Source organism: Periophthalmus magnuspinnatus, chromosome 14, assembly GCF_009829125.3.
Source record: "Periophthalmus magnuspinnatus isolate fPerMag1 chromosome 14, fPerMag1.2.pri, whole genome shotgun sequence".
Taxonomy (NCBI): domain Eukaryota; kingdom Metazoa; phylum Chordata; class Actinopteri; order Gobiiformes; family Gobiidae; genus Periophthalmus; species Periophthalmus magnuspinnatus.
The window spans coordinates 3,926,076-4,069,136 of NC_047139.1; the positions used below are offsets into that span (position 1 = coordinate 3,926,076).

The 143,061-nt window shown below is 41.3% G+C and overlaps 8 protein-coding genes across 11 annotated transcripts in view; 2 read left to right on the forward strand and 6 right to left on the reverse strand.

The window, feature by feature from the left end:
• Positions 1–12,428: 12,428 nt before the first annotated feature.
• On the reverse strand, positions 12,429–19,617 carry LOC117381582 (microfibrillar-associated protein 3-like). 3 transcript variants are annotated; one of them, XM_055226393.1, is made up of 4 exons: positions 19,505–19,617; positions 18,217–18,339; positions 16,840–17,060; positions 12,429–15,616 (listed from the first exon to the last, which is right to left on the reverse strand). In XM_055226393.1, exons 3-4 carry the CDS (start codon positions 17,051–17,053, stop codon positions 15,018–15,020), a joined length of 813 nt encoding a protein of 270 aa, XP_055082368.1. In that variant the 5' UTR covers positions 17,054–17,060; positions 18,217–18,339; positions 19,505–19,617; the 3' UTR covers positions 12,429–15,017. The 3 variants fall into 3 exon arrangements, with proteins under 3 accessions (XP_055082368.1, XP_055082367.1, XP_033834456.1); XM_055226392.1 differs by having other exon boundaries at positions 18,217–18,336; positions 19,505–19,595; XM_033978565.2 differs by lacking the exon at positions 18,217–18,339.
• Positions 19,618–21,448: 1,831 nt separating this feature from the next.
• fam114a2 (family with sequence similarity 114 member A2) lies at positions 21,449–39,239 on the forward strand. The gene is made up of 14 exons (XM_033978894.2): positions 21,449–21,665; positions 24,197–24,462; positions 25,644–25,743; positions 25,835–25,936; positions 27,328–27,431; positions 28,408–28,542; positions 29,806–29,967; positions 31,236–31,359; positions 32,915–33,000; positions 33,107–33,202; positions 34,940–35,064; positions 35,594–35,666; positions 36,872–36,925; positions 38,242–39,239. Exons 2-14 carry the CDS (start codon positions 24,217–24,219, stop codon positions 38,332–38,334), a joined length of 1,500 nt encoding a protein of 499 aa, XP_033834785.1. The 5' UTR covers positions 21,449–21,665; positions 24,197–24,216; the 3' UTR covers positions 38,335–39,239.
• A 1,349-nt stretch (positions 39,240–40,588) lies between these two features.
• Positions 40,589–49,497, forward strand: cnot8 (CCR4-NOT transcription complex, subunit 8). The gene is made up of 7 exons (XM_033978837.2): positions 40,589–40,670; positions 42,021–42,234; positions 43,073–43,266; positions 44,743–44,904; positions 45,576–45,720; positions 46,842–46,952; positions 49,024–49,497. The coding sequence occupies exons 2-7, from the start codon at positions 42,118–42,120 to the stop codon at positions 49,150–49,152; spliced, it is 858 nt and encodes a 285-aa protein (XP_033834728.1). The 5' UTR covers positions 40,589–40,670; positions 42,021–42,117; the 3' UTR covers positions 49,153–49,497.
• Positions 49,498–51,728: 2,231 nt separating this feature from the next.
• Positions 51,729–69,813, reverse strand: LOC117381980 (solute carrier family 22 member 4-like). Its single transcript, XM_055226387.1, has 12 exons — positions 69,551–69,813; positions 68,197–68,376; positions 66,224–66,327; positions 65,528–65,682; positions 64,648–64,819; positions 61,363–61,489; positions 60,516–60,619; positions 59,478–59,609; positions 57,791–57,873; positions 55,234–55,416; positions 53,425–53,560; positions 51,729–52,862 (listed from the first exon to the last, which is right to left on the reverse strand). The coding sequence occupies exons 1-12, from the start codon at positions 69,755–69,757 to the stop codon at positions 52,793–52,795; spliced, it is 1,653 nt and encodes a 550-aa protein (XP_055082362.1). The 5' UTR covers positions 69,758–69,813; the 3' UTR covers positions 51,729–52,792.
• A 1,501-nt stretch (positions 69,814–71,314) lies between these two features.
• On the reverse strand, positions 71,315–83,819 carry LOC117381583 (organic cation/carnitine transporter 2-like). The gene is made up of 11 exons (XM_033978566.2): positions 83,613–83,819; positions 81,764–81,943; positions 81,347–81,450; positions 81,048–81,202; positions 80,782–80,953; positions 80,318–80,444; positions 78,746–78,849; positions 78,262–78,476; positions 77,967–78,149; positions 77,248–77,383; positions 71,315–71,543 (listed from the first exon to the last, which is right to left on the reverse strand). The coding sequence occupies exons 1-11, from the start codon at positions 83,817–83,819 to the stop codon at positions 71,315–71,317; spliced, it is 1,812 nt and encodes a 603-aa protein (XP_033834457.1).
• Positions 83,820–88,119: 4,300 nt separating this feature from the next.
• On the reverse strand, positions 88,120–100,862 carry LOC117381586 (organic cation/carnitine transporter 2-like). Its single transcript, XM_033978570.2, has 11 exons — positions 100,656–100,862; positions 96,909–97,088; positions 96,459–96,562; positions 96,243–96,397; positions 96,005–96,176; positions 95,535–95,661; positions 94,196–94,299; positions 93,712–93,926; positions 93,425–93,607; positions 92,976–93,111; positions 88,120–88,189 (listed from the first exon to the last, which is right to left on the reverse strand). The coding sequence occupies exons 1-11, from the start codon at positions 100,860–100,862 to the stop codon at positions 88,120–88,122; spliced, it is 1,653 nt and encodes a 550-aa protein (XP_033834461.2).
• A 3,616-nt stretch (positions 100,863–104,478) lies between these two features.
• On the reverse strand, positions 104,479–113,933 carry LOC117381499 (solute carrier family 22 member 4-like). Its single transcript, XM_033978477.2, has 11 exons — positions 113,695–113,933; positions 110,572–110,751; positions 110,123–110,226; positions 109,849–110,003; positions 109,611–109,782; positions 108,976–109,102; positions 107,692–107,795; positions 107,208–107,422; positions 106,913–107,095; positions 105,042–105,177; positions 104,479–104,693 (listed from the first exon to the last, which is right to left on the reverse strand). The coding sequence occupies exons 1-11, from the start codon at positions 113,899–113,901 to the stop codon at positions 104,624–104,626; spliced, it is 1,653 nt and encodes a 550-aa protein (XP_033834368.2). The 5' UTR covers positions 113,902–113,933; the 3' UTR covers positions 104,479–104,623.
• Positions 113,934–139,924: 25,991 nt separating this feature from the next.
• Positions 139,925–143,061, reverse strand: part of pdlim4 (PDZ and LIM domain 4) — a 128,670-nt gene continuing 125,533 nt past the window's right edge. For both annotated transcript variants that reach the window (XM_055226391.1, XM_033979017.2), the window contains one exon: positions 139,925–140,698. In XM_055226391.1, coding sequence (XP_055082366.1) covers positions 140,494–140,698 — 205 coding nt within the window. In that variant the 3' untranslated portion in view covers positions 139,925–140,493. The remainder of the gene's footprint in view (positions 140,699–143,061) is intronic.

Consider the following 143,061-nt stretch of genomic DNA (forward strand, 5'->3'; position numbering starts at 1 on the left):
GATTTATGAGCTCGAATGAAGGATCGCACCAACGCCAATGGTTTTAAGTTGGAATGTTATTGAAACGCCCTGATGAAGACGCATCCTTGAGTCGAACGCCTTGACCTTTTAATACTTTTCCGGGATTTTTCTGGTCAGTGTTTTCTCATGTTTAAAGGAGCTGGATCCCAAGAAGAACACGATATTTCACTACATTTATGATGCAGCAAATATCTTTAAAATACTGTTGTTGAAATGTATTGGAGAATTCGAGAAACGTCTTCACTCCTACAACTTTTTGTCCAGTTGACAGATTTTACTTTGGATCAGACCTGGACGACTGAAAAACAAAAACAACAACGCTCTTCTTGACCGGGTTATACTTGTGTCTTGTCCTCTGAGCTGAAGGTTCAAGGTTTCTGGTTCGAGTCTCGCTCTGAACATTCGTTGATTGAGAGTTCTCAGATGCACAGATTGGCAGTTTGACCCCAACTTCCTTAGGTGCGTACAGTTGCGTTGCGCACCCTTTGAAGGACCCGATCGACGAAGGGTGCTGCCCTGCGTAGTCTCCGTGGACCTCAAAGACCGAGCCGCAATGGGACAAACTTACACCACGAAGCGTACGTCAACCGCTGTCAAATTTGAACAGTTTCATGTTGTAGCTGAGGTAAACTTGTACTTACATTTAAAAGTGTACTCTGTAGCGGCCACGGACTCCATTTTCTCCCGTAGAAGAAGAAGTGGCGCACGTTGTATGCACGAAATCTGCTCGGATGTACGCTCCGTTTACGGTCGATCTCCGTGGAAACGCAGGCACGTGTTCGTCGGGTGCATGAAATTGGACGGGCCTCGTCGCGCCTGAAGTGACGTAAGTAAGTGCCCTTCAAATGCAGTCGACGGAGTGTGCTACCGTCAAACCGGGACGTGGCGTAAGTGTGTGGATGGGGGAGTGTTTCACGGTAGATAAAAGTTATAAAAGTACCACTCTTTCTGTCTGTCTCTAACTCTCTGTCTCTCTATTTCTATCTCTGTCTCACACTTTCTCTGTCTCTTTCTGTCACTCTCTGTTTCTGTCTCTCTCTCTCTGTTTCCCTGTCTTTCTCTGTCACGCTCTCTGTCTCTCTCTTTGTCTCTCTGTCTCTCTCCGACTCTCTCTCTGTCTCGCTCTTTCTCTGTTTGTCTCTCTCTCTCTCTCTTAGTCTCTCTTGCTCTGTCCCTCTGTTTCTACCTGTCTCTCTGTCACTCTATCTCTCTGTCTCACTCTCTTTCTATCTGTCTCTAACTCTCTGTCTCTCTATTTCCCTCTCTGTCTCACACTTTCTCTGTCTCTTTCTGTCACTCTCTGTCTCTGTCTCTCTCTGTTTCCCTGTCTTTCTCTGTCACGCTCTTTGTCTCTCTCTTTGTCTCTCTCCGACTCTCTCTCTGTCTCGCTCTTTCTCTGTTTATCTCTCTCTGTGTCTCTCTTTTTGTCTCCCTGTCTCTTTCTTTGTCTCTTTCTCTCTCTGTCTCTCTCTTTCTCTGTCTCTTTCTGTGTCTCTTTCTCTCTCTTTGTCTCCCTGTTGCTCTCTCTGTCTCTCATTCTGTCTCTCTCTGTCTCTGACTCTCTCTCTAAAAGTACCATTTACTCAGACTCAGAGATGGAGTAGATAATGACTTAATAATCCATTTTTACACTGTTGTTATGACGTTGTTGTATATTTTATTTTATTTTTAAGCATATCTTTTATAACTTTGTACATGCCTGTATTTGTACTTACTCTGTGTTTTTATGTCGCACTTTATCGCCAAAAATAGTTCCTTGTTTGTAGCTGCGTTCACTGACAACGGCGACAAAAACTCTCCTGATTCTGATTGACTTGGTGCAGACTCGACTGGGACTGGACTTGTAGCTCTTAGACTTTACTGAGCCTGAACACAGAAACTGGAGGAGAAAATCACTGTTTCACTCTCTTTGCTTCGGGTCAGGGTCATTTTAGTCCAGGTATTTTAAAAGCCTAATATTTTCTGAGAAGTTGTAGTTGAAGTAAGTTTGGTGTTACAGAACTTCCTGAGCTGTGGCTACTCTTTTTCGGCCGTTAATTGAAAGCGAGCCGGTCTTCGCTCACTGCTCGCTGCTGAATAAGATCTTCCATAAATTGTCAATGTCGTGTTGGAGCAGCCACTCCGCAGGTCTTAATGAGAACGTGTAACGAGCTGGAGGAGAGATTTACGCTCAGGAGAGAAGCAAAGATCCATCCGTGTATTTATTTATTTTTATCTCAAAGATCCTCTGCTCCGAAATACGTCAGGACACTCGGCTTTAATCATCACAGCTGAGAGAAACTAAACTTTAACCAGAGTTATTTTGGTTAGTTCTGTCTCTCTGTCTGTCTCTCTCTCTCTCTCTTAGTCTCTGTCTCGCTCTCTTTCTCTCTGTCTCTCTATTTCTCTCTCTGTCTCATACTTTCTCTGTCTCTTTCTGTCACTCTCTGTCTCTCTGTTTCTGTCTCTCTCTCTGTTTCCCTGTCTTTCTCTGTCAAGCTCTTTGTCTCTCTCAGTCTCTGTCTCTCTGTCTCTCTCTTTGTCTTTCTCTGTATCTCCCTTTCTGTCAGTCTCTCTCTCTCTATCTTTGTCTTTCTCTGTCTCTCCATTTCTCTGTCAGTCTCTCTCTCTCTGTCTCTTTCTTTGTCTTTCTCTGTCTCTCCCTTTCTCTGTCTGTCTCTCTCTTTCTCTGTCTCTCTCTTTCTCTGTCTGTCTCTCTCTGTGTCTCTCCCTTTCTCTGTCTGTCTGTCTCTCTCTCTCTTTGTCTTTCTCTGTCTCTCTCTTTCTCTGTATCTCTCTCTTTGTCTCTCTGTCTCCCTGACACTCTCTCTCTCTCTCTCTCTCTCTCTCTCTGTCTTTCTCTCTGACTCTCTCTTTCTCTGTCTCTCTCTGACTCTCCCTGTCTCTCTCTTTCTCTCTCTCTCTCTGTCTTTCTCTCTGACTCTCTCTCTCTGTGTCTCTCTCTGACTCTCTCTTTCTCTGTCTCTCTCTGACTCTCCCTGTCCCTCTCTTTCTCTCTCTCTGTCTCTGTCTTTCTCTCTGACTCTCTCTCTGTGTCTCTCTCTTTGTCTCTCTTTCTCTGTCTCTCTCTGACTCTCCCTGTCTCTCTCTTTCTCTCTCTCTCTGTCTTTCTCTCTGACTCTCTCTCTCTCTCTCTGTGTCTCTCTCTTTGTCTCTCTTTCTCTGTCTCTCTCTGACTCTCCCTGTTTCTGTGTCTCTCTTTGTCTCTCTGTTGCTCTCTCTGTCTTTCTCTCTGACTCTCTCTCTCTCTCTTTCTCTCCCTCTCTCTGACCCTTTTTTCTCTCTCTGTCTTTCTATTTCTCTGTCTCTTACTCTCTCTTTCTCTCCCTTTCTCTCTCTCTGTCTTATCACATTGTTTATAAAACCCAACACCACCTTTGCTTATATTTTATTCTCAGTTATGCAGCTTATTTAAAGCCCTAGTATGTCACTTTTCAGGCAAAAAGCGATTTTCTTTTTGTTTTTTGTTTTGTTTTTTTGCACTGAAAATCTTGGAAAAACATGCATTCCTCTGTGAAATAACTTACATTTCCACAAACCTGACTCTTACCTGAGAATGTTCTGAAGTTTAGGTTTTAACATTCACCTCCAGAAAGTTCCACACTGTACCTTTATGTGTGTATTCTTTCTGACTGTATTTGAATGTTTGAAGTGTAATTTGGATGTTTCAGATTGTTGTACAGTTCCTGAGGGTTTCAGACGTGAGCGGACGAGCTTTAATGCTGCGGTTAAAGATGCACTCTGTCACTTTTCAGCTGGGAGGGCCCGTCTCCATGGCGATATCATTACTTTCCCTGGAGTTTTTCTGTGTTATGGTTCTTTATAATCACTGCCGGCTCCAGGTCAGGTCTGAATCACCTCACTTTTCTCTCAGGCAAACACACTTCTCCAGCCCCGGCTCTCGATCCCAGATAAGTGGACCAAATGAGAGCTGCACGCGGCGGCGAAAATGACCACGGGGCAATTCTGCGCTACTTTAGCCTCGCCGCGGCTAAAAGAAGCTAACAGAAGCTAACAGAGGCGGCTAATGGCACCACTGCACTGACACGTAACAAGTAAACACATTATAGGACACGCTGAAAACCTGATTCTCACGGTTTGGGCTCACAACATGGACTTTTATAAACCAGGACTAAACCGGGACTAAACAAGGACTAAACCGGGACTAAACCAGGACTAAACCGGGACTAAACCGGGATTAAACCGGGACTAAACCAGGACTAAACCGGGACTAAACCAGGACTAAATTAGAACTAAACCGGGACTAAACCGGGACTAAACCGAGACTAAACCAGGGCTGAACAAGGACTATACCAGGACTGAACCAAGACTAAACAAGGACTAAACCAGGACTAAACCGGGACTAAAACGGGACTAAACCGGGACTAAACCGGGACTAAACCAGGGCTGAACAAGGACTAAACTAGGTCTAAACCAGGACTAAATCAGAACTAAACCGGGACTAAACAGGGACTGAACCGGGACTAAACCGGGACTAAACCGGGACTAAACCAGGACTAAACCGGGACTAAACCGGGACTAAAACGGGACTAAACCGGGACTAAACCGGGACTAAACCAGGGCTGAACAAGGACTATACCAGGACTGAACCAAGACTAAACAAGGACTAAACCAGGACTAAACCGGGACTAAAATGGGACTAAACCGGGACTAAACCAGGACTAAACCGGGACTAAACCAGGACTAAATTAGAACTAAACCGGGACTAAACCGGGACTAAACCGAGACTAAACCAGGGCTGAACAAGGACTATACCAGGACTGAACCAAGACTAAACAAGGACTAAACCAGGACTAAACCGGGACTAAAACGGGACTAAACCAGGGCTGAACAAGGACTAAACTAGGTCTAAACCAGGACTAAATCAGAACTAAACCGGGACTAAACAGGGACTGAACCGGGACTAAACCGGGACTAAACCGGGACTAAACCAGGACTAAACCGGGACTAAACCAGGACTAAACCGGGACTAAACCGGGACTAAAACGGGACTAAACCGGGACTAAACCGGGACTAAACCAGGGCTGAACAAGGACTATACCAGGACTGAACCAAGACTAAACAAGGACTAAACCAGGACTAAACCGGGACTAAAATGGGACTAAACCGGGACTAAACCAAGGCTGAACAAGGACTATACCAGGACTGAAACAGGACTGAATCAAGACTAAACAAGGACTAAACTAGGACTAAACAAGGACTAAACCAGGACTAAACTAGACCTTAACTGGGACTGAACCGGGACAAAACCAAGACTGAACTTGTACTAAATCAGGACTAGACCAGGACTGAACCAGGACTAAACTAGGTCTAAACCAGGACTAAATCAGAACTAAACTGGGACTAAACTGGGACTAAACCGGGACTGAACCGGGACTGAACCGGGACTGAACCGGGACTAAACAGGGACTAAACAGGGACTAAATCGGGACTAAACCGGGACTAAACAGGGTCTAAACTGGGACTGAACCGGGACTGAACCGGGACTGAACCGGGACTAAACCGGGACTAAACAGTGCTTCATGACGCTTCGTCTGCCCCTCACTAGAACCCTGTGTGTTGTATCAGGCGCCTTTTATACCGTTCCACTAACTATTGGATAAACTATTGTTACTCAAAATTGTTCTTTAAAAATAACATTTGCTCTTTAAAACTCTTAAACCTCCATAAAACCAAATAAACCCATAGATCAAATTAACTTTATATATATTACACACACTTAAACCTTAAAAACAAACACCAAATATATGAAAAACCCATGAACCTTTAAAATGTCTGACGTTAAACATTTTTAAAACAACGTTCACTAAAAACACTACAAATCACACAACACACCAACGCTTAAAAACCTTCTTAAACGAGCGTCGCACTAATGTCGCACGTATCCAGTTAAATTAATTATTAGCAGTTAAATTTGTCTTTTCCCTCGCGCAGGTTCAGTTAAAACGCCGCTGTGCCTCCAGGTCTAAAACTGGGGAAAAGAACAGACGAGTTAAAGAAACATTTTAAAATCCTTTGTGTGCAATTGTCTGTTTTAAAGTGCAAATAATGTCCAAAGTGTAGGTGCAATTTAAAGTGCAAAAAGTGAAATCTGCTGCACCGTTTGTTACCGTTTCATCGAAGTTTAAAAAGCTCTTTAAACGTCGCTTCTGTATCTAACGCTTCCTGAGTTTCCCGATACATTTGTCTCGTTCGTATCGCTTCATGTCGTGACCTTTTTTGTTCTTGACCTTCAGACTCGGGCAGCTTTCTCTCTCTCTCGGCTGCAGTTTGTCCGAGCGAGACGCGCCGCTTCCCACCTCCGCTTCCCTCCGGAGAACTCGCCGAGACGGAGGCCATTATTCCCCATTAGCTCGTCGCGCGCTCGGGCCGGACGTGCAGGGAAGGAGTGCGAGGAGGTGGACTCGGGAGAAGAGGGACAGAGAAGGTCAGGCGGAGAGATGACCAGAAACGACTGTAAAATGGGACGTTATATATATCAGGTCTGCGCGAAGGAATCGGGTTTTTTTGTGGTCGTCCTTAGTCCCCCTGTCCCTCGTACGACTGATTTACACAACAAACCACCGATTTACACGAGATTTGACTCACACATCTGGACTGAACTGGACTTTAAACTAAATTAAAGTATTTATTAGAACATTACCGCACTTTAAAATGACCGGAAGCACTTTAGACACTTTATAAATATGCACTTAAACCGTGTGGAGTGTGATTTTTTTTGTGATCTGCGGAGTTTGTTCGATTGTCGTTCGTGTTGTCCCGTCTCTTTTCTCTCGTTTTAGATGCAACACGTATAAACTTCAGCACTTTTACACGTATTTTTTTTACTGGTGTTTATTAATGTGCGTCGTCCCTTTTAAATAAATAAATAAAATAAATACATTTACGCAGGAAAAGCGATTTATATCTGTTTTTTAACGCTTTTTGGCCGAACGATAGACCGTACAGTTGTCCCTCGCTGTATCGTGGTTCAACTTTCGCGGTTTCGCTGATTTTTTTAGCGCAATTTTTCATGCTTTTTTACATCGTATGATCGTGCGTTGCGTAAGGGAAAGAAAAAGTGTTGAAAATCGCTTTGTTTGTCATGATCTTAGACTAAATATGACCATAATGAAGTCGTATTTACACTGTTGTATGAGGTTGGCGTCCTTAAAATAAAAATAAAAACATATATTAGAGAAAAGAAAACCAAGTTATGACTTTGATTAATGTTTGTAGCAGATCTCCAAAACCAATTTTCTACATTTTTAAAGCAGCCCAGAGCTTTTAGCCAGGTTGTAGTTGTTTTGTCTCATTGATCCTTGTATTTGAAGTGATTTGTGCGCGTTTGAGTCTTTAATCGCTTATTTTCCAGACGCCATTTTGCCGTTTTTACCTCCACCGCTGTGACGTACGCACTTACTTCTCCAGTTTTATTTTCTTAAATCGTTGATACTCGTAGGATTCGGCAGCGTCGCGTCGTCATTTTGGTACAAATGAAAAAAAAAAAAATCGGCTACTTGCTAGATGTGATGTGCCGCTGTCCATAGGGGGCGACGACAGCTCCACGGCGCTTTGTTGTGATGACGTTTACGGCGACATCAGCTCCCATTGGACGCAGTTTTCTAACGTTGAAATCAGCAAACTTTTTTCTTTTATTAAGTCATTTTAGATGAATATGGTGGGAATTTTTCATGTTTTTTTTTTTTTATACCGTCTGATCGTGCATTGTGTCGTGCGTCCTGATTGGCTGTTGGACTGTAGACCATTGTGTCGTGCGTCCTGATTGGCTGTTGGACTGTAGACCATTGTGTCGTGCGTCCTGATTGGCTGTTGGACTGTAGACCATTGTCCATCAGTCTCCTCCGTGCCGTGTCTCCTGTCCAGTACAGAATGTGTTCAGACAAATTTACATAAACGTTGGATCTCAGTGTGACTCTGAAGTGCTGTGTGTTTGCAATTTGTTTTCTCCCCGACAAAACCCACAATGTCGACGAAACGTTCTGCACCGACAAAGACGCCTACGAAGGTTTGAACTTTGAGAGAGTTTAAACGAGAGACAAATGTGAGAAAATGTTAACGCCTGTGTGAGAAAAGTGTATAAAGTGTGCGGTGAGGGGTTTTACAGCCTTAAAATTGTAGAAAATACTTCGCGATTTCGCCTATTGCGGGTTATTTTCCGAACGTAACCCCTGCGATAAACGAGGGAACACTGTATTGCGATTTAAAACGTGCAAATTACAACATAAAATGATCCGCGAGCGTCAGAGATTGTACGTGTATTGCAGAAACGTGTACACAAACTGTACGGAGCCTATGGGGGAGTTTAATTTCCTGCATGTTGTGTTGGCCGTTTACAGAATCCTCGGTCTTGGAAGGACACGCTGCTGCAATAAAACCAATTACTCTAAAAAGAGGTCTTAAGTGTTTGTTTGTCCTTCGCTGTTTCACACAATTCAGCCGAAAATAAAGAGCTTTTGAGACCCAGCCAAAAGAACTCAGAGGCACTTCTCCAAAACATCCATCTTGTCGCCACACTTTGTCCTGATTTGGGGATTTTAAATGAAAGAAATTAGAAAAGGTTTAATACTGACCTCGTTTCATGGGGGATTTTATGTTGAACAAGCTAATTTACAGCCTCATAAACAAAACGTAACAAGCCTCATGAACTTAATAGAGAACAGAGAGATTTCATAAAGTCTAATAACAGTGATGGATGGGTATTCGAATACTCGTAGGCAGCGCACTTTTTGGGTAGCGGGGAACGAGACCGCATCCTCGCGTCTGGACGGTTCATTCAGAGTTCAGGGGTAAATGCTCAGAGAAGCAAAACTGTTCAATTTAATGATGCTAATTTAATGAGGAAATGTAGGGACGGTTGGTAAAGCGCTCGTTCTCCGGTGTTTTGAATCTCGTTGCTGGTTGACTGATAAATCCGCTGATTCGCAGGTTGGCGGTGTAATTCCTTTCTGCTCCCACAGATCAGATGAATAAGCGAGGAAAGTTTATTTGTACAGCACAATTGGTACACAATGTAATTTAAAGTGTTTTACATAATAAGAAAGACATTAAAATCACAATACAGCAAATCAAAACATAAATAATCACAAATAATCATCATAAAGGGAAAATTTAAGGAGAAAAGTGCAGAATAAACCCCTTTCAGTCGTATTCACAGATGAACAGAACCATCTGAGTCTGGATTTAAACATTGTCAAAGTCGAGGTCTGAGTCACATCTTCAGGAAGAATGTTCCAGGTTTTAGCTGCAGAAAAATGAAACTCTGATTCAACATGTTTAGTCCTGGTTTAGTCCCGGTTTAGTCTCGGTTTAGTCCCGGTTTAGCCCCGATTTAGTCCCGGTTTAGTCCCGGTTTAGTCCCGGTTTAGTCCCGGTTTAGTCCCGGTTTAGCCCCGGTTTAGTCCTGGTTTAGCCCCGGTTTAGTCCCGGTTTAGTCCCGGTTTAGTCCCGGTTTAGTCCCGATTTAGTCCTGATTTAGTCCCGGTTTAGTCCCGGTTTAGTCCCGGTTCAGCTCTGGTTTAGTCCCGGTTTAGTCCTGGTTTAGTCCTGGTTTAATCCCTCTTTATTCCCGGTTCAGTCCCAGTTCAGTCCTGGTTTAGTCCTCTGATTTAGTCCTACTTTAGTCCTGATTTAGTCCAGGTTTCTTCCTAGTTTAGTCCTTAGATTGTGCGATGCTTCATGTACTTCCTGGTTCTAGACCTGAGCACAGGACACATACTTCCTGGTTCTAGTCCTGACCCGAGCAGCAGTGTTCTGGATGTTCTGGATGTTCTGGATGTTCTGGATGTTCTGGATGTTCTGGATGTTCTGGATGTTCTGGATGTTCTGTTCTGTGTTAAGTCTCGTTTGGAGAGGCCAGTGAGCAGGACGTGACAGTCGTCTAATCTACTGGACACAAACGCAGGATAAGTCTCTCTAAGTCTGGTTTTGACAGTTTACCTTTGATTTTTGACATGTTTTTTAGATGTAAAAATATGCAGATGTTACTGATTTGTTACACTGTTGTTGTGTCCTTGGGCAAAACACTTAACCCTGTTTGCCCCTGTGTCTGTGAACATCGGTGTGTGAATGGCTAAAGTGTTTTCATTGCTTTGAAGAGTAAGCGCAATATAAATATCACCTTTTTTTTAATATTAATAGTTTACACCAAATGAACATATGTAGATCTTTAAATAAAATAAAACAAATTTTCAACAGTCACTCCCAAAACACATTTAAATATAGTATAAGGTGAGAGTGAATTATCGTGACTATTATTTTTATGTATGTATGTATGTTATTATTATTTTTATTTTATTATTATTATTATTATTATTATTATTATTATTATTATTATTATTTTTTTTTTTTATTATTTTTTTTATTATTATTGTTTTTATTATTTTTAAATTTGTTTATTATTTTTTATTATTTTTATTATTATTATTTTTTTAATTATTTTTTATAATTTTTGTATTATTATTATTTATTTATTTTATTGTTATTATTTTTATTATTATATTTTTATTTACTGTATTTTTTATTTATTAATTCCTTTTTTTTTATAGGATAATACACAATACTTCTATACTGATTGAATCTACTTTTCCATGCAGTGTGGTTATTTATTTCTTATTATATATTATATATTTCTTATTATATAACGTGTTGGACTTTGGACAGTGAGCTCTACACCACAGACACATTTCGCCCTTGAGATTTCAGATGCTGTTTTCATATTCCTTGTGCCGCGTTAATGTCCGGCCGTCCTTCCAAAGCTGTTCAAATTTCAAATAACAAAATCCTCAGAAAATACCTTTACCCTTGGCGCCTGTTTGGAGCGTGAGGATGTGTTTATGGAGCAGGGGCTGCACTCTCGGGGCGCCGCTTGACTAAATAGGATTGATCGGGTCTCTCGGTCGTTCATCTTGTGCAGACGTTTAAGGAGAGACACATTTTTGGGACGGGGTATTTCCAAACAGCTTCCTCAGTGACGCAAGGAAAAGCAAATACATTGATCTGTGAAAAAAAGAGAGTCGCAGGGGTGAAAAGTACGGTTCAGGTGTGAAGGGGACTTATATTTCAGACTTATTTAGATGAATACTGATCATAATAAAAAATAAATAAATAAATAAATAAATGCATAACAATAATACAAAAAATAAATAAACTCAAAAACATAAATATTTAAATAAATGAAATGTATAAAAAAAAAATAATAATAATAATAATAATAATGAAAAAACATAAACAATATAATAGAAAATACACTAATTAAAAATACAAATAAATACATAAAAATAATAATAAAATACACTAATAAAAATCATGGAAAAAATAATTAAAAAATACAAATAAATACAATAATAATAATAATAATAATAATAATAATAATAGTAATAATAATAGTAATGAAAAATAATAACATGTACTTAAATATAATAAAAAATAATACAAATAGATAAATAAAATAATAATGAAGTAAAGTGTACAATAAAATGTACATATGTATAATAAAAAATATACTAATCAAAATTACACAAATAAATACATTAATAATAATAATAATAATAATAATAATAATAATAATAATAAAGTACATAAATATTTTCTTGTTCTTTCACTTCACTGCCTCAGCTGGTCTGAAGTTCCCTGACCATTTGTGATCCAGGATCATCACAGACATTTCTGACCATCGATCAGGCACATCATTATTCTGGGCGAGGTGGGGACATGTCTTGCTAAAGGGCACAACAAAAACAATGACTTGCCAAAACTGAACCATGAACAAACTGGACAACTGCTCCAGAGCTACTCCTGAATCAAAAGGATTTGACTCTAGTTTTCAGATAAGATCAACTTTATTTGTTCTGTAATAGTAAAATAGATAAAGCAAAGAGTTAAAATAAATAAATAAATAAATAAAGTACATATTATTGAATAGATTAATGTAATGTGTATCCAAATGCAGCAGCTGAGTGGGTTTAAAAAAAGAAAGAAAAAAAAGCTGTTTGCCTAGTTTCTAATACAACAGCGCCCCTCTTTGGTGAACCTCAGTACTACATGCCTTCATTAGAATTAGTGATCACTAAATAAAGACTGGATATTCAGATTTAACAGTTTTTTTGTTGTTTTTTTTTAACTCAAATTGTTGACATGGATTAATTTTGTCATCACCAGTATCGAAAAATCAGATTCTAATCAATACTTACACTAGAATCGAAAGTAGATACTCGTTTGAACAGGTATTGACACTAAAAAAACGCTTTAGAATGACGTTGAGCTGTATCAGAGTAAGTATAAGACACACAGACTAGAATACCACACAGATATAAGGTAAAAGAAAAGAAACTACAGCCATTTAATGTTAAAAAATCACATTATATCGACTAAATAAAGAGCGTTTTCTATAATCGTCATGGCATCGGGATCAGTATCAGCGTCAAAACTATTAATCAGCATCGAAATCGAGTTTGAAATCGTAGTATCGCGACGACACTAACAGAACAAACAGACGAGATGGTCAAAAAGGCACTATTTATTTCAAAAGATTCCAAACAACACAAAAATACTAAAGTTTACTGGGTCTTATTCGAGTGTCTAAACGTTCCCTCCTCCCTGTTTCTGTAAACGCATTTCGTTGACCGTGAAAAGCCAGTTATTTTCTCGTTATTGCAGAGACGATGTTCGCGGTGTGACATGTTGTTGACTCATTCCTGGTTTAATGCCGGGTGCGACTGGCAGTTACACAATGAAGAAAGAAAAAAGCGATTTGTTCAGTTCAAGCTCGAGTGTCAAAATAAACAAAAGGCGACGATTATAGTGTCAAAAATGTAATTACGGCGAACAAAAACACAGCGACGCCGAAGAGGGACAAACGCAAAAACACACAAGCTCGACTGGTCACAAGCAGAGGTACGAGAGCAGAGAAGTACTCGAGTAAAAGTACAAGTATCACGCGAAGAAATGGACTTAAGTAAAAGTGTTAACGTGCCTGTTTTAAAATGGACTTAAAGAGTAAAAAGTTAAAGTGTTTCACGCAGGTTTTAAGTCAAATATAGTGATTTTATTTGTATATTTCTGTTTGGTCAAATTATGAACGTGTTAAAAATAAACCCTCAGCATTTTCAGCAGGGCCCAGACAATAAGAACAAAATACTTTCCTTTTTGGGTGTAATTTTTTGGGGTATAATGGTTTTGAGTATAGTTGTTTTTTGGTTGTATTTTTTGAGTGTAATGTGTTTGGGTGTAATATTTTGAGTGTAATCTTTTTAGGTGTAGTGCTTTTGGGTGTAATCATTTTTGGGTGTAACGTTTTGGGTGTAATCATTTTTGGGTGTAACGTTTTGGGTGTAATCATTTTTGGGTGTAATCATTTTTGGGTGTAATCTTTTTTGGGTGTAACGTTTTGGGTGTAATCATTTTTGGGTGTAATCATTTTTGGGTGTAATCATTTTTGGGTGTAATCTTTTTTGGGTGTAACGTTTTGGGTGTAATCATTTTTGGGTGTAATGTTTTTGGGTGTAATTTTTTTAGCTGTGATATTTTTTGGCTGTAATTTTTTGAGGGTATAATTTTTTGAGTGTCTTTTTGGGTGTAAAGTTTTTGGGTGTAATCTTTTTTAGTATAATCTTTTTAGGTGTAATAGTTTTGGGTGTAATCTTTTTTGGTGTAATCTCTGTTTAGTATAATCTTTTTAGGTATAATAGTTTTGTGTGTAATCTTTGTTGGGTGTAATGTTTTTTGGGTGTAATATTTTTGGGTGTAATGTTTTGGGTATAATCTTTTTAGGTGTAACACTTTTGAGTATAATCTTTTTTAGTGTAATGTTTTTCAGTGTAATCTCTTTTTGGGTGTAATGTTTTGGGTGTAATCTTTTTGGGTGTCATTTTCGGTCAGTCGCTCTCTACTCAATACCAGTGTCTGTGTCGCTGCCCGAACCATCAGGTGCATTTAGTTTGTTTGAAAGTAGAGAAACAATATACCCACAGTGATCACACAGAAGTTATGGTCCCAGTGTCCAAACTGATCAAACACAACAAAACATCAACCTTAAGAATTTCCCAAACAAAAACCCATTTCCTTAAATGAATCAACACATTCAGAAGCACGATACAGTGTTTAAGTCAATATAGACAGTGAACAAAAACAGAATCACTCCCTATAAACTATTCTAAATGTACAAAACTGTTTAAAAAATATGAACTACAATAAAAAAAAAAGACAGAATACAACACTTAAAGAGTAAAAAGTAAAAGTATTTCAAATATTGACCCCCAAAACGATGTTTCCAGGCCTAATCCCAGCCCCTCCAATCAGAGCAACCCGTCCCTCTGGAGCGTACCATCTATAGGGGTGGGCCATATAGTTAAAAAAAAAAAAAAGAATACAATAATTACTTTGAAGATATGCAAAATTAAAACATTGAGTGTATATTCTCTAATAAAAAACACCTCAAAAACAGACCTGGAGTTGTGTTTTGTTCCAGCATTATTAGTCTGTTTACATTTTCCAAAGCTAAAATGCTCTGTTCCACCTTGTGATGTCACGGAGTGGTAGTTTACAGCTTCTTTTACCTTTTGTTCTATACAGATCGGCAATTCCAGACGCTGATATGATCCAAATGATTCTAGAAATGAAGGTGTGTGGAGTTTAAAAACACAGTGGAGCACTTCCTGTATCACCACATGATGACATCACGAGGTGGAACAGAGTGTTTTCAGTTTGAGAGAAGAACTCAGCCTAAATCTGCAGAGTTTGTGTGTTAAACATGTGTGAATGAAACAAAACAAAACACAACTCCAGGTCTGTTTGTGACGAGGAAACGACATTAGAACAGATCGGAAAACAGTGTAATTTAGACACTTTAAAGTCATTTTCCAGTCCATTCACAATATTTTTATTATTTCTGTCACTCTCGCCAAGCCCTAACTCTTTTAAAAACAAGAATCCAATCCTCTGTTTTCTCCACAGTTGTTCATAAATGCGCATAAACCCTACTCTTCGTCGTCTCTTTCTCCTGACGTTTGCGCAGACGTGACCGCTTCCCCCTCTCCTCTCTCCGCTCTGTTCAGTAAACTCTCTCGCTCGCTCAACTCTTCATTTTTCTCCATCTGCGGACTGTCTCCTGCCGCCTCCTCTCCTATCGACCCGCAGTTTAGAATCAGCGGCGGTAACGGCACGCTTTTGGCCAAATCCTCAATATGCCTCGCTATTTCCATCGTCTTGAACTGCGTCACTTTCGCCAGCTCCAAAGTCTTTTCCGACGTAATAATGGGAATCCTTTTAGCCACTTCGAACGCCTTCTGCAGCTTCTCCGCGCCCTCCGTTCGGAAAAACTCGTTGATAACTCGTTCGGTTTTCTTCAAATGGCTGCTCATCATGCAGAGGCGGGCGAAGTTGAGGATCATGGTTACGGTAAAGGTGAAGAGGCACACGGTGACGTAGTACAGGCCCAGGCCGCTGTCGGTGTAAGCCACGCGAAGGATTACGGTGAAGTTCGAGGCGTCCGACGAGCAGGTGTAACGGCCCCGGTCCAAGAAAGAGACGGCGGTGATGTTTAAGGCGCCGCTGTCCTCGATCTGCCACTTTCCGTCTAAAACAAAACGCACAAAAGGTCAAAAAGTCAATACAACAAATGAAATAACCGAGTGAGTTTGACGTCACCCACAGCGTTCAGCTCGAGTCAAATGAAGCTCATCGACGCTAGCAGTTATAGCGGCTAATCTGGAGCTGGGTTTCGTATTAGGAATTCCGACCGCGAGTATCATAGCAACCAAAGAGCCAATCCAGAGCGAGGATGTTGAAGGTAACGCCCCTTCCAGCCCGCACCTCTGGTTTAGCAGGGAGTGGCCGCTTAGCAACGCTGTCAATCAAACCTGTTGCTAACGCTAGAGGGAGTGACCTCAGGGAAAGAAGGCGCCTGATTTGTCTGTTATTAATGTTCATATCTTGATTTATGGACACAAAAGTGAAATAAAACCACCAGGATCATGTAGAGGGTTAATACGAACATTTAAGACCAGAATGACGAGTCTGACAGCAGCAGGTACAGAGAGAGGACACAGTTTTTCAATGTAAAGTGAATTGGAGCCAGAAGTGGGCCCATAAACACTTCCCCTTTGGAACACGGCGGCTAACAGGTTAGCTATGCCCGTTAACATATAGTTGTCCCTCGCTATATCGCGGTTTCGTGGATTTTTTTAGGGCAATTTTTCATGCTTTTTTATGATCGTGCATTGTGTCGTGCGTCCTGATTGGCTGTTGGACTGTAGACCATTGTCCATCAGTCTCCTCCGTGCCGTGTCTCCTGTCCAGTACAGAATGTGTTCAGACAAATTTACATAAACGTTGGATCGCAGTGTGACTCTGAAGTGCTGTACGTTTGCAATTTATTTTTCCCCCGATAAAACCCACCGTCAGACTTATTTCGTTATTGTGTCTGTAAATCTAGATATGAACATTAATAACAGACAAATCAGGCCGCTATGCCCCAGACAGACAATTTTCCACAACTACTTGTACTACTGATCAATATATATGTTATAAATATGACAGTACATGACATATTTACCCCCGAAATGTTACTCAATACTCAATTTAATCATATAATAGTCACACAAAACAAACAATAAAATCCCATTGTGATCTGGCTCTAAGAAAACCACGACTGAAATTTTTGACAGACAACCCAGCCGTAAATTATTCTTCGCATTTAACCCAGGATCTTAGTCAGGAGTACCCAGCTGGAGGTGCCTGGTGTACATGTAATAGTTCCTACACATTCTAATCCACAGAGACATAAGGTTTGGAGAGTACCTTGGTTAAACTCCAGTAGATCCCCCTTTGGGTTAAACCACTGGATGTTGTCTCCAGAGTTGTTGCACCTGAGGAGGACACTAGCGCCCTCTACGGCCAAGATGTCCTGCTTCAACAAACTGCTCTTGTACGCGGTGATGTTTTGAAACAGCGCCCAGCTCGCGTCGATGAAGACGAGAAGGACGATCAGCGCGTGGAAACGAGGAGCAAACATGGCAGATCTGAGAATAAAATCCACAAAATTTTGATTAAAAACAGTCAGAAAGAAGGAAAGGCGAGTTTATCTGAACAGCACAAAACGTACACAGAGTAAATCAAAGTGTTTTACAGAATAAGAAAGACATTAAACATTAAAATAAAACAAATCAAAACATAATCACAAACAATCGTCATAAAATAAACATTTAACGAGAAAAGTGCAGAATAAACCCCTTTCAGTCGTATTCACAGATAAACAGAACAGTTTGAGTCTGGATTTAAACATCGTCAAAGTCGAGGTCTGAGTCACATCTTCAGGAAGAATGTTCCAGGTTTAAACTGCAGAAAAGTCCTGGTTTAGTCCTGGTTTAGTCCTGGTTTAGTTCTGGTTTAGTTCTGGTTTAGTCCTTGTTTAGTCCCGGTTTAGTCCTGGTTTAGTCCTGGTTTAATCCTGTTTTAGTCCTTGTTTAGTCCTTGTTTAGTCCTGGTTCAGTCCTGGTTTAGTCCTGGTTTAGTCCTGGTTTAGACCTGGTTCAGTCCTTGTTTAGTCCTGGTTTAATCCTGTTTTAGTCCTTGTTTAGTCCTTGTTTAGTCCTGGTTCAGTCCTGGTTTAGTCCTGGTTTAGTCCTGGTTTAGACCTGGTTCAGTCCTTGCTTAGTCCTGGTTTAGTCCTGGTTCAGTCCTGGTTTAGTCCTTGTTTAGTTCTTGTTTAGTCCTTGTTTAGTCCTGATCTAGTCCTGGTTTAGTCCTGGTTTTGTCCTGGTTTTGTCCTGGTTTTGTCCTGGTTTTGTCCTGGTTCAGTCCTTGCTTAGTCCTGGTTTAGTCCTGGTTCAGTCCTGGTTTAGTCCTTGTTTAGTCCTGGTTTAGTCCTGGTTTAGTCCTGGTTTAGTCCTTGTTTAGTCCTTGTTTAGTCCTTGTTTAGTCCTTGTTTAGTCCTGATCTAGTCCTGGTTTAGTCCTGGTTTAGTCCTGGTTTTGTCCTGGTTTAGTCCTGGTTTAGTCCTGGTTTAGTCCTGGTTTAGTCCTTGTTTAGTCCTTGTTTAGTCCTTGTTTAGTCCTTGTTTAGTCCTGATCTAGTCCTGGTTTAGTCCTGGTTTAGTCCTGGTTTAGTCCTGGTTTAGTCCTGGTTTAGTCCTGGTTTAGTCCTGGTTTAGATGTACTTCCTGGTTCTAGTCCTGACCCGAGCAGCAGTGTTCTGGATGTTCTGGATGTTCTGGATGTTCTGGATGTTCTGGATGTTCTGTTCTGTCTTAAGTCTCGTTTGGAGAGTCCAGTGATCAGGACGTTACAGTCGTCTAACCTACTGGACACAAACGCAGGATAAGTCTCTCTGAGTCTGGTTTTGACAGTTTACCTTTGACCTTTGACATGTTTTTCGATGGTAAAAAGCTGCAGATGTTTTGATTTGATGTGGCTGTTAAAGTTCAAGTCTGAGTCCTTTATTACCTCTAGATTTCCGGCCTGAACTCACACTGGATGCTTTTCCATAGTCATTTCAATCCTCAAACCTTTCACTATATGCTCTGCTTTTATATTTGGCAAACCTTTAACTAAACACATTTTATTATCTTTTAATTATAGAAACATCTTGATGGCAATTTGAAAATATTAGAATATGATTATCAAAATCTGAGACAAACAGTATTTTTTCTTAGTTTTTTCATCTGTCCTATCACACACCGTAACACATTGAGATAAACGATGATATTAAAACGTCTTTATGCCACTGACACAAGGCAAGATCATCCCAGTAAACTTATTTTAAATCTATAGTATCCTTAAAAAGCCTGATAAAATGCCAAAATGAACCAATAATCAGCCATAGAAGTTATTAATTCTACTCAAATATTACCTCAAATCAACACAAAATTGCAAAATATCCCGACTTTGACAATGAAAATGTAAAAATGAAAAATACTGAGCCCCAAATATTGTGTTCCAGCTTTCACAGACTGAACGACGAGTTAATATTATCATGACAGGACAAAACTGAGGTCACCAAGATCATCAACATCTGAGAGAAAGACTAAAATATGAACTTCTGGACTAGTACAAGAGTTATTTGACTTTTATAACATGTTTGTAGAAGCCTGAACTATTATTTTTTACTTAAAGACACTTACTTCTTTGCAGAAAACAACAGCATTTTTCAAACTTCAGTCTTTGGGAATTTCTAGTAATTACAAGCATTCGAATAAAGTATATGTAGATACTTTAAAATTAAATAAATAACTATATTCTTCCGGTTACTCAGAGGTTTTTTCGGTTTACTTTCTCTAAATTAGTACAAAAATGTGTTGTTGTTCTCAAAAGTATTAGTGCTGCTGTAAAATGTGGCTGGACTGGTTTAACGAGCTGCGTCGACTCCTCACATCAAACTCAAATAAACATTAAACAACAAATAAACATTAACACACAGCTCCTTAAACTGAGACAGACGCCAAATGATAAAGAGAAGATTGTTTTACCTGTGTTTGGGATTGGGCCAAGAGTCCAGTCTGTATTTTCCTCAGTGCAGTGAGAACCTTTGCTCTGAATATCCACAGAAACCAAACAGGCTCAGAGCTGCACTTCCTGGTTCAGGTGCACTGGGGGCGGAGCTACACCTGTCTCTGGAGGAAAGGGCTGGAAAACACAAATCTGAATCAAACTCGAGACAAGTGTCGAAGGAAAGCCAACATGCACTCACACTTATCAGCAAATACATTCTTCTGTTTCAAAACTGTGTCTGTGTCTATGGCAGCGTTTCACTCTGTAATAAAACCAAACCAGATAAATCCCGCGTCTCTCCTGTTTCCTAAGAGCGCGCGTGACTTCACCCACATGGAGGTGTTTGCTCAGGCAGGGCATCTGTCAGATACGACCTGTGACTTTGTCCAGACTCCAGAGTTCCCTCTTTGGCGGTGCGTCCAGCGCGGGCCCTGTGCTCTGTTCTCCACAGAACAGAGAGCTGACCATGAGTGGAACCTGAGCTGCTCCGACCCCACGCATCAGAAACATGCATTTCTAACAATATGGATCATATAAGTCTAATTTGTATTTGCAAGAGGCGATTATGACCTCAGATGGACTCGACCAGAGCCTCCGTGTGCGTAAAAGTTTTGGAAATAATCCCCCAGATGTTTATGCATTTGACATCCAAATCTTCCTTGGAGCTTGTGCGTAAATCCACACTGTTATTCTCCAACATGAAACGATCCGATACGTGCTGTGCCTATAATCCACTTTAGTGCGCGCTGTAGGGTCCAGCTCCATGTGGAGCGTGTCTCGCGGTTCGGGCTCTTTGGAGCGACTGGAGCGTCCAGACACACAGGGCTGCTCCAACTGTGCCAAGCGCAGCAACGCTGTATGAACGTACATGCGCGCACAGACCACGCGCACGGAGCCTTTCTGTTTTATATTATTATATTATGTCATGATCTATGCCACCAACAACTGGGTAAGGTGCGCGCCGACATGCCAGCCCAGAGAATGTAAAGGTGCACGTGTGCCTTTGGTGACGCACAGACAGACGCGCTCTGGATGCGCGTCCTGGTCTCCAGGCGCATTGGCAAAGCGCCTAAAAGGTGTGCCCGGAGTTCATTACAGTAGTTTATTACGGTTTATTATGGAGTTTATTACAGTAGGTCTATGCCTGCAGGTCAGAGGAGGAGTGTAGACTTTCCTATCATTAAACATAAGTAAAATGATGAGCGCGTAATGACTCTCCTCTGCGCACGGCCACAGGTCACACAGACTGCGCCCTGAGACCTGCGGGAACATTCAGCACAGTGTATGCACTGAATAGTTCAAGGATGAATATGAGCTGAACATGTTGGATTAAACGGTGGATTTAGAGCGACAGGAGAGGAGAGGAGAGGAGAGGCTGCCCAGACTGTCTCTGTCCACAGCTCTTAGCGCAGATCCGCTCTGTGTTTTGGAGTTTTCTTCTTATGAGTAACATCAGGGCTCGTGCGTGTGCGCGTGTCCACATCCGCCCCAAACGTCCGAAACGTGTCGTGTCTGGGCACGGTTTGACCGGGCGAGTGTGAGCGCCCCCTAGAGGTCTTTGGAGAGATCCTCAGTTATATTATCTCGTAATTATGAGAAATGATCTGACGGGAAACTGTTTATTTTTTCATGCTTCAACTCTCATGATAAAAGTCAAATGAGCAGGGAAAAAAATAAAATAAATCTACACATTTTCATAGTTCGAAATCATGCCTTCACACTAAAACAAAATGTATTTTAATAAAAAAGTACACTAAACGGATTCATTAGAAAACAAATATTTAAATAAACAAACAGACTAATAAAACGTAAAGCAATACTTTCACTGTGTTTTTTCCATCGAGTCTAAACTTAAATTCAGATTGAACTCGGTCGCGGTGTTTTGAACCTTCTCTTATTTTGAAGTTTAACCGGAAGTCATTGTTCGGACCAGCCGTAAACAAAGTGACGTGGCTAATCCAGAAACGGAACAAAAATCTGCTGAAATGTTCATCTTTTACGGCTCATGTTATTGATTATCGTCCAAAATCAAACACCGGGTTGTCAGTTCAAAGGTTATAGTTTAAACATTCGCTCATAAATCGCTTTTTTGTGGCGTTTCTGTGGAGATTTAGCGCCTTTAAGCTACACGCAGTTTGGGTAAGTTTTACTCTGAATTATCTCTTTTTTTCTGCACAATCACAATCATCTGAAGTGTGTGTGGTTTTGTGCATCGTACAGTGTCTTTAAAACCAAGTGACACGGTTCAGACAATGTGAAGGTGGCCTAGTTTCATGATATAAATGTGGTGAACATTAATAGCAGCTTTGTTATGTAATACTTTATGAAGCTGCCCAGACAAGACAGGACCCTGTGGATAAAAACACATCACCTCATTCAGATTTCACTTGAGATGACATGTTTTGTTTCAGATTTTTGGTTTGTTTTCTTAGTAAGAGTTATTCTATGCTGCTTTTTATTCTTATTAATACGGGAAACCATCATAAGCAAAATACTAGTGTTACACATCAGTAGAGAAGAGACTGATCTGATTTGTGTCCCTCATAGTTTAGATACTTAAAGTTTGTGGTCCTGTTTTGAAGCACGACATATAGAGATACATGGACATGGTCACATTTTTCTATGCTTTTCCACATTTTACATCAAACAGTCACTCACTCACACACTCACACTCACAGTCACTCACACTCACTCACTCACTCACTCACACACACGCACACACTCGCACACACTCACTCACTCACACACTCACACTCACACACTCACTCATGCACACACTCACTCACACACTCACTCACACACTCACTCATGCTCACACTCACTCACACACTCACTCACACACTCACTCATGCTCACACTCACTCACACACTCACTCACACACTCACACACGCACTCACTCACTCACTCACGCCCTCACTCACTCACTCACACATTCACTCACTCACGCACGCACACACTCACACATTCACTCACTCACGCACTCACTCACTCACTCACTCACTCTCACACTCACACTCACTCACACATTCACTCACTCACTCACACATTCACACACTCACTCACTCACACATTCACTCACTCACGCACGCACACACTCACACATTCACTCACTCACGCACGCACTCACTCACTCACTCTCACACTCACACTCACTCACACACTCACTCACTCACACACTCACTCACTCACACACTCACTCACACACTCACTCACTCACTCACACACTCACTCACTCACACACTCACTCTCTCACTCTCTCACTCACACACTCACACATTCACTCACTCACGCACGCACTCACTCACTCACTCACTCTCACACTCACACTCACTCACACACTCACTCACTCACACACTCACTCACTCACACACTCACTCACACACTCACTCACACACTCACTCACTCACTCACACACTCACTCACACACTCACTCTCTCACTCTCTCACTCACACACTCACACACGCACTCACTCACACATTCACACACCAGTGACACAGACACTGGATTCAAACCACCAACCCTCACATCAGTGGACAAACACTCTACAGCACATGTGTCAAACTAAAGGCCCATGGGCCAAATGTGGCCCTCCACATCATATTATGTGGCCCTCGACAGGGTAAATTAAAAAGTGTGATGGTTTTAAAATCTCAGTTTATCAGGAGATGCCGTTACACTGACATATTTTTACATCTAGGCCAATGCATACGAAATATTTGTGTAACAGTTATATTTATTTTACATCTGGCCCTTTGACCACAGCCATTTTGCTGATGTGACCCTCGATGTAAATGTGTTTGACTCCCCTGCTCTACAATATATACTTATATGATATTACATTAAACGATAATATCAAAACTGTTTTATGCCAATAAAAACACAGAAGTGACTTATTCAACCTTCTGCTGCTCAAATCTTAGTGTATTACAACCAAAATAACAAAAAGTTTGCAAAGAGAAAGTACTCCTGATAAATATTGAGCCCCAAAATATATTGTTCCAGCTTTCATGTATTGAACGATAACAGTATAGTACTTACTGTGACAGGCCTACATGATTGTAATATTGTCATTAAGACATAACTGTATTTAATCCATGAATGGTGCTTTTTTTTGACCAGTTTTCCAATAAGTGGCCAATGTACGTCATAAACTGTATTAGAAAAATGTTACATTCAAATATTAATCACTTGTTCCACCACAGAATCAGTGTAAATCTTTGGGAAACACAGATCTGGTCTTGGAACAAAGTTGTGTTATGCAATAAATGTTTTGCTGTTCATTCGTTCACACCTACAGCTGAATTACTCATTACTCATCTAGATAATATTTGTGGGTTTCAAGCAAATTATTTCTTCCTGAGTTGAAGGATTTTGGGAGGACCTTTCCCCATTCAAAAGATGCAATGTTTTGAATTGAATTACGTTATTTTTCCTAAAACTCATGGACAGACTAATGTGATGTGAATGTACAAACAAAGAGATAAATAAAAAAAGACAATTGCAATGATGTCAAGGTCCACTAGTCCAAATGGAGTAAGTTCAACATGTATTTTTCTAATATAAACTTTAATGGCTTGGCGTCTTCACTCCTACAACAGTTTGTCCAGTTGACAGATTTAAACGTCGTCTTTTGCTCTAAAATAAACTGACTTTACACTTTTCCTGCAGTTATGTCCAGAGGCTAAGCCATGTCGGTCAGCGAGAGCACTGAGGCAGAGACGTTTTTCGAGGCGGTGGAAGATCAGGAAGCTTTAGAGGAGGAGTCCCCGTCCGCCTCGCCTCCGCACACCCCCGACGGCAACGGCTCCAACGACATCGCCACAGACGTAGCGCCGACGCGGAAAGCCAGGAGGAGACCGGAGCTGAAAGCCCCCACGCCACCCCCTGAGAAAACAGAGACACCGCCCAAAGAGGAACCGCAGCAACCAGCAAAGGTTTGGCGACACATTTATCCGCAGTAGGGACGCAATAAGAAAAGAGATTACGCAAAATCGAAAACCTCGTAAACACAGGACTATTGCAATGTGTTGAATTCAAGCTTCGAGCCAGTGATTTGCTGAAGTGTCGTGCTGCAAAACAGATGGAACCACTTCAACAATTTGGTCTTTTTCAGTGTAGCCAATATTAAGAAATCACTGTCAGTTGTTGGCCTATTTTTAATCAGTGGGAATACTTTTGGCCTTACCACAGTGTTGCAATAAATATTTCCATCCTGTAGTGAAATGTTTTGTGCTCTACAGTCTGCAATGTGCCCTCTCAAATATAAATGTTATGCTATTTAATAAATCCGAATAAAATTATGCCATGAATATTCTGTTTCTAGCTAATGTTTGCGTACTGTTGGTTTATATGTAAATACTGAGTTCAGATGATTTTCTAAACATTATTTATATTATGTATGATTGATATTTTTCAAGTCCTATTGAGAAGGGCAGGGAGTATTTTTTTTGTAGCTAAATCTGGTGTAAATCATCACTTCTTTTTTTATTTTTTATTTTATTTATCTTTATTTATACAGGGGAACCCAATGAGAGCACTTGGGCTCTCTTTTTCATGGGTGCCCTGTTTAAAATACAACACAAACCGAAAAAACAATCAAAACAAATAAATCCATAAAAAACATCAATAACAAGTGCAGGTGTGTGTATAAAAGTTTGTTATCAGATTATTAAATTGCAATTGTGTCACCAACGTGTCCAGTTTTGCTTTTCCTTGGAGCATATTCCATTCTTTTGTAAGATTAATGAATTTGTACGTGGTCCCTGACAAATAAACAATAAAGAAGGAAATAAATTGAAAAATGTGTCTCAGATAAAATGTCCCTGACCTGTGGGGTGCCCCAGGGGTCAATCCTAGGACCCCTTTTGTTCAGTCTCTACATGCTGCGGTTAGGCCAGTTGATCCGCAGCAGTAATGTGTCCAATGTGTCCTACCACAACTCTGCAGACGACACTCAGATCTATGTCTCACTGCAGCAGGTGAATATGGACCAGTGGATTCACTCGCTCCATCCAACAGATCAGTGTGCGAATGCAAAACAACTTGAATCGCTTTGTGTACGAATTGTGCTGTACAATTAAACTTGCCCTGCTTAACATCAGTGTTTTGTCTCTAGAGTCCGAGTGAATCGACGGTTGCTCAGGGCGGATGGGGTTACTGGGGCAGCTGGGGCAAGTCCATCCTCTCCACCGCAACTGCGACCGTGGCATCAGCAGGTCAGTTCAACATCTGCGTCAGTCCAGAGCAGACAGATGTGTTTAATGTTATTTTTATGTTAGAAATTCACATAAAAGCGTTTCCCTCCAGGTCAAGGCCTCACTCACATGATCGAGAAGGCCGAGACATCGCTGGGAATTCCCAGTCCAACCGAACTCTCAGCGAAAGTCGAGGAGGAGCAGAAACAACAGGGTAAGTATTATTTTGTAGTTGTAACTTTATGGTGTTTGCGGTGTTATATTTTGTATTTGCTGCTGTCTTTGATCAGCACACTTGCATAGAAACCTCATAAAAACGAAACTCGGAACTAAACTAGACCAGGGATGCTCGGATACCACTCGTTTTCAAGTCGGAGTATGAGTACTTAATTTTGAGTACAGTTGTCCCTCGCTATAACGTGGTTCCCCTTTCGTGGCCTCGCTGTTTCGTAGATTTTTTTTATGTGCAATTTTTCATGCTTTTTTTTCAGTGTATGAACGTGCTTTGTGTTCTGCGTCCTGATTGGCTGTTGGACTGTAGACCATTGTCCATCAGTCTCCTCCAAATTCACATAAACGTTGGATCGCAGTGTGACTCTGAAGTGCTGTACGTTTGCAATTTGTTTTCTCCCCGACAAAACCCACAATGTCGATGAAACGATAGAGACAAGAGAGAAGAGAGAGACGACAGAGAGACGACAGAGAGACGAGAGAAAGACGAGAGAGACGAGAGAAACGAGAGACACGAAAGCCACGAGAGACACGAAAGAGAGGAGAGACAAGAGAAAGACGAGAGAGAGACCCAAGTTCCATACAGTTCACCTTTCGCAGTCGCGCTGTTCAGACAAATTTACATAAACGTTGGATCGCAGTGTGACTCTGAAGTGCTGTACGTTTGCGATTTGTTTTCTCCACCGACAAAACCCACGATGTCGATGAAACGTTCTGCACCGACAAAGACGCCTACGAAGGTTTGAACTTTGAGAGAGTTTAAACGAGAGAGAAATGTGAGAAAATGTTAACGCCTGTGTGAGAAAAGTGTATAAAGTGTGTGGTGAGGGGTTTTACAGCAAAAAACATAGAGAATAACGGTAAAAAATAAAGCTGATACTTCACGGATTTCACTTATTGCGGGTTATTTTTAGAACGTGACCCCCAAGATAAATAAGGGACGACTTCAGGGGACTTCAGAGGTTGCATTACAGTGGTAAATATAATTAATTTCATGGGATTTTTAGAATATACTTTTTCATCTTACTTCAATACTTATTTGATAAACACCTGGCTTTTTTTCTACCACTTTGTCTTTGTATGAGTAGAAGTATTGGCCCCTGGTATTGAACCAATTCCCAATACTGGCATCGGTTTAGGTGCATTTCAGACCAGAACTAAATTAGGATTGAACAGGCCAAGTCTAAACGCAGCCTTCGTCTAATATGCTCAAATATTAAAATGCTTGCTCGCGATCACAGGAAGTGGCTTTGTGATACACCCTGTTTCCTGTCTTTTGTATTTTAGGAATTCCGTGGCGTTTCCTGAAGCAGATTTAAATCCAGCATTTGGTGTTTTTTATTACTATTATCTCTGTCTTTTTCCTCTGTCCAGGTGAATCCGGCGCTGAACCTGGCGGAGTCTCCGGAGAAGCCTCGTCCCCGGTGTCAGGAGCCATGGGAATGCTGTCGTCTCTCAGCAGCGTCGTCCAGACAACCGTGAGCAGAGTTTACATAAGCAGCGTTAATGAGAGTGTAGGGACGTCACCATGTCAGAGTCTAGTGTTACGTTGAGAAGAAACATCACAATTCGACGGGATCCCCAAACAACAGCGTCCTCTTGTGTGCGACCAGCTTAAAAAAAGTATTTCCATTTTGCTTGTGTCTTGCGAATATTGGTTTATCTGTTTGTTGTTGACCAAGGAGTTGATCGAGTTTGATTTTTTAACCTTTTGCTGGTTAAATCCACAGTCTTGTTAATCCCCGTGAGGCATCTGTTCTGATTTTGAGCTTTACAAAAATAAATTGAAATTAAAACTCAGTAATCACTTATCAATTAACCCATTAACCTTGAGATCCCTATATTTTTAAAAGACACTGGACATGGGTAAACTCGAGATTATAACTGATTTTATTCCTAGTTCTGAGACAAGAAGAATATCTGGCGTATTTCTAATCCAAATATGTATAAATTGCAGCTTAAAGTGCTCATATTATGCTATTTTCTGATCTATATTTATGTTGTTTCCTCGTCACAAACAGACCCGGAGTTGTGTTTTACATATTTAGATTTCTCTCTTGCAGAAAACACTCTGCTCCACCTTGTGATGTCATCGTGTGGTAATACAGGAAGTGCTCCACTGTGTTTTTAAGTTAACTCCACACATCTACGCTAGAATCATTTGGATGATTTCAGACCTGGAATTGTCAAACTCTGCTGAACTAAAGGTAAAAAAAAAAGTTGTTGTTAACTTGAAAATTACCACTTCATGACATCACAAGGTGGGACAGAGCATTTTGAGCTTTGGAGATGTAGACAGAATGAAACAAAACACAACTCCAGGTCTTTTTTTTGAGGAGGTAACAGCATTATAACATGACTTAAATCATTTTATGGTAAAGTAGGACCTTTAAACACGACATATATTTGTTTTTTTATGCTGTTTAAATGTGTTTTTTTGGCTGTTGTGTTCAGGGTAAGACGGTGATCACAGGAGGTTTGGACGCTCTGGAGTTCATCGGTAAAAAGACGATGGATGTGATCGCTGAAGGGGACCCAGGATTCAAGAAGACCAAAGGACTGATGCACAGGAACGCCACCCTCTCCCAGGTACATTACACCGTTATTTATCTATTTTGGGTAAGATATTTCACACCTGATGCCCTTCCTGCCGTAACCTGCCAGATCTGACTTGTGCGTTCTCAGGTAAGATCCACCTTTCCATCTGTATGAAAGTGTCTGTGTGATCCCTCAGGCGTCCAGGTCAGATCCACAGTAAAAGACGGAAAAATTCGATCCTCAGACCCAAAGCAAACAGGAACAAAGAGAACAATTGGCGGCTATTATAGATTGAATGGGGTCGTTAAGGCTGAAACTGGAGACAATAGCTGTTTACAGTTTCAGTGTAGTTATCTCCTCCCTTCAGGTAGATATAAGACGGTGTCCAGCAGTAATCTGACCAGAACTGAAGAAGAAACGGCGAAACGTCTTCACTCCTACAACGATTTGTCCAGTTGACGGATTTAATCTTTGTCTTTTGGTATAAAATTGGTGTAAATGAGTGATTGGTGTTGGTCGGAGGGGTCAATGGCAGCTATAACTACAGCTGTAGCTTTAAATTATGTTTGGAGTGAATCGATAATGTCCAAAAAAAACCTTGATAAATTGAAATCATTATTATTAAACAGAAATATAAAATGTTCAGACTCTTCAGAGGGATTTATACAGTTTTATACTAATTTTGACAGTTTGTGCTCTTCAGTATTTCATGCGCTTTTCTTCTGAGACTACGTCCTTACTCTGAGCAATTTATTTAACGTATTTATTGGAGTTATTTGTAATATTGTATTGTAAAATAAATTGTAAAAAAACAACCAAAATGCAGCAGAGCGAGCTTCATCAAAAGGCCCATGTGACGTCGTTTTCTGATCTGTTCTAATGTTTCCTCGTGACAAACAGACCTGGAGTTGTGTTTTGTTTCATTCACACAAACCCTGCAAACCCTGTGTTCTTTTCACTCTGTTCCACCTTGTGATGTCATCATGTGGCGATACAGGAAGTGCTCCGCTGTGTTTTTAAACTCCACACACCTTCATTTCTAGAATCATTTGGATCATTTCAGTCCAGGAATTTCCAATCTCTACTAAACAAAAGATAAAAGGAGCTGTCAACTTGAAAACTGCCACTGCATGACATCACAAGGTGGAACAGAGCGTTTTGAGGTTTAGAAACGGAGAAATGCACCTGCACATTTAAGCTTCTGATTCGATGATTTTTTTCTACTTACCCAGTTGCAAAAAGAAAATGCAGAACTTGTTTATTTTCTTTATTACATTTTCTGCATCTAAAATCATCGTTTTTTTTGTTCCTCAGGTTTTGCGTGAGGCGAAGGAGCGCGAGCAGCTCCAGACGGCGGACGCAGAGTCAGACGCAGACCGGAAACCAGTCGCTCATTATGGGATGCTCTTTGACGAGTACCAGGGTCTGTCCCACCTGGAGGCGCTAGAGATCCTGTCCAGAGAGAGCGAATCCAAGGTGCAGTGTAAACACTCATCTGACCCTCTTCATCATCTGACCCGCTCCTCTTCATCCTCTGACCCTCTCCTCTTCATCATCTGCTCCATCTGACCCTCTCCTCTTCATCCTCTGACCCTCTCCTCTTCATCATCTCACCCTCTCCTCTTCATCCTCTGCTCCGTCTGCCCCTCTCCTCTTCATCCTCTGACTCTCTCCTCTTCATCCTCTGCTCCGTCTGCCCCTCTCCTCTTCATCCTCTGACTCTCTCCTCTTCATCCTCTGCTCCATGTGTCTCTCTCCTCTTCATCCTCTGCTCCATCTGACTCTCTCCTCTTCATCCTCTGACTCTCTCCTCTTCATCCTCTGCTCCATATGTCTCTCTCCTCTTCATCCTCTGTTCCGTCTGACTCCCTCCTCTTCATCCTCTGCTCCGTCTGCCCCTCTCCTCTTCATCCTCTGACCCTCTCCTCTTCATCCTCTGCTCCGTCTGACCCTCTCCTCTTCATCCTCTGCTCCATGTGTCCCTCTCCTCTTCATCCTCAGACTCTCTCCTCTTCATCCTCTGCTCCATATGTCTCTCTCCTCTTCATCCTCTGCTCCATGTGTCCCTCTCCTCTTCATCCTCTGTCTCTCTCCTCTTCATCCTCTGCTCTGAAACACAAATAAAAGTCAGTACATTCATAAATCTCCTTTCTTCCTGTGCCTCCTGTTTTCTGGCCAGCCTTTTGTATTTTTCTTCTCTATATTCACTTCCTTCTCCTGCTCCAAACCGTTTCAGTCTGAACAGGAGACCTCAGGTAGTAAAAGAAAAAATCAAATCTGTTTTAATTTTACTCGTACTATGGATCACACTGGACGACTGAGGGACTTCACACATTTGTGATATAATTTGTACAAATCTCAAAACATAATTGTAAGAATGTAATCAGCTAAATCCAAATTCCAAAAGTAATAAACCTTAATATAAATCTATTTCATGGTCAGGGTAAAGTTATAATTAAGAAAGTTTCATCTTATTAAAAGTTGGTTATGTAATTTTAAAAGTTTTGGTTTGTTTCACATTGAAAAAAATAAATTCTTCCAAAAAGTGTGTTTATAATTTATAATTCTGTTCATCTTCGCCATGAGAAATGTTATTGTTCCTCAAGAAAAATGGTACAATAAAAGCATCTAAAAATTATACGTAATATTAATGAACTATGAATAAATAATGTGGGGTAAAATGGATCTTCACCTCCAGCTTTTAAGAGTCAGACTAAGTATTTGAAATGTTTTGTCGCGTTCAGGTGAAGTCCGTGCTGACGACTCTGTGCGGAGACGAGCTGATGGACCTGAGGACAGAGCTGGACCAAATCAAAGAGGCGTTTTCTCTGGTGGAGTTTGACGATGACGACGACGAGGAGAAAAACGGTGAGGCTGTTTGAGACACGGAACTCTGCCAAAAAAGGTTTGTCAAAAATCGAGCGGACCAGTTTGGAGGGAGAGAAAAAAATGTATTTGTTTTGCGTCCCCTGCGTGGTCTGAGCGAGGACGACTCCGGTTCACGGTTGACATTTCTCCGCGGTTATGGCGTCATCTGACTGTTACAGAATTTAACGTGATCAGTTTCCTCGGTCACTCGTCTCACAGAAGCGCTCGGCCGGTTTGGCTCCAGACTGTCCCTCTCGTGTGGAAAGATAGTCAGGCTTGAAAATGTCCGATACAAACGTGCAGTGTTGAGTCAGGACGATACTGAAAGTTGGTTCCGCAATTATCACGGCTGAAATGAACGTGTCATAGCTCTGCCCGTTTGAGTGTTTATCCTCAGTCCGGCTCCGTTTTCCAGCCTTTTCCCGGCTCTTCTTTTTGTTGCCTCTCGTTTTGTTAATCTATATAAACTTTGCTAGATTGTTGCCCAGTTCAGCGCAGCACTCAAGCTCATCTGAAAGACTCAATATAATTCCAAATCTGCATTAATTCCCGTTTGATTTACCTGTTCCTGAGTTTATTCTCCCAGCCTGTTTCCCTTATTGAATCCCAGAAGTGCAACAGATTTTCATTGATATTAAATCAGACATTATTCCTCAGTTGTTTAGTCCCTGATTTACCTGATTTTTATTCTGAGTTACCTGTTTAAAGGACACTGTCTTTTGGATTTTCTAAGACGTTTGACTGTTCTCTTTGTGTTGCATTTGAGTCCAGTTTACCTGCATGATATAACGATTATGTCACGATAAAAACTGTTGGTCAACTCTTTAAAATAAGACGTGTACTTCCACTAAAAGCACTGATCCTTGTTTGAGCCTCAGTGCTGAGTCGTTGCTGAACTCTCCAACAACTCCACCCACAGATATGGCCTCCTAAATCTTTCTGAAATAATATATATCACAATGTTTGTATGACGTATAGCACATGTGTCAAACTCAAGGCCCGGGGGACAAATGCGGCCCGCCATGTCATTTTATGTGGCCCGCGACAAGGTAAATTTAAATGTATAACTGTCTTAAAATGTGAGTTTATCAGGAGTTACGCAGAAAATATTTTTTATATCTTTGCAAATTTGAGACGAATCATTTTGCTGATGCGGCTCGCGGTGAAATTGAGTTTGACGCCCCTGATGTTTAGCGTCTCATCAGCACAATACAAGAAAAAACTGCCTGTTAAAAGGGAAATTTAGAAGTTAAAATGTGAATTAAACATTGATATTAAATAGTCTGCCTCATTACCTTCATTTAAAAGAAATCTAAAATGTAAACTACTGGAAAACGATAGCGCCTGACGGACTTCCTGCGGCTGAACTTCTCCTCTGTTGCGTCGGGTTTTTTCTTTACTCATAAATAGGTTTGCATGTGTGTTTAAATAATGTACTTTGTTATTCATATCCATAACATTTTTAAACTGTCAGCAGCTTTAACGATTACCGTGATATCGTTAATCGCAGTTATTTTATTATCCGTCTATCGTGTCTTTTGTCGTGCGTTTCCAGATGAAGACGGCGCCGAGTTTGAGAAAGAGTTGAGCGACGCTTTGGAAGGACTCAGCGTTTCTGCCACAGCGGACAAGCTCGCCAAGGTCAGTGCTCGATCCAGACGAACGTAATCGCACTGTGGCGTTTTATTATCCGCTGTATTCGGAGCTCGAATCGTCAATCAGTTTAACGTTTTGGTAACTTCTCCAGGCCTGTAGGAGCACCTGTTCTCAAATCACCGCCATTAATACACCAGAAACAGAAGAAGAAGAAGAGGGTGAAGGGTCAAAGGTCACGCCTGTTGAGGTAAATATTTAATAAACAATATAATTAGCTGTTTATATTTATGTATTTTTTAGTTTCATCGCTATACGTTTATCTAACCACACTACAAAATGCAGATTAACAATTAACAATTAGCAAAACCTAGAAATACATTATAAACAACTGCTGAAAATCGACCAAATTTGTGCGTTTTATAGTTTGTTTCTTATGTATCTATGAACAGATGTGGCGTGCGAATTTGCGTAACGGTCACAATGGCTCGTCTTGGAACTGGAAGGTTAAAAGTTCAAGCCTGGATCAGACCAATTCAGACTGTTTTTCCGTTCAATTTGATTTATTTTTGTAACAGTCGCCTCTTCGGGGCTGAGCGTGAGAATCGATTTAACCAACAGAAAGTTAGAGAATCAAACAGACGATGAATTAATCAACAGAAAACACGCAAATGGAGAAGTGTCCCAGAACATCCCGTGTCCTTAGACCCTTCTTCTCAACAAGGAACGACTCAAAAAAAGCCTGGGAAAAGGAGAAACCTCAAGGAGAACCACAGTGAAGGACAGATCCACTTCCAGTCTGGGAACAGAACAAGATCTGGGGCACAGGAGAGCATCTAGAGTCCAGTCATCACCGGGCGGGCAGCGGGAGGGCATCTGAAACAGTTGCACTCTCCAGAGAAGAGCGGGAAAGGGAACAACGTGTGAATAACAATGAATGAACTCCAAAATGAAGCGAGTAGTGAAGCTGTTCACAGAGAAAAAAGAGGAAACAGGACAGTGCTCAGGTTCACCGTACTTCCCCCAGCACAGCTCCCCCTAGGCAGCGTAAATAAAAGTGCAAGTTTTATTTCTGCTCCTAACTCACCTGGACGTAAGACGATTCAAAGAGGAACGTTTTAAGACACTTCACTCGCTCTTGAATGTGAAGTGTGAGAGTGATTTATGTTCATGTGTTCGTCAGCCTCAATAATGAGTTTAGACGTGATCAGATAAATAACACGGTGTAAATCCATTTTATATGACACACGTTTTTAGTTTTATTAGAAGGATTATTACCAGGACGATCGCAGAGCTGCCTTCTGTTCTGGGTAATTAGTTAAAGATGATTCTCAAATTTTGACTCACACTTTTTTTCATAGTTTGTCCTCGTGTGCGACTTATACTCAGATGTGATTTATCTGTGAAATATATGCTTTTTCTGCGTTATTCTGCATTTTTTGGCTGGTGCGACTCCAGAAAATATGGTAATTTGATGGGATAATACTTAGTGTAAATATAAATTATACCTTTACGCAAATCAAGAAGCAATTTGTGAAGAAAAGTTGACAAAAGTGTTGAAAATTACATGAAGTACAGAGGTGTATTTTAGAGAGTGCCTGGGAGAATTCTGTCCAAAAGACACTAGAAACACATTTTTTTCCCAATATTTTAAACTAAAATGATTAAAAACAAATTATTTCAACAAACTAAGGGTGTTTTCTTACAATTTTATTCATCAAAATTATAATTTCTGTTCACACTAGAGGTGTTTTGGCCCATTACACAACATGTTTGTTTAGTGACAGTTAAGGAATTTCGTAGTGATGTCATGATTTCCAACCAGGAAGTAAAATTTTAAACCTAAAAAATGGCCAAACTGGGATAATTTTATTTTATTTTTTTATAAAATCTTAACTATAATGATCGTATGTGTGTAAAATGAGCCGTCTAGCCTGTCCTCGGCGCTTTAATTGAACTTCAGGTTGAGTTTTTCTTGTTTCTTCAGGAGGTCCACGCCGCTGCCATCCGGAGTCTGGCTGAACTCACGGCTCGATCCATCGAACTTTTCCACAAACTCGCCGAAATGATTCTGTTTGCAAACGGAAACACAACGCCCCAAGTCCTTTCACAGTAAGACGTGTTGATCGTAAATAGCGATGTGACGTTTGTGGACGAGTCGACTCTTTTGGTTGGATCCGGATCTCTTTTTTTTTTTTTCTAATTTTTATGCATTTTTACACTGATTTAACACAAAAATCAGCACAAAAGAAGAGCAGGTGACACAAGTGAGAGCTTTGTGCATAAAAAAACATACTTGGCATCATAATAACAGTTAGTTTTAGTTAATTATTATTGTAGTGCAGCGTTTTATTTAGACTCTGCATAAAGTGAAATAGTAAACACTCTCCCACTCTCAGTTTGAACCATTTTAAACACATTTAAGCCTTGTTTTTTCCTCTCTGTCATTAGTTTTTTTTGTTAAAATGAGTTCTCACATTGGCTTCTGTCGGATAAATAAACAGTAAACGAGTCAGTCCTTTGAACGGCTCTTTGAAATGAACAGATCCAAAAGATTCGGATCCCATAAAAGAGCCGAAAGTCCCGTCACTAATGGTAAAACTACAGCAGTGATTTAAATATTTACTCTTTCTGTTTTTAGGCTGACCATCATTTTGTGTAAAGAAATCTCTCTCCTCTCAAAGAAGTTCACCTCATGTCTCACAGCGACCGGGGTGAGCTCGACGTTTGTGTGAACAGATTTACTTTAGAATTACATCAATATTGGAATTTAAAATGTCTGAAATATAAATTATAATCATGTAGTGAAGAGACGATGTTGTTCAACAAGGACAATGATCAATAATATTAAACACAGACGAGGGGCAGATAGAATAAAGCTCTTTAAAATAGTGTCCAGGACTTACGCAGTACTTACTCGGGACTTACTCGGGATTCACTAGGGATTTATTAGGTATTTACTCTGGATTTACTAGATACTTACTGGTACTTACTAGGGATTTATTAGGTACTTACTCGGTACTTACTAGGGACTTACGGTGGTACTTACAGTGGTACTTAGTAGATACTTTAGTGGTAATTACGGTAGTAGTTACTGTGATACTTGCGGTGGTACTTCTGCTTACAGTACGTCATATTTCTAATGATGGCATATTCTTTAATATTGTACATTTTATTGTTTAGTAAATCTTTTTTTCTAACTGCAATAACATCACATCACTACACCCCTCAATATATACCACTGTATATACACCACTGTATATACACCACTGTATATATACCACTGTGTATATATGTATATATATATATACCACTGTAACTAACACTACAATTAACCATTTGCTTAATACAACATATTACTGTAAGTACCAGTTTTGTACCACAATAAGTACTGCTTTAAGTACCACAAAGTACTGCTATTATACTGTATAAGTCCCAGTCAAAGTACAGGTAGGTATCAGTATAATTACCAGCAAAAGTACAAGTAAACAAGTACCACAGGAACTACCACAATAACTACCATCGTAACTACCGCTGTAATTACCAGTCAAGTATCTGCTAAATACCACCGTAAGTACTTCGTAAGTCCTGGACCCTATTTTAAAGTACTACAGATAAATATTGTTAAAATACAGGTTTTTGTGGTAATATAGCGAGTTATTGGGTTCTTGTCAGTAATAGAAATTATAAATTATCAGGGTCAACTTTTGTGAATTTAGCTTTTGGATAGTTCATGGTAAAAAACCGTGTAATCGATTCATAAAACTGGTTATTCCCCCGTCATCCGGGAGTATCACGTCATCATATCCTAGATTTTCAAAACTACCAACGGCATAATTCATATTTTTAAGAGTTAAAGTTGTTAAGCAAATATACTGGTGTATTTTTAACTATTTTTTTTACTATTTTGTGTCAACAGATCAACACAAAAGGAGACACACTCAACCCTCTGATAACAGCAGTTTTCCTCGAGGTTTGTTTCAATCCACTCCACTTGTATTTGTTGTTTAACACATTTTATAATCAGGCAGTTTCCAAGGTGTTGCACAGAAACGGATACAAACAGAACTTCAATCTCACCAGCTCTAAAACAATAAAACCAGTAAAATGATCGAAATATGAGCAGACAAGAGAATAACAATAAATAAAAGTTAAATCTAGACGCAAAGAACGGGGTGTAAAGGGACGTTGGGAGTGTTTCAGCTTTAGGCCTCGTCTCCGCTGGTTTGAACCACGTCATAAAGTAGTTTCCTCTCAATAACGCAGAAGTATTTTGTTGGACTGGATCGTCTTTATCTGTTTTTAATACATAGACATAGTTTAGGCGTACTCATGTGTTTAGAAGCTGTGTAGGAACCATAGACTGTATATATAAATGGACATGGCTAACACGCTAGCTGCTGCGTTCCAAATAGGAAGTGAACATGGATGCACTTCCGGCTCAAAATTTTCACTCCTCACTCTGTCCCTGCTGCTGTCGGACTCGTCATTTTGGTCTTAAATGTTCGTATTAACCCTCTACATGATCCTGGGGTTTGTTTTTAGTTATTTTGAGGGTTTTTTTTGTTTTTTTTAGGTTATATTTTAGTTATTTTTATTATATTATTTTTGGTTTTTAGTTTATTTTCTTTTTTTGTTATTATGACTTGTTTTATTTATTTTTTTATTTTATGAATTTATTTATTTTTTATTTAGAGTTTTTTATTTATTTTTATTTTATTTTTATTTTTTTTACTGTTTCCCCCTCTCTCTGTACCTGCTGCTGTCAGACTCGTCATTTTGCTCTTAAATGTTCGTATTAACCCTCTACATGATCCTGGTGTTTTAATTTCGCTATTTTTAGTCCGTAAATCAAAATATGAACATTAATAACAGACAAACCAGGCGCCTTCTTTCCCTAAAATCGCTCCTGTTAGCGTTAGCAACAGGTCGGATTGACACCGTTTGCTAAGTGCCCACTCCCTGCTAAACCAGCGGTGCGGGCGGGAAGAGGCGTTACCTTCAACAGCCTCGCTCCTGATTGGCTCTTTGGTTGCTATGATACTCACAGTCAGAATTCCAAATATGAAACTTTGCTCCAAATTGGCTGCTATAACCGTTAGCCGCACTCACTTAATCCACTTCTTTATAAAGCGGTGGGAACTTATATTAAGTTTCAGTTTCCGGTTTATAGGTGCATTTTTTTGGGTACTTTTGAAAATAGAAGCTGCTCATTTTTCCTTGCTCTGAATCCATCCATATAAGTCTTGATGACGGTGTGTTATTATGTTTCTTTATCGTTTTTTTCAGGCTTCTAACAGTGCGTCATACATCCAAGACGCCTTCCAGCTCCTCATGCCCATTTTGGAGATTTCCCACATCGAGAGAAGAGCTGGCAAATAATCCCATCGTCTCCGGCATGTTTTTAATGGAAAAATCCACTATTCTCAGGAAAAACTTCTGAGTTAGTCGTGTTATTAAGTTTACCTTTGTACGCAAAAGAAACGGAGGGAGAATGCTTTGTAAGTGCAGCCGAAGGGAACAAATCTACGGGAGCTGAGTATTTAAAGGGCATCAAGTTATCGTTTATTATTATTATTCAGAAGCAAAATATTCACACTACAATTTAGAGATTACGATTGAAAGGTAAATATGAACTCCTGGTGATAATGGATAAATAGTAGCTCTAAAAATGTGGTCTATTTTAAGTCATTTACATGTTTTTTTTTGTATTTTTTGGTTCGTTTGTTTTGTTTTTCGCCTTTTTTCGCAAAGTTAGCCCGTTCTCTCATGCCTTTTGAGTCTCAGCCCTCACATCGTACTTACTATGTGCCGTTTTTTGCCGACGTTTCAAAAGGATATTTTCTGGAGAAGACATTTTTGACAGGTTCGGTTGCCACAGTGCTGCCTCTAGAGGGCGCTCAGACACAAAGTAATAACTGGACTATTTTGCTTTTTGCATAGGAATTGAGAATATTAAAATTACGCAACATTTATATTTTACTAGTTCCAGTAAAAATGTAACACAGACATTTCAGTGTTTTGACAGGACCAAAGATAATTTATGAAAACGGACAGTTAATAACTTGTAAATTGAGGTGATTCTGGTTATATTTGTGCTTAAATCTTTTGTTAAACGTGCTGCATTCATATATCGATGTAAAAAATGACAACATGACTTTGAATTTGAGCGTGACAACCAACCAAATTGTGTTTTCCTCTGGAAGAACAGATGGTGTGAGTCATAGTGGCGTCCTGTTGTAAAAGTGTCTTAACAAAATAAATTATATTGTTATGTACATCTTTTATATAGTCGCCTGTTGTTCTTTTTGCTTGTTTAACCTTATTTCAACCATAAGAACAATGTTTCTTAAAGACCTACAACAGAAAATGATTAGCTTCCCACATATTTATTAAACTGGATTAAACCAGGACAATAAAAATTTGACAAAAATGTATCTTAACTCAACTGTATTAAACTGAGGACCATCTAAAATTGCTTAGAAGCAGCAAATATATGGCCATGCACTTCAGCTTCAAGTTATAAGCACCATTTTCATGACTTTTTTGATCATTATACATATATTATATTTACTTTTTAATTGCTATGGTAACAGACACTTTATCATTCTAAAAAACATGGAATTATAAAAAATAGTAATAATGTTAATAAAATACTATACAAAAACACTATAAACATTTTAAAATGTTTATAGTGAAATAAATATGAACACTATAAAAACACTATTAAAGGACTATATAACACTATTAAAGCACCATAAACAGTATAAAACACTACTAAAGCACTATTAAAACCTATAAAACACTATCAAAACATTATTAAAACACTATAAATAATATTAAAGCCCTAAAAACACTAAAACACTATTAAAGCACTATTAAAACACGCTAACGCATTATTAAAACACTGTAAAACATTATCAAAACATTATTAAAACACTATAAACACTATAAAAACACTATTAAAGCACTATAAACACTATAAAAATACTATATAACACTATAAACACTATTAAAACACGATAAAGCACTATTAAAACACTGTAAAACACTATCAGAACATTATTAAAACACTATAAACACTATTAAAGCCCTAAAAACACTATTAAAGCACTATTAAAACACTGTAAAACACTATAAACACTATTAAAGCCCTAAAAACACTATTAAAGCACTATAAACACTATAAAAACATTATAAACACTACCAAAACACTATTAAAACATTGTAAAACACTATAAACACTACTAAAGCCCTGAAACCACTATAAAAGACGATTAAAGCACTATAAACACTATAAAAATACTATAAAACACTATTAAAACACGATAAACACGATTAAAGTACTATAAAGCACTATAAAACAATATTTAAGCACTATACAGACTTTAAAAAAAAACCTATTAAAACACTATAAAAATACAATGAACACTATAAAAAACACTATTGAGCACTATGAACATTATTAAAACACAATCAACCCTATAAAACATATTCATACTGAGTCTTAATGTTTATTTTTTTAATCTTACATAGAAAAATACTCCCGTTTTGTCCACGCGTGTCTCCTGCAGTGTTTGTTTCTGCCGCGGGGGGCAGTGTGACACTTAAGGCTCTTTTCTCTGTTGGAGGAAACGGAACAAGCGAAAAAAGGACGAAGAAGAGACATAAGCATCAAGGCGCTGCGGCTTTTTCGGCTCGTGTTTGGCTAAAATAAGGTATTATATCATAAAGTTTAGGTGTTTTTAAATCAACAAACACCTTTTAATGATGTTATTTTCTTTATCGACGCCTTCTCTTTTGTTCTGACTGTCGTTGAACCTGAAAAAGTCTGTTGTTTTGTTGAAATGCTCACAGGTAGTTAGCAGTTAAAGGCTAATGCTAACAGCGGGTTGTGAGTAAATGTGGAGTATTTTAGGATAAATTCACACTGAGCTGTTGTTCCAGTGTAAAGATCTTTATTTAACATCTACACTGTTACTTTATGGTGTTATTTGTCTGTAGTTTTAGCCGTTTAAGTGTTAAATTTGCGTTTGTTGTGCATGTGTAGCATTGTTGTTCATAATAACGTTCATGCGGTGTAATGTTCTCAGTTTTTTCTCACTTTTACCTACTAAAATCAAAAGTTAGTGCGAAATAATTAACTTTTGAAGCTCGTGTTGTGACAGAGACAGTGAGGCTGTTGTTTGTGGTGAAGAGGTTTTTTTCATGTTTTTGTAAAAGCTTTATGAAATTACAGCAGTGATTTACAGACACTGAATTCCACCAAAATACACTGTTAATTTCTAGAGTTAAGACAGAATAAGCCTCTAATCTTGTAGTCTTTGTTTTCTTTTAGACGGTGCAAATCTGAGCCGCTCAGTCCATGGGACACAATGAGATTCTGGTCACATTTTCTGGGCTGATTTGGAAAATTTGATCTTTTGATATGTCTTGTAGTTATTAGAATTGCACGTGCAGAATATATATAATTTTTACATGTTAACCATGTCCCACATCTGTGGATTGGGTTCTCGAGGCCTTTGACTTCAACCACCGCCCAGTCCTCTATGCACCCGACCCCTAAGAGCCTCTCTGCAGGTGGAGAATCCACAGGAGGGCGGACTCATGCCTGTTTGCATACTCCCCCATCATTGTAAGGTGGTGGCAGGTCTTGGGAAAGACCGAGTGCTGGAGGGACAATGTGTCTCGGCTGCCCTGGGATTAAGATTCCCTCTAAGAGCCGGAGGATCTGTCTGTGACGACTCGGCACCGGATAAAGCAAAGAAGAAAATGGATGGATTTACATGTTAGTCGTTAGGGGAAAACCAATTCCTAAAACAAGGACCTGAAACATTACATCACATGGGACTATTAAAATGAAATTAAAAAAATATTTTAAAAAATTTGAGCTCCAAAAAACTGAAGTGCGGAGCTGGTTTTTGTTTTCTACAGTTTTTGTCTCTGGACTTCACACGCAGTTGTAACTTTTGATCAGATTTGCATTCGTCTCCAGTTGGAGCTTAGTTGAAATCTGAGAATCTGGTTGTAGCTTCCAAAAGTAAACGTCTTTGTTTATTCCTTCACAGGTAATATTTGGGTGTGCTGGACGGGTTCCTGTTCACACTCTCTGATTGGAGAGTGGTTTCCACGGTGACGGTCGTGTTCTGAGGTGACATCATCAGAATGCCGGCGGCGCTCGCCGACTCGAGCCAGATCATCTGTGAGGTCTGGGCCAGTAACGTGGAGGATGAGATGCGCAAAATTAGGGCCATCATTCAGAACTACAACTACATAGCAATGGTAAGAACAGTCTGAGTCCAACAGTTATATGGCCTAAAAACTGACAGCACAATTTCATAGAAACTTGGGTCACACTCTAGTGTAGTGTAAGTGGTAATAGTTATTTAAAGTAATCTATATTATTACGAGAGTGTTAAGTGATGTCATCACTCTTTCTGTGGCTGTTTTGGGCTCACAGTTTCACAGTTTACCTACTTAATTATGGAAAGAAAAAAAAAAGTATTTGATAGTTTGTCATTTAGGCCTTAAATAGAAATTCAAACAACACCCTCGCTTACGCCCCCACTGACAGGCTTTAGTGTGGAGCAGTTTGTCTGAACCTCCTGATGAATAAAATCAACATTTCAGAAGTTTGTATCATAATTTTGGACCCAAACATCTTTGATGTTGCGATGGGATTGTTAAATTGTGACATGTTCAAAAAGTCCATAGTCCCTCTGCAGGTTAACTTTTGTCAGTACATAAATAATTTGCTCAATTAGAATCATAGTTATGCCTTGGTACTAGAGTAACTCGGTACCTGTCAATTCACCGCCTGCATTTATGTGTTTAATCTAGAACCACAAAGTCATATTTATTAAAAACTACAGTTTAGCAGCTTAACTTTTACCTTTTTCACCTTTTCCCTCTGTATTTTCTTCTTTTTAATGGTACCCAGCCCTTATTATGACCAGAATAATTGTGATTATGATTTTTTTCCCCATAATCTAAAAAACTTCAGGCTTTAGGCTGGATTTTACTATTTTGGTTTGATGTTGTGTCGAAGTTCACAATGACCTAAAGCAGTTACTATTTCCAGTATCGTTCAGGCTTAACTGTATCACTTTTACTTTCTCAGGACACAGAGTTTCCTGGCGTGGTCGTGCGGCCGATCGGGGAGTTCCGCAGCACAGTGGACTATCAGTACCAGCTCCTCCGCTGCAACGTGGACCTGCTCAAGATCATCCAGCTCGGCCTGACCTTCATGAACGAGGACGGAGATTACCCAGCAGTCACCACCACCTGGCAGTTCAACTTCAAATTCAACCTAACGTGAGACGCGCTACACCACAGTCTGACACTAAACTGGGACTAAATCTAGAACTAAACCAGGACTGGAACAGGACCAAACCAAGTCTATATCAGGACTCAACAGGGATCAAACTAGGTCAAGGGTCAACATAGCTAAAACATGGTAAAGATGTGAAATTTAATGTGCATAGGCTCGGGTAGGCTCGGATAGTTTTAAAAAAATCACATTTTTCCCCTGACATTGATTGATATTGATTTTTGATTAGATTTTATTCCATCTTATTGAAAACTTAGGCAGGTGAACTTCAGACATAAAGGACAGGGTGTCAGGATCACTACTGTTTTATTTCATGTTGATAGGACTAATAATTAGGACCAATATTTCCAGAGAAATCCACATTTTAAAGTTTGGAATGTGTTTGTTCAATATATTGAGCCTAAAAACATGCAGACAGCAGAAACGCATGTGATGTTTGTGTTCTTTGTCCAAGTTTCACTGAGAAAGGGTTAGAAAATAGTTGTTTACTTTCTATAACCTGGATTGTCATGATGAGACGCACCAGAGGAGAAAAAGGAAACCGCACACACAGATGCGGAGGGAAGGAGACACTTTACTCTTTGTCAAATTGTGCAGATTTAAGTCAAAACCTGTTTAAACGTGGGGACATGTGCGTTTTTCTTAACGAGAGAGCGATGACTTCTCTTCAGTACCACACACTCACTGCCACAGGACTGACCGTACACCTGTCCATTAAAATTCACTCGCCTTATCGAGATCAACCAAAGTTTAGATCATGATATCAATCTGTCAGTTGTTGGCACAGCTCTACTAGTTAAAGATAAACCACAAAACATCTAATTTTTGACAGATTCTAACATCTCTAGCTCAATTTTAAACTATAGAAAGTAAAGATTCCCGTTGTGAACTTGTTTTGTTTAATTGTTTTGACAAAATTACCAGTGTAATGCCATTCTACAAATTATTTAATGTTAACCTTTGCACGTGTCCAGGGGAACGCCGCATCCAAACAGTCGTGTTAGAAAGTGTCACACATTCAGGATCGACCGATAACATCTTCTTTTGTTAGCAACAGGCTTGATTGACAGCGACAGCCCGCCCCCGACCGAACCAGTGGTGCGGGCGGGATCTAGATTGGCTCTTTGGTTGCTATGATACTCGCGCTCAGAATTCCGCCGTAACTGCTCCGGCCTCAATGAGCTTCATTTGACTGGAGCTGAACGCTGCGGTGACGTCACGCTCACTCAGTCCACTTCTTTATACAGTCTATGCCACTAGAAATATACACATCAGCTTTAACTTTAACCGTAGAAGTTCATCCATAAACTATGACAACACCTCCATTTAGACAAAAGAAAAATCCACCCCCTCTCTCCTCCATCTCCACCACCTTAAACCACAGTCTCTTTACGATGCGCTGACCTCACATGAGCCGACCTGATGTGTAATTATTGTTGTTGTGGTTTTTTTTCCTCTAGAGAAGACATGTACTCCCAGGACTCCATAGACCTGCTGCAGAACTCCGGCCTCCAGTTCAAGAAACACGAGGAGGAGGGCATCGACACGCTGTACTTCGCCGAGCTGCTCATGACGTCGGGGCTGGTCCTGTGTGAAAACGTCAAGTGGCTCTCCTTCCACAGGTCAGTATCGGGTTTGAATGGATAATTGATACTTCACGGTGACGTCGTGCTTGGTGTGTTCTGCATGTGGCTCTGTGGTGGAATGTTCAGCAGTTACTGTGGCGACACAATGCACACGTGAGCAAACAAAAAAAGTCTTAAAACCAAAGGATAAAAAATACAAAATTGATTTAAACAACACATTTTCAGGAGCCCGTGATCAGTCCGAGCGTTCGTCCTGTTTAAGTGTTTGATTTATTACAAAAATGCCGAGTGAGACTGAGAAACTGTTGGCTAATGCTAGCTAGCTTATGACTGTATTTTATGTGTGAGAGACTTGTTTAACAGCACAAATCAGCTCAACTCTTGTAGTTCCAGCTAAATCAGTTCTTTATGGTGAAATTGTGTTACTTTTAATCTGGGCTTTATTTTAACTGAGCTTCAGACAAAGCAGTGCCTACAGTTAGCTTCACGCCCCAGGGAATACTGATGAGATCAACTGATGATTCACAATATCAAGAACCAAAAAAAAAAACATTTGAGTCATTTGAATCCAATACTTTTAGGTCATGTCACATTAACTCGTCATTCTACACGTCGTCATATATTTAGTTTTATTTGCCTTCAAGGATAATTTAAGATTTATGAGTGAGTTTTGGATTTAATTGATGAAAATGTCGTGTTTGTTGCAGTGGTTATGATTTTGGGTACCTGGTGAAGCTGCTCACAGACGCCCGGCTGCCCGAGGAGGAGCACGACTTCTTCCAAATCTTAAACCTGTTTTTTCCTGCCATTTATGACGTCAAATATCTGATGAAGAGCTGCAAAAACCTCAAGGTGCAGAAACTTATCCCGTTATTATTTACAATGTTAAAAATGTAATTTAGAATTTTGAAAAACTGGTTTGAGCCAGAAATCATAAGTGATACAATTAAAAAATCTAATCTGGTGGCAGCTGCTTGGCACAAAAAAGCTTTATTTTATAATTATTAAAGTGTCCTACAGGTTTTTTAAGGGATTAAAATGCTGCTTGAATCAAATTGCTCCATAAAACCTGTGTCCTTTCACTGTCCATGCTTGGTTTGTTAGTATTTATGAAGCCACAGCTGCCTGACAGACAAGTGGCTGCCAGTGAATCTCAATAGTAGCCGTCCATAAACTTTCTGGGTAAAAAAACCCAAACGATTTTAAAGCTTCCTCAGGGTTAATCATCTATGTGGTAACTAATGGCAGCAAGAAAAATCTGCTTCTGAAACTTTATAAACTGCAAAGTTATTAACACATTTCACAGAATCTGACATTCTAAACTGCCTTTTTTGGACTTAAACATTAGTTAGCACGTAGCTGATTAGCTTCAACGATGCCTTAGAGCTCTTAAGGTTTGAATTTTTCTAAAAGTCTGTGGGAAAAATGAATGGAACCAGAGCGGACCTGGAAGTGCGTGAAACTGTTGAGCTCCATTTATAATAATGATCTGTCCAGCCACTCGCTCTTAGGCCTGTGACTATAAAACACATGGAAGTAAAATACTGCTACACACAAATAACACAGTAAACAGTAACGTGTATATATATCCCACTGATAATTATCCTAAAAGAACTGATTGTAAAAAGTGTGGACAGAAATATACAGCACGATTAAACATTTAAGTAGTTCTAGTATCTAAAATTTCTCATAGACGTTAACTTTTCCATCAACTACAGCTCAAATATTGTCAGATAGTGCAAAAAAAGGTACACGTGATTCGTTTTTTTCTTTATAAGCCTGGAAAAAAATGTTCTTTCTTTCATATTTAGATTGATAAGTTGATATAGTGATTATTGTGACTTCATATGGTACATTCAACCAACAATAATGTAATAAAAACTTTGTAAATACGTTTGTGTAGGAAAAGTCACAGTTTATCCGCACTCAAATATAAAAATGTGAAAGTAAAAATGTCGTGTGGCGTGTTGCAGGGAGGGTTACAGGAAGTGGCCGATCAGCTGGAGCTCAAGAGGATCGGCCGACAGCATCAGGCCGGATCAGACTCTCTGCTCACGGGGATGGCCTTCTTCAGGATGAAAGAGGTAACTACGACACAACTGCAACGGAAACAGTACAACCAGATGAAGGGAAATGTGTGTTCAGTGGAGCCACAAGGAGAAGCACACGTTAGTTTATTTTTGATTTTATTATCATGTACAAATTCATTAATCCTACAAAAAGAAAAGATCAGATTTATCCCTGGACAGATGAACACACTTTATATCACAGTTATATTACAAAACTAAATAAGCTCATCATTAACATTATCTTAAAAGTTCCATTTTTAAATACATTACGTTTCCTGCAGTGTAGATGATTTGCACCATTTGTGGGGGAATTAACATCTGCGCAGCCTCTTTAACAGGATTGTAATGAATATTAAGCTTAAACAAAGCATTTAATTTATGTCCTAATGGAAAATATAGGTGGGATTTAATACGTTTTCTTCTTCTCACTCCTTTTCGAGCTTAAATACGGAAAAAAAATTGAAATGTGCTTTAAGTTTGCCTGAAACATGTGCTCAAAATAAATAAATAAATAGAAAACATAACGATATTTTGATAAAACTCTGGTAGAAGAGTTTTGTGTTTATTTGCTTCCATTAAAAAAATCTGGAGATGTAATTCCCTTGTTTGATGAAACTAGAAAAGCAGAGTAAATTTCCAAACTAAACTAAACTTAAAAGTGCAGTAATAAAGGACATTGCTAAAGTTATAAAGATGTGTTTAAATCTGATCCCACAGACGTGCAGAGACAGGTTTATATTGGTTGTTTTCTGGAGCGTTTGGGCCAAAACCAGAGGCCGACTTTGTGTCGATCACGTGACTAAAGGAAGGAACTTACTGCATCGTTTATCAGTGTTTCTCAAACTGCGGCCCGTGAGTTGCTTCTGTTGGCACATGGATTCCTTGACTGTTCAAATATTTGTTTAATTTAGAGTCAGTTTTATAGTTTGTTGTCCTAATTTTGGTTATTTCTTACTTAGAACTACACTAGCAATTGTAAAGTTTTATTTTAGACCTGGTTTTGCCTTAATTTAGACCTGAAGTCGATGCAGTGTTGTGCTTGTGTTGAAGAATTTGAGAACTGCTGATGTCGGGCTGGGTGATCTCATCTTTTTTAACCCACTGCTCCTTTTGGTCAACCTCCTGAAGGCTCTGAGTGAGTGACAGGTGGAATTAACCAATCAGAGCGAAGTATGAACTCTCTGGAGAACGAGATTACTTTGCTTTTTTAAGAGGTAAATAAAAATAAAGACGCAAAGTTTACGTGAATCGTGATGAAATCTAAACCGTCACTCACATTTACACAGATCTATAACACTATTAATAAGGTCAAAAGTATCGAAAATCAGGTACTAATCGATAATAAAACTAGTATCAGAGCTAGATACTCGTTTGAGCAGGTATCAGGTCTAAAAAACGTCTTATTTACGGGAGGGATATTAACTTTTTCCGAATATCTTTAGAATGATCTTGTATCTTTCACTTAAAACAACTGCGTTATGAATAGTAGTTAGCACGTAGCTGATTAGCTCTTCCACAGTGCCGTTAAACTCTTTATATTTGAATTTTTCTAAAAGTCTTTGGTGAAAAATGAATAGAACCAGAGCGGATTTGGAAGTGGGCGGGACGTTGAGCTGCATTTATAACAATGATCTGTCCATCCACCTCCAGCTCTGCTCCGTCAACTGTAACACATGTGGAAGTACAACTGCTACAAATACACAAACAGCACAGTAAACAGTTGTAGTTCTAAATATATCTGTATATATCCACGTCCCAGTGATACTTTCTGAATATCTTTAGAATGATCTTGAGTTTGAGACAAGAAACTACCGCCATTTAATATAGAAAATCCCATTCTGTCGTCTGAATAAATAGTTTTATTATCATCGTGGTGTCGAGTATTGAGTCTGTTCCTTAGTATTGAATGTGAGTTTGAAGTTGTAGTATCATGACGACACCTTTCCTTTTTGCTTATTCCACCCTCCATCAGAACAAGGTGTAGTATTTATATTTAAATGTTATGTTTTGGGTGAACTGTCGAACTTTTTAAACTGGATTCAAATAAACACAAAGGAGATGTGACCCATTAGTTTTGTCTCTTCAGCTTTTCTTCGAGGACAACATCGACGACGCCAAGTACTGCGGGAGGTTGTACGGTTTGGGTTCGGGGACGAGTCAGACGCAAAACGGCCTCGCCACGACAAACCAGGACGACCCCAACAACAAACACTGACCTCTGACCTCTCCGTGGAAACGCACTTATTTTTAAACCAGCAGCGTCTTCAAGCGGCCCTCCGACACACCTTTTATTCGCTTTTACCTGAATCTACCACCTCAGATTTTTTTTTTTTTTTATTTCAGTTTTACTCTGTGGGACCAGCACAAATGTGACGTTTTCTTTATTTTTAAGTTCCAGCGCTGGACGGTGAACCGCAGCGCGTTATTTCCTTTCCAAACGTTGAGAAACTTTTAACAGACACGCTCTCTGTCTCTGCATGAACATCAGCCAGTGTTTTTACATTCTGGATTGTTTTAAACAGTTGTATATTAAATTGTTTTGTATTTTTCAATGTGCCAACCTGACGTCCGTGTCGTTATTTGGATTATATCAGTCTGACATAAGCAGACATGTAGATATTTGTTGCTATTATTAACCCTCTGATGCATGAATTATGAAAGCCTTGGTCAAGATTCTGAAGTGTTTTTATTCTTCTCAGGACATGAAACAACACTGTGAGCTGCATGTAAAAATGAATTAACTTGTGTTCGATTGTAAATATACAGACATATGTTTCTTTTTATGCTTTGAAAAACATTTCAACATTTTTTGGGAAATTTCAACACTGTATAGGCGCAATGTTTAGGCCTGAATAAGAAAACCAATCAAAAAAACCAAGGAAATTTACTTGCAGTTACACCGACTGACCACTGAATTTACCTCAATGGAGTGTGGCAGCAGAGAGCACTGTAGAGTCTGATATGCAGCTCCACCACATAAACCAGTGCATTAAAGAGAAAGTTATGTTTTAGTAGCTGTCCACTGCAGTGACCGCTGTGCACCAGAGGGTTAAAGTGGGTCTAGTGAAGGTTTATGGACTGAATAACTGAAGGATTTATGGTGTAGATCAGGGGTGTCCAAACTATGGCCCGGGGGCCAAATGCAGCCCTCAGACCAGTTTTTCTTGGCCCTCAGGCCTCCTGCTGAACCGGCCCAATTGATCATAAGCTGTACTTTTAACAGCAAATTAAAATATTTCTACTACTATATCCTCAAACATCACATTTCATTGTGATACAGACCTAAAGTGAATGTGGCTCTGTCAAAGCTGTGCATAAAGCACTGCACTGATCATCTGTGGCCCTCCGCTACAAGTATGTTTTGAGATGTGGCCCTCGATAAAAAAAAAGTTTGGGCACCTCTGATGTAGATGAATAATGCTGCCCTCTTTTTCTTCATGTCTCATTAGAAAATAGCATCAGTGTCCCTCTGTTTATGGAGGACTTTTGTGAAAATGAGCTCAGACCACTGCCTCTGGATTTCTCTATAAGGATGGATGAGGAAAGATTAAAAATAACATATTAAAACAGTTCACTTTAGTAAAATGTTGTGGCTCTTGTAGAAATGGCAACAAGCTCAAACGTGGAGCTTCTTTTCTTTATTCTCTCCCAAAGATCTTTGAGCAACCTGCAGATATGAGCTGAACACATTAAAAACATCTTCATAAACACGTCTCTGACACTGAGACGTGATCGGGCAGAAGACAAACAGAAATATGGTACTTAATGTTGAGAAATTAAATATTGCCAGTAAAAACACAATGGGTTTTGTTTGGGGAAATGCAACAATTCACCTCTGATCTGAAAAAAAAATACGAAGAAAGTGCAATAGCAACTTGGTGCCTTGACACTGATGATAAAAGTCCAAGTGTGTAAATAATGTCCACAGTGTCAGTTAAAGCACAGCATTAACGTCACACATGCTGCAGTGTAGTCACTGAAAATCTCCACACTTGTGTTTTCTACCAACACAAACTAAACGCTAGAGCCACTGCACGAGTTTAATGAGGAAATGTAATGATCGACGTCGCTTTACTTGAGTCTTTTTCATTTTTCAAAGTTTTGTCCAATTTAAAGCTTGTTTAACCTCCTGAGACCCGAGCTCCTGCAGGACTTTATTTGCAAAAACTATTAAGCATTGAACACAGACATTCTGTGTAAAAAAGAAAATGAGAAACAATTGTGCCTCTAGGAACAATGTGTCTCATTTGTGCTGCTGACAGGTGCAGGAAGACATATGCCTTTAAATAAAAATAAATAAATAAATGAAATAAAATAAGAAATTAAAATATAATAAAACAATAATTTAAAAAATATATAAAAAATAAACACAAATAAATAAATACATACATTTAATAAAAAAAAATAAATACAAATAAAAAATAAATAAATATTCTAAAGTCTTACAATTATTCAAAATTGAACATATTCGTGTTGCTGTTCTTCTAAAAATTTGCACTGTGGCCTGAACAACCCAAAATGTGTTGTCCACAGACGAGGACACCAGGTCTAAGGAGGTTAAAATGTAGGAAAAAGTGTGTCTCTTGTCAGGACACAGTCAGGAATTCATCTAAGGAAATATGTACTTCATACGTGTACATGTACTTCACACAAATGTACTGAATGTGTCCAAGAAGGAACTGGAACTAACCACTTAAAAAGAAAACACAGCCTCACACTCTCAGGTTCCACACGTCATTTTTTTTAGAATAATTTATTTCTTTACATTAAACAAACGAAAAGGTCCCAAAGCTCAGCCACCCCCATGTCCCCTGTGTACACAATAAAAAGTACTGTCCCGGTTTGCTCAGATAAATCACCCAGGCTAAGTAGGTCACATGTAAACAAGCTCAAAAAACAAAACAAAAAACACCTGAGTATTTGCTACATTCCAGAAAATGTGTAAACTTTGGCCTGAGTACGTTTTTGTGCGTTTGTGAGCAGTGGTTTTCGAGGTCTGGATGAACATTGGAGGTTTTGTAACGGCTAAATCAAGAAATAAAAAGTCAGTAGGCGCCAAAAAAACACGATGTGGCACGTGTCGTTTATCCTTCAGGAGCTACTTGCGTGTTTTTGTGCGTGGCAGGCAGCGTAGTCTTTGTGTGTAGAGAGTCCATTAGAAAGTATTTACACGGGCGACAGTTGCTCGGTTGGTTTAGCGTCCACCGAGCTGAAGGTCGGCGGTTCGAATCCCGCTCTCGACATAAACATCACAGGTTGACGGTGCGATTCGCGGCGTGTTCCTGGACGTAAAGCGCTAAAAATGTGACCGTTTAACCGTTTAGACGTGTACGAAACGGGCAAACGTCTTCACTCCTACAACTTTTTTGTCCAGTTGACAGATTTTACTTCGCGTTTTACGATGGATCTAGAGCGAGTCGAGACTAAAGATTAAAAAGCTGTTTTGAAAGACGACCGATTCGAAGTGGTTTGTAATCGTAAAATAGTCAAAACTGCCGCAAAATGAGCTCATCCTCTCAGTGAAGTCGAGAGCAATGGACTAATATTTCGGCTTTAGACAAACCTCACGCAAATATCTCATCTTCTAAATGGCGAATACGTGTTTCCATTTACACATTTGTCGTTTTCTGTTATATTTTGATTCGTTTTGAGGTCAATAATATTCCATCTTTCCTATAAAGTCACCAAAATCTGCCCTAATTCGAGTCACGCCACGTTCTGTCTGCTGTATTTTTAGCCCAAACAAGGACCTGAGAACAATATTACGTCATTTTCCCTTCTACGTAGCAGCAAATATAGTGTGTGTAGTCAGCGTTCCAACTGTACAAAGTAACCGTAAAGTCAAACAAATCATTTTAAAGCGGATCTTCAGCTGGTACCATCGTCCTAATCGGTTCTTTCCTCCTTTGGCAGGGACAGTGAACGCTGAAACACAACAAAATACAAAATAAATGAATAAATGATGCGAAACTTGCATGTTTTGTGTTGTAAACCGCAACAGGCTTTTGTAAAGACTGGATAATAAAAACAGATCCATTCACTTCCTGTTTAAAAATGCAGAAGTGAATCTCTGAAGCTGGCTCCTCCGTTTTCTATGTTTCTATGTTTTTTTCTTATTTTTTTACATTTGTATTTAACGTAGAGTTGCGTTTTTACAAAAGGGGAAGGTGAAAACTGAAATTTTCTGGGGTTTCAAGTCAGTACAGTTACTCAAACATGCACGAATCAGGTAAATTACAACTCAGAGTGAGCCAAGAGAGATTTTTTTTTTATCAGCCAGTGACATTTACAGGCTGCGATACGCCTCTGTGTGTGGAGAAGAGAAAAAAAAAGGTATAATCCAAATGCAAATGTGATCTTTGTCAAACCCCGCTTTTGCCGTGGTCGGGGTTGGACATTTTTTTAGAAATTGCCTTTCTGGTTTATACCGTGACCTCTTCAGAAAACTATAATCTTACAAGAACAGAGCCGATATGACTTTACACACCTCTCTCTCGTCGCCATCTGCTCCATAGTTTCAGGTAACGGATGTCCAAAACTCTCGGGGATAAAGAGGGTGACAAAAGCGGCAAAGAGAGCCAGTGATGCGGTCGTAATATGAGGCAGGAACTTTAAGAACACACCTGGAGACATGTAATCGAGACGTTTTAGAGCTAACGGTACATGCGCTAGCCGTAAAATGCTAACTCTGTGGCCCATGTGTGCGTACAAACGTGCTCTGAAATGCAGGATTGTGTATATAATGCGGTGTGTCCGTGTAATCCCTCGGTCGTCCAGGTCCGATTCATCGCAGAAGAGGAGTAAAATCTGTCAAAACGTAGATGTGAAGGCGTTTCCCTGCTCGTCCACGCTGCTTTTTTTTTCACTTCTGGTCATTTCACTGCTGGACACGGCCTTATATCTGTCTGAGGGCGGAGCTAATGACGCTGAAACGCAAAACACCGATTGATTACAGCAAAGGCGTCGAACTCAAAGTCACAGAGGGTCAAAAAGAAAAACTGGGATTAACCTCCTGAGACCTGAGCTCTTGCAAGACTTTATTTGCAAAAACTACATTTTTTCACATACATTTTGTGTAAAAAAACAAAATGAGAAACTCATTTGTGCTGCTGACAGGTGCAGGAAGACATGTGCCTTTAAATAAAAAAAAAATAAAATTAATTAATTAATTAAAATACAATAAAATAAAAAAAATATAAATACAAAATAAAATAAAAAGATTAAATAAAAAATATAATATAATTAAAATTCAATAAAAAATAAATAAATAAAAATGTAATTTAAAAAATCTGAAAAAAAAATAAAATAAATATAAAAAATAAATAAATATTCTAAACTCTTATTAAAAATTGAACATGTTCTTCTAAAAATTTGCACTGTTCCCTAAACAACCCAAAATGTGTTGTCCACAGATGAGGACACCAGGTCTCAGGAGGTTAAGTCGTGGGCCAAACGAAATATTTACTGAAAAATTTCGACAACATCTGCGTGATTTTCCGAAGAGGTGGATTAAATTTGAGCGAGGCGACAGGGAGCAGATGCCGATGAGCGTAAACAGAAGTGGTGGGAGCCGGCGCCAACGCGTTTGTTTACCTCAAAGTATTTTACTTCATCTTTAAGCTTTTTTTTTTTAAACTTTGTGCTTGTCCTTATTTGTATTTATTCAGTGTTTTTATGTTACACTTTATCACTGAAGTAAGTTCCTGGTCTGCGAGCTACGTTCACTGACGATGGCAATAAAAAGTCTTCTGATTCTGATTCTGATTTGCAAAGCATTCTGGGATTTGTAGTATTAGAGGTACGTGCGCTACGCTGACACGGCGGCCAGCGGATCAGCTTTAATACTTATTTCATATGATCTCACGGGACAAATATAATTATATCAAGGGTCTGACTTGTTTGAGCTACAGTTTCTGAGAAGAATCGGGCCAAGATGTTAATAGGTGTGACATCGCTCATTAGGGGCTTGAATGACTCTGCTAAGTAGGACTCACGCAGGGTGGCACAAAAAAACTAAGCCTACAAACAGAAACTAAGAAAAAATGGGTGTTTTGAGTTTCAGTGTCGTTCGCTCCTCTCTTCAGACAGATATAAGGCAGTGTCCAGCAGAAATCTGACCAGAACTGAAGAAGAAGAGACTTGGACGAGCAGCAAAATGTCTTCACTTCTACAACTTTTTGTCCACTTGACAGACCTGGACGACTGAGGGATTACACAGACATAGCGCGTCAACTTAACTACGTCTCATCTCTTCCTCATTATGTCCTGAAGACATCTGAAACTCTTGAATACTGACTGAGTTTGAGTAGAAACGGGGCGACGCAGCTGCCGATCCGGGACACCATGGAGCAGGCTCCGGTGGCCGTGTTGCGGAGGGGGGTGGGGTACAGCTCGGAGGTGTAGGTGAACATCAGGCAGGTTCCAGCGGTGAACCAGAATTTGGCCGTCATCTCCACGACCAAGACCACAGTCGGCATGTCTGAAAGTGACACATCCAGGGAAAAATGGTCTTATTTCATCTCTCAAATGTGTCACCAAAATGAGACAAGTTACAATGGACCATGATAAAGAAGATCGACACAAACAAGTAACAAACTAAAGCAGAAGAACAGCACGAGCCAAAGAACATGAGCCACATGAGCCACATGAGGAGGACTAAACCAGGACTGAACCAGGACTAAACCAGGACTAAACAGGACTAAACCAGGACTAAACAAGGACTAAAGCAGAACTAAAGAAGGACTAGACCAGGACTAAACCAGGACTAAACCAGGTCTAAACAAGGACTAAAGCAGGACTAAAGCTTTAAAGTTACAATGGACCATAATGAAGAAGATCGACACAAACAAGTAACAAACTAAAGTAGAGTAGCCAAAGAACATGAGCCACATGAGCCACATGAGGAGGACTAAACCAGGACTAAACCAGGACTAAACAAGGACTAAACCAGGACTAAACCAGGACTAAAGCAATTCAATTCATTTTATTTTTGTAACGCCCAAAATCACAACAACAGTTGTCTCGAAGGGCGTTCATGTTTTGGTTGATGGGGGAAACCGGAGTACCCGGTGGAAACCCATCCAGACACGAGGAGAAACATGAAAAACTCCACACAGAAAGGCCTGGGCGACCCGGGGATCGAACCAAACCCTCTGCTGTGAGACATGAGCCACTCAGCCACCGAGATATACACACAAAAAAAACAGGAAAATCAAACAACAGGAAAAATCAGACAAAACAAGAAAAATCGGCCAGGCGAGGAGGAGGGAGGGGGGCGGAGGAGGGCCAGATGAGGAGGAGGAAGACCAGGCGAGGAGAAGGAGGGCCAGGCGAGGAGGAGAGGGAGGCGGGTGGAGGAGGGCCAGGCGGGGAGGAGGAGAGGGTCCAGCTGTCATCGGGGCATCTGAAAGAGTTACACTCCACAGGGGGAGTGGGACAGGGGACAACATGTGAATAGCATTGCTGATGAGAAAATAGGACAAAGTAGAGGATAGTGCTCAGGTTGCCATACTTCCCCCAGCTAGTTACTCCTACTGCAGCCTGTCTTATCCCGGGTTTTAATGTCCCTAACTCCCTCACTATGTAACCTGGTCTATACCGAAGAGGAAGGTTTTAAGCCTGGTCTTAAATACAGAGACTGTGGGGCCTGTTTAACATCAGCAGGGAGTTGATTCCATAGCACAGGAGCTTGGTAACTGAATGCTCTCCCTCCCACTGTACTTTTGGACACTCTAGGAACCACTAATAGTCCTGCATTCTGAGAGCGGAGTGCTCTATTTGGCTGGTACGGGACAATAGCATCTTGCAGATAGGATGGGGCCATACCGTTTAGGGCTTTGTATGTCAGGAGGAGGACTTTGAATTTGATTCTAAGCTCGACAGGAAGCCAGTGCAGATATTTTAGTACAGAACGTAGCCATTTTCTAACGACATATTTAATATGTTATGGATGGAATCTATTATTAGGGGGAGGGCTTCTTTAAGGAGTCTGATTGGAATAGGGTCGAGCAAACAGGTTGATGGTTTGGACGACATGATGGCTGAGGTAATCTCCACCTCATCAACAGGAGTAAATTTATCTAATATTATTAGAGGATCCATGTGGGATATTGACATTACAGACTGGATTTGCTCAGAGCTGATTTTTGGAGTAGCTTTGTTGATTTTGTCTCTAATGGTTGTAATTTTGTAATCGAAGAAGTGAAGAAAGTCATCACAACTAATGTTGGAGGGGATAAGAGACTCATTAGCAGTGTGGGAGTTTGTCAGCCTGGCTACAGTGCTGAACAGAAATCTGGGGTTATTGTTGTTTACTTCTATTAGATTTGAATAGTATCTGGTTCGGGCTTTCCGCAGAGCGGCCTTATAAGTGAGCAGGCAGAGCTTCCATGCCTTCAGAGACTGCTCAGAGCGCGAACGGCGCCAAAGCTTCTCTGTGCGTCTCACATGTTGTTTGAGTGTCCTGAGCTGTAACGTGTACCATGGAGCCGGAGGTCTTGGTTTAATGCTTTTCTGTTTTAGCGGAGCTACAACATCGAGAGCAGATTTTAAAGTGAGCATTGTTCTGTCAACCAATTGATCAGTGACAATTGGATTAAAATAATTTTCATTGTCACATGACATATCTTTCAGTAATGGCTCAATAATTTCTTTAAACTCTGTTACCGATTTATCTGATAATGTTCTTTTCATTATAGTTTTTTTCTGCAGGGCTGGATAGTCTTTTAGTATAAATTGAAAGGTAATTAAGAAATGATCAGAGAATAAAGGGTTTTGAGGAAGGACCATTAGATCATTGTAGATTGTTGGACCCTAAATGTTTAACTATAAAAAAATCCATAAATCTTACTCACCTTTAGGAATCAGCTGTATGAAGTAAAGTGGAGCTGCTCCCAGACACAAAGCAGCAATGATGGAAGCTCGACGAGGGAACTTCCTAAAGTCAAAGGAAACGGCATCAACACGACCTCACCTCAGACAACGGTCACATTTTTATATATCGCTTTTCCAGTCTCCAAAAAAGACATGTTAGGAGACGAGAAAAACTGATAGACAGGACTGGCTCAACTATAGGAAGTAGTTCAGAGACTCTGGTTGAGGTAGTGGAGCAACGGACACTCAAAAGGATGAATGCTGAACTGAAAAACATGAACAATTTGAGTCTGAGATCAGTGAGAACTCCTTTGTCCAACTGCCATAAGACTGAGGTTTATGGCAGATGAAGATTTGAAGAGATCTACAACCTGAAGTTCACCTCGGGGATAAGTAAAGTCTTTGTGATTTGATTTGGGAACTGGAATTGCACCGCCAACCTGTGGGTCAGAGGATCTACTCGCTCAACCGATGACGTTTTTTTATGTCGAGAGCGGGATTCAAACCGCTGAGCTTTGGCTCATTGGAGAAACACTCAACCGACTGAGCTGCTATCGCTACAAATATATGAACGAGCGATTTACTCACACGAAAGTCAAAGTATCGCATCATGAAAATATACAACGTGCAAATGTAATAATTGTGTCGCCAAACGAAATGGTCTGAACAAATACAATTAACTTAGAAAGTATTTAAGTTTAAGTATAAAACCCACGACTTTTTAATGAACTAATAAGAGTTCAATAGAAGTTGTCTCAGTAAAGAGTTGTACTTGCTGCTTCGATTAATCCAGGACAAGTCTGAACCACAACTAAAACAGGTCCAAAGACGGGATGGACATGTTTCTGAGCTGCAGGATTTGAAGTGCAGTTTTTGTATTCAGTCGTAACACTATGACGGCGAGGCTAAAAGAAATCTGAAATCTCTGTATAATGAAAAAAAATCTAAAATGATGAAGTAAAAATGTTAGTTTAATATTAAATACCAGGGAAAATGTGTATGCATGTGCAGGGTGTCCATGAAGTCTCTTAAATCTTGATCAGACTTGTTCTATTGGACTCAGCGGTTTGCAAAGTCTTTATCTCATTTAATCCACCTCTAAATGGGCTTCATTAGTCACACAAAAGCACATCAAGACAGGACTGGATTTCTCGCCGTGTTTCGCTGTAGCAGAGACTCGTCGATGCTTCAATCACATCTGTATCTTTTGCTTTAGTTCTGTATTGTGTTGTATCTTTGTTCGATGCACGAGATCTTTAACACAGCCTCGTAGACGGAAATCCAGACGTGCGAGATCAGGTTGAATGTGGCGTCCAGGGAATTGGTCCATCTCTCCAATCAAACGGTCTGGAAATACTTGAGGAACTCCTGAACATGCAGACCCCAGTGTGGTGGGACCATCCTGCTGGAAAATCCTGGTTGGTTGAAGTTCCTGCAGTTTTGGTGCCACAAATTCAGTCAGAAGGTCAAGTTTTGGAGTAACTGGGCTCTTATGGAAGAAAAATGGACCATAATTTGATTGCGTATGTGATTAAAAGCTTTTATAACCACTGAGTACAACAGAACAAATCTAATTCATATATCTTATCAGTTGTCTTTTTGAAGCCTTGTAGTAGAAACTGCAGAAACCTGTTCTATTAAGTACTTGTTAAATATTCATATAAATACCTGAGGGTGAGCCAGCTGCAGGTGTAAGCTGGGAGCTCCACCAAAGCTGAAATAAAACAGCTTAAATATGGGTTTGGGTGGAGCTGCGATGTGTTCAGGTTCAGCGCGTAATAGGCCAGGAACATGATGAACCTGGACACAGACAAAGCAAAACATTGGGTTTAACTGGAATTAGGTGCATTGAGAAGTAAAACAAGTCCACTTTGTCGGAGAAGACGGTGTGAAACTTCATATTTCGTTTGTCACATTTTTACATAGCTCTTTTCCACCTTCAAGACACTCAGAACACTGCAACCAAGGTGGGTTAAGTGTTTTGCCCAAGGACACAATGCCAGTATTGATGTGGGAGCTGGAATGGCACCGACAACCTGTGGATCAGTGGATCTAACTGCTCAACCAGCGATGTTTATGTTGAGAACGGGATTCAAACTGCCAGACTTCGGATCAGTGGACAAACACTCTACTTTTTTAAATTATTTTGTTACTGGATAGTCCCACTGATGGTAACAGAAGGAACTTACCATCACTACATAATGACGCTTTGTTTACTACAGTGTCGTGTTTACTTACGGGAAAAGTGCAGAATAAACCCCTTTCAGTCATATTCACAGATAAACAGAACCATTTGAGTGTGGATTTAAACATTGTCAGAGTCGAGGTCTGAGTCACATCTTCAGGAAGAATGTTCCAGGTTTAAACTGAACAAAACTGAAACACTGATTCAACAGGTTTAGACCTGGTTTAGTCCTGGTTTAGTCCTGGTTTAGTCCTGCTTTAGTCCTGCTTTAGTCCTCCTCATGTGAGATGGTTCTTGTGGCTCATGTGGGAGATGTTCTTTGGTGCTGGTCCATGGAGAGACTTGTTCACACTGAGCTGCTTTAAAGTCTCTGAGCCACAGGAGCCAGAGACCTGAGCCACAGGACACATGTGTGAAGTACTTCCTGGTTCTAGACCTGAGCCACAGGACACATGTGTGAAGTACTTCCTGGTTCTAGTCAGTTTTTGCGCTTTTTCATGTAAGTCTGAAGTCTCACTCACCATATCAAGAAGAGGTTTAACGTTGTGATCCTGATGGTGCTGGTTTTAAACAGGTCTATAACACTGTAGTTTTTCTTTGCTTTATCTTTTTCCTTCTCTGGTATCTGCAAAACACACAGCAGCACTTTAAAACACGCAGAGGGAAGTATCTCGTTAGCAGCATTGTAAAAGACAAAAGTAACATCTGTCAACTGGACAAAAAGTTGTAGGAGTGAAGACGTTTTGCTGCTCATCGTTCTTCAGTTTTGGTCAAATTACTGATGGACAGATCTACAGAAAAGAAATGGTTTGAGACGGGAGTTAAAGAAGCTATTTTTGTTAAGAATAGGGGCCTTAGACATCATGTTTCTCCCATATATAACTCCCATCCTCAGACCCAAAGCAAACAAAGAAAACAAAGAGAACAGTAGAGCGAGCCAGGATGCTAATAGGTGTAAAAAACTCAGGCACAACAGACCTAGCCTACAAAAAGAAACTGTAAATAATGTCTTTTCCAGTTTCAGTGCAGTTATCTCCTCCTTTCAGACAGATATAAGTCAGTTTCCACCAATAATCTGACCAGAACTGAAGAAGCGGCTTGGACGAGCAGCGAAACGTCTTCACTCCTACAACTTTTTGTCCAGTTGACAGATTTTACTTTTGTCTTTCACTATGGATCAGACCTGGACGAATAAAATATGTGAAGGTGTCCACTCCACTATTACTATCATCCTGTTGCACTTTCAAATAAAACAAATGCAAAATTACATCAGCTACATTGTCTTTCAAATATCTATCCAAAGGCTGCAAAAAAGTGATTCGTTTTTTCTCTCTATTCAACCAATTGCAAACCAAACACACTACATACAGTGAACTGGTGAAAGATGTTTTGTGGAGCTGGGATTTTGTTCCATCGAGCTGCTTTTCTTATAATGGCTTCAGCCTCTTTCACCTTCCCCTGAAAGAGCAGCCAGCGAGGAGACTCCGGGATTAACCTGAGTGAAAAGGACAGTTGCGTATGTATACATGTGGGATTAAAGCGGATGTGTGACGGAAAATCGACTTTTAGGAGCGTTTAACCGTGTCACAACAGGGTTTCTTCATTCGTTTATTTCAAGTTCATTCACGCACGTTTCAGTTTTGAGTCCTTTGTTTTCACCGACCCCCTTATCCCCGCCCACTGCTCTGTACGGCAGACTCCAGGTCGTACACGTAGAGATTTCAACAGTAAAACTACATGAAAATCTGCTGCTTGTAAAATGCTATTATAGAGACGAAAATAGACATATCGCTACAGAGAAATACTGCGATAAACGATAATATTTAAACTAGTTTGTGTCACTGATTAATGCAGGATAACCCCAGAAAAACATTTTAAATAGACTTTTCCATTAAAAGATACAGATAAACAGCAGAACGTAACAATATTTAGCCGTAAAAGGGGCTTATTCACCCCCCCACAGAAAAAATACACAAAATCACCCAACTTTTGTAAAGAAAAAGTACTCACAGAAATACTGAGGCTCAAAATGGATTGTTTTATATATATATCGAACGATAATTTAATTATCATGGCAAGCCGATTAATCAGTTTTTCAGTTATTATTAAGCCATTTTAGATCAAAATTGTGATTTACAACTAACAATATTGCGCTAAATGATAATATTGAAACTAGTTTATGTCACTATTTAAGGTTTGAATGACGCAAGATAATCCCAACAAACCATTTTAAACAGACTTTTCCATTAAAGGACATGAGCTGCAACAGATAAACAGCAGAATAAACCAATATTTAGCCATAAAAGGGGCTTATTCACCCGTCCACAGCTCAAATCTTAGTGTATCCCAACAAAAATACCCCAAATCTATCCACTTTTGCAAAGAAAAAGTGAGGTTCAAAATACTTTGTCTCATCTTTCATATATTGAGCAAGAATTGAATTATCATGACAGGCCTGTTAATCAGTTTTTCAGCTATTATTAAGACATTTTAGATCAATATTGTGGTTTGCAACAAAGAAAATGTAACATAATCATCCAAGTTTTTTACTCATTGGCCTAAATCAGGGGGGTCACATACATTTTTCCCGAGGACAACATCAGCAAAATGGTTGTTCTCAAACGGCCAGATGTATTGTAAAATAAATGTAGCTCCTTTTTTTTTTTTTTTTTTTAAACTTGTTCATTAACTGTTTCTGTATTTATTACTTATTCAAGTTACAAATACTGCTTATGCATTTCCACTGATGTAAAAAACGTGGCTGTGTAACTGGATATCTCCTGACAAACTGACATTTTTAGACAGTCGTTCGTTTTAATTTATCTTGTTGTGGGCCACAAATGATGACATGGAGGGCCACATTTGGCTCGTGGGCCTTGAGTTTGACACATGTGTCCTAAATTGTCATTATTGCAGTGCATTGTCAGCACTGACTGACACTATGACGTACGACCGACACAAATCAGTTTGTTGTGTTTGGCGTTGAACCAAAGAATGTGACACGCCTCACAGCTAATTCTCGATAAGCGAGCGCCAAAACCACTAAAACCACTAAAACCACTAAATCTATTCATTTTGTATAATATAACTATGATCATTGTGTTTAGTGTTTGTTAGGCTTTAACCTGATTGGTTGTTACGTTATCAGACAAATTTACATAAACGTTGGATCGCAGTGTGACTCTGAAGTGCTGTACGTTTGCAATTTGTTTTCTCCCCGACAAAACCCACAATGTCGATGAAACGTTCTGCACCGACAAAGGAAGGTTTGAACTTTGAGAGAGTTTAAACGAGAGAGAAATGTGAGAAAATGTTAACGCCTGTGTGAGAAAAGTGTATAAAGTGTGTGGTGAGGGGTTTTACAGCAAAAAAAACAGAGAGAATAATTGTAAAAAATAAAGCTGATACTTCGTGGATTTCGCCTCACGTTTTTAGAACGTGACCCCTGCGATAAACGAGGGACCATGTGTGCTTTAAACTAATAGTGAGCCACAAAATCAGAAAACAATGGAACCTCATGCCTACTGTGAAACATGGGGGTGGAAACATCATGCTTTGGGGCCGCTTTTGAATAAATGGGGCCATGTATTGTGAGATTTTGAGTGAAAACCTCTATTAATTATATTTGCTCTCTTGTACTGGGGTTTGTTTGTTTGTGAGGTCCTCAAACATGTCCAGACTGTTGGATTGATGAGAAGAGATGGATCGATTCTGTTTGCACCACGTTCACCAGATCTCACACCTCTGGATTTATTTCTATGGAGCTATATTAAAGAACAAAGATACGAGACATTACTGAACTAAAGCAAAATATACAGATGTGATTGAACCATTGATGAGTCTCTGCTACAGCGAAACACGGCAAGAAATCCAGTCCTGTTTTGATGTTCTTCATGTGATTAATGAAGCCCATTTAGAGGTCGATTAACCTCCTGAGACCCGAGCTCTTGCAGGACTTTATTTGTAAAAACTGTTAAGTGCTTGAACACATACATTTTGTGTAAAAAACAAAATGAGAAACAATTGTGTGTAAAAAATATAATAAAAACAAATAAAAAATAAAATAAATAAGTAAATAAAATTAAAAAGAAATTAAAATATAATAAAAAATGAAATAAAAAATTATAAAAACAAATACAAATAAAAAAAATATTTTAAATAAATAAAATACAAATAAATCAAAATAAATAAATATTCTAAACTTTTAGAAATATTCAAAATTGAACATGTTCTTCTAAAAATTTGCACTGTGGCCTAAACAACCCAAAATGTGTTATCCACAGATGAGGACACCAGGTCTCAGGAGGTTAAATGAGGTAAAAACTTTGCAAACCGCTGAGTCCAATAGAATAAATCTGATTAAATTATCTTATCAGTTGCCTTTGTAACACATGTTTTAATGTGTAAAGAGATTTTATGGACACCCTGTATTTAGAGAGACACTGACAAAACTAAAAAAAATGGGCTTGACTTAAATAATCAGATTTAGGGTTTTGATTTAAACCTTAATGGAGCAGTCTTTCTAAAGTCCTTTCCATCACCAGCATTATTATGAAGGCCTTATTTGTCTCTCATGAGGAAAAAGCAGCATTAACATTAACATTCACACATTCACACAGATAATGCAGATTTCTCTAACAGTCAGTGTCTCACCACCACATGGGGACGTAGAGCAGCCCCGGCAGAGACAGCCCCAGTGTCAGGCCTCTCCAGTCCCGTAGGAAGTAGGCAAATAAGGGTAACAGCATGTACCCCAGAGCGAAGGCCGAGTTTGTGGCTACTGACGAATACATGACTCGAGCGTGACCGGTCAGGATCTCTGCGCCTACAGGACATTCAGTTTAGACGTTTGACTGGAAAAGCAAGAGGTTACACTACACGGAAGAGGGAAAAATATTTACATTTTGAATAGTCTATAGATATATTAAAACTGCAATATCACAAAAGTGTATAGTTATCGAAGTTAATGTCATAGTTATTACATAAAGCATTTAGGGAATTATTTTTGGGGGTATAGAGACCATCAAGCACTTCCGCCAGTAAATTTCCCATTCATTTTTCATTCATTTCAAGACATATAAATAAATTAAAATAAAATATAACATACCATGAATAATAATAATTATATTATTATTAAAATAAGATAAAATAAATATAATAATATTAAAAGTTTGAAAGCTTGCTATGGACTAATTGACCACAAGAGCACACAACACTTATAATATTAACCTATTTTAAATCTTTTTCAGAAGCTTTAAGTTATTAAAACCAGAATTTGACATTTTAAACATGCTTTTTGGACTTAAAACAGCTGTGTTATGGATATTAGTTACCACGTAGCTGATTAACCTCTGTCATGTCGTTAAACTAGACGTTTTAGGAAAGTCTATGTGGAAAATAAATGTGACATTGACTTCTGTAACAGCTGGACGCTCGGACGTGGGTGGGACTGTTGGTCTCTATGTACAGCATTTAAAACACGCATTCCTATAGACAAGAGTTTTATTCAAAATGATCAATACTGTGATCTTACCAAGCACCAAAGCGGCAACAAAATTGGACATCTGGCCCAATCCGTTAAAAAACAGAAGAACAGTGAACAAAATCCAGGAGTTTGCAAACACCTGGATGAAGGTGAAAATCGTCTGCACAGCCATCGTAGCAAAAAGGATGGGCTTCCTGCCAAATCTGAAAGAAAGAAAAGAAGAGAGTCTATGGGCAGTGTCCTCAACTGTAACTGTCAAACCCAGACCCAACTGTTTCAAAACGTCATCAGCTTTGCTCTTTGATTCATTAAAAGCATCTCGTTTGGAGTTTCTGTGTTAAATTGCAAAAGTCTGCTTTGTTTTAACTCATGAAATCAATAAAAAAAAAAACACACACACACAAAAACAATAATAATAATAATAATAATAATAAATAAATACATTTAAAAAACATAAAAATACTACTATCATTTCCCCAAATCTTTTTATAACGTTGCAGCTCAGTTTCAGAAATAGGCTCTGGGTCATGTGCCTTAGTCGTTAGTTATGACATAGAGCAAATTAGTCTGTACTGAGCGTTCAAACTCTTAATATTATCTTTCTATTATAAATGGGAATTATAAATGGGAATTTTACTACTGCTGGGCTTCACAACAGTTATAATTATGATAAAGATAACAGCTATAATCATGAACAACTGCTTTGTCCTGACGTGGTTGTTCTGCATGTTTTGTGGGCTGTACTTGTCTGAGAGTTCCCCTGAGAATAAGGATCCAACTGTGACTCCAGCGTAGAAAACTGACGCTGTAAGAGGCTGCTTCCACTCGTCATGGCAGACCAAGTCAAACTAAAAAAGAGAAGAAGAAAGAATGAGAGAAAGAGGGAGAGTGCGGAGAGAAATGATGATAAACTAAAACATTAATATCATACTGGACATGTTCATAACAAACTGCCCACATCCTTTCAAAATCTTTGTAAGACTGAACTTTGTGCTCGGCCAGAAACATCCATGTCCAATTAGGCTGTAAGGAGTTTAGAGTGGAGCTAGACTACTCCAGAACCACGAAATGCTTCTTACTCCTTCATTGCCCGGGCGATGTGTTTGGGATCATCGTCATGCTGAAATATCCAGCCACATTTCATCTTCAATGTCCCTACTGATGGAAGGAGGTTTTCATTCAAAATCTCACGATACATGGCTCCATTCATTCTCGGATCAGTCGTCCTGGTCTCTTTGCAGAAAATGGCCCCAAAGCATGATGTTTCCACCCCCATGCTTCACAGAAGGTATGGTGTTACATTGCTTTTTTTTGTGGCTCGCCATTAGTTTAAAGCGAACATTTGTGACACAAGACGGGTTAATGCCGCTCACCTAAATAGTACACAGTGGTCCCTCGTTTATCACGGGGGTTACATTCTAAAAATAACCTGTAATAGACGAAATCCGCAAAGTAGTCAGCTTTACTTTTTACAACACTTTTTATAATGTTTCGCCGCTGTAAAACCCCTCACCACACACTTTATGCACTTTTCTCAGACAGGCATTAACATTTTCTCACATTTCTCTCTTGTTTAATTAGTTGATAGTGACTTTCATGTATTTCACAGTTCCTCTGATTGTGTCTCTTCGTCCTGGCGTCGCTCCGCTGTAATGTCGATCGAACATTTATATAAATTTGGCTGAACACATTCTGTATTGTACAGGAGAGCCGCAAAACAGTGAGACCGCGATATAGTGCGATATAGTGAGGGACCACTGTGACTTCTTTTGGACAGATTTCTAAACTGGTTGCTTTTGATTAACTTAATGCTCTTGATGTAGCCCTGGAGTCTAAACCCGGCGCTACAGTCTTAAGCCTGAGGCGTGGACAGAATCCATTTCAACATCAACATCATCAGGGTTTGAAAATATTCAGACCACAAATAGAGGTGCCACGTCAGTAAGAAGACATGTTTATGTCAGTGCAATAAACTCAACCAAGAAAAAAACATTGCATAATGTGACTATAATGAGGGCTTGGTTAATGCTTTTTTTAAGGACAGGACTTAGGCTTGGACAGGATCCAAAAGGAAGATTAACTGCATTTAATGTAATTACTCTGCTGCTCCCACGCACAGAAAACATGTTTAAGGTTTTCTGGACCTGCTGTAGACCGGGTTAAGTTTACCAATAAGATGAGTTGACTCTGACCTTGACCAGTCACACAAGAATCCAATGTGTATGAGGCGTCTGGACACAGGCTTAACTACTGTTCAGCCCACTGCGCTCTATTTGGTAACATTTATCTCGTCATCATTCACATTATTTATACTGGTTTTCTGTCACATACGACACGTCCCCACCAAGACCATTGGCAGCTCTGAGGATCTTCCAGCACAAACATGTCAACAAGGTAAACACACCTCACTGATAAAGTTGTCTCCAATAATTTCACTACTTAAGCAGGTTCAAGCTTCTTCTGTATTGACGAATGATAATCAGGTTTTACTACTGCACATTCTCTGTGACACGATTGGCCTTTAAACACAGATCCACAGAAAACCGCGGACACATTTCCTTTAGCTTGTCCCTTGTGCATGAGGACGCAGTAAGAGGCTTTCCAAAAAGTATACAAATTGTAAGTGGATAAATCTGTAAATCATTGCCTTTTAAATATCAACCATGAACAGTTGGGCTTGGAGTAACCCGGTGAATTCAAAGCATGTTTAGTCCTACCTCAGTGACTAAAGTGGAGTGGTAGATGTCTTTGCTGTAGGTCCATCCGTCCACACAGGGCTCCTGCTGCAGCTGGGTGAGGTTCACGTCTCCAGGAGCAAAGCCCTTAGCCCACAGATCCAAGACCTCATCCAGCCTGTACCTGCTGCAGCGGCTCTGCTCCTCCACGCCATTCACCACCTCAACACAAACATGAAAACATTAGGAAAAGAAGGATGAAATTAAACATTTTGCTTTCCTCAGATTCTGTGGTGTCACAGTTGACCTTAAACAACTTTACTTATACGAGTTTATCCTACTGAGACCCGGTGTCCTCATCTGTGGACAACACATTTTGGATTGTCTCGGCCACAATGAAGATTTTTAGAAGAAGAAGAACAGCAACAATGCAAATATATTCAATTTAGAAATTTTTTAAGAGTTTAGAATGTTTAGAAAATTTTATTTATTTATTTGTGCTCCTGTTTGCAGCTCTTCACATGACACACATTGTTCCACGAGGCACAAATGTTTCTCATTTTGTTTTTACTCAGGACAAATGTTGCTGTGTTCAGGGTCTTAATAAATAGTTTTTGCAAATCATTACTCAAATGTTTTATCAAAATGATTAAAATATCCACATATGAGGACGTTCATTTTACATCACGTTTCTCAGAAACTACATAATGTAAAAAGATAATTCTTTGTTTTTACATCATCAGGTTCAATCAGCCCAAACAACATAAATTAATAAAGCCATGAAAGAGCTCGGGTCTGAGGAGTTTTAGAAAAAAAAGTGTCATGCGTCGTTTACGGCAAGTGTCAAGTTTGAACAAAATGTCTTACTTATATATGACATTGTCTCCTCTGAAAAACACTGCGTTTCTGCATCTAACCTGTGTTCATTTTATCAACCAATACATTGCCTCATAGTTTTTTGACAATATAATGATTTTACTGACAAAATTTAACAGAATAAAAGAAAATAGTGAGAAACAAAGAGATCCAAACCAAGTATTCTACAGGACAAAAGTGGACTAAAATCAGGACGAATATGAACTGGAAAGTCCTGGTACAATCTCACTTTGTAACGTGTCATTTCCAAAATAAATGAATGAATAAATTAATTGAACTAAACAAACATTGTCATTCCGAGTTTTAGGGTTTCTTACATTTGGATATTGATTTTTTATTTTTTTTAATTTATATATTTATTATTTATTTTAATTCATTCAAACAAACATCACACATGTGCCGCAGAGTCAGTCTGACCCATGTTCTTGTGTGAGAGAAGAGACAAACTGGAAGCTACTCGTTGAATAATGCAGTGCATACCTGTCTGTCAACATCAAAACCCAAACTTATTTCTACTCACCACTAAAGGAATGGCTGCTTTTTGCCACTCTTCTGTCAGATTAGCTTCAGGAACAGTGCAGTGATGTGGAGGTACATCAGTTAAAAACACTAAAGTGAAAGCCCCAAATCCATTGGGCATTATACTGGCACAAAGGACGAAGAATATCACAAACTGAAAACAGCCCCATTGGCCCAAAAAGGCTATGCTCTCCTCATAGTCCTTCATCGTTTGTTAGTATCAGTTCCTCAGAGTCTATTGGTTCGGCAGGTAAAACTCCAGAGTCACTCAGAATGCAGGTTTTGTGTTTAAGACGTCGTTAAAGTGTTTAAGCAGGAACAAGTCTCTGCGTGCTATAGGCTGAACTACAGCTTCTACTACGCCCACTTTTTTTTTCCAACACAGGAAAACCACACCACATTTACATGCACTTCCTGGTGATGGTACCACACAACAACAACAACACGGATAGATAAAACAGACGTGTGTTCTGAGTCAGGTTTAGGCAGATACTAGACTAAGTGCAGAGTAAGTATGTTCATAATGTTTTTATTTTTACTCACATAGTACTTCATACTTTTGAATAAACCTAAAAATATGTTGTAACAGATTATTATCCTAATTCCTGCAGCTGTGTGACTGTGTTACTGTATTTGTTCGGTGCTTTTGTGTTTGAGTCAAAGAACAGCAAAAGTCCTAAGGATGTATCAAAGTCCTGCTAAACCTGTTTGGAGGATTTACTTCAGTTCACAGTAGTTCTCATCTTTCAGTTTGATGCATATTTGCAAAAGCATTCAGTGCCCAGACTGTTTAAGTGTTAACTGTGATAAAGATATTATTGTGATATTGAAATTGTTATTCAAATTAAAACAAAAATTGCACATGCCTTTATTTAATATTTAAACTGGGTCAAAATTAAAACTAACCCAAGTCTAACATAGGACTGGAGAAAAAAGTAAAGTATTTTCTTGTGATATCGACATTTTCACGATATCATGTGCAGTTGTAGTTAAAAGTACACCTGAAGATAAAAATGATTGAGTTCATAAAAGCATTTGAAGTAAAACCTGGAGTTAGCAGCTTAACATGTAAATAAACATATGATCATGTTACAGACACTTATCACAGTTTAGCTTCCAAAAAGTCAACAGGATCTGATGTGTTCTTTTGGAGCAGAGACTTTTCAACCTGATGTGAAACTCAAAAAGGACAAAATTAATAAAATAACCCACAGTTTGACCACAGTGAGTTCCTAAAAGCTGATCCTGTGTTGGTGGATGAACAACTGTGTGGAAAAAATCATATAAATAACTTAAACTATGGTGAACATATAGATTATAATAAGATTTTGTGTCTTTAGCCTGTATATTATTAAGATTATTCACATTAACGTGCTTTTTACTTGAGTCTTATTTAACAGAACTTTAGTTTCACCTGCGTCCTTTCCCTCCGCCTCAGAGAATTCAACTCAACTCGCAGGATCAGACCAAGACTCAGAAAAATAAACAGGACTGAATGGGGCTTAAAGGCAGGTCTGACAGAGTATCCAGTTACAGAAGAGGCGTGAACAGCAGATGGTCTAGTCCAGACTAACGACGTGTGTTTCAACGTTCACGGGTGGAGCGAGTATTTACAGAATCTACTGTAACTGTCAGACAACTAAATCATGTTTTGATGGGGTTTTTTTTTACAACAAGCCCTGTCATGGAACCTTCAAGAGGTCGCTGTAAGCACCGGGGGGAAAAGAGAGGAGGTGAGAGGAGCAGCTAACCCCGCTGTCCAGCATCAAAACACAGCCCAAAGCGAAACACAGCCCAAAGTGTCCACATCTAACCACCTCCCTGTCCCCACCAGCTCTGCACAGTCAGAGAGCCAACGGGCCAGGACATGGGACGGCATCAGTGTGTGCTCTGCAGACGCTGCACTCCCTGGCAGTGAGGAGTGTGAGTAAAGTGGGGCTTTGCAGCTGGACAGGAACAGTTTCAGGATGTACCACACTTTGTCCGAACCAGAGCTGTAAAGACATTGAAATCACATCATTTTTGTACAACCCCAATTCCAATGAAGTTGGGACGCTGTGTTAACTTTGCTAAATTTGTTTGCAGAAATTATTTCTTTAGTTTTACAAAATGCTTAAACAATTAAAGTATGCTTCTCATTCCAATAGAAACATTTGTGTCGTAATGGCAGGTGCAGGTGCGGACGAAAAAACAAAGCAAGAGTAGTCACGTTGACACGCGGACGGTCTGGCACCGAGTGTCTGAAGCTCGTCCATCTTAAGCTCCGCAGCAGGTGGAGGTGATTGCGCTGATGCGCTCCAGGTGCGCGTGGGAGGAGCCAGCAACTCCGCCCCGCTCCGGACTCAGGCAGGTGCGGGGGAGAACATACAGGGAGACACAAGAGAGGCAGATAATGCGTGCCTCATGACAATCTGGCAGTGAAGGACATTTATAACACGGAACTAGGGACCAATCCTTTTTAACATGATGCAAAAAAAACAAAAACCCTCATGATACAGAGCATTGTTGACACTTATCAGTTTAGACTCTCATAATTGACCCCATGATGAACCTCCAAAGGTAAAGGAGTTAGGGGCGAGGAGTTAGGAGCTCGGAGTTGTAATCTGAATGACTCAGAATGAGCCAGGTTTCTGTTAAGCTCCTGAGGTTCCTGTGCTAAAGGAGCTATGAAAGGAAACATACAAACTTCTTCCTAACTCAGCACACTATTCGGACAGTTCTTATCACGACAGACGGTGACGCACAACAAGGAGTTTGTCTCACATCTGCCCTCTACTGATGAAAAAAATAAAATAAACTTACATATGGTAGATTTCATTAAAAAAATATATTGATTGTTATTGATTGTTCAGACATTTATAACACTGGACAAATCCTGAACATGTAAAAAATAATCTTATGACACAGTTTCCAAAACATCCACACAGTTTGATCTGTTCTTTTGACTCATGCAGGGACATCTCCACCTGAAATGAAATGAAAGAGAGGAAAAAAGGTCATATGCAGGTTGTCAGGTTTTGGTACATTCTGAATGGGGAGTGTATTGCAGAGAGGCACAATGGAAGTATATGCTTTGAGATGCAAGCAGATGATCCACTTGTGGAGCGTGATCAACTGTGTGGATTGAAATCGTAAACTGTATAAACAAGTGGACTCGTGGTGGTGAGTGTGACGTCGTCCATAGCGTTCGGCTCCAGTCAAATGAAGCTCGTTGAGTCAATTACAGGGGTGAATTTAGAGCCAAGTTTCATATTTGTAATTCCGATCATGAGTATCAAAGAGCCAATCCAAAGCAAGGCTGACGAAGGTAACGCCCCTTCCTGCCTCTTATCGCTGGTTTAGCAGGGAATGGGCCCTTAGCAACACTGTCAATCAAACCTGTTGCTAGCTGGAGTGACCTTGGGGAAAGAAGGCATCTGATTCATCTGTTATTAATGCTCATATCTTGATTTGTAGACACAATAGCGAAATAAAAAAAATAAAAAACAGGATCACGTAGAGCTGGTTAATACGAACATTTAAGACCAAAATGGCAAGGGGACAATTTTCAACGTAAAATGATTTGGAACGCAAAATGATTTGACGTGATGGAATTGTAAGCGCACCCATGCTCACTTCCTATTTGGAACACAAAGGTTAGCAGGTTAGCTATGTCTATTTATGTACTGACTGGCCAAAAAAAAAAAGTCGCCACCAAAAAAAAAGGTCACACACACTAATATTTTGTTGTTCCGCCTTTAGCTTTGATTACAGCACACATTCTCTGTGGCATTGTTTCGATTTCGCTTTGATTTCGTTCTCACAAGATTTATTTCCGTCCAGTGTTGCATTAATTGGTGAAGGGTATACAGAGGGTGGTCCCTCTGTATAAGAAGGGGGACCGGAGGGTGTGTTCCAATTACAGGGGAATCACACTCCTCAGCCTTCCCGGTAAGGTCTATTCCAGGGTACTGGAGAGGAGAATCCGACCGATAGTCGAACCTCGGATTCAGGAGGAGCAGTGTGGTTTTCGTCCTGGTCGTGGAACACTGGACCAGCTCTATACTCTCCATCGGGTCCTCGAGGGCTCATGGGAGTATGCCCAACCAGTCCACGTGTGTTTTGTGGATCTGGAGAAGGCATTCGACCGTGTCCCTCGTGGTGTCCTTTGGGGGGTGCTCTGGGAGTATGGGGTCCGGGGCTCTTTGCTAAGGGCTGTCCGGTCCCTGTATGACCGGAGCAGGAGCTGTGTTCGCATTGCCGGCAGTAAGTCAGACCTGTTCCCAGTGCATGTTGGACTCCGCCAGGGCTGCCCTTTGTCACCGGTTCTGTTCATTATATTTATGGACAGAATTTCTAGGCGCAGCCAGGGGCCGGAGGGGGCCTGGTTTGGGAACCACAGGATTTCATCTCTGCTGTTTGCAGATGATGTTGTCCTGATGGCTTCTTCAAGCCAGGACCTGCAGCAGGCACTGGGGCGGTTTGCAGCCGAGTGTGAAGCGGCTGGGATGAGAATCAGCTCCTCCAAATCCGAGGCCATGGTTCTCGACCGGAAAAAGGTGGTTTGCTCTCTCCGGGTGGGTGGTGAGTCTCTGCCCCAAGTGGAGGAGTTCAAGTATCTCGGGGTCTTGTTCACGAGTGAGGGAAGGATGGAGCGTGAGATTGACAGGCGGATCGGTGCAGCGTCTGCAGTGATGCGGTCGCTGTATCGGTCCGTTGTGGTAAAGAAGGAGCTGAGCCGGAAGGCGAAGCTCTCGATTTACCGGTCAATCTACGTTTCTACCCTCACCTATGGTCATGAGCTTTGGGTAATGACCGAAAGGACAAGATCGCGGATACAAGCGGCTGAAATGGGCTTCCTCCGCAGAGTGGCCGGGCGCACCCTTAGGGATAGGGTGAGGAGCTCGGTCACACGGGAGGAGCTCGGAGTAGAGCCGCTGCTCCTACACGTTGAGAGGAACCAGCTGAGGTGGCTCGGGCATCTGCTCAGGATGCCTCCTGGACGCCTCCCTAGGGAGGTGTTCTGGGCATGTCCCACCGGGAGGAGGCCCCGGGGAAGACCCAGGACACGCTGGAGGGACTATGTCTCTCGGCTGGCCTGGGAACGCCCTGGGGTCCCACCGGAGGAGCTGGAGGACGTGTTCGGGGTGAGGGAAGTCTGGGAGTCCCTGCTTAGACTGCTGCCCCCGCGACCCGGCCCCGGATAAGCGGAAGAAAATGGATGGATGGATGGATGTTGCATTGATGATGGTCGAGTCTGACGCTGCACAAAGCTTCTCCAGCACATCCCAAAGATTCTCAATGGGGTTAAGGTCTGGACTCTGTGGTGGACAATCCATGTGTGAAAATGACGTCTCACGCTCCTGATCCACTCTGTCACAATTTGAGCCTGATGAATCCTGGCATTGTCATCTTGGAACCCGTGTCATCAGGGAAGAACAAATCCATTGATGGAATAACCTGGTCATTCAGTATATTCAGGTATCAAGACCTCATTCTGCCGAACCTAGACCGGACCAACTGCAGGAGGCTCGTACCTACACTCACCTAAAGGATTATTAGGAACACCTGTTCAGTTTCTCCTTAATGCAATTATCTAATCAACCAATCTGTCATGATCCGCACTGTCCGCTCCTGGTTTTCCTCCTGTCCTGCTCTTTCCCTCCCTCACCTGCCAGATCTGGGCTGGGCTCCTGGCTCCTCCTGCGTGCACCTGCAGCCCATCAGCGCAATCAACACACCTGCTGTGCATAAAAGGAGCTGAGAGAAGAGACTCAGCGCGAGATCATTGCCGTGTCACTTGATTCCTGTCGTCCCTTCATTCCTGTCCGTGCTCTGGCCCTGGATGTCTCCTGCCCGCTCTGCCCTACGCCCGTCTGGTCTGCCTGTTCCTGTGTTCCTGTCGTGTTCACTTCATCCCTGTCGTGTCACTTGATTCCTGTGTTCCTGTCATGCCTGTCGGTTCCTGTTGGTTCCTGTTGGTTCCTGTGTTCATGTGTTCCTGTGTTCCTGCTCACCTCCGGATCACCTTCTGTTCGTACTTTGTCCCTTGTCTACAATAAATACTGTAATTCTGCCCCGAGTCTGCATCCCTTGGTCCGCCACACACACCCGTTACGACAAAATCACATGGCAGTTGCTTCAGTGCATTTAGGGGTGTGGTCCTGGTCAAGACAATCTCCTGAACTCCAAACTGAGTGTCAGAATGGGAAAGAAAGGTGATTTAAGCAATTTTGAGCGTGGCATGGTTGTTGGTGCCAGACGGGCCGGTCTGAGTATTTCACAATCTGCTCAGTTACTGGGATTTTCACGCACAACCATTTCTAGGGTTTACAAAGAATGGTGTGAAAAGGGAAAAACATCCAGTATGCGGCAGTCCTGTGGGCGAAAATGCCTTGTTGATGCTAGAGGTGAGATTAGAATAGGCCGACTGATTCAAGCTGATAGAAGAGCAACGTTGACTGAAATAACCACTCGTTACAAACGAGGAATGCAGCAAAGCATTTGTGAAGCCACAACACACACAACCTTGAGGCAGATGGGCTACAACAGCAGAAGACCCCACCGGGTACCACTCATCTCCACTACAAATAGGAAAAAGAGGCTACAATTTGCACGAGCTCACCAAAATTGGACAGTTGAAGACTGGAAAAATGTTGCCTGGTCTGATGAGTCTCGATTTCTGTTGAGACATTCAAATGGTAGAGTCAGAATTTGGCGTAAACAGAATGAGAACATGGATCCATCATGCCTTGTTACCACTGTGCAGGCTGGTGGTGGTGTAATGGTGTGGGGGATGTTTTCTTGGCACACTTTAGGTCCCTTAGTGCCAATTGGGCATCGTTTAAATGCCATGGACTACCTGAACATTGTTTCTGACCATGTCCATCCCTTCATGACCACCATGTACCCATCCTCTGATGGCTACTTCCAGCAGGATAATGCACCATGTCATAAAGCTCCAATCATTTCAAATTGGTTTCTTGAACATGACAATGAGTTCACTGTACTACAATGGCCCCCACAGTCACCAGATCTCAACCCGATAGAGCATCTTTGGGATGTGGTGGAACGGGAGCTTCGTGCCCTGGATGTGCATCCCACAAATCTCCATCAACTGCAAGATGCTCCTCAATATGGGCCAGCATTTCTAAAGAATGAATCAGCACCTTGTTAAATCAATGCCACGTAGAATTAAGGCAGTTCTGAAGGCGAAAGGGTCAAACACCGTATTAGTGTGGTGTTCCTAATAATCCTTCAGGTGAGTGTATTTGCTAGGTTAAATCCAGGTGGCAACTTTTTTTTTTTTTGGCCAGGCAGTTTATATACAGTCAATGATTAAAACAAAGTAACTTTAGTTTAAGTAACTAAAGTGAACACATACATAATGTGTGCTATGAGTTTCAAAGCCGGTTTGAGAGAGTATTCTACCGAGGGAGATTCCAAGAAAACAAGCATGTAAAAAGTCACATAGTACAAATGTTGTGATGTGGATGAAAAAATATAGAAGATAGCATACCTGTGTTTGCATATGTTACTGAAGAGAGGGTTAAAGCTGAGGTAACCAACTTTTTTCTCCTGGGACACTACACGCTGTTTTTATCTAATTACTAAACAGTTGATTTATTATAAACTTGTAAGAAAGAGCCCCATGTATCACTATATGACTAGAAATATAACAAATAAATACTATAGCAGACTAAGAGAATAATAGCTCACCTTTGAAACTTTTTCATATCATCAATTGTGTCTGGCAGAGGGTGCCCAAACGTCTCTGGAAGGAACAACGCACCGATTGCCAACGCTAATGACACTGACCCCAGAAATATATAGGGCAGGAATTGAAAATAGACACCTGAAAGAGAGACATTATTATTATTTGAGATGTTGTACAATGCCGTTTTTCAGACAGCAGTGGCTCAGTGGCTCGAGCACTCGTCCACTATCCAAGAAGTCAGCCAGCCAGAGGCCGAGCGAACATGTCAGTAGCATCACAACTACCACAGTCACCTCCCCCAGAGAACATTGACTTTGTTATCCTTAAGCCACTTTGTAACCAGTTGGGCAGTATGCTTCAAGTCATTGCCCATTTGAAAGACCCATTTGCGGACAAGCTTTAACTTCCTGGCTGATGTCTTGAGATGTTGCTTGAGCATTTCTACATAATGTTAATTCCTCATGATGCCAACTATTTTGTAAAGTGCACCAGTTCTTGTAACTTCATGTAACTGTAGAGCACTTTCAAGTACTTTGTGTATGAATTGTGCTATACAAATAAACTTGACTTGACTTGCCTTAAACGCAGCTCATTTTCATCTACAGTTTTAGAATATTGGCGGGTAACTTCTATGTGCCCAGGCTTTTTTTTTAATCATTCCTTAATTATGTGGCAATAATGTTTGTTTGCATTTGGTCGAAGGTGGTTATATTTGACTCACTCAGTTGGAAGATAAAAGGTGCAATGCTGGTCCCGATTCTGGAGAAGGCGGAGAAGGTTCCTGTTGCTGTGTTTCTCATGAATGTTGGGTACATTTCCGTGGTACACGGAAAAGCCAAAGCTGCATTAATGGTGAAGCAAAACTTGCCAAACATTTCCAGAGTAATAGACAGCGCTGGTAGAGCTGGACAGGGGGGGAAAAAAAGTTCTTGCCTTTTGATAAATTGGCTAGATATGACGATCTGAAATCAACTATCAAGAGTCATTTTTTACACAGTATTGTCAGTACTACTTACACTGAGGGACAGCCTGAATAGTCAAAAGAGCTGCTCCTCCCAGCAACATAAAAGAGATTATGATGGGTCTCCGGGGAAAGAACTTTACGACAAACCATGTGGCGACGTAGGCCGGGACCTCCACCGCGGCTGAGATGAAACATGCAAGAAATGGGTCCGTGCTGAGTTTGGATGTGTTCAACAACAAACCAAAATAACCCAGCGCCACAGTAAACCTGGACAGACAAACAATGGATTGGAATACTCTTTAGTGTGTTCATTTACAAAGCAGTGCCTGGGCTTCCAATTCCTTAATTCCTCAGCCACAAAGGTCACTAAAGAAAAAGAACCAGTAGGAAACAGCTTCCATCTCTTCTGTGGCTCCCTACAATGAGGATGTTAGGAGGTAATGGAGAATTGAAGAGGTAAAGAAACCTAGTCCCTTTTCAGGGAAATTGGTACAAGCACATTTTGACTCCTCTATATGACGTGTAAACCTACTCACCAAATCAGAGCCAGGATTAGTGACGGGACTCTCATCTCCCGGTTTCTGTAAAGATCGATTACTGTATACTGTCTAGGACTTTTCTTGTCTGTATTTTCTTCAGCCTGACAAAAACAAAGACATTGTTATGGGCTGCTTTCCAAATGTCCACCATATTTCATATATTGTATGGCTGCACTAAAACTGACCTATAATGCTTCTTGAAAAGTAGACTCAAATCTCAAAAATATAACATGTTCCCTGTCTCCTCTGGGGTTCCCCAGGGCTCTGTCCTTGGGCCACTCTTTTTCATGAGCTACAGTCTTCCACTTGGTTTCATCTTCCATAAGTACATTCACTTCACTTTCACTTTGACACCCATCTCTGCCACTATATTAAGGCTACTTCATCACTTCTGCCAATCTCCCTTAACCTTGGTCTACAGGAAATCTCTCCTCACTCCACTGGCAGCCACTCTGCTCCTCAGCTCTGGAGCTCTCTCCCTCCTGACCTCCTTCCTAACCTTCCTCCTGACCTCCCTCTTTTCAAATCTACACTCAACATTTGCCTTTTGTTTTAGTATATATCTGGAAATTGATTTTCTTAACAACTGTAAAATGGACACAGCACAACTGCATGACAACAACTGCAACAGTACACTGTTATCATCAAAAGTCAGTTGCTAATGTTAGCCACTTTCCCTAGCTTGAGCATTTAAATAATATTCTCATTTCAGATATTGAGTTGAACAAACCAGTCAATTTATATATCTATAGTGATTTCGCTCTCTGAATATGTGCACTGTATCCTCTACAACAGTGGTCCCCAACCACCGGGCCAGGGACCGGTACCGGTCCGTTACGCATTTGCTACCGGCCGCACAAAAACAGTAAATAATGTATCAGTGACCGCATCTTCTCCGACATAACTTTCGTCCGTCCCTTGTGACGTGCTAATAAGCTTGTCCATAGATATATCATGAAAATCCTGAGAGGAAATCGCCACAGAAATCTATTTGATGTAGTGGCGAGTTTATTATCTGCTCTTGTCTCTACAATGACGTATCACGTATAACACATCAGACACGACGCACAAAAGTAGAGCCACAAGCGAGTGAAAATGAGCCAAAACAAAAGTCTTTGGAGAGCTTTTTAACAAAGGGGAAAAGGCCAAAGAGCCAGAAGAGGAGACCACGACCTCCAAGAAAAAGAAAGATAAATTTAACAGAAAACACCAGGAGTCCTACTTAAAATCTGAGTTTGTCGCTACAGGTGAGTCTCACGCTCCGAGTCCGCTCTGCGTAATATGCAGGAAAAGCAAATGAGGCAATAAAACCTTCAAAATTACTTTGGCACATGGCGACTAAGCACCTGGGATTAAAAGATAACCCTTTAGAGTTTTTTGAAAGAAACAAACACGAGCAAGAAGGAAAGAAGAAACAAGTGCAGACCTCCCACTGATGCAGTGGTTTGGTGAGTTGTATTTTTTATGCATTTTTATTTTTTATTTTTTACCATATTTATCCAGTCCATGGCACAAAAAAGGTTGGGGACCGCTGCTTTACAAAGTAAAAAGGACCATGGTCTAACTTACCTTATAGTTTTCAAATATGACAGTTGGAGCCTTGACTTTGTTCATGTCAGCAGCTTTCTTTATTATGGCCTCTGCCTCCTCCACTCTGCCCTGAGAGAGCAGCCATCGAGGAGACTCTGGGGTGATCCTGGATACACAAAACAAAAAAAACAAGGATGATAGATTTAAATAAAATGACTTTTCTAATGTTTTGTTTTAATGTAACTTAATATAAACTTGGTAGATGTCATGAAAGGCGAAGGTGTTGCAATAGCTGGATGGCTTACTGCACTGGATGAATAACTTACAGTACATGGCCATAAATTAACTTGAAACTTGAGATTTAGACTTTATTATCCCTTTATCAACATACAGTCTTTTGATTTGACCCATCCCTCATTGCCACAGGAAATTTGAATTTGAAACTTGAAATAAAAATCTTACAATATACTTCAGGTAACATACTCTGTAAAATTCCAACCTACCACCAGAGGGGGATGACGACAGCTCCAGGCAGAGCGATGGCCAGGACCAGAAACCTCCACTGTCTGATGAAATATGCAAAGAGTGGGAGCAGCATGTATCCTGTAGAGAAGCCCAGACACACTCCCGCAGTGGTGTACACGGTCTGCACGTTTCCGCAAAACACTTCCGCTCCTAAGGAGAAAAAAAAAATCAAGTCTCCAACAGCAACTGTTTTTAAACTTATAAACAGAGCAAATAATATAGTCACCCAATGCTGATTACTTACCCAGAACAAAAGCAGACAAATAGTTTGCAATCTGACCCAACCCACTGAAAAACATCAGGACTGAATACATCTCCCAAGAGGTCGAAAACACTTGAAGAAAAGTGAACAACGTCTGAATTCCCAAAGTAATAAAAAATACAGGCTTCCTCCCAAATCTATCAGAGTAAACATGTTAGACATTTAAATACAGTTTATATATATATATATATATATATATATATATATATATATATATATATATATATATATATATATATATATATATATATATATATATATATATATATTCCACGCTGTACCTGTCAGAGAACTGTCCACAAAAGAAGGATCCAACTAAAACTCCAACGAAATAAATGGTTGATGTGAACGGCTGCTTCCACTGATCACTACACACCAGGTCAAACTAGAAAAAAGCATCTGAAGAAGTTTTAGGAGATCACCACCAGCCATTCTGAGTTTTGTATTCACAGTGAACCACAGCACAATATGAGACATGAAGAATGAGGTGTTACATCCAAACAATGCAGTATCATATTATAATAATTATAAAATATTTGTTTTGGCAACTCCACAATGAAACACTGGCCATTCAAGGTAATTCAAGACCAACTCTTGCTACACTTTTACACTCTTTTACTTTGCGCAACTAATCAATGAAATAAGAAAGAAACAGCTTCCCCGAGGAATAATAAAATAGTCTGTTTGTTTAGTGTTACCTCAGTGACTAAAGTGGAGTGGTAAATGTCTTTGCTGTAGGTCCATCCGTCCACACAGGGCTCCTGCTGCAGCTGGGTGAGGTTCACGTCTCCAGGAGCAAAGCCCTTAGCCCACAGATCCAAGACCACATCCAGCCTGTACCTGCTGCAGCGGCTCTGCTCCTCCACACCATTCACCACCTCAACACAAACATGAAAACATTAGGAAAAGAAGTCTGTGTAATGACTCAGTTGTCTAGGTATGATCTATTGTAAAAGAACAATTTAATCTGTCAAATGGACAAAAAGTAGGAGTTGTAGGAGCTTTTGCAATGTTTTTTTAGATAGTAAAAAGCTGCAGATGTTACTTATTTGATGTGGCTGTTAAAGTTCAAGGACACATTATTGCTGTGCATTAACTGTCCTAACAGCAGCATGTAGAGATTGAACAACAGGGGTCCCAGGATTGACCCTTGGGGCACCCCACAGGTCAGGGATATTTTATCTGATATACATTTTTCAAATTCAACAAAGTATTCCCTGTCTTCTAGATAGGACTTGAACCAGTTTAGTGCAGTACCACAGATGCCCTCCCAGTCCTCTAGTCTCTGTAAGAGAATCTCATGATCAACAGTGTCAAAGGAAACACTCAGATCTAACAGGATCAAGACTAAGACTTTGCCTGCATCAGTGTTCAGGCGGGTGTCATTTGTCTCCTTGATAAGAGCAGTCTCAGTCTGTGGTGGGTCTAAAACCTGACTGGAAAACATTGAAGGAGTTGTTCATTTGCAGAAAGTTAATAAGCTGCTGGTAAGCAACTTTTTCAAGGACTGCATAAAAATGGCTTTGATGGCATTTTTAATGCCCTCAGCCTTGTCATTAAAGAATACTGCAAACTCATTGCACTTAGATGTGGAAATTTGTTCTAACTGCAGTTGAACTGGAGGGTTATCTGTTTACTGTTGCAAATAGGACATGAGAGCTGTTACTGCAACTTCCAATAATGTCAGAAAAATACATTGCCCTTGTTCTACTTAAATTGTAGTTGTAAATGTGCATCTTTTCTCTATAAATCTCATAATAAACCTGGAGCTTTGACTTGCCCGGCTCTCCGACACTCCCGTTTCTGTGCTCTGACCGAGTCATCGTTCCTCCATGGCGCTTTCTGCTTCTCTTTAACCATTTTAACCTTCATTGGTGCAATGGTGTCCAGAACATTCCAAACACTCAAAATCACAGAGTTCAACAAATCAGCAACATTAGAACACTTTATGTCATCTCTTCTTTGAACATAGTTTATTACTTGTAATAAAAAATAACATTATGTCTACAGGTAAGATACAGTAATGCAGTGTCCTTTGCAAAAACACTGCATTTCTGCATCTTACCCATGTTCTTTTTATCAGCCAATACATTGCCTCATAATTTTTGACAATAAAATTTTAACAAATTTTAGGGAATAAAAGTCTGTAGTGAGAAACAAAGAGCCAAACCAGTAAAATCAGGACAAATATGAACTGGCAAGTCCTGATACAATCTCGCTTTGTAATGTGTAATCTATAGAACAAACATTTAATTTTATTCGTACAAATCCAAAATCCAAACTAAATGAAAAACTGAACTAAATTCAAAGAAAAACAAACAATGTCATTCTGAATTTTAGGGTTTCTTTTGTTTTGGATGTTGAATTTGTATTTATATATTTATTGGCTCTTTGGTTTAATTCAAATTAAATTTCAACGTTTATGCTTTGCAAACAGCACGCATGTGCCGCAGAGTCAGTCGGACGCATATTATTGTGTAAAAATTGTTGAATAATGCAGTGCATACCTGTCTGTCCACATCAAAACCCAAACTTATTTCTACTCACCACTAAAGGAATGGCTGCTTTTTGCCACTCTTCTGTCAGATTAGCTTCAGGAACAGTGCAGTGATGTGGAGGTACATCAGTTAAAAACACTAAAGTGAATACTGCTAATCCATTGGGTATTATACTGGCACAAAGGGCGAAGAATATCACAAACTGAAAACAGCCCCATTGGCCCAAAAAGGCTATGCTCTCCTCATAGTCCTTCATCGTTTGTTAATATCAGTTCCTTAGAGTCCAATGGTTCAGCAGGTAAAACTCCAGAGTCACTCGGAATGCAGGTTTTGGATTTAAGACGTCGTTAAAGTGTTTAAGCAGGAACAAGTCTCTGCGTGCTCTAGGCTGAACTACAGCTTCACCCCCCATTAGACCCACTTTTTTATCAACTCAGGAAAACCATATCACATTTACATTTACCTCGATGGTTCCCAAATGTTTCTGGAAGGAATAATGCAGCAAGTGCAGAGGCTAATGACAGTGACCCCAGCAATGTATAGGGCAGGAATTGAAAATGGACCCCTGCTGCTGTGTAAAAAAGCAATGGTTATGTTTTTGTTGGGGTTTTTTTTTTGTTTTTTTTTATAAATTAGTAATTATTAATAGCTTTTTGCTGCTCACTCTTCATGTGTGTGACGTTCAGGTGGAATGTTTTGACTCACGGGGGGTAATTTCTGGACACGGCGCCTCGTTTACGCAATGCTCCCTGTGGCATCAGAGCAACCTGAGAGTACTTCAGTAATAAGTTGTAGTACCAAATAGAAGAAACCACATTGTGAGAGTAACTGCACTGCGGCATCAGACATATAAAACTATAGAATAAGTCGATTTAAGTGAAACTACAGTGAAATAATGCTTAAAATCCTGCATTTTCAAAACAGACCAGAAAAAAGAGAGAAACTATATATTTAAAGTAGTGGTGCAAGAAACTGAGAAATAATTTACAGACTGTGGAATATTCTCTGTGCTCATTACAAAACTATATATATAAAAAGCTATATATAAACACACACTTTTATTTATTTATTTCAAAAGGGCTGCTATTTTTCTATAACCACTGCAGCCCCACAACATCCAGAGACTTGAGGTACTCAGGACGGATCTCGTCCACCCCCGGAGCCTTGCCACCGAGGAGCTTGCCAACCACCTCAGTAACTTCAGCCACAGTGATGGACGAGTCCGCCTCCGGGTTCCCAGTTTCTGCTTCCTCCTCGGAAGACGTGACAGTGGGATTGAGATGATCCTCCAAGTATTCCTTCCACCGCCCGACAACATCCCCAGTCAAGGTCAGCAGCCCAGAATCCAGAATCTCTTTGAGGCCGTCCGATAGTCCTCCTCCATGGCCTCCCCGAACTCCTCCCAACCCCGAGTTTTTGCCTCTGTGACTGCCCGAGCCGCGGCACGCTTGGCCCGCCTGTACTCATCAGCTGCCTCAGGAGTCCCACGCGTAAACAAGGCTCGATAAGACTCCTTCTTCAGCTTGACGGCATCCCTTACTTCCGGTGTCCACCACCGGGTTCGGGGATTGCCGCCGCGACAAGCACCACAGACCTTACGACCACAGCTACGAGCAGCCGCATCGACAATAGAGGTGGAGAACATGGCCCACTCAGAGTCCATGTCTCCAACCTCCCCTGGGATCAGGGAAAAGCTCTCCCGGAGGTGGGAGTTGAAGACCCCTCTGACAGAGGGCTCAGCCAGACGTTCCCAGGAGACCCTCACGATGCGCTTGGGCCTGCCAGGTCTGTCCGGCTTCCTCCTCTGCTAGCGGATCCAACTCACCACCAGGTGGTGATCGGTTGACAGCTCAGCCCATCTCTTCACCCGAGTGTCCAAGACACGCGGTCGGAGATTAGATGACACGACAACAAAGTCGATCATCGACCTCCGACCTACAGTGTCCTGGTGCCATGTGCACCGATGGACACCCTTGTGCTCAAACATGGTGTTTGTTATGGACAAACTGTGACTAGCACAGAAGTCCAATAACAAGACACCACTCGGGTTCAGATCGGGGAGGCCGTTCCTCCCAATCACGCCCCTCCAAGTGTCACTGTCATTACCCACATGGGCATTGAAGTCCCCCAGGAGAACAACAGAGTCCCTAGTTGGTGCACTGTCTAGTGCCCCTCCCAGGGACTCCAAGAAGGCTGGGTACTCCGCACTGCTGTTTGGCCTGTAGGCCGACACAACAGTGAGAGGCCTGTCCCCGACCCAAAGGCACAGGGACGCGACCCTCTCGTTCACCGGGGTGAGCTGAGCTGTGGGGCAATGAGCAAGCCCACACCAGCTCACCGCCGCTCCCCGCGGGCAACGCCAGAGAAATGGAGAGTCCAACCCCTCTCAAGGAGTTGGGTTCCAGAGCCCAAACTGTGCGTGGAGGTGAGGCCGACTATATCTAGCCGGTAACGCTCAACCTCCCGCACAAGCTCCGGCTCCTTCCCCCTCAGTGAGGTGACATTCCATGTCCCCAGAGCCAGTCTCCATGTCCGGAGATCCGGTTGTCGAGGCCCCCGCCTTCGACTGCCACCCAGATCTCTCTGCACCCGCCCCTTTCAGTCATATTCACAGATAAACAGAACCGTTTGAGTCTGGATTTAAACATTGTCAAAGTTGAGGTCTGTCTCACATCTTCAGGAAGAATGTTCCAGGTCTTAGCTGCATAAAACTGAAATGCTGATTCCTCATGTTTAGTCCTGGTTTAGGCCTGGCTTAGTCCTGGTTTAGTCCTGGTTTAGTCCTGGCTTAGTCCTGGTTTAGTCCTGATTCTGGGCACCAGCAGGAGGCTGGTCCCTGAAGTCCTCAGAGTGTGAGATTTTTCATATGGCATTCACATGTGGGGGTTGTACTGTGGTGCTAGGCCATGGAGAGAGCTGCTCTAAAGTCTATTCTCTGCTCAGCTGTCTGAACACTCGTTTAGACAGGCCAGTGAGCAGGCCAGTTTTGCAATGTTTTTAGATGGCAGATATTATTGATTTGGTGTGGCTGTTCGTCTCAGACATTTACTTCCAGCCTGGTTTGACGGGTTTAGACTGGAGGTGATATTCTTAATTCTACTCACCACTAAAGGAATGTGTACTTTTTGCTTCAGGAACAGTGCAGTGATGTGGAGGTGTATCGATTAAAAAAAGACTTAAGTGAATGTCCCAAATCCATTGGGCGTCATCCCAGCCCAAAGGACGAAGAATATCACAAACTGAAAGTAGCCCCATTGGCCCAAAAAGCCCTCATAGTCCTTCTTTGCTTGTGAACATCAGTTGGCTGTTTTAGAGTCAATTGGTTCAACAAGAACAGTTCTCCTCCCGCTATAGACCGAATCAGGTTACTTCTGCTACGTCCACTTTTGTCCATCAACCAAAACCACACCACATTTACTACCTGGCGATGGTACCACACAGTAACAAGGGCAGAGATATGTGAAATAGACAATGTGTTTTGAATTAAGTGTGAAAATGTATTTTGACTTTTTTCATGAAGTGCATGTTTGTGATGTGGATGTGTAGTTGTATTTTCAGGATAAATAACTGTACTTAGTTATTTTTTCTATAACCACTGCTATAGATCATTCTTGTTCTGAGCTCATGTCAAATATATGATATTAAATAAACTGGAATATCAAACTAATGAAATAGGACAAGAAATACTGATAGGGATAATGTCATGACTTGTTATGCAGACGACACCCCGTAAGGACGCACATCGCGGTCTGATTAGACTGTGCAACGTGCCAAGGTGCGTGGCTGGTCTGTGCACCAACGAAGAGGTGCTAAATCTAAACCAGGGTAACCTCCCACTATAGTTTGCCTACAGAACATATTGGCGTAAACATTAAGTCTTTGCATGGGAATGTCAGCATAAATATTTGAGCAATACTTGTACAAGGAGTCTAAGTGAATTCTCTACATTCTTATTTCTGTTTCAGGTGCATTCTTTATCTAAGCAGAAACTAACAAACACAAGAGGAAAAGGCTGTTTTCCTCGACAGTATCATGGGGAATGACGCTAGTAAAAGACTGAAAGAAGATCCTTTCCTGAAGAAGAGATGGCAGAAGTAGAAAGTAGAAGATAGTTTTGCATTTTGTCCAATTAACACAAAAAGTATGGAGTTTATAACAAGACAATGGTAAATTTGTTTGCAAAAATGAATTCTTTACTTTTGTAAAATCATTAAAACAATACAACAACGATACACAGAAGGCTATAGGTACCTTTTGTGTTTTTTTCCATTCACTTGTCAGCTGTTTTATTTCACATGTCTGTTGTTTGATCATCCTTACCTACACTCAAATGCTAATCCAGACTGACTTAAATACAAACTGTACTTGGGGAAGGGCTTGGACTTCACAGTATTTAAGTCTTGTTACCCCATTGCTCTACAAAGTTTCCCACTGCAGCAGAAACTTTGTCAGTAGTGGGACCATTTCTTTACCGGTGCAAGCGTAATGAACCAACATAGACAGTCTCCTTGTATGTTTTGGTATTATTTTACAGATAATTTCCCTGACAATACTTCTCACAGTTTAGTTTCCAAAACATCCACACAGTTTGATCTGTTCTTTTGACTCGTGCAGGAACATCTCCACCTGAAATGAAATGAAAGAGAGAGGAAAAAAGGTCATATGCAGGTTGTCAGGTTTTGGTACATTCTGAATGGGGAGTGTATTGCAGAGAGGCACAATGGAAGTATATGCTTTGAGATGCAAGCAGATGATCCACTTGTGGAGCGTGATCAACTGTGTGGATTGAAATCGTAAACTGTATAAACAAGTGGACTCGTGGTGGTGAGTGTGACGTCGTCCATAGCGTTCGGCTCCAGTCAAATGAAGCTCGTTGAGTCAATTACAGGGGTGAATTTAGAGCCAAGTTTCATATTTGTAATTCCGATCACGAGTATCAAACAGCCAATCCAAAGCAAGGCTGATGAAGGTGACGCCCCTTCCTGCCTCTATCGCTGGTTTAGCAGGGAGCGGGCCCTTAGCAACACTGTGAATCAAACCTGTTGCTAGCTGGAGTGACCTTGGGGAAAGAAGGCGTCTGATTCGTCTGTTATTAATGCTCATATCTTGATTTGTAGACACAATAGCGAAATAAAAAAAAACAAACAGGATCACGTAGAGCTGGTTAATATGAACATTTAAGACCAAAATGGCAAGGGGACAATTTTTCAACATAAAATGATTTGCAACGTAAAATGATTTGACCTGATGGAATTGGAAGCGCACCCATGCTCACTTCCTATTTGGAACACAAAGGTTAGCAAAGGTTAGCCCCTCCCTGAACTGCCACCTTAACGTGGTGGAGGGGTTTGAGTGCCCGAATTATCCTGGGAGCGATGTTGGGGCTTCATGCCCCTGGTAGGGTCACCCATGGCAAACAGGTCCAGGGGGATGGGTCAGACGAAGAGCGGTTCAGAAGCCCCTTATGAAGAGTGTAAAAACAAGGCAAGCTACGTCGGTGCTCGACGTCGGTGCTCGACAGCGAGCGCCTGGTGGCCGGGCCTTTCCTCACGAGGCCCGGCCGGGCTCAGCCAGAAGGAGTGACGTGGGGCAGTTCTCATGTGGACCCCCCACCCGCAAGAGGATCCGTAAGGGGTCGGTGCTTGAAGATCTGGGCGGCAGTCGAAGGCAGGGGCCTCGACGACCAGATCTCTGGACATGGAGACTAGCTCTGGGGACATGGAATGTCACCTCGCTGGGGGGGAAGGAGCCGGAGCTTGTGCAGGATGTCGAGCGTTACCGACTAGATATAGTCGGCCTCACCTCCACGCACAGTTTGGGCTCTGGTACCCAACTTCTTGAGAGGGGCTGGACTCTCCATTTCTCTGGCGTTGCCCGCGGGAAGAGGCTGCGAGCTGGTGTGGGCTTGCTCATTGCCCCACAGCTCAGCCGCTTCGTGTTGGGGTTCACTCCAGTGAACGAGAGGGTCGCGTCCCTGCGTCTTTGGGTCGGGGACAGGTCTCTCACTGTTGTGTCGGCCTACAGGCCAAACAGCAGTGCAGAGTACCCGGCCTTTTTGGAGTCCCTGGGAGGGGTACTAGACAGTGCACCAACCGGGGACTCCATTGTTCTCCTGGGGGACTTCAATGCCCATGTGGGTAATGACAGTGACACCTGGAGGGGCGTGATTTGGAAGAACGGCCTCCCTGATCTGAACCCGAGTGGTGTCTTGTTATTGGACTTCTGTGCTAATCACAGTTTGTCCATAACAAACACCATGTTCGAGCACAATGGTGTCCATCGGTGCACGTGGCACCAGGACACTCTAGGTCGGAGGTCGATGATCGACTTTGTTGTCGTGTCATCTGATCTCCAACCGCGTGTCTTGGACACTCGGGTGAAGAGAGGGGCTGAGCTGTCAACCGATCACCACCTGGTGGTGAGTTGGATCCGCTGGCGGAGGAGGAAGCCGGACAGACCTGGCAGACCCAAGCGTATTGTAAGGGTCTGTTGGGAACGCCTAGCAGAGCCTTCTGTCTGAGTGGTCTTCAACTCACACCTCCGGGAGAACTTCTCCCTGATTCTGGGGGAGGCTGGAGACATGGACTCTAAGTGGGCCATGTTCTCCATCGCTATTGTCGATGCGGCCGCTCATAGCTGTGGTTGTAAGGTCTGTGGTGCTTGTTGCGGCGGCAATCCTCGAACCCGGTGGTGGACACCGGAAGTAAGGGATGCCGTCAAGCTGAAGAAGGAGTCCTATCGAGCCTTGTTGGCTCGTGGGACTCCTGAGGCAGCCGATGAGTACAGGTGGGCCAAGCATGCTGCGGCTCGTGCGGTTGCAGAGGTAAAAACTCGGGGTTGGGAGGAGTTCGGGGAGGCCATGTCATGTCTTCCGAGGAGGAAGCAGAGACTGGGGACCCGGAGGCGGACTCGTCCATCATCCTGGCTGAAGTCACCGAGGTGGTTAGCAAGATCCTCGGTGGCAAGGCTCCGGGGTTGGACGAGATCCGTCCCAAGTACCTCAAGTCTCTGGATGTTGTGGGGCTGTCTGACACGTCTCTGCAACATCGCGTGGCGGTCGGGGACAGTACCACTGGAGTGGCAGACCAGGGTGGTGGTCCCTCTGTATAAGAAGGGGGACCGGAGGGTGTGTTCCAATTACAGGAGAATCACACTCCTCAGCCTTCCCAGTAAGGTCTACTCCAGGGTACTGGAGAGGAGAATCCGACCGATAGTCGAACCTCAGATTTAGGAGGAGCAGTGTGGTTTCCATCCCGGTCGTGGAACACTGGACCAGCTTTATACTCTCCATCGGGTCCTCGAGGGTTCATGGGAGTATACCCAACCAGTCCACATGTGTTTTGTGGATTTGGAGAAGGCATTCGACCGTTTCCCTCGTGGTGTCCTTTGGGGGGTGCTCCGGGAGTATGGGGTCCGGGGCTCTTTGCTAAGGGCTGTCCGGTCCCTGTATGACTGGAGCGGGAGCTGTGTTCGCATTGCCGGCAGTAAGTCAGACCTGTTCCCGGTGAATTTTGGACTCCGCCAGGGCTGCCCTTTGTCACCGGTTCTGTTCATTATATTTATGGAACGAATTTCTAGGCGCAGCCAGGGGCCGGAGGGGGTCTGGTTCGGGAACCACAGGTGGTCTCTGCTGTTTGCGGATGATGTTGTCCTGATGGCTTCATCAAGCCAGGGCCTGCAGCAGGCACTGGGGCAGTTTGCAGCCGAGTGTGAAGTGGCTGGGATGCGAATCAGCTCCTCCAAATCCGAGGCCATGGTTCTCGACCGGAAAAAGGTGGTTTGCTCTCTCTGGGTGGGTGGTGAGTCTCTGCCCCAAGTGGAGGAGTTCAAGTATCTCAGGGTCTTGTTCACGAGTGAGGGAAGGATGGAGCGTGAGATTGACAGGCGGATCGGTGCAGCGTCTGCAGTGATGCGGTCGCTGTATCGGTCCGTTGTGGTGAAGAAGCTGAGCCGGAAGGCGAAGCTCTCGATTTACCGGTCAATCTAAGTTCCTACCCTCACCTATGGTCATGAGCTCTGGGTAATGACCGAAAGGACAAGATCGCGGATACAAGCGGCTGAAATGGGCTTCCTCCGCAGAGTGGCTGGGCGCACCCTTAGGGATAGGGTGAGGAGCTCAGTCACACGGGAGGAGCTCGGAGTAGAGCCGCTGCTCCTACACGTTAAGAGGAGCCAGCTGAGGTGGCTCGGGCATCTGCTTAGGATGCCTCCTGGACGCCTCCCTAGGGAGGTGTTCTGGGCATGTCCCACCGGGAGGAAGCCCCGGGGAAGACCCAGGACATGCTGGAGGGACTATGTCTCTCGGCTGGCGTGGGAATGCCTTGGGATCCCACCGGAGGAGCTGGAGGACGTGTCTGGGGTGAGTGAAGTTTGGGAGTCCCTGCTTAGACTGCTGCCCCCGCGACCCGGCTCCGGATAAGCAGAAGAAAATGGATGGATGGTTGGAGGTTAGCAGGTTAGCTATGTCTATTTATATACTGACTGGCCAAAAAAAAAGTCGCCACCCAAAAAAAAGGTCACACACACTAATATTTTGTTGTTCCGCCTTTAGCTTTGATTACAGCGCACATTCGCTGTGGCATTGTTTCGATTTTGCTTCGATTTCATTCTCACAAGATTTATTTCCATCCAGTGTTGCATTAATTTTTCACAAAGATGTTGCATTGATGATGGTGGAGTCTGACGCTGCACAAAGCTTCTCCAGCACATCCCAAAGATTCTCAATGGGGTTAAGGTCTGGACTCTGTGGTGGACAATCCATGTGTGAAAATGACGTCTCATGCTCCTGATCCACTCACAATTTGAGCCCGATGAATCCTGGCATTGTCATCTTGGAATATGCCCATGACATCAGGGAAGAACAAATCCATTGATGGAATAACCTGGTCATTCAGTAAATTCAGGTTTTTGAGCACAGACTGTTGCTGAACCTTGACCGGACCAACTGCAGGAGACTCGTATCTCTTTGCTAGGTTAAATCCAGGTGGCAACTTTTTTTTGGCCAGGCAGTTTATATACAGTCAATGATTAAAACAAAGTAACTTTAGTTTAAGTAACTAAAGTGAACACATACATAATGTGTGCTATGAGTTTCAAAGCCGGTTTGAGAGAGTATTCTACTGAGGGAGATTCCAAGAAAACAAGCATGTAAAAAGTCACATAGTACAAATGTTGTGATGTGGATGAAAAAATATAGAAGATAGCATACCTGTGTTTGCATATGTTACTGAAGAGAGGGTTAAAGCTGAGGTAACCAACTTTTTTCTCCTGGGACACTACACGCTGTTTTTATCTAATTACTAAACAGTAGATTTATTATAAACTTGTAAGAAAGAGGCCCATGTATCACTATATGACTAGAACTATACCCAATAAATACTATAGCAGACTAAGAGAATAATCTATAGCTCACCTTTGAAACGTTTTCATATCATCAATTGTGTCTGGCAGAGGGTGCCCAAACGTCTCTGGAAGGAACAACGCACCGATTGCCAACGCTAATGACATTGACCCCAGAAATATATAGGGCAGGAATTGAAAATAGACACCTGAAAGAGAGACATTATTTTTATTTGAGATGTTGTACAATGCCGGTTTTCAGACAGCAGTGGCTCAGTGGTTTGAGCACCAGTTCTTGTAACTTCATGTAACTGTAGAGCACTTTCAAGTACTTTGTGTATGAATTGTGCTATACAAATAAACTTGATTTGACTTGCCTTAAACGCAGCTCATTTTCATCTACGGTTTCAGAATATTGGCGGGTAACTTCTATGTGTCCAGGCTTTTTTTTTTTATCATTCCTTAATTAAGTGGCAATAATGTTTGTTTGCATTTGGTCGAAGGTGGTTATATTTGACTCACTCAGTTGGAAGATAAAAGGTGCAATGCTGGTCCCGATTCTGGAGAAGGAGGAGCAGGTTCCTGTTGCTGTGTTTCTCATGAATGTTGGGTAAATTTCCGCAGTACACGGAAAAGCCAAAGCTGCATTAATGGTGAAGCAAAACTTGCCAAACATTTCCAGAGTAATAGACAGCGCTGGTAGAGCTGGACAAGGGAAAAAAAAAATCTTGCTTTTTGATAAATTGGCTAGATATGACGATCTGAAAACAACTAGTAAATTTTTACACAGTATTGTCACTACTACTTACACTGAGGGACAGCCTGAATAGTCAAAAGAGCTGCTCCTCCCAACAACATAAAAGTGGTTATGATGGGTCTTCGAGGAAAGAACTTTACGACAAACCATGTGGTGATGTAGGCCGGGACCTCCACCGCGGCTGAGATGAAACATGCGAGGAAGGGGTCCGCGCTGAGTTTGGATGTGTTCAATGACAGACCATAATAACCCAGCCCCATATTAAACCTGGACAGACAAACAATGGATTGGAATACTCTTTAGTGTGTTCCATTACAAAGCAGTGCCTGGGCTTCCAATTCCTTAATTCCTCAGCCACAAAGGTCACTAAAGAAAAAGAGCCAGTAGGAAACAGCTTCCATCTCTTCTGTGGCTCCCTACAATGATGATGTTAGGAGGTAATGGAGAATTGAAGAGGTAAAGAAACCTAGTCCCTTTTCAGGGAAATTGGTACAAGCGCATTTTGGCTCCTCTATATGATGTGTAAACCTACTCACCAAATCAGAGCCAGGATTAGTGACGGGACTCTCATCTCCCGGTTTCTGTAAAGATCGATTACTGTATACTGTCTAGGACTCTTCTTGTCTGTATTTTCTTCAGCCTGAAAAAAACAAAGACATTGTTATGGGCTGCTTTCCGAATGTCCACCATATTTCATATATTGTATGGCTGCACTAAAACTGACCTATAATGCTTCTTGAAAAGTAGACTCAAATCTCAAAAATATAACCTGTTCCCTGTCTCCTCTGGGGTTCCCCAGGGCTCTGTCCTTGGGCCACTCTTTTTCATGAGCTACAGTCTTCCACTTGGTTTCATCTTCCATAAGTACATTCACTTCACTTTCACTTTGACACCCATCTCTGCCACTATATTAAGGCTACTTCATCACTTCCGCCAATCTCCCTTAACCTTGGTCTACAGGAAATCTCTCCTCACTCCACTGGCAGCCGCTCTGCTCCTCAGCTCTGTAGCTCTCTCCCTCCTGACCTCCTTCCTAACCTTCCTCCTGACCTCCCTCTTTCCAAATCTACACGCAACATTTGCCTTTTGTTTTAGTATATATCTGGAAATTGATTGTTTTAACAACTGTAAAATGGACACAGCACAACTGCATGACAACAACTGCAACAGTACACTGTTATCATCAAAAGTCAGTTGCTAATGTTAGCCACTCTCCATAGCTTGAGCATTTAAATAATATTCTCATTTCAGATATTGAGTTGAACAAACCAGTCAATTTTGATATCTATAGTGATTTCGCTCTCTGAATATGTGCACTGTATCCTCTACAACAGTGGTCCCCAACCACCGGGCCGGGGACTGGTACCGGTCCGTTACGCATTTGCTACTGGCCGCACAAAAACAGTAAATAATGTATCAGTGACCGCATCTTCTCCGACGTAACTTTCGTCCGTCCCTTGTGACGTGCTAATAAGCTTGTCCATAGATATATCATGAAAATCCTGAGAGGAAATCGCCACAGAAATCTATTTGATGTAGTGGCGAGTTTATTATCTGCTCTTGTCTCTACAATGACGTATCACGTATAACACATCAGACACGACGCACAAAAGTAGAGCCACAAGTGAGTGAAAATGAGCCAAAACAAAAGTCTTTGGAGAGCTTTTTAACAAAGGGGAAAAGGCCAAAGAGCCAGAAGAGGAGACCACGACCTCCAAGAAAAAGAAAGATAAATTTAACAGACAACACCAGGAGTCCTACTTAAAATATGGGTTTGTCGCTACAGGTATTTTTGCCATATTTATCCAGTCCATGGCACAAAAAAGGTTGGGGACCGCTGCTCTACAAAGTAAAAAGGACCATGGTCTAACTTACCTTATAGTTTTCAAATATGACAGTTGGAGCCTTGACTTTATTCATGTCAGCAGCTTTCTTTATTATGGCCTCTGCCTCCTCCACTCTGCCCTGAGAGAGCAGCCATCGAGGAGACTCTGGGGTGATCCTGGATACACAAAACAAAAAAACAACGATTCAGGATGATAGATTAAAATAAAATGACTTTTCTAATGTTTTGTTTTAATGTAACTTAATATAAACTTGGTAGATGTCATGACAGGCGAAGGTGTTGCAATAGCTGGATGGCTTACTGCACTGGATGAATAACTTACAGTACATGGCCATAAATTAACTTGAAACTTGAGATTTAGACTATATTATCCCTTTATCAACATACGGTCTTTAAATTTGATCCATCCCTCATTGCCACAGGAAATTTGAATTTGAAACTTGAAATAAAAATCTTACAATATACTTCAGGTGACATACTCTGTAAAATTCCAACCTACCACCAGAGGGGGATGAAGACAGCTCCAGGCAGAGCGATGGCCAGGACCAGAAACCTCCACTGTCTGATGAAATATGCAAAGAGTGGGAGCAGCATGTATCCTGTAGAGAAGCCCAGACACACTCCCGCAGTGGTGTACACGGTCTGCACGTTTCCGCAAAATACTTCCGCCCCTAAACTTGTAAACTTGTAAACAGAGCAAATAATATACAGTCATCCAATGCTGATTGTAGACTTACCCAGAACAAAAGCGGACACATAGTTGGCAATCTGACCCAACCCACTGAAAAACATCAGGACTGAATACATCTCCCAAGAGGTCGAAAACACTTGAAGAAAAGTGAACAGCGTCTGAATTCCCAAAGTAATAAAAAATACAGGCTTCCTCCCAAATCTATCAGAATAAACATGTTAGACATTTAAATAGTTTATATAATTTATTATCCATGCTGTACCTGTCGGAGAGCTGTCCACAAAAGAAGGATCCAACTAAAACTCCAACGAAATAAATGGTTGATGTGAACGGCTGCTTCCACTGATCACTACACACCAGGTCAAACTAGAAAAAAGCATCTGAAGAAGTTTTAGGAGATCACCACCAGCCATTCTGAGTTTTGTATTCACAGTGAACCACAGCACAATATGAGACATGAGGAATGAGGAGGGTTATGTCCAAACCATGCAGAATTATATTGCATTTTAAAATATTGATTTTGGTTACCCCACAATGAAACACTGGCCATTCAAGGTAAGGACCAACTCTTTTTACACATTTACACAATGAATCAATGAAATGGCAAAGAAACTGCTTCCCTGAGGAACAGTTGTGTATTGAGCAATTATACTGGACGTTAATTCAGAAGGCAATAAAATAGGCAGTAATATAGTTGTTTGTTTAGTGTTACCTCGGTGACTAAAGTGGAGTGGTAGATATCTTTGCTGTAGGTCCATCCGTCCACACAGGGCTCCTGCTTCAGCTGGGTGAGGTTCACGTCTCCAGGAGCAAAGCCCTTAGCCCACAGATCCAAGACCACATCCAGCCTGTACCTGCTGCAGCGGCTCTGCTCCTCCACGCCATTCACCACCTCAGTACAACACAGCCATGTAAATATGATAAGAACTGTTGCTACAGCTTCCCTGGTGCAGACTGATGGAAGGTTGACACAAATAAGTCATTGTTATTAATTAATAGTTAATACTTGCAAAAAGTAATTTGTATTAAAACAAACAAAACAACAAAGAAAGTAAGATATCCTGTGACACTAATAAAAATTGTGAAATTCAAAAAACAAATGATGAGTTAATAGTTTCAATAGTTTGTAAACTCCTCCTCGAACCGCCACCTTAACGTGGTGGAGGGGTTTGAGCACCTGAGTGATCCTGGGAGCTATGTTGTCGGGGGCCTCATGCCCCTGGCAGGGTCACCCATGGCAAACAGGTCCTGGGTATGGATCAGACGGTTTGGAAGCCTGTCGTGATTAGGACACAATCAAAGCCAGTTACGTCTCCCAGACCAGAGTTACTGGGGCCCACCCTGGAGCCAAGTCTGGGGTGAGTGGTCAACAGTGAACGCCTGGTGGCCGGGCCTTTCCCCATGGGGTCCAGCCAGCTTAGCCTGAAGGAGCGGTGTGGGGCCGTCCTCCCGTGGATGGATCCATGAAAGGCCGGTACGAGGAGATCTGGGCGGCTGTTGAAGGTGGGGGGCCTCGATGACCGAATCTCCAGACATGGAAACTGCCTGTGGACATGGATTATCACCTCGCTGAGGAGGACGGAGCCTAAGCTTGTGCGGGATGTTTATTGTTACCGACTAGATACAGTCGGCCTCCCCTCCACGCACTGCTGGGGCTCTGGAACCCAACTCCTTGAGAGGGGCTGGCCTCTCCATTTCTCTGGTGTTGCCCACGGGGAGAGATGGTGAGCTGGTGTGGGCTTGCTTACTGCCCCACAGCTCAGCCACCATGTGTTACAGTTCACCAAATGAGAGGGTCGTGTCCCTGCCCCTTTGGATTGGGGGCAGGTCTCTCACTGTTGCATTGGCCTACGGGTCAAACAGCAGTGCAGAGTACCCAGCCCTTCTAGAGTCCCTGGGAGGGGTACTAAACAGTGCACCGACCACAGACTCTGTTGTTCTACTGGGGGACAGTGAGGGGTGATAGGGAAGACCAGCCTCCCTGATCTGAACCCGAACGATGTTCTGTTAGTGGACTTCTGTGCTATCCACAGTTTTGTCCACAGGATCTCATCTTCTGTTTGCAGATGATGCTGATTTGATGGTTTTATCGAACCAGAACCTGCAGGAGGCACTGGGCCAGTTTGCAGCCGAGTGTGGCTGGGATGAGAATAAGCTTCTCTAAATCTGAGGCCATTGTTCTGGACTGGAAAAAGTTGGCTTCCTTTCTCCAGGTGGGTGGTGAGTCCTTGCGTCAAGTGGAGGAGTTCAAGTACACACGTGGAGAAACTTGTTGGTACCCTTCGGTTAATCAAAGAAAAACTTGAATCTGACAAAAGTAATAATAAATAAAAAAATTCTATGAAATATAACCAATGAAAGTCAGACATCGCTTTTCAACCATGCTTCAACACAATTATTTAAAAAAAATAAACTCATGAAACAGGCCTGGACAAAAATGATGGTACCCCTAGAAAAGATTTGTCATGTGACATGTTAATCCAAGGTGTGTCCACAAAATGGCATCACAGGTGTCTACAATCTTGTGATCGGTCAGTGGACCTATATATAGGCTACAGGTCGTCACTGTGCTGTTTGGTGACATGGTGTGTACCACACTCAGCATGGACCAGAGGAAGCAAAGGAAACAGTTGTCTCAGGAGATTAGAAAGAAAATTATAGACAAGCATGTTAAAGGTAAAGGCTATAAGACCATCTCCAAGCAGCTTGATGTTCCTGCGACTACAACTGCACATATTATTCAGAAATTTAAGACCCATGGGACTGTAGCCAACCTCCCTGGACGTGGCCGCAGGAGGAAAATTGATGACAAATCAAAGAGATGGATAATACGAATGGTAACAAAAGAGACCAGAAAATTTTCTAAAGAGATTAAAGATGAACTTCAAGCTCAAGGAACATCAATGTCAGATCGCACCATCTGTCGTTGTTTGAGCCAAAGTGGACTTAATGGGAGATGACCAAGGAGGACACCATTGTTGAAAACAAATGATAAAAAAGCCAGATTGGAATTTGCCAAAATACACTAACATGCCGCAAAGCTTCTGGGAGAATGTCCTATGGACACATCAGCTCTATGTTCACAGATGGAAAAATGAAGCATATCAAGAAAAGAACACTATCTCTACTGTGAAACATGGAGATGTTATGTTCTGGGGCCGCTTTGCTGCATCTGGCACAGGGTGTCTTGAATCTGTGCAGGGTACAATGAAATCTCAAGACTATCAAGGGATTCTAGAGAGAAATGTGCTCGCCAGTGTCAGAAAGCTTGGTCTCAGTCACAGGTCATGGGCCTTCGAGATAGGGCGAGGAGCTCGGTCACATGGATGGAGCTCAAAGTAGAGCCAATGCTTCTCCATGTTGAGAGGAGCCTGTTCCAGGTGCCTCCTGGACTCTTCCCCAGGAAAGAGTTCAGAGCATGTCCCACTGAGAGGAGGCCCCGGTGAAGACCCAGGACACATAGGAGGGACTGTGTTTCTCAGCTGTCCTGGGAACACCTTGGGGTTCCACCAAAGTCTGGGAGCCCCTGCTTAGACTGCTGCCCCCACGACCGGGCCCCGGATGAGTGGAAGAAAATGGATGGATGAATGGATGTATATATATATATTCTAGTCACTAAAACTTTGCATACTCTTTGCAGATATGTTATAGTCATAATTACTTCATAAGTACTTTAAATGAACGATATTTTTTTAATTAGTGTGGTACTCATAATTTAAGAGGGTATGGAAATGCCCAAACCACCTGTAAAAGTGTTTATGGTCTGGTCACAGTATATATAGAGAAGGTCTTAATATTGTAAAAGCTTCTGCAGAGCTGGTTTATGCTCACTTACCATTGCTGATATTTGCTATCAGGTTCAATTACTATCTTATCTTTTATTTCGTTATCATTATTCTTATCCTTTTTATAATCGCAATATGATAGTGATGTTACCAAGACTGAGACATAGTAAAAGAAAAATTCAATTCTGTCAACTGGTTAGACAGACAGTGTCCACCAGCAATCTGACCAGAACTGACTTTACTCAAAAACTTTTGCCCATTTGACAGAATATATATATATTTTTTCTTTTGCTATGGATCATATCTGGATGACCGAGGGATTACACAGTTACCAAAATATATAGATATATTTTAGTAATTCCATTGATATTAATTAATATTAATAAATATTCTATTGTAAAATAAAATAAAATGTTTCCTTGCCCGAAATAATAAAAAAGATAAAAATGAATAAAAGGTGAAGTGTTTCTTAGGACAATAAATTTAACACACGCCTCATTTAATGTTTTGCATGATGCAGATTTGTTCCAATAATTCACTCTGACAAAAACAATCTAAAACAGTCTCAGTCCAGATGATGCTCTTTTAAATATTTACTCCATAATGAGACATACAAATTAGAGCGTTAAGATAAAAGCAAAAACTGCTGAAACAATTACAAAGATACAACTCACTTCTATTGGGATGATAGCTTGGAGCCAGTCTTCTGTCAGGTTCACATCAGGAATAGAACAGTGGTGTTTTGGATTATCCACAATAAAAACGACAGATAAAACACCAAGTCCGTTTGGAATGACAGTCGCATAAAGTATAAAGAACAAAATCTTCTGAAATCGTCCCCAGTTTCCTAAAAAAGCTGTGACTTCATCATAACTATTCATTGTGTTCTGTTTCAGATCACTGCTGGCATATCTTTAAACTTCTAAGCCTGAGGATCTTGGTTAAAAAATGTTCTATGCTCCGATTTATGATGCGCTAGTCATTTATTAATCTTGGTTTAGCAAACTGTAACGATAGTCTGAGCGTGAGAGCTGTCCTCTCTTCAACTTAGTTACAACACACGGAAGACAGTACATTTACCAACAAGTAACCCATTAATTTATGGAACGTATTAGAATGCACACTTAGACGCTAATGATGGTGAAGAGAAGAAGATGCATTGGTGCTGAGGCAGAGATTTGTGGTCCATTTCTGAAGTAGCATGATGAAGGAGTGGAGAGAGAGAGCGCATTCATATGAACGGCTAGAGACTAAAGTAGCAAGTCGTGTCTGTAACCAAAAGAGAACTGCTAATGACTGACAGGCTTTGGAGAAATTCATTCATAAGAACCTTGGTACAGCCAGTCAAAGTAACCTGGGATGGCTGATTACATTAAGGGAAAAGCAGTAAAGATCGATACGTTTGATGATTATTCATGAGTTTTGATTGTGGATAAGCAGGAGTTCTTGAATAATGGTGCGCGTGATGCTAGGCCATTGAGACAGAAGAAAAATGAATGGATGTTATGCGTCGTAACATCTGGGAGATACAGACTCGAGACAAACGTTTGACAGTTTATTACAAACAAGGAAATGAGAATGTTGGTTGACGGAGCAGGTAGTAGAGACCAGGGTTGAGGGCTGATGTCTTCGAACCGGTCGTAGGAAGTTGGATCAGAGGCTGAGGCGTTCGTGCCGGTCGTGGAGAGCTGGGGCGGAGATGCAAGGTGGGTCCAAGAAACGGGATCTGAAAAAATGGCTGAGTACTATGACCGTAATCACAAAACGAGACTGAGCCAAGTGGAACTGTACCGCGGAGGATACACGGACGATCTGGTGGTATGTGTAGGATCCTCAGTCCCTTCGTACTCCCAAGGTGCAGGCTTGATTGCTTCATAGGTGGTGCCAGAGTCTCCACCCAGCTCCAGGTAAAGACACAGAAGGGAGGGGGAAAGACACAGAAAGGAGGGGGAAAGACAGCACAGAAACACAAGGACGGACTGGGATCTTGACAGTAGGAGAGAAGAGTGAATCTGTGGTAAGTCGTCACATTTTGTACGATGCTTTTCCACCCTCATAGCACTCAAGGCGCTTCAAGTGCATCAAGGAACCACTCACCCATTCATTGTACGGAATACGGAATGTGGGTCAGCTGTCATTGATTACGTGGCACTCCCTTGAACTAGGAATTGATATGGAACACATACAAAGACGGAAAAAAGAACGTATAATAAGACATGCAATTCTGAAACAGTTTTGGTCGGAATGGTCAGTCTCAGCCAAGAGTGAGATATTTAGTGATCCTCATAAGAACGAAAAGTTTGTTGTCAGAAAGGCTGGAGGTGTAGAGTAGTTACAGTAACCAGAAGAGAACTTGTGATTAATAGGTGTAAAACAAAAAGACAAGGCAAAGGTCATCAAGGTATATAAACATGTTGCTGTGAAATGTTTTGAAATATTGAGTCAAGTATGAGTAAGTGGTGACGGCTGCTCATCTGGGCTCAACCTGAACCCAGTTTAGGCAAGTTTTTCTGAGCTAAATCCCTCCGTGCCTATTCTTCCCGTTTGGCTGCAACCGCAACTGTCACTGAAATTCAGAATCTATGTGCATCTTTGGTCCACCTTTGGTCCACCTTTGGTCCACCTTTGGTCCTACCTATACTTTGAAAATTGCACTTTTATTGACATGCAGTACACCTATACAACACATTAATCCAAGACAAATCCCTCACAGATGACGCATAATTCTCTGTAAATTGCACATTTAAATGAATTGCAATAAACTAAGAAATAATTTAGACTATGGACTATGAGCCGTGCCAATTACAAAACTCTTTTCCCAGCAAAGACATATATAAAAAATGCAACTCACATTTATTTTATGATTTATTTAAAAAGGGACAATTAGAACCTGAAGAGATTAATGTTTATAGTATTGGGTGCTTTTTTTTTTTTTTGTTCAATCTTAAAACCTTTGATTATGACACATGACTTTATGGAGTCAGGCAGAATTTTTTTTATTTAACAGCTGTAGTATCACGTGACTGCTCCATTGTTTCTGCCAAAGGAAGCATACAACCTCCTTTTCCTAACTCGGCGCACTATTCGGACAGTCCTTATCGTCGCAGTCAGTGACACACATCCAGTTTCAGGAGCTTTGTGGACAATTTGATGGAATTCAGAACGAGCCAAAGGCAAAGTGAAGGGAGGGAAGAACAGGTATTTACAGCAAACAGGAAAGTAACTAGCAGCTTTAAGTAAAAATATATAGTTTGTTACTGATTGTTCAGAGGGCGCAGTGAAAGGTTATCATGGTTTATAGCTTTAGATTTGTGTGAAAGTTTTACAAGCCTTAAACTCATTGGAGCCTGTCCAGATCACAGTAAATGTCTGGGACACTGTCAGTAATGACTTTCATAAAGCTGTAAACTAGATAAAATGACAAATGTTTAATATTTATGTATTACAGACACAATATAAGTTACATTTACAAGTGTTTTTTTTAAACTTATTTCACTTTAATATGCCTTTATTCTTTGCACAGTACTACACAGAATCAGGATTGCCCATTTTATAAATTTATTTCTACTCACCGTTAAAAGAATGGCTACTTTTTGCTTCATGAACAGTGAAGTGATGTGAGCGTACATCGGTTAAAAAGACTGAAGTGAATGCCCCAAATCCATTGGACATTACACTGGCCCAAAGGACAATGAACGTCCCAAACTGAAAGCAGCCTGGAAACATCTCTGCTCTCCTCACAGTCCTTCATTGTGAACATCAGTTTGGCTGTTTTAGAGTCCACTGGTTTAACAGGAACAAGTCTCCTCTCTCTTTAGGCTGAACCAGGTTACTTCAACGGCGTCCAACCAAAACCGCACGACATTTACTACCTGATGATGGTGCCACACAACAATATATGAAATAGACAATGCATTTTGAATAAAAAGTAACCAATTACTTTGACTGTCTTTATGAAGAGCATGTTTGTGGTGTGGGTGTGTTGTACGGTTGTGTCATGAGGAGTAAAGCAGTAAAACACCATCTGTAAATATCAACAATAAAACAGAAGATGACTAAAGAAGAAGAGGTAACAGAAGTAGAAAGTACAAGGTAGTTTTGCATATTTCCCAAGTAACAGAAAACATATAAAGCTTATAGCAAGAAAAAGTGAATTTAGTCTTTAAAACAATACAAGTTTGCATCTCATTTTAATACACAAAAGGTTGGATATGAATGACATTTATAACACTGGACACTTGTTATAAATACTTAAAATGTAAAAAATAATCTTATAATACAGACCACTACTATTGTTGATACTGTGGTAGACATTTTAATATCGTGTGTTGTTTTTCCATTGTCCAAGATACACTGCAGGAAGTGTTAAAAGCCTTAATATTCTTTGTCTAATCCTTTAGTCTGACTGCAGGCTGTGTTTTTCCATTTATATGTCTGTCGATGTTTATTTTACATATCTATTGTTTGTTCAGAAAGACTGACCTAAATACAAATTGTACTTGGGGAAGGGCTTGGACCTCAGACTGTATTTAAGAGTTGTTACCTCATTGCTCTGAACGCATCGCTCCCACAAACTCTGTCAGTAGTGGGACCAATAATAAACCAACATAGACAGTCTCCTTGTATGATACGACGATACTTATCACAGTTTAGTTTCCAAAACATCCACAGGGTTTGATCTGTTCTTTTGACTCGTGCAGGAACATCTCCACCTGTTATGAAATGAAAGAGAGAGGAAAAAAAAGGTCACATTGTCAAGTTTCGGTACATTCTGAATGGAGTGTATTGCGGAGAGGCAGAATGGCAATATGTGCTTTGAGATGCAGATGATCCACTGGTGGTGCAAATGTTGTGGTGTGGATGGAAAAATATAGCAGGATGATGTACCTTTCATCTAATTACTAAACGTTTGATCTATTGTAAACTTGTAAGAAAGAGCCTTAAGTGTGACTCTTTGGGATGAGAGCTGATTGGCTGTTCACTTCTCTTTCTGAAATGGTAATACTAGTAATGTGTCAAATAAATACTATAGCAGACTAGGAGAGTAATCTATAGCTCACCTTTCAAACTTTTGCATATCATCAATTGTTTCTGGCAAAGGGTGCCCAAACGTCTCTGGAAGGAACAGTACAGCGATTGCTGACGCTACCGACACTGACCCCAGAAATATATAGGGCAGGAACTGAAAATAGACACCTGAAACAGAGACATTATTGTTTGAGATGTTGTACCATGCATGTACCACTCATCCACCATCCAAAATGTCAGCCAACCAGAGGCCGAACGATATGTCAGTACCACCAGTCGCATCAACTACCACAGTCACCTCCTCCAGAGTCAGGAGCACCACCACCTTCCCCAGTGAAGGATTCACCACCAGCGACACTTCCCCCAGGGCCCTCATTAAAGTCCTAACAGAACTCGGTCCCCTTTGCTACATCAACTCCCTCTAGGGAATTTTCACTCCCCTTTTCCTCCACAAATTCACCCATGGCCCTTCCCAACCATCTAGTAAGCCTCATCAGATCAGGATTTAAGATGGCTCCCCTCACACCTAGAATGCTCAAGAGTTCTGGCATCAACTATGCTGAACTCTTCCCCGAACAAAACTATGCCTGTTTCACCACCAAAGTCCCTCTCAGCTATCCCCATTTGTCTTTCACCCAAACTCCCCCCTGCTCCGCCTTCTCAGCTCTCACCTGGTCCCTCACCCAAACTCGCGCTTCCCTGCCTTCCCTAAGAGCTGTTATCACCAAGAGCTAGGACACACTGGACATACAGTCATGATAAAGATAATATCATGCTCAGGTCTTGTGATGGAGCTGTATCTACAGTTGCACCACGTAGACTGAAGAACAGAAGAACAGAAGGAGAGTTAGACTGTCCAATCAGAGACATTTAGTTCACTTTCCTTATAAAAAGATAACATCCAGTCCTACTGAAATTAATTCAGACAGTGAGGAATAAAAAGTATGTGTCTTTTTATATAGTGCATGTAAACTTCAGGTTTCAACTGTTTGTCTCACTGCAGCAGGTGAATCTGGACCAGTGGATTCACTCTGCCACTGCATCCAACAGATCAGTGTGTGGAGGAAAAACAACTTTCTCCACTAAACTCAGACAAGACTGAAGTCAAAGTCTTTGGCCACAGTAACATAGTGAAAGTGTCAGCAGTCACCTCCAGGCTCTCTCTAAAACCTTCAAATCAGGCTAGAAATCTAGATGTAATAATGGACTCAGACTTGAACTTTAACAGCCACATCAAATCAATAACATCTGCAGCTTTTTACCACCTAAAAAACATTACAAAAATCAAAGGTAAACTGTCAAAACCAGACTTAGAGAGACTTATCCATGTGTTTGTCTTCAGTAGGTTAGACGACTGTAACAACCTGCTCACTGGTCTCTCCAAACGAGCCTTAAAACAGCTGCAGAATGGTGCTGCTCGGGTCGTGACAAGAACCAGAAAATACAAGCAATGATTCCTGTGCTCAGGTCTCTGCACTGGCTTCCTGTTGCTCAGATTATTGTCCATCTTATTCTGTAGAGCACTTTCAATGGGCATGTCCCACCGGGAGGAGGCCCCGGGGAAGACCCAGGACACGCTGGAGGGTCTATGTCTCTCGGCTGGCCTGGGAACGCCTTGGGGTCCCACCGGAGGAGCTGGAGGATGTGTCTGGGGTGAGGGAAGTTTGGGAGTCCCTGCTTAGACTGCTGCCCCCGCGACCCGGCCCCGGATAAGAGGAAGAAAATGGATGAATGGATGGACTTTCAATTACTCTGTACAAATTGTGCTAAACAAATAAACTTGCCTTGCCTTAAACACAGCTCACTTTCATTTACACTTTCAAGACTTCTGTATGATCTTTTTACCATTCCTTAATTATGTGGCAGTATTGTTTGTTTACAAAGGCGGTTATATTTGACTCACTCAGTTGGAAGACAAAAGGTGCAATGCTGGACCCAATTCTGGTGGAGGATGAACAGATTCCTGCTGCTGTGTTTCTGATGAATGTTGGGTACATTTCCGCAGTACATGGAAAAGCCAAAGCTGAATTAACAGCGAAGCAAAACTTGCCAAACATTTCCAGAGTAATAGACAGCGCTGGTAGAGCTGGACAGGGGGGGAAAAAAAGTTCTTGCCTTTTGATAAATTGGCTAGATATGACGATCTGAAATCAACTATCAAGAGTCATTTTTTACACAGTATTGTCAGTACTACTTACACTGAGGGACAGCCTGAATAGTCAAAAGAGCTGCTCCTCCCAGCAACATAAAAGAGATTATGATGGGTCTCCGAGGAAAGAACTTTACGACAAACCATGTGGTGATGTAGGCCGGGACCTCCACCGCGGCTGAGATGAAACATGCAAGAAATGGGTCCGTGCTGAGTTTGGATGTGTTCAACGACAAACCAAAATAACCCAGCGCCACAGTAAACCTGGACAGACAAACAATGGATTTGAAAACTCTTTAGTGTGTTCATTTACAAAGCAGTGCCTGGGCTTCCAATTCCTTAATTCCTCAGCTGCAAAGGTCACTAAAGAAAAAGAGCCAGTAGGAAACAGCTTCCACCTCCTCTTTGGCTCCCTACAATGAGGATGTTAGGAGGTAATGGAGAATTGAAGAGGTAAAGAAACCTAGTCCCTTTTCAGGGAAATTGGTACAAGCACATTTTGACTCCTCTATATGACGTGTAAACCTACTCACCAGGTCAGAGGAAGGATTATGGATGGGAGTCTCATCTCCCGGTTTCTGTAAAGATCGATTACTGTATACTGTCTAGGTCTCTTCTTGTCTGTATTTTCTTCAGCCTGAAAAAAACAAAGACATTGTTATGGGCTGTTTTCCAAATGTCCACCATATTGCATATACTGTATGGCACTATATTTTTAAAAAAAATGGCTGCCCTAAAAGTTACCTATAATTCTTCTTGAAAAGTAGAGGACAGTGATGGTTGCTAGACAGGTGAGCATATTCATACATGCATTGCAAAAGTTGGAAGAGAACAGTGAAAGAGACAACTGGACTAGTGTTGTCACAATATATAAAAAAAGCAACCTCAAATGTTATGACCACAATGATAATTTCAAACACTCTTTAATTTCCCAGCAAAAGTAATAACCACTCTAGCAGTACTCTCTTCACAGACTCAAATCTATTGCCATCTTCCACACTCCTCTCCTGGTACATCTGGTACGTCCCTCAGGTCGCAGTCAATGCTCTCAAATCTCAAAAATATAACCTGTTCCCTGTCTCCTTTGGTTTTCCCCAAGGCTCTGTCCTTGGACCACTCCTTTTTATTAGCTACAATCTCCCACTTGTTTTCATCCTCCATAAGTACATTCACTTTCACTTTGACACACAGCTCTGCGACTCCACTAAGACTTCATCACTTCCACCAGCCTCCCTTACCCTCGGTCTACAGGAAACAAAAATCAACTGCTGGTTCTCTTCCAACTTTGTCAAACTAAACAGCTTAAAACCTGAAATTACCCTTGTATGCACCTCTTCCCCTCTCTCCAAATACAAGTTTCTACTATTTTATCAGTGTCCTGTCTTTCTTAGGCCTCAGGTAAGTCTGGGTGTCACTCTGAGTACATTTTCTTTCTATTCCCGCATCAATAGCATCATCTGTTCTACTTCCACTTCTGTATCTCTCATCTCTGCCCTCCTCTCTCCTCACTCCACTGGCTCCTCAGTTCTCTCCCTCCTGACCTTCCTCTCTTCAAATCCAAACTTAAAATTTGCCTATTGTTTTAGTATATATCTGGAAATTATTATTATTTTCTTTTTTGACAAATGTAAAATGGACAGCTGCGGCAGTACATTGTTGTTGTGACAGTGTAAAGTCAGTCGCTAATGATGGCCACTTTCTTTAGCTTGAGTAGTTAAATAATAAATATTCTTATTTCAATTTTGATATCTATAGTGATATCACTCTCTGAATACGTGCACTATATCCTCTACAAAGTAAAAAGCACCATGGTCTACCTTATAGTTCTTGAATATGACAGATGGAGCCTTGACTTTGTTCATGTCAGCAGCTTTCTTTATTATGGCCTCTGCCTCCTCCACTCTGCCCTGAGAGAGCAGCCATCGAGGAGACTCTGGGGTGATCCTGGATACACAAAATAATAATAATAAAACAAATAAAATTAAAAAAACAGATTCAGGACTATAGGTTAAAAATAATGACTTTACTATTGTTTTGTTTTAATGTCATTTACATTTGTTCAGTTTTTTAACAATATCACAACATCCCATATACTTTGGGTAGATGTCATAACAGGCAAAGGTGGATGGCCATGAATGAACTTGAGATTTAGACTTTATTATCCCTTTATAGACATATGTTCTTTTAATTTGATCCATCACTCAATGCCACAGGAGATAATGCCACCCTGCCAGGAATTAAGCCAGATTTTTGGTCAGGAACACAGGGTTTGATGACTAGCATGTGAATGTGTAAGTTTTGCTACAGTTGGAACAGCCAATGAATAAATTATGACTTAACTAAAATAAGTTAAAAATAGTTTATTAAATCTTACATAATTTAAATATCATGTCAAGTGTCCTTAGACTTACAATATACTTCAGGTAACATACTCTGCAAAATTCCAACCTACCACCAGAGGGGGATGACGACAGCTCCAGGCAGAGCGATGGCCAGGACCAGAAACCTCCACTGTCTGATGAAATATGCAAAGAGTGGGAGCAGCATGTATCCTGTAGAGAAGCCCAGACACACTCCCGCAGTGGTGTACACGGTCCGCACTTTTCCACAAAACACTTCCGCCCCTAAAGTTATAAACTTGTAAACAGAGCAAATCATATACAGTCATCCAATGCTGATCGTAGACTTACCCAGAACAAAAGCGGACGCATAGTTGGCAATCTGACCCAACCCACTGAAAAACATCAGGACTGAATACATCTCCCAAGAGGTCGAAAACACTTGAAGAAAAGTGAACAGCGTCTGAATTCCCAAAGTAATAAAAAATACAGGCTTCCTCCCAAATCTATCAGAGAAAACATGTTAGACATTTAAATACAGTATATATATATATATATATATATATATATATATATATATATATATATATATATATATATATATATATTTTAATTCATGCTGTACCTGTCAGAGAACTGTCCACAAAAGAAGGATCCAATAAAAACTCCAACGAAATAAATGGTTGATGTGAACGGCTGCTTCCACTGATCACTACACACCAGGTCAAACTAGAAAAAAGCATCTGAAGACGTTTTAGGAGATCACCACCAGTCATTCTGAGTTTTGTATTCACAGTGAACCACAGCACAATATGAGACATGAGGAATGAGGAGGGTTATGTCCAAACCATGCAGAATTATATTGCATTATAAAATATTTGTTTTGGCAACTCCACAATGAAAACACTGGCCATTCAAGGTAATTCAAAGCCAACTCTTTTTACACTTTTACACTCTTTCAAATCAATAAAATAACAAATAAAAAGCTTCCCTGAGGAACTGTTTTGTTTTGAGCCATTATACTGGATGTTAACTCAATTCAGAGTGCAATAAAATGTGTTTGTTTAGTGTTACCTCGGTGACTAAAGTGGAGTGGTAGATGTCTTTGCTGTAGGTCCATCCGTCCACACAGGGCTCCTGCTGCAGCTGGGTGAGGTTCACGTCTCCAGGAGCAAAGCCCTTAGCCCACAGATCCAAGACCTCATCCAGCCTGTACCTGCTGCAGCGGCTCTGCTCCTCCACGCCATTCACCACCTCAACACAACACAACACAAATAGTAAGGCTATAATATATTATATATTTTTTTTTAAAACAAACATATTTATTCAGCCACCAATTGTGCAAATTCTCCCATTTAAAAAGATGAGAGAGGCCTGTAGTTTTCATCATAGGTACAGTTCAACTATGAGAGACAGAATGGGGAGAAAATCCAGAAAATCACATTGTAAAGATTTTTAATGAATTAATTGGTAAATTCCTTGGTAAAACGAGTATTTGTTCACCTACAAACAAGCAAGAATTCTGTCTCGCCCACACCTGTATCTTCTTTAAGAGGTTCCTCTGTCCTCCACTCATTCCCTCTATGAATGTCACCTGTTTGACCTTGTTATCAGTATAAAAGGCACCTGTCCACAGCCTCATACGGTCAGACTGCAAACTCCACTATGGCCAAGACCAAAGAGCTGTCAAAGGACACCAGAGACAAAATTGTGGACCTGCACCAGGCCCAAAGACTGAATCTGCAATAGATAAGCAGCTTGATGTGAAGAAATCAACTGTGGGAGCAGTTATTAGAAAATGGAAGACATACAAGACAACTGATAATCTCCCTTGATCTGGGGCTCCACGCAAGATCTCACCCTGTGGGATGAAAATGATCACAAGAACGGTGAGCAAAAATCCCAGAACCACACGGGGGGACCTAGTGAATGACCTGCAGAGAGCTGGGACCAAAGTAACAAAGGCACCATCAGTAACTACACTGCCAGGGACTCAAATCCTGCAGTGCCAGACGTGTCCCCCTGCTTAAGCCAGGACATGTCCAGGCCCGTCTGAAGTTTTCTAGAGAGCATTTGGATGATCCAGAAGAGGATTGGGAAAATATCATATGGTCAGATGAAACCAAAATAGAACTTTATGGTAAAAACTCGACTTGTCACACATCCAAAGAACACCATACCTACTGTGAAGTATGAGGGTGGAAACATCATGCTTTGGGGCTGTTTTTCTGCAAAGGGACCAGGACGACTGATCCATGTAAAGGAAAGAATAAATGGGGCCATGTATTGTGAGGTTTTGAGTGAAAACCTCCTTCCATCAGTAGGAGCATTGAAGAGGAAATGTGGCTGGGTCTTTCAGCGTGACATTGATCCCAAACACATCGCCCGGGCAACGAAGGAGCGGCTTCGTAAGAGGCATTTCCAAGTCCTGGAGTGGCCTAGTCAGTCTCCAGATCGCAACCCCATAGAAAATCTTTGCAGGGAGTTGAAAGTCCGTGTTGCCCGGTGACAGAGGAGATCTGCAGGAGGAATGGGCCAAACTACAGCAATAGAGTGAGAAAACCTTGAGGAGATTTACAGAAAACATTTGACCTTTGTCATGGCCAACAAAATAAATATACAGAGTATTGAGATGAACTTTTGTTATTGACCAAATACTTATTTTCTACCATAATTTGCAAATATATTTTTAAAAAATCAGACAATGTGATTTTCTGGATTTTTATTTATTTATTTATTTTTCTCATTTTGTTTATCATAGTTGAATTGAACCTATAATGAAAATTACAGGTCTCTCTCTCGCAATTGGTGGCTGACTAAATACTTTTTTGCCCTACTGTATGTTACATAATTACTTCATAAGTCATAAATACTTTAAATAAACAAATATACTACTTTTAAAAATTGAGTTACCAATTATGATAGAAGGTGTCCAAATTGGAAAAGCAATGAGTGTAATAAATATAAGAAAACAAATTCCTTGGAGTTATAATAGACAGTAAATGATTATGGAACATTTAAAGTCATGCTATAATAAAGTGAAACATTACCTTGATCTAAATGCACTTTGTACATTATACTGTTCACTGATCCTTTACTTCACATGTTGTGTCAAAGTGGGGAAACACTTGTAATAATGTACCGTTAATCCATTGATTATATTACAGACACAAGGTTTGCGAATCAACTGTAAAGGTGGATTTTTAGAACACACTCAATCTCTTTATTCAGTCCAAGATCCTAATATTTCCTGACTTATAAATTAAAATATATACATTAAAATATTATACATTGATTTTATTTTAAAAATTCAACACGTTACTACCAAGTAATTTGCAAAGTTTGTTCAAAATTAGAGAGAGTGCTCATATTTTAACAGGGTATGGAAATGTCAAATAGCCCAATGTTCAAACTACCTGTAAAAGTGTTTATGGTCTGGTCACAGTTTATATAGAGAAGGTCTTAATATCGTAAAAGCTTCTGCAGAGCTGGTTTATGCTCACTGAACATTGCTGGTATTTTCTATCTGATACAATTACTGTTATCTTTTATTTTCTTGTCATTGTTGGTATCCTTTTTATAATTGCAATATAATAGTTAGGTGACCAAGACATAGCAAAAGAAACATTCAGTTCTGTCAACTGGTTAGATGTAAGGCAGTGTCGACAAGTAATCTGTCCAGAACTGAAAAAGTGTCTTGGATGAGCAGCGAAATGTCTTTACTTAAAAACTTTTGTCCAGTTGACAGAACCAAATTTTTTTGATCCATAGCTAAATTTTTCTTTAGCTATGGATCATACCTGGACGATGAAGGGATTACAGCTACCAAAATATATAGATATATCCAATGTAAAAGAAAAAAAATGTTTCCTTGCCCAAAATTAAAACAAAATCATATCTATATATTATATCTAAATCATATATATATATATTTGGGTAAGTAAACATTTAAAAGATGGAGAGGTGTTTCTTAGGACAGTGAATTTAACGCAGGCTTCATTTAATAGTTTGTGTGATGCAGGTTAGTTCCAATAATTCACTCTATGACAAAAACAGTCCAAAATAGTCCCAGTCTGGATGATCAGTTCTCAGCCAAGTCAGACGATGTCCCTTTAAATCTTTACTCCATAACACGACATGCAAATAAACTAAAATAAAAGCAAAAAATGCTGAAACAATTGCAAAGATACAACTCACTTCTATTGGGATGATAGCTTGGAGCCAGTCTTCTGTCAGGTTCACATCAGGAATAGAACAGTGGTGTTTTGGATTATCCACAATAAATACAACAGATAAAACACCAAGTCCATTTGGAATGACACTTGCACAAAGTATAAAGAACAAAATCTTCTGAAATCGTCCCCAGTTTCCTAAAAAAGCTGTGACTTCATCATAATAATTCATTGTGTTCTGTTTCAGATCACGGCTGGCATATCTTTACACTTCTAAGCCTGAGGATCTTGGTTAAAAAATGCCCTATGCTCCGATTTATGATGTGCTAGTCATTTATTAATCTTGGTTTAGCAATTTGTAATGATAAGCACATTGAAGACAGTACAGTTATCATCCTTAACGTAGTGGAGGGGTTTGAGCACCCAAATGATCCTGGGAGCTATGTTGTCGGGAGCTTTTTGCCCCTGGTAGGATTGCTCATGGCAAACAGTTCCAGGGGGACGAGCCAGACTAAGACAGATTCAGAAGTTGTTTATGATGGGAGGAAGACCAAGGCTAGTTACGTCGCCCAGACTGGCTTTACTGGGGCCACCCACCCTGGAGCCAGGCCTGGGATGGGTGCTCGAGAGCAAGCGCTTGGTGACCAGGCCTTTCCCCATGGGGCCCGGCTGGGCTCATCCTGAAGGAGCTACGTGGGGCCACTCTCCCAAGGACCCACCACCCACGGGAGGATCAGTAAGGAGCTGGTGCATAGAGATCTGGGTGGCAGTCGAAGGCGGGGTCTCGACGACTACATATCCAGACATGGAGACTGGGTCTGGGGACATGGAATGTCACTTCACTCGGGAGTAAGGAGCCTGAACTTGTGCGGGAAGTTAAGCGTTACCAACTAGATATAGTCGGCCTCACCTCCACGCAGAGCTTGGGCTCTGGAACCCAACTTCTTGAGAGAGGCTGGACTCTCCATTTCTCTGGCGTTGCCCGCGGGGAGCGGCAGTGAGCTGGTGTTCGCTTGCTCATTGCTCCACAGCTCAGCCGCCTTGTGTTGGAGTTCATTAAGGTAAACGAGAGGGTCGTGTCACTGCTCCTTTGGGTTGGAGACAGGTCTCTCACTGCTGTGTCAGCCTATGGTCCAAACATTACCGCAGAGTACCCGGCCTTCTTGGAGTCCCTGGGAGGGCCAACCGGGTACTCCGTTGTTCTCCTGGGGGACTTCAATGCCCATGTGGGTAATGACAGTGACACTTGGAGGGGCGTGATCGGGAAAAACGGCCTTCCTGATCTGAACCTGAGCGGTGTTTTGTTATTGGACTTTTGTGTTAGTCACAGTTTGCCCATAACAAACACCATGTTCGAGCACAAGGGTGTCCATCAGTGCACCTGGCACTAGGACATCCTAGGTCGGAGATCGATGATCGACTTTGTTATCATGTCATCTGATCTCCGGCCATTTGTCTTGGACACTCGGGTGAAGAGAGGGGCTCTCAACGGATCACCACCTGGTCTTGAGTCGGATCCGCTGGTGGAAGAGATAGCCAGACAGACCTGGCAGGCCCAGGGGTATTGTGATGTTCTGTTGGGAACGACTGGCGGAGCCCTCTGTCAGGGGGGTCTTCAATTCACTTCTCTGGGAGAGCTTCTCCCAGATCATGGGGAAGGCTGGGGACAAGGATCCCGAATGGGCCATGTTCTCCACCTCTATTGCCGATTTGGTTGCTCTTAGCTGTGGTCTTAAGGTCTGCGGTGCTTGTCTCAGTGGTGGTGGACACCAGAAGTAATGCAGTCAGGCTGAAGGAGTCCTATCGAGCCTTGTTGGCTTGTGGGACTCCTGAGGCAGCTGACGAGTACCGGTGGGCCAAGTGTGCCACGGCTCGTGCGCTCGCAGAGGCAAAAACTTGGGGATTGGAAGTGTCCAGGGAGGACATGGAGGAGGACTATCGGACGGCCTCAAAGAGATTCTGGCAAACTGTCTGGTGCCTCAGGAGGGGAAAGCAGTGCTTCAACAGCACTGTTTACAGTATGGACGGAGAGCTGCTGACCTCGACTGGGGATGTTGTCGGACGGTGGAAGGACGACTTTGAGGATCTCGTCAATCCCACCTTCACGTCTTCTGAGGAGGAAGCAGAGACTTGGGATCCAGAGGTGGACTCTTCCATCACCCTGGCTGAAGTCACTGAGGTGGTTGTCAAGCTCCTCGGTGGCATGGCTCTGGGGGTGGATGAGATCTGTCCCAAGTACATCAAGTCTCTAGATGTTGTGGGGCTTGTGCTCTGAGAGTGTGGGGTCCGGTCATTCTACGTTGCTACCCTCACCTATGGTCATGAGCTTTGGGGTAATGACCGAAAGAACAGAACTGCAGATACAAGCAGCCAAAACTGGTTTTCTTCGTAGGGTGGCTAGGCGCACCCTTAGAGATAGGGTGAGGAGCTCGTTCACACAGGAGGAGCTCGGAGTAGAGCCACTGCTCCTGCACTTCGAGAGGAGCAGCTGAGGTGGCTCGGGCATCTGTTCAGGATGCCTTCCTAGGGAGGTGTTCTGGGCATGTCCCACCGGGAGGAAGCCCCGGGAAGACACAGGACACGCTGGAGGGACTATGTCTCTCAGCTGGCCTGGGAACGCCTTGGGATCCCACCGGAGGAGCTGGGGAATGTGTCTGGGGTGAGGGAAGTCTGCTTTGACTGCTGCCCCTGCAACCCAGCTCCAGATAACTGGAAGAAAATGGCTGGATAACTTATTTATTTATGATACAATTTAAAATGCACACTTAGACACTAATGATGGTGAAGATAAGAAGATGTATTAGTGCTGAGGAGATTTGTGCTTCATTTCTCAAGTTGTATGATGAGAGAGAGAATATTCATATGAACATGTCAAAATAACCTGGGGTGGTCAGTATAGAGTGCATGATGATTACATGGAGGGAAAATTCGTGAGTTTTGATTTGTGGTAAGCAGGAGTTCTTGAATATCGGGGCGTGTGACGCTGGGCAATTGAGTCGGAAGAAAAATGAATAGATGATGTGAGAGAATATTGAATCTGTGGTAAATGGTCACATTTTGTATAACGCTTTTCCACCTTCAGGGCACTCAGCTCTTTGCATCAAGGAACCACTCACCCATTCACACACACACACACACACACACACACACACACCCCCACACACACACACACACCCACACACACACACACACCCACCAGTGTACACACACACTGGGGGGGAGGTGGGTTAAGTGTCTTGGGTTCAAACCCCCAAACTTCAGATCAGTGGACAAACACTCTACCAACTGAGCTACTGTCGCTTGTGCTTGACCTTTTGATGGATATGACCTGAGAAATTTTTCCTTGATTACGCAGCTTTCCCTTTAAATAGGAATTGATATGGACCACACACAAAATCCTGCCATCATCAGACTCATCGCAGACAACGTGAACCACAAAAGAATGACATAGGACTTTGTGGACTGGTGTCAGGAGAAACTATTTCCTCCTTAACGGACCATTCTGGATGTCCAGCATGGGCTAGCTGATGGCACAACTGGGTTTAGGATTGGAAATTGAGAAATACCATTTGGCCTCTTGTTGCTGGTTAAATAGAAATAAATAAATAAAAATCAATAATGTTATCATTGATTTTGTTAATGAAAAGATCCTTTAGGATGTGGAGGTGAGCCTGACTTTCTGGAGATGATTCAGGTCAGGTGTTTTATATTACATAACAATTACATTTTTATAATGTTGAAAGCTCATAACTTTGACTCCATATGAACTGTATGATTTGCTGTTTTTTCCTTTTGATCCAAACAGGGGAATTGTATCCTGTAGAAAACAGAAAATATATTACATGAAGAAAATATAACAAAATATACAGTAGTACCAGATACTACATGTATATTTAGTTTATGTGGTAATAATTCTATACCCAGTATGCCTAATATAAAAGTAAAATACATAATAACCTTTCACATTGCTTTAAAAAAAATAAATAAAATTATTTTAATTTTTAAATGACAAAACATGCACATTTAATTTATACAAATGTATAAAAATAAATAATAATAATAATAATAATAATAATAATAATAATAATAATAATAATAATAATAATAATAATAATAATAATAATAATAATAATAATAATAATAATGATACACTTTAAGAAAGTTAAACTTCTATAGTGTTAAAAAAGTGTATCCTTATCATCGTGCACTTCACACACTGAACACCAGGTGGAGTTCGTGTATAAATGTGACAGAGCAGAGGTTCTGCAGATGTTTGTGTTGTGATTTATGCATTGACTATTATTCACCATGTGATGGCGCCAACACCAAACCAAGACACAAATGTGAATCACAGCCATGGAAATTATGTGGCAACATTTGCCCAAACAAAGGTAAGACAAAGCAAAGTTTTACTTTTAGGTCAAATATTCTACAACTTTGTATGATTTTTTTTATTTTATTCTTTTTTATTGCTTCTTTTATCATACACCATAAGGTCAAATGTTAAGACTTAAACCATCACTAAGTTACTAAACCAGAACTGAATCAGGATTAAACCTGGACTAAACTATGAATTTGGAACTATATCATAACTATATTATATATTTTTATACAGATCGATATCTGTCTGGTCCCCACGTCCTCTGTTGTGTCCCAGGCCCGGTCTGACGTGATCATCCAGTCAGATCTGTTTTCATTGAGGCATGTGAAATGCTCACCTGTGATTTACAAATAAAATAAAATTTGTCTCACATCAGATGAACAGTGAGTTTAATGCTTCCCTCATTGATTCTGCAGAAATCTGCAATGTTTTTCAGTCCCTAGCATAGACTCGACATCGCTAACATGTTAGCCGCTGCGTCCCAATAGGAAGTGAGCATGACAGCACTTCCAGCTCCATCAACTCTGGCTCTGATTCACTTTACATTGAAACATTATCGCCCCTCTCTCTGTAACTGCTGCAGTCACTCACCTTAAAATGTTCATATAAACCCGCTTTACACGATTCTGGGGGTTTTATTTCGCTACTTGGTCCATATATCATTAATATATAGCATTAATAACAGACAAATCAGGCACCTTTCTCCGCGAGGTCGCTCCCACTAGCGTTAGCAACAGGTTTGATTGACAGTGTTGTTAAGCTCCTGCTCCCTGCTAAACCAGTGTAGGTAAGAAGCGGCGTTAGCTACAACAGCCTCGCTCTGAATTGGCTCTTTGGTTGCTATGATACGCACAGTCAGCATTCTACTCCAAATTCCCCCCTGTAGTTGCGAGCTTCATTTGACTGGAGCCAAACGCCGTGGGTGACGTCACATTCAGTTAAGTCCACTTCTTTACACAGTCCGTGGCCTCCTGTGATACTTTTTCCTTTACTTTTTTTTCAATATGGACGGACCGAAACGAGTAGATTCACATCTTCAAAAGGGCAAAACCAGAATGTGTCTATAAACGTGATCTGTATCAAAAGGTTAATTAATAAAGTGTGTTCATAGTCTTATATCAGACTTCATTTAAACATAAAACATTATACACAACAGGAAACATGCAGCAGGATACTCAAAAACAGACTTAAACACATCTAAACTGTTGCTAGCTAAAGATCCCCTTGTGTACGCCTCTGGTCATATGCTCCATTCAGAGCCACATCAGCTGGAACCTTGTATTTTCATATGGAATAACCGTCAGTCCCACGAACGCAGCGCCTCCTCTGTGTTTGGACAGGGCTTCCCTCTGCCACTGCTGGCCCAGTCTGAACACATGTGGTCCGAGTGCAGAAGTAGGTTAAAATGCCCCGGGCTGATTTGGAGAGCGTTTACTGTTGAGTGACGGCAGACTGCCCCCCCCCCTCCCTCCGAACCCCACGAAAAAACGTCACTTTATCCGCGCAATCAGGCTCAAGATTTCACTGGACAGGTCTGGCCCACATCCACAGGAGGAATATAAGGACATTAACCTACATTTAGGCGCCGAGGGGGAGGCGGGATGCCGTAGGAAATAGAAAAAGTTGAATTGATACATAGAAACGCTGGGTTAATCGTTATTTTTGAACCAACCTCTCCATGGTTTAGTCTCATTTTAATCAGAATCATTAGACTTTTATCGCAGTTGTCGGTGAACACAGCTCACAAACTAGGAACTTTGGTGATGAAGTGCAACATAAAAACACTGAATAAGTACAAATAAGAGCGAGCATAAAGTTAAAAAGTTGCAAAATGGTTACTCTCAAAGGGCCAGATGTAACGGTAAGATAAATGTAACTACGTTTTTAATCATGTTAATTAACCGTTTCGATATTTATTACTTGTTCAAGCTACAAATATTGGATAAGAATTTGCATAGACGTGAAAAAATGTCTGTTTAACTGTGTGTCTCCTGATAAACTGACATTTTAAGACAGTCATACCTTTTAATTTACTTTGTCGCCGGCCACATAAAATGACGTGGCGGGCCGAATTTGCCCCACGGGCCTTGAGTTTGACACATGTGTTCTAAAGTGTCAATGGTACAGATATTATTTAAACCCGGTTCAGCCGTAATTCAGGCCTAACCACTTGCTTGTTAGGTCTGTCACTGGATTTGGGCCATAGACTGTATATATACGTGGACATAGCTAACCTGCTAGCCAACACGTTACAAATCAGCTCATCTGCTCGCCCCTCTCTCTGTATCTGCTGCTGTCAGACTCGTCATTTTGGTCTTAAAATCTTCGTATTAACCCTTTCTACATGATCCTGGTGTTTTTTATTTTGCTATTGCGTCCGTAACTCAAAATATGAACGTTAAAAAGGAAACAAATCAGGCATGTCACTCACCACTAGCATTAGCAACAGGTTTGATTGATGGCGTTGCTAATTTATTTATTTATTTGATTGAGACACTGCATGTTAATGAACAGACATGATTCAACATGAACGTAAACACAACGGATTATTGCCAATGTATAATTTCCATCCGTTAAAAATTGGACGCTACACTCATTGCACAGTTCACTTTATTTCACATTATTTCTCTGCTAAATCAAGCGTTACCTCCAACAGCCTCGCTCCGGATTGGCTCTTTGGTTGCTATGATACTCACAATCGGAAAACCAAATACGGATCTCGGCTACAAATTCGCGCCTGTAACTGCTCCAGCCTTGATTAGCTTCAGGTTTTGGGGTCTAGTCAAAAACAAAAAGGTTTGATATTTGCAGATTTTCCTTTAAATATAAGACTTTCTGACAATGCCATGTTGTCAGTTGGAAAAAAAACCCAAAAACCTGCCTCTTGTGTCTCTTGCCTCCCATCTGTGAGAATGACTTCATCACATTCTTCAATCTGAAACCACCGATCCGTCCTGAAGGTGTCACAGTTCACACGTGTTTGACGGAGACTTCCAGGTCAGGATAAGGAAGTTCCTCTTAGAGAATTCCTCGCTGAACAATGCTCACTTCAAAAGCCAAATCTGTCGCAGAAGGCCAGATCACTTTCTTATCTCAGACTGTCAAGAACTCAATCAAACAAACGAGGCCGGGCACGTTCTCCGAGGCTTTTCAAAGTCTTCCAAGAACCAGCTAATCAAAGAAAACAGAGGGTCAGGGTTGGTGGGCAGTGTCTGATTTTGAGTAGTCAGGGTCACTTAGACAATGAAAGCACTTTTCTTATAATGTGTTGAGGATGGGAACACCCAACACACCCAGATCAGGGTCAAAGGACACGTTTAATTAGCAAATATCGCAACTGTATAAGTGGATAACAATTTGGCAACGTAAAAGCAGCGATGCACTTTGTGACCGGCCATGAAGTCGGCCTGTGCTTTACTACATAAGAGCGTATTTACCATTTCAAATAACTACAATGTTCAAAAAATCATAAAGGTATAATGTTTTGTAATGATTATTTATGTTTATAATGTGGTTTAAATGTGTTTATCCATTTAAAGTGTAAAGTATTTTGAAGTACTTTTTAAAGGTCCTATACTGCACAAAAATGACTCTTTAAGCCAGAAGTGTCGAGCTCAATTTCACAGTGGGCAAAATTAAAAACAGACAAACTCACAGGTCAAACTTTACTGAAAAATTGACTGTGTCTAACATGTGACGTTTAAACTGTTCATATGGAAACAAACTGTAGTTTTGATTAAGCACAAAATGTGGAACAACTCAAGCTTGATATTACAAAGAGAAATTAAAGTTGAAATAAAAGACGCATCAGTAGTATTGATTTCTTATTTAAATAAATAAAATAAATGACTGTATGTCTCTCTCTGTAGTAGCTTAGTCCTAATGAGTGTCAACAGAAAAGGAGGGGCTCAACTGCAGCGTACTAGCAAAGCATTCTGGGAGTTGTAGTATGTAGTATGTGTATTAGAGCAGACCAGCTCTAACGCACATTTGATATGATCTCACGGGCCAAATATAATTACACCATGGCCCAGATTTGGCCCCTGGGCCTGAGTTTGACATGTATGATTTAAGCTTTGAGTCATGTTATAATGTTCTTACCTCCTCAAAAACACACCTGGAGTTGTGTTTTGTTTCATTCACACATGTTTGAGTCACACTTTATTATTAGTCTGTTACATCTCCAAAGCTCAAAACGCTCTGTTCCACCTCGTGATGTCATCAAGTGGTAGTTTCCAAGTTAACATCTACCTTTTACCTTCAGTTCACTTTCAGAGATGGGCAATTCCAGGGCTGAAATCACTGAAACGATTCTAAAGTGAAGTTGAAACGAGGTTAACAACACAGCGGAGCACTTCCTGTATCACCACTTGATGACATCACGGGGTGGAACAGAGCGTTTTCAGTTTGAAGAAAAGAACTCAGTTTAAATACGCAGGGTTTGTGTGTTAAACATGTGTGAATAAAACAAAAGACAACTCCAGAAAAACTCGACGTATATGTAAATGTAAAGGAAATCCTATGTATTTTGGATCCGTTTCAGCCGCGGGCGTGACGTGTATTAACTTACTGTTTATGAAGTTATGGCATGAGCTGTTGGGATGTTTTCTCAGTGAAATGGAGCAAGCAGTGAAATAACGGTGAGATGAGGTAATATTACACCTCTGCCCTGAGACAAATCAGTTAATGGACTGCCAGCTCCTCCGGGCACAGATCGTGATAACCAGCCGTAAAAAATGTGGATACCGAAGGAGCCAAAGATACAGGGCGAATACTTTTCACTCTTAGTCACACACCACAAAAACTGGCACCTGGACTATACTAGAATAAGGTTATATAAAGTTTGCATGTTCGCTTTTTCAGCGTGGGGAGATCACAGACTGTATATATAAATGGACATAGCTAACCTGCTAGCCGCCGCGTTCCAGATTAATCGCCGCTTTCTCTGTAACTGCGGCAGTGATCCTCGTCATTTTGGTCTTAAATGTTCGTAAATATTAACCCACTCGACATGATCCTGGTGTTTTTATTTCGCTTTTTTTATCCGTGATTCAAGATATAAACGTCAATAACAGACACAAATCAGGCGCCTTCTTTGCCCGAGGTTGCTCCGTAGCGTTAGCAACAGGTTTGATTGACAGCGTTGCTAAGCGCCCGCTCCCTGCTAAACCGTTACCGTCTGCAGCCTCGTTCAGTTTTGTTGTTTAAGTAAAATTACAGACACAGACGTGAAAAGTGAGTCAAGTAAAAGTAAAAGAATCACACGAAAAATTATTAAAAATGTGAACAATTTATTTAATCCATTTTATCTGTTTAAAAATGTAGTTTAAGAGTAAAAATACACAATTGCTAAAGTGTAAATGTAGTAGATATTGATTAAAAATGAGACATATTTTGGTCACAGTAACGACACAAATCAACTTCTACATTTTTCTCATGAATTTTGTGTATTTATTTTTGTTTTGCGCAAAGTTGAAGCTTGAACTGGAAAAAACTATCATTAAAAACCTCTCAAATCATATGAAAAGTACTTTTTACTTTCAGTCCTGTTAAAAAACATAGTGAAGTAGAAAGTACAGATACTGCTTCTCAAATGTAGTGAAGTAAAAGTCAAAAGTATCCACTGTAAAATGTACTTCAGTAAAGTACAGACACTTAAAACTTCCACTTAAGTGCAGTAGTTTTACGTTTTACTTCGTTTCCTTCCACCGCTGCTTTTACTTAAGTACATTTTTTTCATGTGATACTTTTCCTGCCGTATCTGTACTTTTACTTCAGTAACTTCATCGTCCACTGCCTGCACCACCAAAATTAAAATAACTTGTTCCAAACCACATCACCAGGTGTTTTTGATTTTGATTTTTTGATTCGTTTTTGCTCGTAAACACACACCAAACATCAGGCCTAACTCTTCTTCTAGTTATTAGCTTTTTTCCTGACGTTTCACATGACCTTTTCACCACACTCCGCAAATGAAAGAGCGCAGAGTATTAAATTTTGCTCGTTTGAAACATGAATCAAATTATAAATCAAAAGTTTGAGTCGCGCATCTGAAAATAGCGATGACTTCATGCTGGTGGCGTGATGCCTGTTCGGTTTGGTCTGCGCAAACTCCTACATTTGTGGATGCATTTGGCGTTATGTCATAATTATACTGTTATTTTCGAGGGCGGGAGTCGGGGGTAAAGGTCGTGAGCAGATTGTACGGCGTGTGCGAATACGCGTTAGTAAATTAGCGAGCGTCCGACGTGCTTTATAGCCTTGGTTTTTTACGTCGCTTTTAACCGTAAGCTGACTGTAAAATCGTCTTCCTGAGTTCAAGAGTTTGGTTTGTGGATGTTCTTTCCTGGATGAATACTTGGGTTTCCGCAAAGGCTTCACTAAATCTGTCTGAAATCAGTGGGTTTTTTTCACGGTCATGACATAAAATTTCATAGAGTCTTTTTATTCTTTGGAATTTTATCATTTTCCTCCCCGTTTTCAAAGTTTACGCACAAATAAACACAGATACGCAGACTGTATTTGTAAATGGACATAGCTAACGTGCTAGCCACCGCTTTCTAAAACAGGAAGTGAGCATGTGCGCGCTTCTGGCTCCGTCAACTCTGGCTCCAATTCACTTTCTATTGAAAAGCTGTGGGCGCTCTCTCTGTGACTGCTGCTGTCAGACTCATCATTTTTGTCTTAAATGTTCGTATTAACCCGCTCTACGTGATCCTGAGGTTTTTGTTTCGCTATTGCGTCTGTAAATCAAGATACGAACATTAATAACGGACAAATCAGGCGCCTTCGTTGTCCGCTAGCGTTAGCAACAGCCTTGATTGACAGCGTTGCTAAAGCACCTGCTCCCTGCTAAACCAGCGGTGCGGACGGGAAGGGGGGGGTTACTGTTGAGAAAAATTACAGTTGTAGATGAAAAATAATCCATTTGCGCAGCCCGGTGAGTTTTGAAATACAGAAAAAGGTTTATTCTTCAGACAGGATCGCATTACCTTCAACAGCTTTGCTCTGGATTGGCTGTTTGGTTGCTAAGATACTCACAGTCGGAGTTCCAAATGCGGAAATCTGCTCCAAATTGGCCGCTATAAACTGCTACTCGGTTACTAGGTTAAATTAAAAACTCCCGCACACCGTCTCACTCTCGATTCACTTTTATTCTTACCACGTTTCGGCCCCTCTGACCGTCCTCAGGTTTGACGAGGTTTGAGTTAAGGTAGCGCCCCCTTCAGTTTAATCAACCAACAATAGTGAAAAAAACACACATTTGCAATTAAACCCCAATATATATACGCAAAATTGTGCATAATTCACTGTACAAGCGTCTTTTGTGAGTTAAAACGCATGGGTAATAGCTAGAAAATATAAAGATTATTATCACTCAATTATTATCACTCAAAAAGTAGCAGTTATATCCCATAAATTTGACTTTTGACGCTTCTTTGCACAGTCTGCGGTTTCATACAAACTCTGCTGTGACAAGTAACAAATTAATCCTTATCTAATGCCTTTACTTCCAGCTTTTATAGCGTAGCAAGAATGTTTATTTGTTTTTCACGGTTGGGCAATGATAATAAAGTCAAGATATTAATGTTTAATACTATGGTAATCATGGTAAAGCGATAACATCTCCATGGAGACAACCACGTCCGGACCTGTCGCGAAAAAGTTACACAAGTTTGACAAGTTTCATTTGGTTCCATTAAAGCGTTTTACTTTCTAACGCGTGATTTTACAGGGTCGTGTCAGCCAAGTCAAATAGAACTGATGAAGACAAACACGGAGTCAAGTTAAATTAGTCAAATTCAAGATGTACGTGCAGTTTCAGTTCTTTTTTTGTCCTTGGGCAAGACACTAAACCAGCTCCAGTCTTGGTTTTTCTCAGTTAAATGGACCACACTAAACTGTTTTCTGATCTGTTTTAATGTTGGTAGCTGATCACAAACGAACCTGGAGTTGTGTTTTGTTCCATTCACGCACGTTTAACGCACAAACCCTGCATATTTAAGCTGAATTCTGAGCTCTTAAACTGAAAACGCTCTGCTCCACCTTGTGATGTCATCATGTGGTAATACAGGAAGTGCTCCGCTGTGTTTTTAAACCTTCACTAGAGTCATTCGGATAATTTAAGCCCTTAAATTTCCCAATATACTGAAGATAAAACGCAGCTGTTCACTTGAAAACTGCCACGTCATGACATCACGAGGTGGAACGTCGCATTTTGAGCTTTGGAGATAATAATAAAGTGTGACTCAAACATGTGTGAATGAAACAAAACACAACTCCAGGTCTGTTTTTGAGGAGAAAACAACATTATAACACGACTGAAACCTCACCAAAGTCAATTTCGTGTAACGTGAGACCTTTAAAGAAAAAGGCAGAGACCAAGCCATCCCTCCCAGTTGTAAAATTATAACGTTGTTCTTATATTTAACTCACATTTCACTGTACGTCTCTGTTGTCTGGACAATATTACAGGCGTCAGATAAGACGGGACCAAAAGGGAAAGTAGTGATTAGGTTTCTTTTCAATGCAAAATGACCGTTATGGCACTATTCATGCACTCTGGGGTTCCTCAAGACACGTCAAGAGTTTAGTTTGACAGAGTGGATATAGTAATTTAGAGATTACGGCTATAAAACCATATGTTAGACAAGAAACAATTACCACAGTTACCCAACTTCAGGACAGCACCACAAAGGTCTGCAATGGAGCTCCACAGTCACTGCACGCCGTTTCTGGACCCAGTTTCTCATTCATTTTTCGCTTAGACTTTCTGGAAAAAATGGGTTCTGTGGTAATTAATAACAACAAGATCTATAGTTTTATTTAAAATCTGTTTCTGAAACTTTAGAAACCGCAAAGTTATTAAAACATTTTGCTGAATTTTGTGTTTTAAATGCACTTTTTGGACTTAAAACAACGACGTCATGGAGAGTAGTTAGCACGTAGCTGGTTGACACTGGTTAGTACATAGTGGTCCCTCGTTTATCGCGGGGGTCACGTTCTAAAAATAACCCGCGAAAGGCGAAATCCGCGAAGTATCAGCTTTATTTTTTACATTATTCTCTATGTTTTTTTGTCTGTAAACCCCCTCACCACACACTTTATACACTTTTCTCACACAGGCGTTAACATTTTCTCACATTTCTCTCTCGTTTAAACTCTCTCAAAGTTCAAACCTTCGTAGGCGTCTTTGTCGGTGCAGAACGTTTCGTCGACATTGTGGGTTTTGTCGGGGAGAAAACAAATCGCAAACGTACAGCACTTCAGAGTCACACTGCGATCCAACGTTTATGTGAATTTGTCTGAACAGCGCGACTGCGAAAGGTGAACTGTACGGAACTTGGGTCTCTCTCGTCTTTCTCTCGTCTCTCTCGTCTCTCTCTTGTCTTTCTCTCGTCTCTCTCTTGTCTCTCTGTCGTCTCTCTCTCGTCTTTCTCTCGTCTCTCTCGTCTCTCTCTTGTCTTTCTCTCGTCTCTCTCTTGTCTCTCTGTCATCTCTCTCTTGTCTTTCTCTCGTCTCTCTCTCTCGTCTCTCTCTTGTCTTTCTCTCGTCTCTCTCTTGTCTTTGTCTCGTCTCTCTCTCGTCTCTCTCTTGTCTTTCTCTCGTCTCTCTCTCGTCTCTCTCTTGTCTTTGTCTCGTCTCTCTTGTCTCTCTGTCGTCTCTCTCATCTTTCTCTTTTCTTTCTCTTGTCTCTCTCTCGTTCTCATTCTGTACTGGACAGGAGACACGGCACGGAGGAGACTGATGGACAATGGTCTACAGTCCAACAGCCAATCAGGACGCACGACACAATGGTCTACAGTCCAACAGCCAATCAGGACGCACGACACAATGGTCTACAGTCCAACAGCCAATCAGGACGCACGACACAATGGTCTACAGTCCAACAGCCAATCAGGACGCACGACACAATGGTCTACAGTCCAACAGCCAATCAGGACGCACGATACAATGCACGCTCAGACGATGTAAAAAACAGCGAGACTGTGATATAGTGAGTGAACACTGTATTGCAAGAAGAAATGATCAGGTTTTTTTTTTTTTTACATTTGCACATTTACCTTTTGGATATTTCCATTGCAAAGCCCCATGTTATTAACAGGAAAATCAGCCTCTTGCGCCCCCATCTGGGAGTATGACATCATCACATTTTAGTATCTGAAAACCACCAATACGGGATAATGAGGACCCTGATTCAAACCTGGCTAAAGTTTTGGCCCTTACGCTGAAAATCACTTGGAAAACCACATCACCCTCATCCAGTAACGAAATAATTCAAACAAAGACCATTCAGAGCCCTGGATTTGAACCTGCGGGGATCCTCTCGCTCTGAGGTGAGGTTGGATTTTCACGTCACTGCACAACACTACACACAAGAGGCACACGCACAAACACACACAAATGCCACAGTCTGCAGTTTGAGCTGATGGAGAAACCATTGTCTCGGTCACGTTCCAGTTCAAGGACTTTTATTATAGTGAGGCTTTCCATTTTCCCTCAGCACTGGCAGCACAACCTGTTTACATTCTACCACTCATTTAAACACACTTCAGATGAAACTCCAGGGATGAACATGGCTGCATGCGATGTTTTATGTAAAGAAACTGCATTGTTGGATTTGTTATTCTCTGCTGGATTAGGTTTAATGCTTAATGCCTGGATATCATTTCAGAATTTGTCAAATATTTCAATAGTATTTCTTCTTTCTTTACAAGTTCCACAAAGATCAGAAGGTCATTCTTCAGATCTTCACACTCTAACGGTTGATTGGGACACAGATCAGGAAGTGTCCATCGGTTTCTTCTCCAGAGGCACAGGGATCGTTCTGTAGATTTTTATTGTTGTCGGGTTAAAGGCAGAGTCCGGCAAAATTCAAACAGATTCAAGCGAGAAGTGATGTCTGAAGCAAAGTCTAGTGCAGAGTCTTGTAGAGTTTTGTGCAGAGTTTTGTGCAGAGTCTTGTGCAGAGTCTTGTAGAGTTTTGTGCAGAGTCTTGTAGAGTTTTGTGCAGAGTTTTGTGCAGAGTCTTGTGCAGAGTCTTGTAGAGTTTTGTGCAGAGTCTTGTAGAGTTTTGTCCAGAGTTTTGTCCAGAGTCTTGTAGAGTTTTGTGCAGAGTCTTGTAGAGTTTTGTCCAGAGTTTTGTCCAGAGTCTTGTAGAGTTTTGTGCAGAGTCTTGTAGAGTTTTGTGCAGAGTTTTGTCCAGAGTCTTGTAGAGTTTTGTGCAGAGTCTTGTAGAGTTTTGTGCAGAGTTTTGTCCAGAGTCTTGTAGAGTTTTGTGCAGAGTTTTGTCCAGAGTCTTGTAGAGTTTTGTGCAGAGTTTTGTCCAGAGTCTTGTAGAGTCCTGTCCAGACTCTAGTGCAGAGTCTGGTAGGGCCTGACAGGGTGAGATTGTACCAGGGTTTTTATACTACTAAACGACTGGGGTTAAACATTCTATAGATAAGAAATCTAAAGCAAAGTCAAACAAGGTGAGTGTTTTATAACCCTCCCAGCGTGGGGGTCACACATTACTGAGACGAGAGGGGCTACAAATAACCAAACTGATAACCAAAATGACCAGAACAGAGCTGTTATCTGCCCTCAGTCTGATATACGGCTGCACGGCTGCATGGGAAACAGAATGTTTTGCACCTTGGTAAATGTATTTTGTATATTGTCCACATGTCTTGCTCATGAACACGACAGTATAATGCAGTCACCAGCGCTAGGATTGAACCGCCACCCTTTTGCATTTTGGTCAAAGATGATTATTTTCCAACTCCAAATGTCTTGCTTTGTTTTACTTTGGTTTTGTTTGAGTTTAGCTGAGAAATGTTTATTTTAAGAAGCTAAATGCTAAACTTCATTACCGTAGAAGCCATTTTGACTGCCTTTTATTTATGCACCTCCAGCCTCTATGGGGCGCTGTGGTTTAGATGTTTGGAGTTCATTCAGGCCCTTAAATCACGCTCTCAGACCTATTAGCGTGTTAGCTAGCACAATTGTTTTCCGTGTTTAGATTTAGGTCTGAGGATGGAGTTATAAATAGGAGATAGATGATGTCTAAGCGCTGCATTCCTGTTCAAAGATGAATCGTTCTGCCTCTTTAACTCCCCTCTCAAACCATTTCTTTTCTTTGGCTAAGATCACTGTTTGTTTTGATGTGCAGTCCTGAGCTTTTGTGCTGCAGATCGGCCACAACCAGAGAAGACCCGGTGCTTTATCACGTCATATTTTAATGTGGAGAAGTTGGTTTGTTTCTTTTCGTAAACAGTCCCACACATATTGTCGTGACGCCTTAAAGTTTTGCGTGAGAGCTGACGCGCTTTATTTCATGCGCCGCGTTCTCTGTAATTATGACTGAATGTAGGTCGGCGCAGAGGAGGCCAGTGGGCCAAACGACAACCTGTTTCTCTCCAGACTTCACTCCCCAGCAAACCGCTCCATATTTATGTTACACTGATTTTCCACATCTCTGGAGGCCGAGGGAGCGTGGACTTTGATGTTTCGCTGACAGAGGGAACAGTGCAGAGGTCATGCTGTGGGTGTCCCAGTCGGACCCGAAAGCCAGTCTGAGCAAATTCCTTTTTAATGAAAGTCCAACTGCAGCTCAATCAAAGCGTTTGTGTAAGTTTAAAATCTCTAGGGTTAGGGGCAAATCTTGAGAAGTATAAACACATAAAACGGGACGCAATCAATCCGAAAGTTTGTTGAAAAGTTTTGAAACCCACACTTAAATTTCTAAGTCCAAAAGTAGCTGTTGAGCTGTAAGTTTTTTGCGCAGTTTGTTAGAAGCGCTAGTTTGAAGGTCGTCTACTTATTTTTCCAATGTGTATTTTCAGCATTTAATCAGCAATACAATAGTTACAAGTGTTTTACTGTCAGATAATCAGGAAGTTATTAGCATGCTGGTCATTGTTAGCCTTTCCGTGACGGCAAAACGTTGCTCTGGTCTCTTAAAGTTGTGAAAAGTGATTATAAACTCATCGTGGTGAATCATTATGATGCTAGTTAAGGGAGAATGAGTTTGGACCGTAGACTGTTTATATAAATGGACATAGCTAACCTGCTAGCCGCCGCGATGTCTCTCTGTACCTGCTGCTGTCAAACTCATCATTTTGGTCTTAAATGTTCGTATTAACCCGCTCTACATGATCCTGGTGTTTTTATTTCACTATATTATCCAGAAATCAAGATATGAACATTAACAACAGACAAATCAGGCGCCTTCTTTTCCCCCCGGTTGCTCCTGCTAGCGTTAGCAACAGGTTTGATTGACAGCGTTACTAAGTGCCCACTCCCTGCTTAAACCAACTGTGCGAGCGGGAAGGGGACGTTACCTTCAACATCATCGCTCTGGATTGGCTCTTTTTAGTTGCTATGACACTCACTTTCTGAATTCCAAACGTGGAACTCGACTACAAATTCGCCGCGACAACTGATCTAGCCTCGTCGAGCTTCATTTGACTGGCGCACTCACTTAGTCCAGTTCTTTATACGTCTATAGTTTGGACCATTACGCATAATTTAAAATGAACTAGTTCTGTTTAAGACAATAAAAATTAGCTGCAACGCTTCTAAAGTTGTAGCTCGGATATGAATAACAGGACTACGGGCTCACAACAACAAGATCCTCTGTTCAAAACGTCGTAATTACTTCATCTCTAATTTTATTTTCTTAATCGATGATACAGCGCTGCATCCACTCCTCGCCAGCGTGATCGGCCCACCAACGCAACAAATAAACGTAATGTATTTATGTTTACGGAAGCGTATAAAATCCAACGAGTAGAAGTTGGTGAAATAAACTCGGCTTCTTCAAAGAACTCTGTGTCCGGCGTGACTCACTTTACGTAATGCTTCCCACATGAAAAACAACTGCTAACATGACATCAGCCCATCTGCAACGGAGCACAGTAGCTAACGACCAATTACGAGGTTTACGAAAGGAGATAGAAACGGTTACGGAGTTAATTTGGTTTTAATTTGCGGAGGATCGTTCAAATAAACTCGACGGGGGAAACGCAGTGGAGGTGGAGATGCTCTGAGACTCGGTGGAAAGAATCTGACTTGTAAACTTTTAGTCCGGGCTAAAGGTAAACATTTCAAACAGAGCGATGTTGTTTTTAGCCAGTGCGCCTCATCCGAAGTCAGAAACGGGTTAGATACTGGTTATTCTCAGATAAGGATAAGACTAGTTTGTGATATGTATTTACACAACCTCAGAGAAATAAGGAAAATGTTGCCAATCTTTGAAGCCCAACGTTTTGTACGACATCGTTTAACTTTCAACGCAAAATAACAGTAGTTTCTTCAATATCATCATGCAGTTTTGATCCTCCTGATGCTCCTGATCTGATTTTTACCGTGTTAAAAACCTGAAAAACATTTGAAACGATTTGCAGTGATCCAAACTTATTCCTCGCTCACCTTCTGCGTTCCCAGTGTCCCAATTATCCACGGTGACGGGTTTTAACGCGCTTTTCATGACTTTCAGAGGCCAGTGCAAAGTTTTCCGTATCCTGTCACGGTAACGCAACAACAGCTCACAGGATAACCGCGCACTTCCTGATTATCTGACAGTAAAACACTTTATAGTTAGATGTACGCACCAGATGTAAACTGACCTCTTGTGCTGGGGCAGATTTTACTCAAACACATGGAAAGAAATCAGGTAAAAGTCCGATAAGGAAGAGTCTTATGATGTGGTTTAGTGCTTTGGTAAGTCTGTACATTCACGATTGTGTTTCCCAAACGACATAAACGTGCAGTTAGTTTTAGTATTAGACAATAAAGGCTTATCTTATGTCTCAAAGAATATGTAGTTGTTGTTTTTTTCTATATGAACTGTATAAAGAAGTGGACTAAGTGAGTGTAATGTCACCCACAGCGTTCCACATAGCAACCAAACAGCCAATCCAGAGCGAGGCCGTCACAGTTCTGCCTGTTTTCTTGTTTATTCGCAGTCCAGCTCCGTTTATCAGCCTGTCCCGGTCCTTCGTTTGCTGTCTCCCTGTTTTCCCCGTGGGTCCAGTTTACTGCCTGCGTGACAGAAGTGGCGGCCGCATAGCAACGCTGTCAATCAAACCTGTTGCTAACGCTAACAGGAGCGACCTCGGGGAAAGAAAGCGCCTGATTTGTCTGTTATTAATGTTCATATCTTGATTTACAGACACAATAGTGAAATAAAAACACCAGGATCATGTAGAGGGTTAATACGAACATTTAAGACCAAAATGACGAGTCTGACAGCAGCAGTTACGAAGAGAGGGGCAACAGTTTTCTAATGTAAAATGAATTGGAGCCAGTGGAGTCGATGGAGCTGGATTAGCAGGTTAGCTACATTGCCTGGCCAAAAAAAAAGTCTCCATTTGGATTTAACTGAGCCAATAGTTTGGGGTTGGTGCAGTTGGTCCGGTCGAGGTTCAGCATCAGTCTGTGCTCAAAAACATGAATAAACTGAATGAGCAGGTTATTACATCAGGGGATTTGTTCTTCTCTGACGACACGAGCAGATTCAAAGACGACAATGAAAGGATTCAACAGGATCAAAGTGTGAAAGAGAGAGAGGAGCATGAGACAGAGAGAGAGAGAGAGAGAGACAGGAGCATGAGACAGAGAGAGGGAGGGAGAGAGAGAGGGGGGAGAAGAAGGGAGAGAAAGGGAGGATGAGAGGGAGAGGGGAGAGAGAAAGAGAAGCAGAGAGAGAGAAAGCAGAGAGAGAGAGAGAGAGAAACAGAGGCAGGGAGAGAGATGCACAGAGAGACAAAGAGGGAGAGAGAGAAATAGAAGCAGAGAGGGAAGGAGAGGGAGAAGCAGAGAGAGACAGAAAGAAAGATGCACAGAGAGAGAAATAGAAGCAGGGAGATAGAGAGAGAGAGAGAGAGAGAGAGAGAGAGACATCATTTTCACACATTTGTCACACGGTTCACTCAGAGTCCAGACCCCAGCTTCAGGATCAACAACCGCACAGACCCGCTGCGTTTGATCCGTACATGTTACATATGTGTAGATTCTGTTCAATACGGACTGGACATTTGGTCTTAAAATGTGATGACGACCAACACATTTTCAGAGCCGTAAACCAGAGCTTCAAAGCTGATCCTCTTTGGCCTCGTTCCCGGACTGGCATCGGGCCTGTGTCCGTGTACAGGGCTGTGTTCAGTTGGGTTCGTGAATGTGGTTTTGAAACTGCTCCAAAAACAGGAGTGTGGTCTTATAACGGGGGGTTTGTCAGGATCGTAACAATCGTTTAGTAAATGATCAAAAGATAAAAAGTGACCACAGTGATAGAATGAGTTTTTTACATTTTTTCATTATTTTTATTGAATTTTTTTGCTTTAAACTTAAAAAAAACAACAAAGAACATCAGTAAATTAGTATCTTAATAGTTCTATGAGATGAATTATATCGAAAGCAGCCGTCCCGACGAGATGGAAACACTTATACAACAATAAACTTTTAATTCTCAGACAGTCCAGAGCATTTTCCCATTTTTAAAGAGATTGGATTTACCACTGACGCGATGTCTTAACTGTTCTAAAGTCGCCGTCTCATTTTGACAGTTTTTCTACCCAGCATCGGGAGGAACTGTATGCCGTCTTTGTGAACTTTCAAATCTACAGGTGTAAACCCCAGAAGACAAACAGCGCCCGCCTCACCGCAGAGCTGACCTGTCTGCACACGCCGTCACAAAACCACAGTATAATCTCACACTCCCATAAACAGTGTAATCTGGTCCCCACGATTAATTATATTCGGGAGGAGTTTTTATAATTTGTAGTTTTATTTTACTTTATTTTATCATTATGGCACCGGTGGCTCAGTTGGTAGAGCGTTTGCCCTCGACATAAACATCCTGTGGATCACCACTGATCCACAGGTTGGCGGTGCGATTCCAGCTCCCACAGATGAATACTGTTGGTGTTGTTGTGTCCTTGGGCAAGACACTAAACCACCTCACCCCCAGTGTGTGTGTGTGTGTGTGGGGGGGGGTGTATGTGTGTGTGTGTTCACTGGTGTGTGTGGGGGTGTGTGTGTGTGTGTGGTTTATGTTTTTAAGCGCTGGATAAAATGTGACCATCCCTGTCTCTCTCCCTCCTTCTCCCTCCATCTGTTTCCCATCCACCTCCTGCTCTCCCTCCTCACTTTCTTCCTCCCTTCTTCCCTCCCTCTCTGCCTCCCTCCCTCTCTCCTTCCCTCTCTCCCTCTTTCTCTCTCTCCCACGCTTCTTCATCTCTCCCTCCCTACCTGACCCCCTCTCTCTTTTCCTCCATGCCTTCCTCTCTCCCTCCATCCCTCTCCCTCCTCCTTTCCTCTCTGCCTGCCTCCCTCCCTCTCTGCCTCCCACCCTGTCTCCTTCCCTCTCTCCCTCCATGCCTTCCTCTTTCCCTCCATCCCTTCTTCTCTCCCTCCCTCCATTTTTCCTTCCCTCCCTCCTTCTCTCTCTCCCTCTTCCCTCCCTCCCTGCCTCCCTCCCTTCTTCTCTAACTCCTTCCTTCCTTCCCTCCCTCTCTCCCTCCGTCACCTTCCCTCTCTCCTTCCCTCTCTGCCTGCCTCCCTTCTTCTCTAACTCCCTCCTTCCTTCCCTCCCTCTCTCCCTCCCTCCCTGTCACCTTCTCTCTCTCCTTCCCTCTCTGCCTGCCTCCCTCCCTTCTTCTCTCCCTCCTTCCTTCCCTCCCTCTCTGCCTCCCTCCCTGTCTCCTTCCCTCTCTCCCTCCCTGCCTAACCCCCCCCCTCTTTCCCTCCATGCCTTCTTCTCTCCCTCCCTCCATCTTTCCTTCCTTCCCTTCTTCCCTCTCTGCTTCCTTCCCTCTCTGCCTCCTTCCCTCCTTCTCTCCTTCCTTCTCTCTCTCCCTCATGCTTCTCATCCCCTCTCTTCTCCAAACACTCCTCCACCTCTAAACTCCACACATCCCTCGCTCGTAAACGCAGATCTGACCAACGATAAAAACGCACCACCGTCTTTCGGATCTCAAAATGTTCTTCTTAAATTTAGAGCCTCGTAAATTCGATATCGGGGGAGTCGGGTCCAAAATGGCCGCCGCCCGGTGGTCCAAACTCCCGAGCCATAAACGACCTGCCGAATGCGGAATAAAACCAGAAGCATTTAAAACATTTCGAGGAACGACAAGCAACACGGGAATGGAATTTTTAAATTTATTCATAACCTTGAAAAAAAAAAAACCTGCAGATAAGAAAAATCAAAATAGTAAATCTTGCACGTATAAGGAAGAAACAATAAGTTAAATGTTAAAAAGAAAGAAAAAAGTAGCTGAAAAACGCAAGCAAAGAGTCAAACACATTTATATACAGTAGAAAATGGTGCAATATATTTTTTTCCCATAATTTACAAGCCACCATTCATTTTTTCATCCGTTTACAGTAAAGACAGGAAAGAGCAAACATTATTTTAAAACACGTTACTTAAAAACAAAGCTAAAAAGTTAGAACCCAAAGTACAATACGTCCGCAAAGTGTTATTATCGTCTTTCTCTATCGAAAAAAAAAAAAACAACTGTAAATCTCTATGATCAGTGAGTACACGAGCTTAGCAAACATGTTATTAAAGAGACAAGCCTTGAATAATACTGTAACTGTATGTAGTCGTTAGCGCTGCTGTACTGACGTCGCCACCTGCAAATGGGCGTTTTGTGAAATTTAAAACGTAATCTTCAATCTGTTTAACTTTTATTTCACGGATTACATAAGGTTGTCATAAAAAAACCTAATTTATAACAGTAAATAGACATTTTTACACCTTGAGTTATACAGGGACAGCGTGTCGTGATGAAGTTTTTGATTCATTTTTCGATCTATCTTTACTGCCGCCATTATTTCACGTAAAAGCCATATTGCGGAACCTTAATTTGGTGGGTTAGTACCAGTTCTGGCCTTGGTCGAGCCCGTTTCCTGGTCCAGAGCTGGGTTAAATGTTAAAGTTAAGTGTAACTGCGTGTTTTCGTGTTAGGTGCCGTAGGCTGTTTATATAAATGGACATAGCTAACGTGCTAGCCGCCGCGTTGCAAATACAAAACTGTGTCCTCTTTCTGTATCTGCTGCTGTCAGACTCGTCATTTTGGTCTTAAATGTTCGTATTAACCCGCTCTGCATGATCCTTTTGCTATTGTGTCCATAAATCAAGATGTGAACACAACAAGTGAGTGAGTGTAATGTCGCCCACAGCGTTCGGCTCCAGTCAAATGAAGCTCCTCAAGGCTAGAGCAGTTATAGCGGCGAGTTTGAAGCCGAGTTCAACATAGCAACCAACGCTACGCTGTCAATCAAACTTGTTGCTAACGCTAGTGGAAGTGACTTGTCTGTTATTAATGTTCATATCTTGAGTTACGGACATGATAGTGAAATAAAAACACCAGGCTCGTCATTTTGGTCTTAAAATTTCGCTGTATGTATAAATGGACATAGCTAACGTGCTAGCCGCCGCGTTACAAATAGAAAACTGTGTCCTCTCTCTGTAACCGCTGCTGTCAGACTCGTCATTTTGGTCTTAAATGTTCGTATTAACCCTCTACATGATCCTGGTATTTTTATTTCACTATTGTGTCTGTAAATCAAGATATGAACATTAATAACAGACAAATCAGGCGCCTTCTTTCCCTGAGGTCGCTCCCGCTAGCGTTAGCAACAGGCTTGATTGACAGCGTTGCTAAGCGCTCACTCCCTGCTAAACCAGGTCTAGAAAGAGCGTTACTTTCAACATCCTCGCTCCGAATTGGCTTGTCGGTTGCTCTCCAAATTCGTCGCTATAACTGCTAGCCCTCGACGAGCTTCATTTGACTGGCGCCGCCGAACGCTACGGGTGACGTCACGCTCACTCAGCCCACTTTTGTGCGTTGGATTGTTCAACGGTATAGCAACAAACGTATCGGTCTCACAAACTACACGTGTTATTATTGCACAAATGACCTTGGAGAGCGTTTATTCGGATTCTCCGCAGATCGGCTTGTCTCTACGGAGCTATGAGACATGTTTAATACCATACTGTGGGACATTCCAGGCAGAGCGCTTTACACGTTACAACACTCACTATGTCCTTGATTTGGTTTTAGACTCACTGAACTAGACAGCCTCCGAAATCGAAACAAAATGTACATACTGTAGCTTATATTGCTCCCATATGTGAACAGGCCCTTTACAAGCCCATAGAAGCCGTTTTACAATGGTTCTGTCTAAAGGCTATTTTTAACCTCGCCGTAAACACCACAGACCGTACGCTCGGCTTGAATTCCTCGCTCAGTCAGGTGCAGAGTATTCAAAACAAACGCTCTTTTGTGACACTGTGAATCAAGCTGGTTTTAAATGTCATCTTCTCACGCGATGCCACGCTATTAGAGCCGTTATTAAAGTGCGGATTACTTCGGGTGGTTGTTATTGGGAAATTTCCTTATAAGAAAGTTTATATTTGAAAAAGTTGTCCCTGCGAAGTTGTTTACAGTGAGAGTAAAGGTCCGATATTACGTAAAATTGACTGCGGTGAGGTTTAAGTCGTGTTATAATGTTGTTTCTCCTCAAAAACAGAAGTGAAGATGTGTTTTGTTTCACTTTATTATTCGTCTGACGTCCTGAAGCTGTTTGTTTTTTTGTTTTTTTCCCCAAGCTAACAGCTACGTTTTACCTTTTGTTCAGTAGAAATTGGCAATTCCAGGTCTGAGATCATCCAAATGATTCTAGAAATGAAGCTGTGTGCAGTTTAAAAACACAGTGGAGCACTTCCTGTCCTTTCATCACCACATGATGACATCACAAGGTGGAACGGAGTGTTTTCAGTTTGAGAGAAGAACTCAGCTTAAATATGCAACTCCAGGTTCGTTTGCGATGAGGAAACAACATTAGAACATAGATCAGAAACTAGCGTAATACGGGCTCTTTAACGTTTACCGAAACATAACTTAATTCCACGTTTTATCCTTTTGTGAAATGAAATAAAAGTCTGAGAAATGGCGAAGATAAACATGACGTGAAATACATGTACACAGTGTGAAATCAGTTCAGCAAAACACCAAAATCAAACGAGATAAATCGGCAGTAAGCGCAGACACGTTTTAGCCACGTTCCCTAAGATGTATTTTTCAAGATTGTGGTTTATTTACCTGGGGTTTGTGATGACAGTTGCAAAATTGAACAACACACTGAAATCTTAAAGTGCACACGACAGATTTGACTGTTTCACGGCGCATCCAAGTCGCTTTCTTCAGTTCCGGTCAGATCACTGCCTTATATCTGTCTGAAGGAGGAGCTAACGACACTGAAACTAACACACCTGCTGTTTACACTTTGTTAGCTAGTTCTATTGAGTCTGAGTCATATTTAGCATAATCATTCAGGCCCCTAATGGGTGCTCTCGTGCCTGTTAGCATACTGGCTAGCCCTATTGTTTTCCTTGTTGATGTTATAAATAGCAGATAGATGATGTTCTAAGGATTGGATCGTCTTTCCTAACAAAAATCGCTTCTTTAACTCTCCTCTCAAGCCATTTCTTTTCTCTGGCTCAGACCTGAACTTCGCTATCTTCAAAGGAGTGGTTAGCGTCTTTTAGATGGAGGTGAACAGCCGATTGTGGTCCTGAGCTGCTCTTACGATGATATTGGTACATTCTCTTACGAAGTGCCTGTTTAGTTTCTCGAGAATAACACTCCTTGCACTCTTCGCTACACTAAATGGAGTAGGCTACATCACTTTGTTTGTATCTTGAGGTTTTGTGCTTCGGGTGAACCGGTTTTTTGTCTTAAAGTGTTTGTAACGTAGCAACCATACCGTAAAAACGTTCCTGCGTTTTGGATGGAATTTTGTAGATTGACTCGGCGCTTCTTGGAATTTTAAACCTTTACTCACAAACTGACACTTCACTAAGAAAAATATTGACTATCCTGCCAAATAAAGTAATAATTTAAAAAAAACAAAACATTAAAACCTGCTCTAGGGAAGTGTTCTGGGCATGTCTCAACAGGAGGAGGCCCAAGGGAAGACCTAGGACACGCTGGAGGGACTATACCTCTCGTCTGGCCTGGGAACGCCTTGGGGTCCCACTGGAGGAGCTGGAGGACGTGTCTGGGGTGTGGGAAGTCTGGGATAAGTGAAAAAAAATGGATGGATGGACATAAAAACCTGCTATATGCACTTTAAGTTTTCTGTAAGAACAAATTTGAAACTTTAAACTTCTGCCGCCACAGTCCAAAAGACCCAGATCCTTACAATTTAATACTATAATGATAATATTTTACTGAAAAAACATATAGTTTCTTGGGGTAGACAATCTTTCTTTTTGACATCAAAGCTTCAATATCGCAAATGATAAATAAACACAAGGCTAAACTTTTGCCCCAAGCTTGTATTATGTGACCTGGTTAACAAACATCACGCCTCTCTCTCTCTGAAGCCCCCGTTTCCCCTTCAATAGATCAATCCGTCTCGTATTTACATTATTTAGCTGTACGTAATCTCTCAGACAATTTGCACTTTGGAGTTGGGGTACACGGCCACCACGTCGTAGCCCTCTGGTGGCTGGACGCGCGCCATTGCACAGGCCTCGCAGTACAGGCTCTCCTCGATGAAGAAGTAGCCCCTCTTCTTCAGGTTGATGTTGCAGTCGTCACACATGAAGCAGTCCGGGTGGTACAGCTTGTCTCTGGCTTTCACGATCGTGCCCCTGAAATGAAACAAATAAGAAAGAAAATACATAAATGTTGAAGTTACACTATACTCTAGACCGTCGTCCGTCAGTCTCCTCCGTCAAACAAATTTACATAAACGTTGGATCGCAGTGTGACTCTGAAGTGCTGTACGTTTGCGATTTGTTTTCTCCCCGACAAAACCCACAATGTCGATGAAACGATAGAGACAAGAGACAAGAGAGAGACGAGAGAGAGAGACGAGAGAAAGACGAGAGAGATGAGAGAGACGACAGAGAGATGAGAGAGGAGAGACGAGAGACAGATGAGAGAAAGACAAGACAAGAGAGAGACGAGAGAAAGACGAGAGAGACGACAGAGAGATGAGAGAGGAGAGACGAGAGAGAGATGAGAGAAAGACAAGACAAGAGAGAGACGAGAGAAAGACGAGAGAGAGACAAGAGACGAGACAAGGGAGAGATGAGAGAAAGACAAGAGAGAGACAAGAGAGACGACAGAGAGACGAGAGAGGAGAGACGAGAGAGAGATGAGAGACGAGAGAGACGAGAGAGAGATGAGAGAGACGACAGAGAGACGAGAGAGATGAGAGAAAGATGAGAGAGAGACGAGACAAGAGAGAGACGAGAGAAAGACAAGAGAGACGAGAGAAAGACGAGAGATGAGAAACGAGACAAGGGAGAGACGAGAGAAAAACGAGAGAGACGACAGAGAGACGACAGAGAGACGAGAGAGAGGTGAGAGAAAGATGAGAGAGAGACGAGAGAGACAAGAGAGAGATGAGAGAGAGACAAGACAGAGACGACAGAGAGACGAGAAAGAGACGAGAGAGAGACCCAAGTTCCGTACAGTTCACCTTTCGCAGTCGCGCCGTTCAGACAAATTTACATAAACGTTGTATCGCAGTGTGACTCTTAAGTGCTGTACGTTTGCAATTTATTTTCTCCCCGACAAAACCCACAATGTCGACGAAACGTTCTGCACCGACAAAGACGCCTACGAAGGTTTGAACTTTGAGAGAGTTTAAACGAGAGAGAAATGTGAGAAAATGTTAACGCCTGTGTGAGAAAAGTGTATAAAGTGTGTGGTGAGGGGTTTTACAGACAAAAACATAGAGAATAACTGTTAAAATGAAGCTGATACTTCACAAATTTCACGGCTTTTGCGGGTTATTTTTAGAACATGACCCCCGCGATAAACGAGGGACCACTGTACAGAAATTTTGCACCCATGATCACTTCCTGCTTGGAGATAGCGGGTTAGCTAGGTCAATTTATAAATACAGTCTATGATCTAATGAGAGAAACACATTTAAAAGACAAGTTTGCAAGGTGATTTTAAGGATAAGCTGCATTTTATTGCTCCTGTATAGGGAAATTCACTGCCTGAATATAAAATAATGCCATATATAATGACTTTTTAACTGGGCAGATAGATTAAACAAGGGATTAGTCTTAATTTATCACGGAGAAATTTGATTATTCACGAGATTCACGGAACATTTACAGCGACTTCTGAATATCTGATCCTATTTTTGGTCATGTCATAAACAACTTGTATCATGGAGATGCAAGTCCTTACACGGGCATTGCATTTGCTATGAAAATAAATAAACTCACAGAACATTTGATAACATCTGTCACTTGGGACCTGAACGCCATAAAAGGGAGGATGATTCTAGGGAGAGCAGATAAAAGACTTAAAGCGTGAGTATTATGTAAACTAAACGGACAATATGATATAGACTTATGTGCAACTGTTACTCGAGGCAAATGAACTGGTAAAAGTTTCTGTTATTTCACTTCTTCTACTAGTTTTATATTATGCAAATTATTTTATGAGCCTATTTCTAAATCCGTTATATGACACTTTCTTTGATAATGCCCAAAAAATGCACAAAACAAAAAGGAAAAAAAAAAAAAAAAGACCAAAAAATATTCAGAATTTTATTGAAACGGAAAGTAGTAACTGGGATTAACGATTATATCACGATAATGATTAAAATAGTTACGGATATGAATAATTATAACTTCAACAGCGAGAATATTACAGATGAGCAGGGCCGTCGACTGACATTTGGGGGCCCGGGGCGATAATCCTCACATGGGCCCCCTGTAATGTAAATTAATAGGAAGAGGGACCGATTCCGGGCCCCCCTAAGATCCTGGGGCCCCGGACAACAGCCCCCTTTGTCCCTCCCGTCGACTCGCCAGTGGATAAGTCGTTTTTTCTGCACATTCAGGTGAAATAACGGCGATTATCTTTGTTGTCGATTATCGCGATGTCAGAAAAATGATTATTGTCGACCCTTTTCATCACGATAAACGATGTTATAGTTCTTTGTTCCATCCTTGAAACTGCATATGCTGCTATATATTTATCC

What these genes read in the sequence shown, in the direction of transcription:
- LOC117381582 (XM_033978565.2), bottom strand. Translation starts at nt 17,053, where the DNA reads ATGTTTGCTCCTCGTTTCCACGCGCTGATCGTCCTTCTCGTCTTCATC. An exon ending in TCTACTGGAGTTTAACCAAG is followed by an intron (nt 15,617 to 16,839) that starts GTACTCTCCAAA and finishes GTTTTGTTTTAG; the next exon opens with ACGGAAAGTGGCAGATCGAG.
- fam114a2 (XM_033978894.2), top strand. Translation starts at nt 24,217, where the DNA reads ATGTCGGTCAGCGAGAGCACTGAGGCAGAGACGTTTTTCGAGGCGGTG. An exon ending in GGAACGCCACCCTCTCCCAG is followed by an intron (nt 28,543 to 29,805) that starts GTACATTACACC and finishes TTTGTTCCTCAG; the next exon opens with GTTTTGCGTGAGGCGAAGGA. An exon ending in CAAAGGTCACGCCTGTTGAG is followed by an intron (nt 33,203 to 34,939) that starts GTAAATATTTAA and finishes TTGTTTCTTCAG; the next exon opens with GAGGTCCACGCCGCTGCCAT.
- cnot8 (XM_033978837.2), top strand. Translation starts at nt 42,118, where the DNA reads ATGCCGGCGGCGCTCGCCGACTCGAGCCAGATCATCTGTGAGGTCTGG. An exon ending in AGAGCTGCAAAAACCTCAAG is followed by an intron (nt 45,721 to 46,841) that starts GTGCAGAAACTT and finishes GGCGTGTTGCAG; the next exon opens with GGAGGGTTACAGGAAGTGGC. An exon ending in CCTTCTTCAGGATGAAAGAG is followed by an intron (nt 46,953 to 49,023) that starts GTAACTACGACA and finishes TTGTCTCTTCAG; the next exon opens with CTTTTCTTCGAGGACAACAT.
- LOC117381980 (XM_055226387.1), bottom strand. Translation starts at nt 69,757, where the DNA reads ATGAAGGACTATGAGGAGAGCATAGCCTTTTTGGGCCAATGGGGCTGT. An exon ending in AAGCAGCCATTCCTTTAGTG is followed by an intron (nt 68,377 to 69,550) that starts GTGAGTAGAAAT and finishes GTTTGTGTTGAG; the next exon opens with GTGGTGAATGGCGTGGAGGA. An exon ending in TTAAACCTCTTCTTGATATG is followed by an intron (nt 59,610 to 60,515) that starts GTGAGTGAGACT and finishes GTCTGTGTCCAG; the next exon opens with GTTCATCATGTTCCTGGCCT.
- LOC117381583 (XM_033978566.2), bottom strand. Translation starts at nt 83,819, where the DNA reads ATGAAGGACTATGAGGAGAGCATAGCCTTTTTGGGCCAATGGGGCTGT. An exon ending in ACTCCACTTTAGTCACTGAG is followed by an intron (nt 81,451 to 81,763) that starts GTAACACTAAAC and finishes GCTTTTTTCTAG; the next exon opens with TTTGACCTGGTGTGTAGTGA. An exon ending in TTTGTCTGCTTTTGTTCTGG is followed by an intron (nt 80,954 to 81,047) that starts GTAAGTAATCAG and finishes TTTTCTCCTTAG; the next exon opens with GAGCGGAAGTGTTTTGCGGA.
- LOC117381586 (XM_033978570.2), bottom strand. Translation starts at nt 100,862, where the DNA reads ATGAATAGTTATGATGAAGTCACAGCTTTTTTAGGAAACTGGGGACGA. An exon ending in TCATATTTGAAAACTATAAG is followed by an intron (nt 94,300 to 95,534) that starts GTAAGTTAGACC and finishes TGTTTTTTTCAG; the next exon opens with GCTGAAGAAAATACAGACAA. An exon ending in CTAATCCTGGCTCTGATTTG is followed by an intron (nt 93,927 to 94,195) that starts GTGAGTAGGTTT and finishes TTGTCTGTCCAG; the next exon opens with GTTTAATATGGGGCTGGGTT.
- LOC117381499 (XM_033978477.2), bottom strand. Translation starts at nt 113,901, where the DNA reads ATGAATTATTATGATGAAGTCACAGCTTTTTTAGGAAACTGGGGACGA. An exon ending in TGTGGACAGTTCTCTGACAG is followed by an intron (nt 110,004 to 110,122) that starts GTACAGCATGAA and finishes TTTCTCTGATAG; the next exon opens with ATTTGGGAGGAAGCCTGTAT. An exon ending in TGCGTCCGCTTTTGTTCTGG is followed by an intron (nt 109,783 to 109,848) that starts GTAAGTCTACGA and finishes TTATAACTTTAG; the next exon opens with GGGCGGAAGTGTTTTGTGGA.